This window comes from Bos taurus, chromosome 27 (genome assembly GCF_002263795.3).
Source record: "Bos taurus isolate L1 Dominette 01449 registration number 42190680 breed Hereford chromosome 27, ARS-UCD2.0, whole genome shotgun sequence".
Taxonomy (NCBI): Eukaryota; Metazoa; Chordata; class Mammalia; order Artiodactyla; family Bovidae; genus Bos; species Bos taurus.
Window position 1 is genome coordinate 14,868,872 of NC_037354.1, and position 127,162 is coordinate 14,996,033.

A 127,162-nucleotide genomic window follows, 5' to 3' on the forward strand; every position below is an offset into this window, starting at 1 on the left:
CGTTCCAGGACCCCTCTGGGCTACCTGCTTGCAAGCCTCCTAGTGCGCTTTCTCTTTCCTCAGTAGAAATTTGGCAGAATTGCCAGGGGTTCTTATGTTCACCTTTTATCTGGGTCTGTTTGTCCACAGCTAGAATAACAGGGAGCTTTTAAAACCTAATGAATTCAACGTTCAAAGAATAGCCTCGAGCAAAAGGAATGTCTAATGTTCCATTAGGGCAGGAGGCCATTTGGGGCTTAACCGTCGTTTTCATTCACATGCAAAATACTTCCAAAAGCACAAGTTGGAAAACTCAGAATCCTGAAACCCAATCACTCATCTTCCTCAATCCTAAAATTTTGATCTCACTAGTTACCTGATAGCCAAATATACTTTAGATTTAGGATGGGGGGGGGGAAAAAACCAGATACTATTTTGGGGTTTGGATGGCCAGTAGATTTGTATTTCTTTTCTGTGTGTATTTCTTCTTCTCTATAAATACATTTAAATAGACTAAACACCTCCTTTGGCAGTTACTTCCATCAAAACATGGAAAAATGCTATGGCTGAGCATGGATTTATTTAGAAACTTGCAAAACGGTGTTCTGGAAGCCCTTTGCGGTTCAGGATGTGCTGGGTTCTTTCAACCTTCGGACTGGGCGGAAGTTCCTGCCACTGGATGCACAGGTCACAGCTGAACAGGCTCCTCATTATTAAGGGGATGACCCAGGTGCTGGAGCAGAGACTAAGACACTGAACCTGCCAGTTACACACACACACACACACAGATACACACAGACACACACACCCCAAGCCCATCACAAAAGCCTATCAACACACACACACACCAAGCCCATCACAAAAGCATATCCACACACACACACCAAGCCCATCATAAAACTGTATCAGTGCACACACACACACACACCAAGCCCATCAAAAAGGCATATCAACACACACACACACCAAGCCCACCATAAAACTGTATCAGTGCACACACACACACACACACACACCAAGCCCATCAAAAAGGCATATCAACACACACACACACCAAGCCCATCATAAAACTGTATCAGTGCACACACACACACACACACACACCAAGCCCATCAAAAAGGCATATCAACACACACACACACCAAGCCCACCATAAAACGTATCCACACACACACCCAAGCCCATCACAAAAGCTTATCAGCTCACACAGACACCAGCCAAAAGCAGCACTGTCCCCAGCACTTCCTGTAACAGACAATGAGGTCTGAGGCTGCGTCCCTGAGATGCCCCGTCTCGCTGATTTTTCTTCCTCAGGCCAACCCCAGGCACGGGGCTCCTTCCCCACACTCCTGGCAAGTGACACTGACGAACATGACAGAACACGCCCTTTCTCAGAAATAATTTAAACACCATTCTGGTTCTCCTGCCTTCTTGGCTATGCTCTGGGTGCGTGCTCAGCTGTCTCTGACTCTTTGTGACCTATGGATCACAGCCTGCCAGGTGCCTCTGCCCGTGGGGTTCTCCAGGCAAGAATACTGGAGTGGGTTTCCATGCCCTCCTCCAGGGGAATCCTCCCGACCCAGGCATCGAACCTGCATCTTCTTGGCCATGGATGGTTATCTTTAGGCCCCTCAGGTGCATTTCCAGTTCTCTGTCTTCTCTCACCTGGAGAGATGCTGCCTGTCCGGTCACAACCGAGTCGGCAGAAGCACACGGAGTGGCCTCTGGGCCCTGCAGAGCTGCTGAGAGGCCTGGAAGTGAGTTGGGGGGTTGGGGGGCTCCCTCTGTGTTTGGAAGAAAGAGGTCAAGAGGATCTCCCCTTTGATCTCCAGGTCACATGACCGAGAGCCGCCTTCCGCTATTGGTTAATTGATTCTAAAGCAGGGTGGCTGAGTAGAAGGATTTAGATCCAAGTTGCAAAGAACTGGACCTGTTTGTCCAGAACCTGGAAGAAGGTGAGGTCTTCAGTGAAGGGCACGGGGCCGAGGAAGACTGGCACCCCTCCTCCCTGCAGCTTCTCCTCTCGCCGAGATTGCAGAGGCTTTTCGTGAAGGGGAGGTAAACCCACTGCCACCGGGGTGCTCCTCATGGGAGCAGCCAACCGTCCAGCCTGGCATTTCAGCCACAGCACAGCAACCAGTAACATGCTTCAGTTCATTTTTTGTTCAGGGCTGGATAATTTTATGGCCACTAATTCTATCTGCAGCCACACACAGAGGGAGGTATAAAATTAGCCCTTTGTCCTTTCACTGAAGGAACCTTTTCAAACATTAACCCAGCAATCTCCTACACAAGCCTCAGAGGTAACAGGGAGGTGGGCTGAGGCTCCATAAGTTGATTTTACGGACACGGTGGAAGCTTGAGGGGTGAACTGGGTGGCTTCCCCGAGGTCACGGACTCGGTGGTGGAGTCTGGGATTCTGCAATTCACATTTCTCACTCGAAAAGATATGCCTTAAGTTCTGAGGGCAGGGCCTTGGGCTGAGGCCCCAGGTCTTAGAAAGAAGACCGAGCCAGGAGGAATGCAACAAATACCTCCTGTTACCAAAAATGTCTTATCCGTGAGCTCAGGATGTGACATAAATACAGAATTTTAATCATATATTTAAGAACAAGAAAAACACAGATGTGCATGGAATTTGCTAACAGTAGAGAGCAGTGGAAAGGGGGAAAAAGACTCCATCCATAATCACACCAGCCTCGGACGCTTACTACCTGTGAGGCTTTGCATAAAGGCATTTTCCTTTCCAGTCTCCATTTCTTCCCTGTGAAATGGAGATAAATCTCTATCCTGTGCACAACCTTGATGAGTGAAGAGGTGAAATTGTCATGTAAGACAGCACTCAGCACAGGATCCAGCTGCAGGCAAACACCCCGCAAAGGAAGGCATCCTCAGGGCTTCCTAGGTGGCTCAGACCGTAAAGAATCTGCCTGCAGTGCAGGATACCTATGTTCGATCCCTGGGTTGGGAAGAGCCCCTGGAGAAGCACACGGCAACCCACTCCAGTATTCTTGCCTGGAGAATCTCATGGACAGAGAAGCCTGGTGGGTTACAGTCCATGGGGTCACAAAGAGCCGGACATGACTGAATGATTAACACAAAAGAAAAGAAAGGGGGAAAGTTCCAGTCCGCCAGAAGAAATGATACACTGCCAGTCCTGTCCCATGACTGTCCTCTAAGGTACACACAGACAAAGCCAGGCGTGATGCCCATTAAAAATTTAACTATATATCATATTCATTTATTATCAATCCACAGGATAATTTGATTGCTACATGAGCTCATAAAAGCTTTTTCACCTTTACAAAATTAAAAAAAAAAATGTGCCACAAGGATGTAATAACTGCCGATAAACAAGAAAAGGAATCTTAAAATTATAAATTTGCTGTAGAAAAGATAAAAAACAATTATATTTTCTTTAGAATTTTACCTTGAATAAAATATTCCCCTGTATAAAAAATAAAAAAGCTTGCTCTGGTTAGAATTAGAGTATTTTTGTCTTCAAATCTGAGAATTTGCATAATCTTTCCATGATAGTTTTCCTTTGTACCGCGTGGCATTCAAGCATAGCAGATTAGAAAGATTTTCTCTTTTTTTTTTTGTTGTTGTTTTTTTTAAAGCAGTCTTTTAAAATGGGACATTGGTGGAGAAGTTCATTTCCTTCTTCTCCTCCTCAGGGATGTGGAACACGGCCTTTGAGGGGAGGAAGAGGAGGAAAGAAAATGAATGGGAGAGGAGGGGAGGGGATGAAGGGAAAGAGATGGGAGGGGAAGGAAGGGAGGAAGGGTCAGGGCTGGGAGGGGAGGAGGGAAGAAGGCTAGGGAAGGGGGGTGCTGATGTGCTGTGAAACAGAGCAGGATCACAAGAAGGTCTATCTGTAAGTGCTTTTAAGATAAGGTGCAGAAGCAGACTGCAACGTCGCTAGTACTGCCCTATGTACATATTCACAAGAATAAAAAATTCCAGCTAGTTCACATTTTCTTCCTCCGTGTGGAGGCATCCATTCCACCATGCTGGCCTTGACCACAGGCAACGCAGCACCTCACTGCCCGTATATGGGTTGGTCCTATGACGTCCTTGAACTTGAGGGAGCAGCCCTGGGAGATCCAGCAGGCTCTAGAGATAACGCGTCTACCAAGAAGCTGGAGTCCTGAGTTAAAAAGAAGCTCCAGTACTGGAGTTGGACACAGCAATCAATGTTCTATTTTGTCAAGGCTTTTTCCCTTAAGATTCGTCTACAACAGATGTCAGAGAGAAAAATAAAATACAAACAAACGATAAACACAAAGCCAAGAAATCCCGACAACCACCAGGGGAAGTCGCAGGCTTATTAGTAGCTCTTGACGCGGGCCTGGGTGATGTCTGACGTCTTCTTGATGACGCTGGCCCGGGTCTCCCGGTCTGGGCGGCTGCTGCTGGGCGTGGGGCTCATGGGGGCGGTGATGGGGAGGTCGGGGAACGGGGGCCAGGAGCTGTTGTAAGGCACCGGGCAGCTCTCCTCTTTGATGGTGACCTGGAGGTCGGGCTTGTTGGACGTGACAAAGGTGGCCATGCTGGGCAGTAGGTACGTGTTCCGCGGCCCCATGTTGCTGAGGTACTGTTTGCCTTCAACGCTCCTCTTCCGCCAGTGTGGCCGACCCTTGCAAAGAAAAGAATGATGACAGGTATTTCCTCTGCCCTTTCTCCAGTGGCTTTTTAAAACACGGCCCCTTCTCCCCACGTGTTAAGTATCTGAATTTAAGAGGCATGGAATAAACAAGAAGCTGAGTGACTCCACATCCTTGAACTGAGATCCATCCCCAGCCACACATGCCCCCAAAACACAGTTTCTCTCCCCCGCAACCTTTTATTTTTAATCATCAATGCCCGTCGCCCACCTCCCAGAAATCTAGCCGAGACTATTCTATGAAGGCAGGAAAATGAGGCAGCAGCTTGGTTTCTGGTTCCCCTCTAACGCCAGCTGCCTGGCCTGATTGTTAGGAAGCTCTGGGCCAGGATGGCTGGTGCGAGAGGGCGGCCAGGTCTTCATGATGGCCCCACCGGATCCCTGAGTCCAGCTGAGTTTTTCAGAAGAAGGCAAGTGAGGTGCTCAATAACACAGGGAATGCCCCTGGATCTCTTTCAAATGAGTGCAGTTCAGAGCTCCAGCATGCTGCCAACAGCTGGCTTCAAGCTGTGGGCGCCATTCAGGGAAGGAGCTAGAATTCTGACCTTGAAGAAACAGGGTCCAAATGTGTAAGCACCTGCGCCTGCTGTCTTTTCAGAATTCCCAGGCTATCCTTGGAAGCAGTTCGCACCCTGGGAAATCGCTATATCAAACAACCGCTAGACAGTCTGTCTGTCTGTAACTGACTCAAACACAGACACAAGGCAGGCTTCACAGGAATGCCTTCGCTCACCATCAGAGCCATTGGCTGGCATTGTCAGAGCCCAGCCAGAGGAAGGAGAACAGGAGGGGGACTCAGAATCCGACTGAATACACACCTGGCCAGTGGGCATGGATCGCGGGTGGCAGGGACTCTAGGGACCTGGAGAGCTGCTCCGGCTTAAAGCGCTTCCTGACATTGACCTCTCATCACTGCCCGGAGCCACCTGGACTTTCTATTTCTGCCCAAGAAGTAGGATGTTTATGGCCCTACGAACATCAGCGTTTCCTGGCTTTTTCCTGCCGCCACAGCCTGCTTTCTTACTGAGACATCTCTCACTCTCTGCCCTCCCGTTCATTTCCCCAAAGCCTCGTTTTGTAAGTTGAAATACAAAAGCACTGTCAATTTTTACGTTATGTATATTTCACCACCACCACCAAGAAAAGAAAAAAAAAGCCGCAACTGAAACTCATGATCAAAAGAAAAGAACCTCCACTAGCCACGCGGAAACCACCGTGCTGGTTGGGAAGGCTCTGTCCCAGCGCCTGCTGGCGCCAGCGGCCCCGCCATGCTTACCTCCGCGCTCTCTTCGTCACTGGGCACGCTATCCGTAGTTTCACTTTCTGTTCACAGAGAGAAAAACACAGGCCTATCATTCCTGCAGCTCAAACTGTTTGGAGGCTCAGGCAGTGTTTTAAAATACATATATATCAGAAACTTTTTCTTCCAAAGAAGTGGGTCACTAAACTCAAAACCTCCGTCTCCTTTGCTCAGGTCAAACGCGTGTGCCTGGGAGGTGTTGGGGTAGAATTGGAGTTCTCTAGTTCTGTCCCTTCGGAGAAAAGGTTGAAGGTGGAGGGGTGGCTCATTTTCCCAGGGCCAGGCTACGTTTATTCATGGTCTCTGCTTCCCGGGGTGGGATGTTGGGCCCCTGGGTGCCCGTCTGCCCCCCTGGTCCTCTGCCAGCTTCTGCCTCCGTGTCAGGCCCTTTCCTTGCGGCTGCTCCATCCAGGCCCCACACCATCCGCAGCAGCTGGTTCATTTAAATCCCAGCCCAGTCTCCCCAGGTCCCTCCTTTCCAGCCCAGTCTCCTCCCAGCCCCTCAGTGCTGATATCCTGGAAGGATAAAGGGGTTTATCTTCCCCCTGGCTTGCTGTGGATGCACAGATTCTAGGGGGGTTCCTGTGAGCCTCAGCTGCCGTGTTTACCTCCTCGTGGGGTTCCCTCCTCCGGAGGGCAGGCGGGGCTGTGACTTGCTCTGAAACCAACGGAACAGGGCGGAGGCGACAGGCTGTATGCGATCACATTACATAAGCCTGAAACCCCATCTAATGAGGCGACAACCTCCCCGGCTGGCCTTGAGGGGGCAGGCCGCCACGGCAGGGAGGCACCCGGACAGACAACCGAGGGGCTGCTTCCAGCCAACAGCCAGCAAGAAGCTGAGGCCCTCAGGCTGACAACCTGCCAGGAACTACATTCCACCCCGCGCTGTGTGAGCCTGGAAGCAGACCCTCCCAGATCCCATCCTGAGATGCGACAGCCGCCCCGGCCCAGAACTGGACAGCGGGTTTCTGCAGAGAATGCCCGGAGCCGAAGACCCGAGCCAAGTCATGCCTGCTCTCCTGACCCTCAGCAACTGTGGGATGATAAAGTGTGTTGTGTTCAGGGACTAAGTTTGTAGTTGTACGCGGCAACAGACGACAAACTCAGTCACCACCCTGATTCAGCCTTCCGGCTGTGAGAGACAGAGCAAGTGACTTGACTTCACAGAGGCACAGTTGGGAATAGAAGCACCTTCCAAAGAGGATGCTGTGCTCAGTCCGGGGCCCGGCACACAGCCCACATCCAGTAAATGCTGGAGCGCCTTTGTCCTGAGCTCACTAGCCTCCTTCAACACTGGATCTGTACCACATACTAGGGGAACAGGATCAGGCAACAACCAGAGGTGACATCACCTGTGCACAGAATACAAGATGTTTTTTTTCAAGTAATTTACCAGTGTTCTTTAAAAAAAAAAATTATTTATTTATTTTTGGCTGGGCTGGGTCTTCATTGCTGTGCAGACTTTTCTCTAGTTGCAGGGAGCAGGGGCTACTCCACAGTTGCGGTGCGTGGGCTTCTCATTGCAGTGGCTTCTCTCGTTGCAGAGCACGCGCTCCAGATGTACAGACTTCTGTAGTTGCAATTCCTGGGCTCTAGAGCACAGGCTCAGTAGCTGTGGTGCACAGGCTTAGTCGCTCTGAGGCATGTGGGATCTACCTGGACCAGGGATCAAACCTGAGTTTCCTGCATCGGCAGGTATTAATATATTCTTCACCACTGAGTTACCAGGGAATCCCCAAAATTTCAAGTAAAAATAATTTTAAAAAAATTTTTAAGCAAACTACTTTTGATTTTTAAGTAAAAAAAATTTTAAGTGTTTCAAATACTAAATTGATGGCGTGCAGTTTTTCAGGGTTCACAACATCGAGAAATGAACGCACAGAAGGGAGAACTTCCAAAATACAGGGACACTTAGAGGTCACCCTCGGGGTCACTCACTTTACAGACAAGGCCTGAAGGGAAGCCATATTAGTGAATGTTTATGGGGTTAGTCAGAGAAGGCGATGGCAACCCACTCCAGTACTCTTGCCTGGAAAATCCCATGGACGGAGGAGCCTAGTAGGCTGCAGTCCATGGGGTCGCTAAGAGTCGGACATGACTGAGCGACTTCACTTTCACTTTTCACTTTCCTGCATTGGAGAAGGAAATGGCAACCCACTCCAGTGTTCTTGCCTGGAGAATCCCAGGGACAGGGGAGCCTGGTGGGCTGCCATCTAAGGGGTCGCACAGAGTTGGACACGACTGAAGTGACTTAGCAGCAGCAGCAGCAGTACAGGGTTAGTGAGCCGTGGGCCAGCACTTTGCCTGCAGGTCTTATTCAGTCTCTCAAGGACCCTAAGTCAGGAAGCAGGTCCTGTCACCCCACCCCACCTTCATTGGGCAGAAGATGTTGTGTGTTCTCGTGGCTTCTACCCTTTCCACTTCAAACCTACAGAGGCCCTGGCCTCCAGCCTCCAACCTTGCTGGTGGCATGGCTATGACCAGGTAGCCCCCCAGCCCAGACAGAGCCCTTCCGACCACACAGAGCACCAGTCCTAGACCAGCCCCTCCACGAACTAAAGGCTAGGGAACAAATGGACAAACTGAGGCACAGAATCATTCTTCAAACAAGGAAGCTGAAAGTGATGACACAGGGCCCATCCTGGGGCCTCTCAGCACCGTTCTCGGTCACTGTACTTCAGTGACTTCACCCAGGCCTGAGCCACTGCAGACGGCTGACCACCCGCAGCCAGAAAACCGGCCCGTCCAGCAGAGGTAGCAGACGCCCGGGAAGCCCTGACCCTCTTTATTGGGGCAAACCAGCAACGCCAGGCACAAGAGACCCTTCCCCACCAAAACACATTATTGTAAAAACAACAGCAAGGGAAAGCACCCCTCCTGGCTTAATCTTCCAGCTAGCCCAGGACTCCTAAGAGGAGACAGAAATCAGTGGCTGCCACTCCCAAGAAGAAAGCAGAACAGAGATGTTGAGAAACCAACTCAAGTGTGATGGTCTGAGTCAGTGCAGGGAGGGAAGACAGACCAGCCTTCTGATGCCCGGGCTCCGGGCACTGAGGCTCTCCTGCAGCTCCGACCTCCCACGAAACTTCAAGATCCCCATTCCGTTTTGAGCATTAGCTTCGTAGGGCTCCAAAGTCGAGTCGAGGTTTCTCTTCCTTTCCTGTAGGTCCAGCCCCTCCAATTCCTCCTAATCACCCTATAGAAATACTTCGTCTTCTGTTCCTCTCCCCTTCAAATAAACACAGGATGCCACCAGGCTTGTTGGAAATGGGCAAAAACCAGCAGGGAATTGAGTCACCAACGTGGGAGGGGCTTGGGATGCAGTCTCTGGGAAGACTCTGTGCTGGGACCTGGCATGACCATAAATGGGATCAGAATGTTATCCACCTTTAAGTACAACTTCAGGGAAACTGCTGGAGACAAGAGGAGATACACATGCTCCGAACTTCTGTTTTCAGCTGACATAAGTGTCTGCGGAAGAACATCATTTCTAAAGGAAGGTCAATTCCCTCTGAAGCAGTTTTGAAGAATCTCCATATTAGCAAACTGAGATTTCTATTTATTTTCTTAAAGCATTTTCTTGGATGCTCCGCACGGCATGTGGGATCCTAGTTCCCGGACGAAGGATCGAACCCCTGCCCCTTGCATTGGAAGCGTGCAGTCTTAACCACTGGCCCATCAGGAAGTTCCTGATTTTTCTAGTTTTTAGTATTTAAAAGAACGGCCTCGAGTGCCTTCAGCTTAGGAGCAAAGGATGCTTGAAGCCCCAGCCTGAGGATATCAAACCCTTCTCTCTAGAAGAACAGCGGTAATTACAGTGACTCCTGGGTCACTGGCTCAAAGTGCTTTGTTGGGGGCCACGCATACCTATTTTCCTGTTTTCTTGGGTTTTACTTCACCACCAGTATTTTCACAGAACTTACAAGTTCACAGCAGCTGCTGCTTCCAGATCAATGTTGTTACTGACACATCAATATGAGTTGTTTTATTTTTCCTTTTCATTAGTTTCAGTTTGGGTTCTGATTTGCTTTGAGTAAAATGGAATTAAAAAAAAATGGGGAGTTGCCTCTTAAGCACAGTCTGAGTAAGTTGTAGTGTTTACAGAGTAATAGCAGGTACCTAAGCAGTTTGATTGATCTTTCTGGTCTCTGTTTTCCCAGAAGCACCCGGAGTGGGTTTGGGTGCTCCCTCCAGGACCTGCAGTTTTACAATGACGCTAGTCTTAGGCTCACTCTCCACGTAGCCCAGTTTCTTTCTTTCTTTTTTTTTTTAGCTCTATTTTTTTTGGCTGTGTGGCCTGACACGCAGGATCTTTGTTCCCTGACCAGGGATCTAACCCATGCCCCCTGCAGTGGAAGCACGGAGTCTTAACCACTGGACTGCCAGGGGAGTCCCCTTAGCCCAGTTTTTATTGTCAGACCATCTTAGGAACATGATTTGGAAGGAGACAACACGTCTTCCGTCACAGCCCTTTTGCACAATGACATCTTGGTACATTTTCTGGAAGACTTGTTCAACAAGTTTTATTAATAAGATTGACAAGGATTCTTTTCCCTCGATCACTTCCTCCATGACTGTTACTACAAGTCTCAATGAAAAGGTTCAAATCAGAGCCCTCTTTAAAATTATATATATATATTTATTTCTGTATTTGGCTGCATCAGGTCTTAGCTGTGGCGTGTGGGATCCTTTGTTACGGGATGCAGGCTTCTCTCCAGTTGCAGCACACAGGCTTAGCTGCTCCACAGCATGTGGAATCTGAGTTCCCCGACCAGGGATCAAACCTGCATCCCATGCATTAGAAGGCCGATTCTTAACCACTGGACCACCAGGGAAGTCTTTCAAACCAGAGTCCTCTTAAAGCACTCTTATTTTTGCTGCACCCAACAAAACACAAGCCTGCTCCGGTTTCCTGAAGGACCCAAAGTCTTTTCTGCTAGTGGCTGGTCTCCCTTCTCTCAGTTATTACAAATCAGTCTTTTGTCTTCTGCCTTCTTCTCCATCCTCTCATCCAGCCTTCCCCCCAGTACTACTGTGATTTCTCTTATTAAGCCACCAACAACATAATAAATAATCCCTATTCACACACCGGAATCTTTAAAAATAAAAAGGACTCTTCTCTAGAGTTTCCCAGGGTTGGGCTTTGGGACATCCCTTCCCAGAATAAAGTTTCATGAATCCAACTAGAATTTCATGTTGTCTTCTAATAACATAATGCAAGTGTGTGTGCTCAGTAGTTAAGTCATGTTCGACTCTTTAGTGACTCCATGGACTGCAGTCCATCAGGGTTCCTCTGTCCATGGGATTTCCCAGGCAAGAATACTGACATGGGTTGCCATTTCCTCCTCCAGGGGCTCTTCCCAATCCACCGGTTGAACCCATGTCTCCTGAACTACAGGCAGATTACTTACCACTGAGCCACCAGGGAAGCCCACAGGGCAAGTACCTCCACTCAAAGAAACTGTCCCTTTTCTTGCTCAACATCATATTTAGACCACGGAGAAGACCGAGTTGCAACAATGAATGTGGTTTTTGTAATACTACTGGGATTCTATTTCAATGATCAGTAGGGAGGAAAAAAATAGCAAACAACTGCCTCCAAATACCAGTTTCCTAAATGAATGAAAGTGGTTAGAGAAGGCTGAAATTCACTTGAATAGTTCAAACAAAGGGACCCTGTCATGAAAAACAGGCAAACAGCCTATTTTTTTTGTGGAGACCATCAAGTTTAAAAAGGAATACAACCAAGAAGCTGTCTTTCCTAGCAGCAAGCTATGGAATTCCTGACTGAAAGATTTTAGCTACCCATGGTCAGTAACAGATAAGTTTCTGCTGTGTCCTGGGTTCTAGAAAAGTGGTAGTGATGACTTATCTTGGCTCTATCCAATAAGCCTCCCCGCAAAGGGTTCTGGAGAATTCAGACAATGAAAACAATGGAAAAAAATAAAGGCCAGGCTGAAACACCAGGCTCCGAGCAAACCCCTGCTGCCTGCCAGCCTGGCACTAAAATCCTTCTTTTCACATCTTGCAAATGTCCTGAAAAGGGTAATGACATTTTCATTTCTCTCTGCATGAATCAGCTGTTCTTGGGATTCTTCTGCAAAGGCAAAATGCTACTGCTGGCAGAACAGCAAGAAGAGGCCCTTCCAGAATCCCCAAGAACACTTCAGAAAACTCTTACTCAACAGATAAATAGAAAAGTTGATTCTAAAGCACTAACCCCTTTAAAAACAAAACAAACAAAAAAAAAACGATGTAATAATGCCTGCAATGCATGACACAGAGCAGCCACACATTTGCAGCCATGGTCAGGGAAACAAAAGCAAAGTGGCTGAGTGTTTCAGGTTTCAGTTATCTCCACTGTAGAATCAGGGCATAAGCATTTGGCTCTGCCTCCTTTGCTTGGCCCTTGAGATCCTGGCATGTGGACTGCTCTGAATGGCAGAGCCCCACGAGTTCCTGCAGGGCAGCATCGCAGTGCAAGGGCTAAGAACAGCATCAGCCACGCGTGGGTCCCACTGTGCTATAGATTGTCCATCTCTGGACACACCGCTTCACCCCAGCAGCCTTAGATACTTCATTTTTAAAGACATAATAATGACAGTACCCAGGGCTATTCTCCTGACAATTAAATAAGCCAGTCAACATCCAGCACTTAGCATAGTTTCCAGGGCACAACACACACGCAGCAAACAGTATCGTCATAGTTCCTATTACAGGGAATGGTACACACAGGAGTTCAAAAGATGTTTCATGAATAAATAACTGATGACAAGCTTAGCCTGTTTGGCAGATTATAGGCCTCTTGTAGCCAAGGTTGCTTCTCACTTTCCTTTTATGTTTGCAGCACAAAAGAAAGTCAGGACCTTGAGGACATTCTGCAAAGTGAAATAAGCCAGTCACAAATGAACCAATACTGTATAACTGCACTTATATGAGGTACATAGAGTAGCCAAATGCAGAGAGACAGAAAGTACAAGGGGGACTGCCAAGGGGCTGGGGGGAGGCGGATGGGGAGTTACTGTATATCGGGCACGAAGTTTCAGTTTTGCAAAGTGAAAGAGCTCTAGAGATGGACGGGGTGCTCCTTGCACAACATGGTTAAGGCACTGAATGCCGCTGAAATAGCTGAAGCGGGGGGACCTCCCTGGCAGCCCAGCGGTTAAGACTTCTCACTTCCACAGCAGAGGGCATGGGTTCATCCCTGTTCGAGGAACCAAGATCCCACATGGCACACATCATGGCCCCCAAAAAATAGTAACGAAAAGGCTAAAGTGGTAAATGTTATACTACAGATATTTTACCACAATCGAAAAAAAATTAAGTTGACATGGAAGCAAGTTGGGGTTCAGGAAACAGAAGGTTAATTTAGGGGCTGCTAATGTACAAACGATGTATCACATGAATCCACCTAATTCTGAAGCCGACTCTGTGCCAGTCACTGGGGTGGTGCCCAGACTGAAGGACACGCTACTTGGCAGCACATAAAGAGCACTGGGAAGAACTCCTGACCTGAGCGACTGGGGTTACCCATCAGAGGACATCCACTTTTTACCTGTAATAACCCTGACTTAGACCTTACATTTCATAATTATAACTGAGTCCCAAAAAGTCAAGTGGAGATCGTCAGAAGGAGGGTAAGACGTAATGTTGGTGGAGGAAGGGAACCACCACTTTATCCTCTAAGGATGGGAAAGCCCGCTGAATCTGGTCCTAACGCTCTGACATCGGGGCCAATTTCTGCCAGTCTGGGGACATTCCCTGGAGAGTTCAAAATGCTCAATGAGAAGCTGTGCTAAATTGAAAAAGAAGCGGAACCTATGTGGAGATGACAAGGAAACTTGGTGGAACGTGGGGTCTGCAGGTTCAGTTCAAATTCTGACCCAAACACTTATGGGCCTGGAGCAATCCCTTCACTTCCGATGAAGGAACTGGAAGAGGTGATCCCTAAGGTCCTACCCAGGTGGGACAAACTCAGATTCCATGAAAAACACCCTTCCAAATTTCTGATAATGTGTGCAAATAAAACAGACACAGATGAACTGTTACACTGGCCAAAACTTTCGTTCAGGTTTTTCTGCAACATCTTTCTATAACATCTGTAAAATCGAACATACTTCTCCCCCCAAAGAAATCTTCTTATTCATTAGTCATGCGTGAATATGTTACGGGTGATCAAGTGAAATGTGACCAAGACTTGGAACTGAGAACAAAAGTGTCTAAGGAGATGGTGCTTGAGAACATTAAAGACAGAATAATTCCAGCCAGAGTAATCCTTAGGAAGGAGGAGAGGTTGTCTGCTGTGTTGGTGAAATGGGTGACCTTAGACTAAAGGATCTCCTTGCCTTGTTCCTCGTTCAGTGGCAGAGATTCTGACCCACCCAGCCCCTTACCTGCGTAGGAAGACACGGGGGAGATCTGCAGGGGGTAGAGCTCACTCATGCTGACCGGCTGTTCATCGCTCTCGGTGGTCACCTCCACAACTTGGCAGATGTCCGGTGGGTTAGCGACAATCTCTTGATCCTCATAGGTGCCGTCCAGATGTGACTGTCCTACGACTTTAAAGAAAAGACGGCCATCATGTGCCACCATCACCAGTCTGTACCATCCTGGCATGCACTCTCAAGAAAGAAAACCTCCCCCGAGAGAGCCCAGGAGCCGGAGTCCCAGTTATCAAATGTCATCTGCCATGAAATAAGAACAAGCCTTCACTTTGGGTTAATGTCCCTGGAGAAGCAGCTTGCCAATAACCTGGCTCCCCAGGGCTGAAATAGCCCTGCCAATGGTGCTCATGTGTGGCAGCATCCCAAACTCAACCCTCCCAGGGCCAAGGCTGCAGGAGCACGGGCCCCATCCAGACCCAGCCCCAGGGCACAAGAGGGAAGCAGTGCTGCGAACGTGACCCGTTTCTCTTCTCTGCTCCTCCTCTAAAAGAAGCTGCTGTGCTAGTTTCTGGGTCCTGGGGTCCAGAGAGCTCATCAAACTTTAACAAAGAGGAAGGACCACCAAAATCCACCCTATTGTGTCATGTCTAGCTGTGGGACGCTCTGTTCATACTCTCCACCCTCTTCCTCCTCTGCAGGCAAAAGATGTCATATCAGAACGATCGAAAAGACTGCCTTCCCAGTTCTAACACAGCTTCGCAGCATCAGCTCCTCAAAACACTTAACAAGATGAATTCTGACCACCTTGGCTCTGAATCCTGCCTCAATCTTTTTTTAAATCAAGCTTTTCAGTTTGCGATCACTGGAGATTCACATGCAGTTGTAAGAGATAATACAGAGATCCCACACACCCTTTGCCATGTGTCCTCCAATGGTAACACCTTATTAAACCATCGTACAGTATCAGGACATTGACACTGATAATCTATGCGTCTTGTTCAGATTTCCTTGTTTCACTTGTACTCCTGCGTGTGTGTTTGTGTGTATACTTAGTTCTGGCAATTTCATTACACATGTGGTTTCACATAGCCACCACCACAGTCGAAACACCAAACAGTCTAATCATTACAAGCATCTTCTATAACCGTTATCCACTGTCCTTCTGCCTCCTCCCCTTGTCTCTAACCCCTGACATCCGCTCATGTGTTTCCCATTTCTATAATTTTTGTCATTTCAAGCAGGCCTCACGGATGAACTCACACGGTAACCTTTTGAGACGGGTTGTTTTCACTCAGCGTAATTCCCTGGAGATTCATCCAAGTTGTTGTGTTTATCAGGAGTTGGTTACTTCACACTGCTGAGTAATATTCCATGATGTGGATGTACCACGGTCTGCTTTTATTCACCCACTGAAGGACTTGTAGTATGTTCCATTCTTTGGCTATTATAAATAAGGCTGCTATGGCCATTCACGCAGTTTTTATCTGAACATAAGTATCCATCTCTGGGACAAAGGTGCAAGAGTGCAATTGCTGGATCACGTGGTAATTAGATGTTTAGTTTTACAAAAAACTGCCAAAGTAGCGTACAGAACGGCCACACCATTTTACGTTCCCACCAGCAATGAATGGATGAGCTCACTGATGCACATTTTCACCAGATTTTGGTGTCGTTACTTTTTTGACTTTACTCATTCTGATACATGTTGGTGATACCTCACTGTGGTTTTAATCTGAATGCCCCTAATGCCCTGTCCCACTTTCAAACAGAGCAGACCACATACTTCTGTTGGCAACTGATTGGATGGGATATCGCTGAAAACTGGCACCCATAAGCAAACAGGACCGACGTTTTCCCAAGGGCCTCTCTCAAAGCACTCCGTACCCATAATCAACTTACGCTTGTGCGTAAGTTACTTTAACATTTTATCACATGAGAATGTCAGGGAAAGCATCGCTATCCCATTATAAATGAAGACACTTGGGCACAGAGAAGTACAGTGGCTTCTCCGAAGTCACTCGGCTCGGATCATGGGCAGTGCTCTGCATCCCTGGCCACCTGGAAAAGGTTCAGGTTAGGCGGGAAGGCAGCCACATTCCAGTCTCCTGGAGAAGTTATTAGCATCATGGGCCAGTTCCTGCATTCACTGCTCCAAGTATTTTGATTTCTGTTTATACATGGGTTTCTGTTTGAACTGCCTGGGCAATGAGGGGTGATGAAATGACCAGCACAAGGTAGGGAGAACATAACCTGATTTCTATACAGGGGAGGTTTTAGAAGGGAGTGAGAATCCATGGATTTTCTAGCAAAGAAAAGAAAGGTGCAGAAGAAACTGGGAAAGGAGATTTGCGGATGTGATAACAGACTCCTCAAAGTCATGGCAGAAGGAATGGAATGGAAACTGGATGCCACCAAGGTCTTCCTGGAGGGGGTCGCATAAAATTAAAGAAGAGGAGGGCAGGCTACATATGGCAGACAGACTCCCAAACTCTTATTTTATCCTTTGGATGATCCTACTCGGGCCTGAGAGCATCCATTATGCTGCTCACCAGACACACACTGAGCACTGACACTGACCTCTCTCAAGTTTCTTCTGCCTCTTCTCCCAAGGAAAATAAGACGGCAGGAAAGCGAGATGGCGTCTTTCCTTTCCCTAACTGGGGGTGGATATGAAAACCTAACAAGGTGTGTCTGTGTGTGCATGTGTGTGTGTGTGAGATCTTACACGCTAAGATCTTTTATAAATTTCATTTAAATCAAGGCCGCTTTAACTTCCAATCCTCCAAAAGTCCTTTCTCCCTTGCACTATCATTCTAGGGAGTATAAACAATGGTGGCCATTCAAGCATCTTCCTAACTGCATCCCTTTGTTCTGACCAGGAATTCTCTTCCTCAAGGTATTCCCCCAGAAGGCCCAACTCAGTCATTCAACTGACAAGAGATTTCTGGAGCATCGTCTTTGTACAAGGCCTGGCTATCAGGTCCTAGGAGGACACGAGGAAGCACAGTCTAGGCCAGGATCTGGTTTGTGAGAAGTCCAGCGGGGCTGGAGGCCAGCACGCAATGATCCAGAGAATAAGCCGAGGACAGTCGTGAAAAGGAACAGAAAGCAGAGGGCCCGTGATGAAAGTTCAGGAAGTGGAATATTTTTTTCCAGTTCCAGGAAATCAAAGGCTTCAGCGAGCGGGAGGGGAGAAGGGGAGGGTGAATGGCAGGCAGGAGTCAGATGCTTCTGCTTTCGGGGGGCCTTTTCCTGCCCCCGCCCCAACCCAGAACAGAGCTGCCCTCTTCTTCCTGTGGGCCCCTCGCTTGCTGTCCCCAAAGCTCAGCCAAAACGACAACGTGACGTGATCTCGGGACGTGTCCTGACTTTCGGCCTCACGTGGCCCATTAATTCTCTGTCTCTTTATTAAACTCTGTGTTCATGCATGTCATCTCCCAACCACGCTGTGGCTCCCGAGAGAGCCGAGAACCTGCATGAGGACTCTGTGTCTCGAGTCACAGCACACGTTTGCGGCTTGGACCGCAGAGCAGCTCGATGACTCTGCTGAGTAAAGAGATGAATAAACAGAGCAAGGCTCCCTGGCGGGAGCCAGAAGCCTGCAAGAGTTCAGGACCATTTGTGAGTACCGGATGGAACAACGGATGTCTTCTAGAGAATTTCAGAACTCCTGGCAAGTGGGATTTTAAAAATCTAGGTGAAGTGATAAAGACAGAGCAACCATAGCCGCCAGGGGCTTGCAGGAGGGACATAAAAACATTTGGGGGTGAGGAAAGTGACCTATGTCTTAAATATAGCGGTGGTCACACCACAGAGGACATCCATCAAAATTCACAGAGCTGCACACCTTCTAAGAGGGCTGCTTTTACTGTATTTCACTTAATATACATGCTTTCAGACCAAAAGTAGATAAGCACCTCTAATTCAATTTTTAAGTGTATCCTGAATACCAGTGACAAAGAGAGAAAATAAGTTTTTGCTTTCTGGGCTACATCTGGTACCCAGTTAATATGAGTCCACGAGGTTTAAGGCCAAGCATCACCCTGAGAGCGTGTAGCTCTGTGCTTGGGACAGGGACGAGCGCCGCTCTCCATCTGAACACAACCAAGGACACTTTAGAAACTTTCCAGCTCGTAAGTCGCAAGTCCAAGAGAGAAGCGCAGAGGTCCCACACGTCTGAGATGCTCTCTGGATGGGCTTTACACACCAGCCTTGATCAATCTCCTTCTCTTTACCCATCTATAGAGACAGATGCGAACTGATTTCCCTGAATCACCAAACTTTACCCCCAGGGGACCACACAGACAGAGCCACTGATTCCTGAGGAATGAAAAGTCACAAGAAGAGCAGAGTTAGCAATCTGCTCAAGCAGCGGTACCCAACCTTTTTGGCACCAGGGACCAGTTTCGTGGAAGATGATTTTTCCAAGAACCTGGGGTTGGGGACCCTTGTGCTACAGCATGAAAGGACAAGAGTGGGAGCCCTCTAGGTGCTGGATGATCCTGATAACCAATAAGAACAAAACCTAACATCTTCTGGGCCCTGAAGTTTGTCTTCCCCCCCATGGATGATCACCTGTGAGACCTTACAACTCCATGGGGAAGATATGATTATCACCCTGTCTTACACAGGTGGAAAAACATCATGGAGAATCAAATAGCTAACAGAGAGTTCAATGGTCAGACAGCTGGTTAAGTGGCAGTCTCAGGGTGGAAATTCAGCTTTCCCTCTCCAGTACTCAGCAGCACCGTCTCCTGAAAGAGTTAAGGAAGTTCAAACTGAGCTACCCAGGGCTTTCTGAGCCCCTCTTAGGAGAAAAACTTTCAAATCTCACCTTAATAAAACTCTGGGCTCATAACCAATAGTGAAATTGCTTTTCAACAGTTCTATATTGGGTGCCAAGGAAATTCTCGAATGGCCAGAGGAGCAAGGAATCCACTAAGCTCCTCTAGCTTATGAAGGTCAGCACATCAGGAAAAGAGACACCCACAGGAATGTAATTTTATCGGGACTTCGTTGCTGAGACTTACAACAATATTATTCATGGCTCGTTACTGATGAGCCAGTTTGATTCCTTAAAAGGTCATTCTCACTTTATTAATAACTGTTGACTTAATGCAGGGCTCCACCCAAGAAAGTAGTTGCCCCCATGCCTCAGAGAAAGATCTTAAAAGTAGCCTGCTAGGAATGGAAAAGTTCTTTGAAGGTGGGTTGGTCCTACCACTTGGCAGCTGAAAAAAAGCTGAAAACCAGGGAAGCCGGGTAAATTGTCAAGATCACTCAGGCGGCTGCAGGGTCCAGCTGAAGGCATAGAAAAGCAGGCCATTTGCAAGCTACCACGGAGAGAAATTTCTCTCTGACCTCATCTGAAGTTTGAGAACTTAAACTGTGAAGACCAGCCCTGATGATGTAACATAAGAGAAAACTTCTCTTAATCAAATCTATTTTAATATGATTTTGATAATATCACAAGCATAGTATCATTTTACCATCTTCTAACCACACTTTGGGCTTCCCTGGTGGCTCAGCTGGTAAAGAAATCCGCCTGCAATGTGGGAGACCTGGGTTCGATCACTGTGTTGGGAAGATCCCCTGGAGGAGGGAAAGGCTACCCATTCCAGTATTCTGGCCTGGAGAATTCCATGGACTGGATAGTCCACGGGGTCGCAAAGAGTCGGACACGACTGAGCGACCTTCACTTTCACTTTTCAATCACACAGTGATTTCTCGTGATACCCACCAGATGCTTGCAACAACCCTGCGAGGTGGGCGGAATCAGTTTTATCATTTCTGCTTTAGACACGAGGAAATGTGCGTCTCAGAGAAGTTAGGGAGTTTGCCTAGGGTCATGTGACAAACAGAAACCTGCAGAACTAGGTCTGGAGCCCCATCCTGTTAACTTTTATCTGGTACTCTTCTGTTTTCCTTTTAGATAAAAGAGTCTGGCCACGATTTGGTTTAGGCATTCAAGGGTGGTAGAGACAGTGTCTACAAGGTTAGTACTTTCAGAGAAGGGAGCTCTGTCCCCACATGGGGCACACTGCCCCCCAACAGTGACAGGTCTACAGGGGTGCAGGGTAGAGCCAGAGTGTGATGAGAGTATACACTCTTCACTCTCATCAGAAAACAGCATCCTATGCTGCTCTGCTACAAAGGGGAGCAAACAGTGTCTTCTAGTAAAAACTCAGTTGAGTTAATCAACTTGTCTCAAGGGTCAACTCTCTGGGAGCAGAAACCCGGGTAAGACCTCATGGATTGGTGGCATACCCTCCCTGATGAAGCCATCAAATGCCCCATCCTCACTCTGCGATGCAGACAGAGACTTAGCATCCACCCACAGAAACAGAACCCATGCCCTAAACCTTTTTCTCCCTGGATGCACACATAGAATCAAACCGTTCAGAGTCATTCAAGTTCAAACACAGGTATAAAAGAGGTGGACAGGGACTAGGTCACCAGGAGCCTGTGGACGTGAGGGCCTTGGTCCTGGGCCAGGGCAGTGGGGACAGGGTGAGACTGGCACTTTGGGACAAACGACTCCGTGGAGAAGGGGCAGTGTGGACACAGAGCTCGGGCCAGTGCGAAGGTGACTGGGAGTCGCATCAGAAATAGAAGAGGACGGATTTGAGAAATACGACCAGGGAAGACGGGATTAGACAGTTAATTATAAATGAGGCAGAGGTGGCAAGAGAGAGGGAGGAGGAGAAAAACATCTATAGCCTCATGAAAAGTTGACAACTTGCTTGGGTAAATAAAAACTCCTTAAAGGTTGAAAAATAAATAAAACCTCCACCTCCATTTCCCCGGGCTGCAGGGGCACGCGGGACGGAGATCACGTCCTGTGCTGGCTAACCTCTGTCACCCTGGGTTTTCCAAGGTCCAGTTCACCGAACAAAAACAAGATGTATTATCGGTTGTGTCTTGGTACGCTGTGAGATCTCGATTTACACCTCATACACGGACCACCCGATGGCTAAGAGCTTTCTCAGGGTCCTGATAAAACTGGATATCGGGTCTCTGACCCTGTCCCCAAGAGCCTCCAGGACAAGGCCCAGCCCACTGAGAACCAGCATGGAGAGCCTTTATTCGCCCCTTCTCAAGAGGGGTGCCTTCCATCTAAAGAGTCACCCCAAAGCTACTTTTTTATCTCGTAGATGGAATTTCTCATATCTGAAGCATCAGGGAAAATGGGGAACTGAACGAGCCACAAAGGAGCTGAAAAAATGAAGACAACCTTACAGTCTGAGCATCATCTTTGTGTGCGTTCTAAGTCACTGCAGTCTTGTCTGACTCTTTGCAACCTTATGGACCATAGCCCGCCAGGCTCCTCTGTCCATGGGATTCTCCAGGCAAGAGTACTAGAGTGGGTTGCCGTGCCCTCTTCCAAGAGATTTTCTCAATCCAGGCATCGAACCCGCATCTCTTGCATCTCCTCCACTGGCAGGCCATCCTCAAACAATTATGAAATCTGGTGCCAGAGGCTGCCGATCTTAAGTTGTAACTGTGAGGCCCTAAGTTTGGTCTCTTAGTTCTGAATCTCCTCTGCGCCTTTTTTGTTGTTTTCTGCTCCTGTAGATACTCAAAGTTTCTAAGTGTGGCTGAAAAAAAAAAAGCTACTCTAGGTTTACTTTAGATGAAGTCAGTAAAATTTGGAACCAAAAAAAAAAAGGTATGTCCTAAGACTGTGTGATTTGGGCCACCAAAATCAAGGCAAAACCCAAATCACATTATTTCCTAACTGTCTATGTCTAGTTACCCAAGGCCTGCTTGATTTACTTCAGGGTCATGAACAGCCTTCCTTATTTCACAGCAGTCTTTGCTTTCTTGCAGGGTGGGGTTACTTTTATCAAGGAACACAATGGGGGTGATGAAGCCCCACCTAAGCCAGGGAGACAGAATTTCCGCACCTGCAGACTTTACACACTGGCCTGGAGGTGATTTCAATACAGCTCAGCAGAGGCCCTGCTGACCCGGGCAGTAGGCCAGCAGGGTATTATCAGAACAATCCAGCATGTTTCTGGCTTCTTCCACTTCCTAAAAACAGAAGTTGCCACATACACGAAATAATTCAATGTGAAAGAAAAGTAAAAATAACAATAAGGAGTGTTTTTTTTTTTCCTCCCTCCTCTTAAAGGGGTAGCAGGTAAGGGTGCTGGAGGGTGCTGACCTGTGCATTTAAATGCTCAGGAGAGAGGAAATGGGAAAACACCTGGTTTAAGTACTGAGACACCACACCCCCTCTTGGAGTGCACAGCCAGCTAAATCTGGAAGTACATTCAGCTGATATGGACAAGAAGGTGAGCCCAGGACACTGCCCGCTAACTGTGAGTGTGTGTGCACTAGTGCACGTGTGTATGTGTGTGTGTTTTCCTGCTGCCCTAAGAATAAAAGTGAAACACAGCTGAGATCCAGCAAGAGTTCATTTGTCAGGGTAACAGTACATTTCGCTGTTTACGCCCTTACTGGATTTGCTTACCACACAGAGCACCCATCTCCAGAATAAAAATATACTGGCTGGCTGGCCTCCACGGGATTAAGATACTGATTTTCAATCTATTTCCCCAGGGACAGAGCCGACCAACAACGAGGAAAAGGCTCTTGTATTAAGGACTCATTTCAGCTCCCATTTTTAATCTCATAAACATGGGCTTATAAGAGGGGAATGAAAACATCTTGAAGTTTTCATCTTTGTGCCTGGATACAAAACTGGAAGGAACTCTGGGTTTAGAGACCAATAAATAGAAAGCAAGAAATGGTGTCATTTTTAAATAAAACATTTTTTTAGAAAGTAAAGACAGCCCAGAAAAGAAATCTCTCCAATGCCACAGGAGCCTCAGAATCAGAAACAGCTATGTTTTTCATCTTGGTCCACACATCACAGAGGCTGGAATGGCTAATTAACCATCACTTGGGAGAGTGGAGACAAGGCTCTGAGAAGGGTTTAAAATCTGAACTAGTGGTTCTGTTAGCAATAATCACAAAGTACCCACTTCTTTCAAATACTTGCATGGATCCACTGCATCTATCATTACACACCTTTGCAAGGGCCACTGACTAGTTAGAAAGAGATATTCAAACTCATTTTACTGCCATCCATTATGATTTTATTCTTCGGAAGAGAATCATTTAATCCAGTTGGTGATTCTCTAACCAGACCTGACCTTCATCTTTGCCCCAGAAGGAACGACCATGCAGTACCAACGCCATGCAACGCCCACTACACCAAAGGGCGAAGAACAACCAACCTGACAGAGAATTTATGTACTGAAGACTCAACCAGAATGTTAAAAAAAAAAAAAAAAAAAGGTTGGGAGTAAAGAATACTGGTCCAATTCTGGCTTCTGTCTGGCATTTTATTTGAGGCTGAATTTCCCTCCTTAAGGAAGGGAGCTCAAAAGTCAAACAGCTCCCTCAAAATAAGCTGAATCTTAAGAAAGCGTGCCTGGAGGGTTGGCAAATATCTTGCTTTTTAAAAAGAGCTCAGAGGACCGAAGCTTTCCGAGGACAGTCTGCTGACACAGGGACGATCAAAACCCAGGTGCTGGAGAAGCAGCTCCCAGCAGCCCTAGGGGAGGAAGCCGGACTTCCGGTCAGACAAGCAGCCTCGCTCCAGAGGGGAAGTGAGAAGGCTGCTCGCTCGACAGTTCGACAGTTCACTCAGCTCAAAATGACTGTGGGGCCATCTGTCTCTGTGCAGAAGTGCCGCATCCCAACGAGGAAGGCAAGGCCGTCCAGTCGCGAGACACAGCATATGTGTCATTCTTCCTTCACCCTGCACGCTGCTGGAGACTCCAAGTGCAAGGAAGACCCTGCACCTGTGATTCTACCTCCAAACTCCAAAACCCCACGTGCAGCGGTTGCAACTTCCGGTCCAAACCCCACACTGTGTGCTTAGTAGCTCGGTCATGTCCGACTCTCTGCAACCCCATGGACTGTAGCCCACCAGGCTCCTCTGTCCATGGGATTTCCCAGGCAAGAATACTGGAGTGGGTTGCCATTTCCTTCTCCAGGGGAATCTTCCCAACCCAGGGATTGAACCCGTGTCTCCTGTGTCTCCCGCATTACAAGCAGATTCTTTATCTGCTGAGCCATCGGAGAAGCCACTGAGAACCCACAAATGAAGGTCCTCAGATGTGAGACTGACTCTTGGAGCTCTGCTTCATCTTTCCCATTCTTACCAGTGTTAGAAGCCCTAATTGTTTACAAAATGGAGCAAAATGAAATGAAACCAAAGGTATTGAGGGCAAAGAAACAGAGGTTCTGGATTCCTGGGCTGGAGTCAGAATACAAGTTCAAGGCTTGGTCTCCACTCTTACAAAGGGTCCCCACCATCCACTCACGGCAGCACCCCGGTGGGACTTTACTGAGATATAATCCACGCTTGTCACCCTCCTGCCTAAAAGCCTCCTGGGGTGGGGCTTACATGATGCATGTATATGCAACATCTGTGAGCCTTAGTATCTGCTATATTTCAATTTTTAAAAACTTAAACACATACACACACACACCCTCCAGCACTCTGAGGAAAAAAACCCAACCTCCTTCCCAGGGTCTGCAAAGGCCCCCATAAGCCCACCCCACTTCCTTTCTGAAGGGCCTCATGAGCCCTCCCCAGGTGCACTGGCCTTCCCTCTAGTCCTCCAAGTGTGTTCCTGCATCGGGGTCCATGGGGCCAGGTCTGCTGCCAGCCCCCTGCTGCAGTTCCTCCCCCAGCAGCATCATCTCATCTCTCCAGTCTGTCCCTCTGGCGCATTTAACATAGACGGCAAAGCTGTTGTTATCTGCAGTTCCATGAAACTAGGAATTGGTCCTGCCTTGCTCCCGATCTATTTCCCCGTGCACAGCGCTGCTTCTGCGGCACAGAAGGTACTCAGAACTCTCCGCGGGATCACAGCATGCCCTCCGGCCACACACTTCTGTTTCCGCCTCTGAGAGATGAGCACCACCTCTGTGGCAGGTCCGTCATCCAGGAGATGCTGTGAGGACTGGTGGGGACAGTCTCCCCCACTCCTTGTTCCCAAGTTAAATAAATAATACATTTGTCCACATAACCAAAAATGCAAAGACTGAGAACTGCCGGTGATTAGCCGGGGGGCGGGGCGGGCGGTGGAATCTCTTTTCATCTACCTATTTTCTTGAGGTCCATCCACCTCAGTTCCTTTATCTGATCCTCAAAGGATTGTATTTTTCAGCCCTGACATCCGAGGGCCTGAACTTGCATTCTGAGACAGTTCCAAGCCCTCCTCCCACAGCCTATGTTATTTTAAGTCACGTTTTACAAATTCTCGACCCCGGAGGGGCTACTTGTGTGTATAAAGAAATGAGATGTCAAAACAGTTTACCTATGATGTTCACCGTACTATCCACTTCAGTTTTTATAGTTGAAGTCAGGACCGCATACTCAGGAGAAAGATCACTTACTCCGTTACTAAGCCCCAAAGGTGACTCAATTGGTTCTTGCTAGGAAGAAGAAAAGAAAAAAGAATTGAGAACACTTCCTTTTCCCTTCCTTTGCTTAGCTTAAATTCTACCCTGTCTGCTTTCTTTTAATGCCAAGGTCAGGTTCGTCTCCCAAGTGCACGTTTCAAGTGTATGTTTTCAATCAGCTAGAGCTTAAAAAGCACATTTCTGCCTAGAATGTCTCCTCTAGTGTTCCCTTTTTTCCCACTTCTTCCTTGGAGGAGGTAACACCATTGCACCTGGCTTACCTTCCTGAAATGCTTACCTCTGCAACCCGATGACCCCTGGATAAGGAAGCTGCATTACTATCTAAGTAAAGCTCCGTGCTAGGGAGACCCCAACTCTTCCTTCTCTGAAGGAGGGCGTGCATGCGTCAGCTCCTGACCTTCTCTCTAAGGGAGGAATCCTTTTATACTTTTGGAGGAAAAGCTCTGCCTCAACTATGAGCCCAAGGACAGGAACTCAGAGCACATGGTGGATGAATTTTTCTCATATAGGGTTTGCCCTGGACCCTGGCCACTTGAGCATCCTGCCCCAGGGGTGGGGCGGGGCGGCCGGTGACACGGGCCAGACTCCCAGCTGAAGACCCCTTGACTCCGTGGAGGCAAGTGGAGCAGCCCATATCCATGGTGCCTGTTAAAGCCTTCCGAGAGTCTACATATTGATACTAATGAATCTAGGAGAATCAATTCCTCTGCCTAAGCTCGGCTCTCGATTCTGGTTTACTCAAGTGCACCAGAGCCCTCCAACCTCTGAAAGCACCAACAGCTCTGGGACAGCCAGTGCTGGGGTACAGACTGACTTTCAGTGGTTTGATGAGAGCGCTTCTCTTCAAGAGAAGAGAAGCTATTGCTATCTACGACAGCAACAGAATCAGACCAAAAAAGCCACACACAACTCCTGGGGAAACCACACTGGAGACGGGGGTATAAGGATGGAAAGAACAGAAGACGGGAGCAGAAGATCATGTGAGATGGATATGACTCTGCTTTGAAAAATTTCAAGTGGCTGCTCCAAGGCATGCTGAGTATTCTTATCAATGCATGTGCTGCTTGGACTCAATCACGAATGCCCTGTAAACCTTAGGGAAGCCACAGTCCCACCCAGCAAATTCCCACCATGATATCCGTGACTTTAAAGACATTACCTCACTGTATAGCTCAGTTCGTGGGGGAAAAAAAAAAATCACAAACAGCAGGGTTGACCAGATGTATGAAACGCTGACACCCGCCCCCCGCCCCCCCGCCCCCCGTCCCCCGTCCTCAGGAAGGACCAGGACCGCCCTGTTGGGTAGAATGTTTATCCTCTTTCCTTGTAGCATCTCTTTTACAAATTCCAAAGAGTTTATCCTTTCTGGGAAGAAACTCGCTTGCTTGTGACTTGAGGTGTCACATTCCCTTGAGAGCTAAACTCTTGACTGTGCACCTGCCTTCCCACCACAGCCCCCTCACTGTGGCTCGGAAAAGCCTGCAGTCTGGCTGCCACTCCACTCGTGGAAGCGAACTCTCAGCTCCCGGAGAGGGTGACGATGAGACAGTCTGGCTTTGGAGTCACATGAGCCTGGAGTTCAAATCTTTCACTAGTTACAGGGCTTTAGCCTCTTCAGCGGTCTCTTAGGATGTTGTGGACAGCTGTAAACTGAGGACAATAATAGAACCCACACCATTCCCACAGGGATGATGGAAAGATTAAATACAATGAATATGCACCTGTCATCTATAATTAAATAAACACTCGCTATTATCCAAGGTCACAGATAAAACTCCACTCTCCCAAAGCACCTTTCTGCAAGTCTCTTTCCCTCAGCCCCACACTCTGACATCCAACAGGAAGACCTGTAACTCTCCCTTCTTGACAACAAAAGCTACCGGATTTGCCACCTTGCTGAGGGCCCCTTCCTCTCTGGCTTTCTCAATGGCCCCCTTTCTACCCCCCTCAACATCTCCACCAAGCTCTATGTGTCATCTTATTCCTCTTCCATCTCTTTGATTTCCCAAAAGGAACTAAGAACATTTTAGGGAATTATGGAAAGAACTGCTCATTTTCATGAGTCTCTTTTGTTGTCATTTTCCACTTTAGGTTTCTTATAAAAGTAACGAGGCAGTCAGACTTGCATATATTTAAAAACCTAAATTATTCTGATTTCTCAATGTGGAGACGTCAAAGTGTTTCACATGATCTACAGTTTAATTAGCGGCAAGTGCGACTTTTATCACATTACACTTGAGAAAACTATGACTCAGAGACGAAATTAGTTTTCTAAGATCACACTCCTTTTAATCTGAGGAGATACGGGAGCTGAACCCAGTCTTTGGTCAGGGAACATGGTCCAATTCCAGTAGCTTCTTAATAAACCCTTGGATCCTGTACTAATTCCAATGGAGACTGAGAACTACTGCCAACATTGTTCTATTCCCCAGATCCCTGCCTTGAATCCTGCACAACTTCTGTAACAGAACAGAATAGGAAATGGCAACTCACTCCAGTATTCTTGCCTGGGAAATCCTATGGACAGAAGAGCCTGGTGAGCTACAATCGTTGGGGTCCCGAAGAGTCAGACACGACTGGGCGACTACACCACCACCACCACCAATGGAGGCTGAGACTATGAACACTGCTTTGCCTCCTCCCGTCCCCACATCCAAAATAACCAGCCGATCGATTCCCAAGTCCTCCATGCAAACCTTCTCTTTGGTTCTGGGAGGACAAGACAGTAGATTGTCTAGTGAAAAGCATCTAGCACCTCTCTGAAAGGTTTCCATCCAGGTAGCAGAAAAACAGGGATCCTCACTACGTTCAGCTGAAATTTTTGAAATTATTAGAATAGGAAGATCTAAAACTAAACTATGTTATTATTTTTTTTTAAGTCAAGAGCCCAAATTAAGAAAATAGGTGAACGTTTCTCTATAGAACAAATATACAGAGATCCCTCAGGTCACGAACAGCCTTTGCCCACAGCATCTCCTGGTCCTCTGTTATGCTCATTCTTGTCCTGTACCACACCTGGCTGTACCATAACCTGGCCTGCTGAGTCCTAAGCCAACCTGGCTCCTCTTTCTGTCCTAACATCTCTCCATGAGGCCTGAAAACTCAGGGCTGCCTCTTGGATCCATACCTGTCTTCATCCTCAGCATCCTCTTGCAGAGAAATGTCTCTTCTCCATTCCAACCACTATTTTCAGCTAAACTGTCTACTTCAGTCTCTCCTCCCTGACCGTGAGAAAGACCTCCCTTAAATATCAAGTCCACCATGCTCCAAGTCCTTCCCAAGGAGTTCAGCGGTGCCTTATGCCACAAAAACATCCATGGAGGTTAGTCGGCCAACCAGTTTTGCAGACTGTGCTCTGAGCAGTCTCTTCAAGAGCCTCCAGGAGGAGAGGGAGGCACCAGGGCTGGCTGGGTGAGTACTTTCACTTGTTTCCTGCTTCCAGAGCAGTTCTGATTCCATCTGTTGAAAGTTCAGGTGGGTTGCTGGCATGGGTTTTCAGTTCATTAAGGTTTAAAAATTGAAGGTCCCTTGCCACCCATGAAAAGCTTACTCCAGGATGAGCCCTGACAGGTAGTCATTCAGTCTATCTGTGGACAGCAACAGGGAGCATATTGTTTGGTAAGCCAGCTCAAGTCAATGTTGGATCCGAGCGCTCTATCGGAAAAATCTGCTGACTTCCCTGGCAGTCCAGTGGTTAAGACTTCAAACTTCCAATGCAGGGAGGGCGGGTTCAATCCCTGGTAGGAGAACTAAGATCCAGCATGCTGTGCAAGGTGGCCAAAAATAAAATAAAATAAAATTCTGCTGAGCCAATACCTGCTTTTCTGTAACTCCCATCTAGAGGTCTGCACTCAAAACTAACAAAGAGCAAAGACTTGCTCTTTACCAAGTGACTGTGCAAGGCTGTCCTTGATTATATTTTCTCTAAGAGCATCAATTCTTTGATTTGGAAGCAGTCTACAGTTTGCAAGTATTCATTTCGAATCCATCCTACCTACATGCCTTCTTTCCCCATGAGGCCTCACTCAGGCTCCTGCTCTAATGAAGCTGGTTTCCTGACTTCTCATTTCCAACTCTTTTCAACCCTGTGGACTGTAGCCCGCCAGGCTCCTCTGTCCTGGAATTCTCCAGGCAAGAACACTGGAGTGGGTTGCCATGCCCTTCTCCAGGGGATCTTCCCCACCCAGATCTTCTGCATTGCAGGCAGATTCTTTACCATCTGAGCCACCAGGGAAGCCCTATCCAATGAAGACCAAACATCAACTCTGACCTCCAGACCTTCACGTGCGATGCTGCTGGTGGGAGTGGATATCCACCAATTTACTGGCATGTCCCCCAAGGCCTGGCTCGGAGCCCACAGCACTGAGGCACTGAGGAAGGTGATGTGGCACAGGTTCTGGAGTTGGACTCGCCTGGAATCAAATCCCAACTCCATAAAGCGTGGAACTCTGGGAAAATCACTCAACATCCCTGTGCCTCCACTGCTGCTAACACAAAAGGGAGACAACCTGCCCATCATGAGAAAGACGAAACAGGTAATAATTGAAGCTGAGAGCATGGTAAGAGCGCCAGAATGTCAGCTACACCCCTCTGTTTTATCCACTTCTATCCTTACTCATCATGGCTTTGGGACATTTTCTGAAACACAGATATACTCTGATGACGTGCCATCTAGTACTGCTCTCTACTGTGCTTCTTATGAGAATATTCCCTTAGACAGCCAGTTACCTCCATGCAGGCAGGGCTTAGTTCAAGTAAAATGGCTCCCTGAGTGCACAGCATATACTCCAACATCTGAGGATATGGAGGCAGCATTTCTGCACATATTACGTGGTCAGTGGGCCTTGGTCTCCCAGTTTCCGGGAAGCTATTTCCCGAGGAAACAAAGAGCATGGAGATAACAGACTACCTGAATGGCCCAAGAAATATTCTAAGAGTGGGCCAGCATGCTCTGAATATTTCTTCCTAGTTAAAACTTCAACTCAATCAACTATACTGCAATGAAAAAAATAATTTAAAGAAGAATAGTATTTATTCAGGTTATCTTAAAAAAAAAAAAAAAACTTCAACTTTAATTAAAGGAAGACTGGGAAGAGCTTGTTTTAACAGTAAATTTTCATACCCAGTTACTACACGCTTGTGCTTAGTTACCCAGTCATGTCCGACTCTTTGCGACCCCGTGGACCATGCCAGGCTCCTTTGTCCATGAGACTTCCCAGGCAAGAATACTAGAGTGGGTTGCTATTTCCTTCTCCAAGGAATCCTACCGACCCAGGGATCCAACCCACGTCTCCTGCATTAGCCGGTAGGTACTAAGCCACAAGGGAAGCATTTGTATAAGACAAATTTTCTCTGTAGAAGAAACCTACCTAGTCTATTCCGTTGCATATATGCACAGGACATATGAACTCAGATCTTAGCTGTTTTGACAAACAATAAAAAGTAATGTATGAACATCTCAGTAAAATCCTTTACACAATTCCAGACCATCTGGGGAATGGACTTTGAACCGCTCTCCAGAAACATTCAATGAACACTATGCAGCCATGAGCCACAGCACTTGGGAAAGCCTACAAGCCTCCTCCATGTTCCCAGCCTTTGTTGTTAAGTCAGATGCAAGGGGATTTATATTCAAAAGTTAAGTTGTGTTTACTTCCGATGAATCGCCTATCTTCTGCTGAAGGAACAATGTCTCTCTGAGGGACACAATTCAGGTACTAAGCAAGCCTACATCACAGCAGGATTTCTCACTGCACCCTCTCCTGGGATGGAATTAACCCACATGGCTGAGCCTACAAGGAAAGCTCTCACTTGCCCCCCTGCGTCAATGTGGGGCCTGGCCACATGCAAGACACTGTCATTGTGACGGGGCTGCAGATGACCTTTACTGCCGAGAACACCACGTGTCATCAATTCGCACACTGATGGACTTGTGAGGGGCACATTCCTCCATTTCCCTACGTCTGAAGTAAGACGTGCCTTCTGATCAATTATGTATGTCAAGATTTCACTGCAAGCAGTTTTCCCTGCTTACAGATTAAAAAAATAATAGTACATCTTACCATCATTGGCACCTAATAGTCATTGCTTCTGGAGGGTATGTCTGAGCAAAGTCAACTGAAAAGTGAACATCTGTTACTCCATTTTTATTTCTCCATTAACTGAGATTATGAAATTTAATCTGCATTCTAACCCTCCACTCCCTCCCCATATATTTATTTATGCATCTACTTGGTCAACAAATACTCATCTATCTAGGCAGTGATCAAATATGTATTAATTATCTGTTTTGTACCAATGACTAAGCTAGATGCTGTGAAAATATTAATAGCAGTAAATATGACAGAGCTGTACTTAAGACTGTAGAAGATTCTTCAAAATCACACATTTGTGGAAGTTACAACTTTTCTGACTAAACAAGAATAATCAGAATGTAGGCCCTAAAAAAAATCCAAATGGTGGGAAATCTGATATAACAAACAACAAGATTTTTTCAATTGCAAGAAAAAAATAATTTTTTGAAAGTAATCTAGTGGAAACCCATAGGTTAAAAAGACTTGAGACATATACAAAAATCACAACATGTGAACTTTATATGATTTTGATTCAAGTGATCAGACTGTATAAAAACTATGAAACTTATGAGACAAATCAGAAATTTTTAAGCACTGACTGGATGGATATTTGGTGATAGTGAAGAACTACTATTAATTTTTTCATATGTAATAATGATTCTGGATTATTTTTAAAGAGCATTTATCTTTTAAAGATATTTACTGAAGTAGTTGTGAAAGAAATGATGTTTAGAATCTGCTTTAAAATATTGGGCTGAACCATATGAAATTATTTTTGCAAGTCAAAAATGGTTGAGTATCTGCAGTTTCATGCATATAGGGAAGTGGACAGAGGTACTAATGTAATAAAATGGCCATGAGCTGATTGATGTTGAAAGTGGGGTGACGGTCTATGAAGTACATCTGACTCACTTGCTTCCTTCCTGTGTGTATAAAATTTTTCCATAATAAAAAGTTAAAATATAAGGCCTATACTGTGCTATATTTAAAGTAAGTCACCAACTAAAAATACTGAAAGTGGAAACTAGAGGTCTCACTGCTGAAACACTCTAGCTAAAATATTTCTTTTCCATTGTAGAAGTAAATGTGTCTGAAATTTTAACAATTTACCTAAGTTTTCCCCTCTAATTACCTTCACAAGTCAAACTGAAGTATATTTTGTGTGTGTGTTTTTCCAACTATTTTGACTCAGTGGTTTGCTTTTAAACATTGCGCTGTCTGGATAATTTGGATTTTCCTTCAACAGTTATTCTGGAGTATAAATCAGAGTACTTGGCATCACTTTTAAGTTCAGTTCAAAGTTACCATGTGAACTTGGCCACATGTCCCGCTGCCCTTGGGCCCCTGTCACTCAACCTTCTCACGGCACCGTCTCCTCATCTGCAAACAGGGTGTGCTGAAGCAGACCACTGTCTCTCTGATGGTCTACGGGCCCGGACTGTAGAGTCTGCTCTTTGCTTAGCAACCGAAGCTCATCTTCAGTTTCTCATGGGATATTTGGCAATTCTATGGCTTTTGAACAAGGGCCCCCCAATCAACACACAAAGACCCTCACAGGGTAGGGGGTTTCAGACTACATAGCCGATGGAAAAGCTCACACACACAAATACATCCCTATGGAAGACCTTTGGGAGTTACGAAAGCTAGTTCTTTTTTTTTTTTTTTTTGAAAGCTAGTTCTATATTGAGATCCACACAAATAGAGGGCCTGAACAGAGCACAAACTAATAGCCTATCAAGGGTAAAAAAAAAAAAAAATATATATATATACACACACACACAAGTATATATATATACACACACATAAATATATACATATACACACATATATATACGTGTGCGTGTGCATGTGTGTTCAGTCACTCAGTCACGTCCAATTCTTTTATAACCCCATGGACTGTAGCCTGCCAGGCTTGAGGGGCCTGGTGGGCTACTGTTCATGGGGTCACAAAGAGTTGGACACAACCGAGTGACTAAGCACATACATATATAAATGTAGGTATTTAATATAAGTTTATAATACCTAATATACTTTAAAATATATTTAATGGCCTGAAAACATACTTGATATTGTCAGATAGTAGCGGGTTGCTGGAGCTTAGCTGGAGCTAAGTGACCAGCTGGCAAGAGTTGCAGGGGCCAGATGGAGGCCTAAGACTGCCAGGCTCAGCGTGGATTTGTGAGTTCATTCATAAATCGTTCAGGGAAATTGGATGAAGCAGGGGAGGTGTGTGTACCTGAGCCCACAAGCGGGCACATGCTAAAGAGAAGACATGAGAGCACAGAAATCACAACAGCAAAGGAAGCAAGATTAAATACTTCACAGAGACCACATCGCTTGTCTTCATGAGACAGACTATGAATCACTAGTATGATCACAACTTTGGTCTCCTCTCTGCACAAAGATTACCTTGATGTGCTTCACTCTGTCTTCTTTTTCTGTCTTTGGTTTCTTTCCTGTGGCAACAAAAATAGTTCGGGATTAATCCATGAAGAATGCAGAGACATTTCCCCTACATTAAGTTCTTTCTGAAACTCTCACTGCATTTATTGCTGTAATGTGTAGATGGTCAAGATCCCAAACGTTTCTTTTCCTTTCCTTGGGGGCTCTGAGAGTCATTTTACCCAGCCAAGTAAAGGCAGAATTAACATCCACAGTGGGAACAGGGTTGTATTCTTGCTGTGGCTACGATTGTGGAAATCAAGAAATCACAAAGGCGCTATTTAAGCAACAGTTGTTTTAGCCGGTAAATATCTTTATCTACCTTTCTTAGAAGGCCGCTCAGACATGGGCAGCATCCGGTAGACTCTGAAGGCATTGTTTCCTTTTTTTATGCTTTTGTCCTTGACTTCCTCAATGTCAGGCAAAGAGTTCATGGCACATCGGAAATTCGCCTTCCACGTTTTTGGGTCAGGTTTATCTATTCCTGGTTGATGCTTTCCTAAAAAAATAGTCGAAAGAATGAAAGTTAAGAGGAAAAAAAAGAGAGGGAACATTATTTCCAGAGTAAAAATTTCTGGAAACAGGATTGCTGGCGGGTTGCAGAGAGAATGCTTTTCATTCCAGGCCACACCTACAGTGAACAAACGTCCTGGTTTGTTCCAAGCTGAGAAGGTTCTTGGGATGCGGGAATTTTTGTTTTAAAACCCAACAGTTTCAGGGCGCTGCTGCTGCTGCTAAGTCGCTTCAGTCGTGTCCGACTCTGTGCAACCCCATAGACGGCAGCCCACCAGGCTCCCCCGTCCCTGGGATTCTCCAGGCAAGAACACTGGAGTGGGTTGCCATTTCCTTCTCCAATGCATGAAAGTGAAAAGTGAAAGTGAAGTTGCTCAGTCATGTCCAACTCTTAGCAACCCCATGGACTGCAGCCCACCAGGCTCTTCCATCCGTGGGATTTTCCAGGCAAGAGTACTGGAGTGGGGTGCCATTGCCTTCTCCCAGTTTCAGGGCAAACTGGGACAAACTGGTCACCCTGGGTCTACAAAACAGCTTCAGAGAAAATAAGGGTAGAAATCAATGTGGATAATCAAGGTAAGGAAAAGAAAAAGCTAGGAGGTCAGGAGGGTTTCCTTGGTGGCTCAGCTGGTAAAGAATCCTCCTGCAACGTGGGAGACCTGGGTTCAATCCCTGGTTGGGAAGATCCCCTGGAGAAGAGAACGGCTACCCATTCCAGTACTCTTGCCTGGAAAATTCCATAGACTCTATAGTCCATGGGGTCGAAAAGAGTCGGACATGACTGAGTTACTTTCACTTCACTTCGCTTCAGGAGGCCAGGAGACCAATAAGCATAAGTCACTGGAAGGTCTCCTTTTCAACTGACTCTCAAACAAACAGCTCCCTAGTTAAATGAAATTATAAATAAATAGCTACATAAATAAACAGCAAATAAATAATAAGAAATAAATAGCTAAATAAATAGTAAGTATTAATCAAAAATAAACAGCTAAATAAATAAATAGTAAGAAATACATAGCTAAATAAATAGTAAGAGAAACAGCTCTCTAGTTATAAATAAATATAATCTCGACTACCTTTGGGGGAAATAATTCGACCAAGGTTTACAGCTCCAGAACAAATCAGTTCTACATCCCCCTGGTACATACCTGGGGAACTTCATCAGAAAACCACATTTATATGGCTGAGTTCCTTCACTGTTCATCTGAAACTGCTACAACATTGTTAATCGGATATATCCCAATATACAGTATTTTTGGTGTTAAAAAAAAATAGAAAACCACATGTCCAGGAAATTTAAAGACTCAGTTTCTATGGAATGGGTGGAGCATCACTTCTGAGTGATGAAGTCTATACCTCATATGCCCTGGATGTGTCTGAAGACAAGTCACAGGTTTATCAGCACTATCTTCATGAAACCATAAGCCAAGGCATTTCATACATGCAGTAAAAATAAAAAGAAACAATAGCTAACAGTCTATCATATAAGTGAAATTTACCAAGAGAGTAGAACTTAAATATTCTCAACCAAAAAACAAAGTACACTTTAAATATCCTGCAATTTAATTTGTCAGTTATACCTTGATTTTTAAAAAGCATGAAACCAACAAAAAAAAAGCAACAGTACCAGCCTCTGGAGATGATGTGGGTTCATACCTGTATGGATGGCCCAGTTTCTAAAGAGGGGTGCATCTTTTTCCACATCCCACCCATGTCTAGCAGCATGCATCCAGGGGATCTGAAAAATCTTCTTTTCCTAAAAAAAAAAAAAAGTAAGAACTGCAGCGAAGGGTTTCAGGCCATCATTGCAGAGGGTTCTAGCTAGTTTCAGCTAGTAAGACTCCCCATTAAGTAAAATCACTGGGTTTGCTGAATGTCTATGGTAAACCAAACCCATTTCCTCACTATGACCCAAACCTTGACAGTCTACCAGGTGAGATTGAGAGGCAGGTGGAGTCTGGTAGGCTAGAAATAAATTTCAAGGTCAAAAGTGATGATTTGGGAAATGCCAATGTGTTTCATTATCTGTCCCTCCTTTTTTACAGGATCACAGGTAAATGGCCACTGACTGAAACGTCTATAGCTTATGATTTATTTCTGTCACTTGGTAAAGAGGAACTCCAGCTGTCTTAGGTAAATTAAACATTAGGCAACTCTAGCATGAAAACATATACACTAACATGTGTAAAATGGACAGCCAGTGGGAATTTGAGAAATGATGCAAGGAGCTCAACCCGGGGCTCTGGGACAATCTAGAGGGGTGGGTGGTGTGAGGGAGGCTCAAGAGGGAGGAGACATATGTATATACCTATGGCTGATCCATGCTGATGTATGGTAGAAACCAACACAATACTGTGATTATCCTTCAATTAAAAATAAAGAAATTTTTTAAAATTAGGCAACTCTTCAAAGCAATACACATTTCACTGCTAAAGGGAAGTCGGGGTGTCTGAGGCCATTGTCAGAGACTGAATCTCTCAATCTGCTCATGCAGCCAACAGAAATGAGAGATTTTGTTTTAGGGACTTCCCCTTCCAGGGGTTCAGTTCAGTCACTCAGTCGTGTCTGACTCTTTGCGACCCCGTGGACTGCAGCACGCCAGGCCTCCCTGTCTGTCACCAACTTCCGTAGTTTAGGCAAACTCAGGTTCAGGGATTAGGGTGGCGGGTGGGGGTGGGGGGGGCGCGGAACGGGTTTGATCCCTGGCTGGGGAAATAAAGATTCCGCATGACAGATGGCGTGGCCAAAAATATATAAAATAAAATAAAACAAAATAGAGAAGTTAAAAAAAATTTTTTTTAAGATTTTGTTCTAATCCCTGTGTCTACTACCCTGCCTGAGGAGAAAGCAACAAATATAAACAAAGATGTACCAATTATGTGAGGATGACACACTTTTTCTGAAGAAAAGTCCCTTAAGTACAGTTCTTGTCATAGAAGATCTTCTCCATCTCTCTTACATCCCAACTCAAAACTGCTTAAATCAACCCTGGCAAATGTATGACTAGAAACTAGTGCTTTGGAAACAAAATAGTAAAACTACTTATGTGAAACCCAGTTTACTTTGCATGTTCACAAGGTCTCAGTTTTGGTTCTTGCAACACCCGAAGGAGCTGGGTATATGTTACTGTTTCCGCTTTACAGTTAAGGAAACTGAGGAACAGATTTAAATTATCCATTCAAGGAACTCACGGTAATATTAGTAAATATCTAAACTCAGAACCTAGGTCATGTGATCCCATATTCAATCACTGACTCACACTGCCAGTTGTCTCCCAGGGTTTACATTTAGATTTCCTGACCTACAACAGATCTGCTGACTTGGATTCCATGCAGATTAAAGACCAAGAAAACTGTATTTTTTTAAAGCTCTCAAGGTAGATCTGATCGTTTCTAGGGGGGGCGGGGAAATCTCTGCACAATACACTGGAGCAGGAAAGTAAATGTCAGGAGGGATTTCCCACCTCTTTGGTTTCACACAATGAAAGATACAAACGGGCCCCACCGACCCAAAAGGGACTTGATGCCTCCCACAGAACCAGCCACAAAGCCTGAGTTAAAAATATGTCAGAACATTTGAGGGTTCCCCAGAACTGTTAAAGGGGAAAATTCCATGTATATAAAACGTAGTCAATAAAGAAGAACTGAAAGTGAGAGGTTTTTCATAAAACCCTCCGTGTTCACACTGTATCGTCCACTGAGAGAGGGCGGGGTTTCAGGTTGGCCAGTTTCAAAAGGGCGGTGATCTGAAGAGGGTTGAGTGAAACTTTATTTTTTATGGTAGACAAATATCAGAGCACAAAATCACTCAATGCAGTTTTTAACATTCCCAGGGGGAAAAAAAAAAAAACCCATAAATTTATATCTGAAAGAATTTTTCCTGAAGTACACAAGCAGAATCTAAAGGTTTATGCTTAAAGATACAGACCTTTAAAGAATCAGACTCTTGCACTTTTTTATAGATCAAAGGAGATCTGGGGTGACACAATCTGAAATCAATCTCGAGACACAAAATTGATTCTGATAGGCAGATCTTTTCAACTGTGTGTGTATGTGCAAGCATACATAACTTAGTGACTCAACAACAGCAACACCACACAAACACACACACACACACCTCCAAACCTAGTCTCCCAGAAATCATGCCCAAATCACGAAACCATGAAAGTAATGACTGAACCTAGCAATCATCCACCATGAATCCCCTTGAAAGGGGCCAGGGACCTAAACAGACATTTTTCCAGGGTGGCTATACACACTGGGTATGGAAGGACTGAACACAACAGCAGATGTAGAGACCTCTGCCCACCTGCAGGCAGAAGAGATGAGCCCGGCTCAAGTTGAGAACATCTGAGATAATTTTGAGCAACGCAGAACAAACATAGCTTGACCTCCAAGTGGAATCCAGCCTTCTTATCTCCCACGGCTGCTCCACTCCCCCAATATCTATAAGATGTTCCAATGTTGCTTGCTATTTTTGTTTGGACTTCTCACTGTGTTCTGAGATGGCCTGATATTTACACAAGTACAAGCCTGCTTTCAAAGTGCAGAGCAGGAAAAGGTCGGAATTACCCGATGACCTCCAGGGCTCAGGGAGGGGGCCTTGGCGCCTGGGTCCAGGCAGACCTCTGCGGAGAAACAGGAACCTCATAAATCAGGGTGGGAATCAATCGAAGTGATGAGAACAGTGAACCTGGATGCCGCCTCCTTCCTTCCTCAAGAAACAGCCCAGGGAAACCACAAAATCAAGCATGAGGACAAATCCAGATCAGACCTGGTCTCTTCAACAAGCCAATGGAGAGATGGCAAAAAGGGAGCGGGCGTTGCTCATAGTCAGGAACCAAACACAACCTAGGGGTCTGCTGTGGCTTCTGATGGAACAAATAAATCCTAGAACGATATCTGAGGAATAGTCAGGTATTCTGAATAGGAACAGGGCAGTAATGGCACTTTAAATGATGACTAATTATGATTAATTTATGATTATCCAATTGTTAATGGTATTGTGAATCCATAAGAAAATGTTCTTGGGTCTTACAGATATACCCAGTCAGGGAGTTGCTTTAGTCACCTCCCAATTAATAGTTGTCCAATCTAGATGTGAGTTTTAAATCTAGAAGGGAATTTGCTACATTATTCTTTCTAGTCGTTAGATCATTCAAGCATACTATGTGTATTTGCAAATACTTATAATAAAAAGCAACTGGCCCAAGCCACAGCCACGTTCAGGAGCTAGGTACAATGCTGCTGTGCAAACCTCCTTATCGCTCCTCCAGAGGAATCCAGAGCACCTGTTCCATCAGCCCCCACCTCCTGGAAACAGGAGATGGAAACAAATTCAAGGCGTTAATTAGCCACCTATCTATCTTCCCTGGTGGCTCAGTGGCAAAGAATCTGCTTGTTAAGCAGGAGATGCAGGTTCGATCCCTGGGTCAGGAAGATCCCTGGAAGAAGGAAATAGCAACCCAATCCAGTATTCTTGCCTGGGAAATCCCATGGACAGAGAAGACTGGTGAGCTCCAGTCCACAGGGTTGCAAAGAGTCGGATACAACTGAGCAACAGACTTTCATTCACTTCCCCACCCCTTCATGTATTGGAAGCAGGAGATGGAAACAAATTTAAGGCATTAATTGGCCACCTATTTATCTCTCACTAGGAATGCACTGGGTATGATGGAGTCTCCGTTTGAGAGCAATGTGACCATTGCCAACCCAGTGTTCTTGAGTCTGATTATCTTAACAGAACATATACAGAGTCATCGATGTTCCTCCCCTTCAAGTAGCCATCCTTCATGCATTCATTCTCAGCACAATGTTACCTGGAGCCTCCAGGGTGTCAGGCCTGGCGCTGAGCTCTCAGCAATGGTCAAGACAGCCCTGGTACATGGCCAGCCTGGAGTGCCTCCCCGTGAGCACCCGGAAAGACAAAGCCCCGAGGGTGGCAGAGGTTTTCTAAGACTCACAACAGCCTTCAGCAGAAGAGAATTGGGGATGACCTCAAACCACTCAAAATACAAGTAGGGATTCTTGGGCTTATGAATGGGCAGGGAATAACAGTGGGGTCTGAGTGAAATATTTATGCAGACAGCCGAACGCCAGCAAGCCTAAGTTAGCAGAAAACCTATAAACCGATGCTCTAGGGAGGTGTGGGTACAGACAGGAAATGCCCCGAGGCCACCCAACATCTACAGTGACTACAGCCACAGGGCGTTTCCGTCTGCATTGGGCCCTCAGGCAGCCCAGGAGCTGCAGGCACAGCATCGTCCTGGGAGGTGCCATCTGCTGCAGCCACTGCCCCCTCTCTGTCTTTCAGCCTGGCCCACGCTCAGCCCAGCAGAGAACAAGGGGGTGGAGGTCTCCTGTCCTTCTGCACCAGAGAAGGCACTCAGGAGCCAAGAGCCAGGTGAGTAAGGCTCCACACGAAGGACTGCCTGAGGGGCGCTAAGTGTTCAGCTGCACCAAGAAGAATCCATTCACTTTCTGGTCCTCTTTAGAGCCCAGTGGATTGCAAGGAGATCAAACCGGTCAATCCTGAAGGAAATCAAGCCTACAAATTCATTGGAAGGACTGATGCTGAAGCTGAAGCTCCAATCCTTTGGCCACCTGATGTGAGGAGCTGACGCCTCGTTAAAGACCCTGATGCTGGGAAAGACCGAAGGCAGGAGAAGAAGGGGACAACCGAGGATGAGATGGTTGGATGGCTTCACCGACTCAATGGACCTGAATTTGAACAAACTCCAGAGATAGTGGAGGACAGAGGAGCCTGGTGTGCTGCAGTCCATGGGTTTGAAAAAGAGTCGGACACAACTTAGCGACTGAACAACAAAATCCAAAATACAGGGACACAGGGGTTTGAGCAAAAGGTATCTTGGTGGACAGCCCAGGTGAAGAAGTAGCTTTGAGAGGGAGTGTACGCTTCCTTGGGCTGTCATAACAAACTGCCACCCACTGAATGGTTAGCACCACAGAAACGGATCCTATTATTTTTCGGTGGAGGCCAGAAGTCCAAAATCAAGACATCAGCAAGGCTCTAAGGAGAATCCTGCCTTGCCTCTTCCAGCTTCCAGTAGGTCCGGGTGCTCTTGACTTACGGCTGCAGCACTCTAGTCCCTGCCTCCTTCTCCACTTGGCCTTCCCCCCTGTGGGTGTCTCCTCGTCTGTGTCCTTTATTTTTTTAAGATTTTTTTTAAAATTTTTATGCAGACCATTATTTTAAAGTCTTCACTGAATATGTTACAATATTGCTTCTGTTCTATGTTTTGGTTTCTTGGCTGCTAGGCATGTGAGCTCTTGGCTCCCTGACCACCCTTGCACTGGAAGGTGAATTATCTTAACCACTTGACTGCCGGGGAAGTCCCTCTTCTGTGTCTTATAAGAACCCTTGTCACTGGGTCAGCCCACCAGGTAATCCAGGATGATCTCCTCTCGACATCTTTAAGTTAATTACATCTGCCAAGATCCTTTCTCTAAATAAGGTCACAACCACGGGTCCTGGGGGTCAGGATGTGGACATATCTTTGAGGGGGGCTACCACTCAACCTACTACAGACAACAACAAACCGCAGTGTATTAAGAGCCCACTTGCAGGAGACGTGGTGACGTTGGAAGCACACCACTGTGTCAAGCTAGCCAAAACGGGTGGGTGGGTTTTGAAAAGGAAAAAGCAAAGGCAAACAACTGACTTTCTTCAGAAATCAGGAACATCTGCTTTAATTTCACATCCCAAATCAATATAGGCAATATTACCAGTTCTTCAGGATATAATCCTCCTAAACCCATGAGCCTTGATTTCCTTGTCTGCAATATGACAGAAAAATCTACCTGATGACTTGTCGAAACTCAACATTCAGAAAACTAAGATCATGGCATCTGGTCCCATCCCTTCATGGCAAATGGACAGGGAAACATTGGAAACAGTGACTTTATTTTTGGGGGTTCCAAAATCACTGAAGATGGTGACTGCAGCCATGAAATTAAAAGATGCTTGCTCTTGGGAAGAAAAGTTATGACCAACCTAGACAGCTTACTAAAAAGCAGAGACACTACTTTGCCAACAAAGGTCTGTCTAGTCAAAGCTATGGTTTTTCCAGTAGTCATGTATGGATGTGAGAGTTGGACTATAAAGAAAGCTGAGCGCTGAAGAACTAATGTTTTTGAACTGTGGTGTTGGAGAAGACTCTTGAGAGTCCTTTGGACTGCAAGGAGATCCACCCAGTCCATCCTAAAGGAAATCAGTCCTAAATATTCATTGGAAAGACTGATGCTGAAGCTGAAACTCCAATGCTTTGGCCACCTGATGGGAAGAATTGACTCACCTGAAAAGACCCTGATGCTGGGAAAGATTGAGGGCGGGAGGAGAAGGGGATGACAGAGGATAAGATGATTGGATGGCATTACTGACTCGATGGACCAGACCTACTCTGGGAGTGGACAGGGAGGCCTGGCGTGCTGCAGTCCATGGGGTCGCAGAGAGTCAGACATGACTGAGCGACTGAACTGAACTGATGACTTGTTTCTTTGGAAGAGGCTAATTACAAAGCCCCTCCAGGATACAAACCTAAAATACTACAGACACAGCAAGGCTGGAAAAATATATCATTTGCCCCAAGACCTTAGAATATAGGACAGGTCATTTGAAATGAGCATATGCTTTACTTAAAATATTTCTGTTTACTTCTATGCCATCTTGTTTCAGAAGGGACTTATTTAAATAGATACATTCAAATATAATACACCACTACATTTAAAATAAATGAAAAAATAGGTAAACGAGGAGGAAGAAAAAAAGAAATAAGATTGAGAGATATCTGTGAAGATAAAAATGAAGTAAGGAGCAATATTCATACAAAAATTAGGCTGAACAATATTTTGTACACTTGTTAGGAGCGGCCACAATCTGGCTGTCAGCTCTTGGCACGTGATGCAAAGGTAAAGCCTGACCTGCTAAATTATTCATCGTGTCCTTAAGATTAAAAACACGGGGAGGTAAAGGAGGAAAAAGACACCTGCTCAGAAGCAAGTTCTTCTTCTCAGAAGAACCGTAATACTCCTAGTAGTGGGAGAGAAATTTCTCTTGGGCTGTCTTAAAGAAAGTATGCTGTAGTCATTGCTTTTCTAGATTATAACTGAATGTTTCCAGGCGTTCTTTATGTTTACATCCAATGGCTTCCTGATTCATCCCGTAAGAGTAAGGATCGACTAAACTGAGGGTTTTGAGGTTGATAAAAGTAAAAAAGTATTTATGTACATATGTAGGAGGGGGTTGTAAATGACAGAATACTGCTTTTTTCGGACAGGTAGGCACACAAACAGGGTTTCATAATAAAAGTAAAATAAGTTTTTTAAGACAAAAACAAAAGTTGTCTTTACGTAGAGAATACTGAAAAGAAAATCAATATGCTCCTTTCCCAATAGAAAGCCCTAGAGTTTCCATGTCCTCCAACCCTAGAAAACAAGGAGAAGCAAGAAAGAATATTCAGAGATGGAGAAGGGTAAGAAGCACTGAATAGAAATACAGCCAGATGCTTCCCACAACAGTCATCCATGAGACCAGAGCCTTAACTCAGGGTCGAGGCTACAGTCTGAAGTGATGATAAATCTTTTTTATGATTCTTTGATATTTTCATAATCACTTTTGCTTGGTTGGTTTTTGTAATAAATAAGCATACTATTTTGAACACAAAGAACAATTTTACTTGGGGCAGTCCACACGCAGCTGCTTTTAGTAGGGATCTCTCTGTCACAGACACATACACACACTCACATACATACATACACACACACACATGCACACACTTACCTTGCTAAGCCACTTCAGCCCTGGTATCATATTTGAGTTGATCTGTTCTTCCAGCCACGGGCGCATACGCATCCTTTCCACCGGCATGGTGTCTTTCTAGAAGAGCAAACACAACATCAGGCATTTCTGCTGCTCACTGTCATGTCCGCAGGTGAAGTCTGACACCATGCCTGACCAACTGTATACTCCTCTTTCTCAAAATCGCATAGCTTATGTGTACCCGGGGGCTGGGGGGCTATGAGAGCATATTAGGGGCTTTGCCCTGGAGCATCCTGCCCCACTCATTCCCGAGGGGCTGTCTCCGTGGGGCGATGGTGTGTGAGGGCCACGCCGGCTCTCAGCTAAGAGGGTCCCATGATGAAGAAACGCAGCCAGTCAGAGGGCTCGGATACCTAACGCTGGGTTTTGCGCATGCGTGCTCAGTTGCAGCCAACTTTTTGTGACCCTATGGAAGTAGCCTGCCAGGATCATCTGTCCATGGGATTATCCAGGTAAGAATACTGCAGTGGGTTGCCATTCCCTTCTCCAGGGGATCTTCCTAACCAGGGATCAAACCTGCATTTCCTGTGTTTCTGGCATCGGCAGGCAGATTCTCTACCACTGTACCACCTGGGAAACCCTAAGGCTGGGTTTTACCCCCTCCCAACCCGGCTGTGTTTACGGCAGATACCTTCAGTGTATCAGGTACCCAGAGGACCAGTGTTTTACAAGTACCCTTTGGCATCATCTTTTATTTAAGAGCCAAGGGTGGACACAGCCATTCCTTTGGGATATCTGAGTTATTGACAAGCTTTGAAATCCCAACACAGGCATGTTTGGGCAAGCTCTTAAGGTATCAGGTTCATTTGGTTTCAAGGTCTTTCACCAATTAGCCATCCCCTCCTAATGTAGTCTGTCTCCTGGCTTCAGCATCACTTTTATGTGAAAGCATCTCTTATTCAGAGTGCTCCCTCAAGGATCCTTCTTCACTGCCACCGGCCCCCTCTGACCTAGGGTCACCTTTCCTCCACCAGCCCACAAAACACCCCTCCCCCCTCCTTCCAGATGCATTTCTACACAGTCTATCCCTTGCCCACCTAAATATACCCAGAGTGGGATCACTCATTCATCTTCAGCCTATTTACACACAAGTCTGCATTCGATCCAAGAGCAGAGACAACGGCGACCAAGTCTCCAATTCCACAGGACATCATGGACGGTAGGACACGACGCTCTTTTCAACCCTTGGCTGCCTCATCTATCCTTGGCTCATTTTCTCCTCCAGAAATGAGCTCTGGATATTCTGCTCCGATGACTTTGGGCTAGGATGATCACAGTCTCAGTAACGCTCTCTTCCAGCTCGCAAAGGACTTCCTGTCTCCTCTGTGCCCAGCCCACAGCTTACACCAGAGGGCAAGCATCACTATGAGCCACCTGGAGCTGCACTCTCTGCCCGTAAAGCCTATTTTGACTCTAGAATTAAGGCTAGCCCTTGCCTTTCCCTCGGACCTTTTCCCTACTTCTGACCCACTCCCTGTCACAGACACCGCCTCCTCCTTGCTCCTCTTTCCCAGCCTTGCCAATCCTGAGCCATTCTCCAAGATCCAATCTCCGCCCTCCTCCCCACAAGGCCTCCCAGACATGCCAGCTGCAAGAATCCCTCCTCCTCCATGTCCCACAATGCCCACGATCTTGTACTGCTCATTGGAAAATCAAACATTGCTATAGGGCAGCTATTCTAAGGTTGTGTTTATTCTTACTAATTCTTACCTTTTTAAACGGAAACTTCTCAGCTGTGCCCACCCTCTCCTCTTTCCAAAGAGTAACTTCACTGAGAGCAGGAACTCCAGCTCTCATAGGTCTTTGGATAATCCTACAAAACCTAAATGCAGCCGTGCCCTCCAAGAGAGGTGCAATACAAGGACCAGTTCTGAAGGTCAGCCAAGATGGGGTCACCACGGCAGGCTGGCCCTGTCCACTCATCTGGTGGCTTCAGGAATAAGAGGAACCACAGGGACACCCCAAAAGGACGTGGAAGAGCCACAGGGAGCCTCACATGGCTGCTCTGAATGGGTCTCAAGCTGTTCCGATCACTCACTCCTCCATTCACAGGCCATGTATCAAGAGTGATGCTCCAGGAACAGGAAGGAAGGAGATGGTCCCTGCCACCTAGGGATTCCTGGTCTAGCAGGAGACAGGGGACAAGACAATTCCCACAGCCCAGGGTGCCTCCTGTGTACAGAATGATAAGGAGAGAGTTCTGGAAGCATGGGGTAAAGCTGTCCACATTAGATCCACCGGGTGACCAAGCATAGCGAAGGCTCTGCCCAGCTGACCCTGCAGATCCTCCTTCTTAAAAAGATCTCAAGACACAGAGGTCTGGGCAGTAGAGAGGGGCGAGGAGGCATGGATATAACGTGACAGCTCTTCTGAAGGGATAAGATGAAAGCAGAACCGCTGTGGCCCAGGAACCTCTGCAGCCCTACCTTAGCTCAGCAACACGGAAATATGCCCCTGCTTTCCATCTGTAATTTATAACATGTTCCTCCCCTATTTTTTTTTTTTTTTACAAACAACCCATTTAGGAAAAAATGGTCACCTGAAATAAGGCAAAAAACTTTGTATCTTTAAAGCCTGTGTGGGGAAATACAATCAATCTTCATTATTCGAGGATTTCATATTTGCAAACGTACCTACTCACTAAGTATTTCTATCACCCAAATTGATCCTTGGGGTGTTCCCTGGCCCTTCACAGACATGCCCAGAGATGTGGAAATCCTGAGTCAGCCGGTCCACACGCTCCCAACTAAGGTCAAACCGGTGACATCCTGCCTTCTTATTTCAGCTCTCACACTATAAATACATGTCCTTTTCACAGTCTATCCAGTGCAACATTTTTCACATTTTCCTGCCTTTTTGTCAGTGATTTTGCCATTTAAAATGGCCCCCAGAGTGGGCTGTCTGAAACGCTGTCAACCATCTCTAAGTGCAAGAAGGCTGTGACGTGACTTTTAGAGAAAATATGTGTGTGAGATAAACTTCCTTCAGGCACGAGTTACTGCTTGTTGTCTACAAGATGTAATAAATATGGAGTCTTTAAAACAGAAGCATGTAAAACAAGATTACATATCAATGAGTTGATGAAAATGTGATCAGAGGCTCACAGGAACCTAATGCCTTTGGAGAAGAGGGAAATGCAGACACAGACAGATAGAGGCAGCTTCCCAGGTGGCTCTGTGGAACAATCTGCCGCAATGCAGGAGGCACAGAAGATGTGGGTTTGATCCCTGGGTCAGGAAGATCCCCTGGAGGAGGAAATGGCAGCCCACTCTAGTATTCTTGCCTGGAGAATACCATGGACAGAGGAGCCTGGTGGGCTACACAGCCTATGAAGTGAAGTGAAGTAGCTCAGTCGTGTCCGACTCTTTGTGATCCCATGGACTGTAGTCTACCGGGCTTCTCTGTCCATGGGATTTTCCAGGCAAGAGTACTGGAGTGGGTTGCCATTTCCTTCTCCAGGAGATCTTCCTGACTCAGGGATTGAACTCAGGTCTCCTGCATTGCAGGCAGACGCTTTACCCTCTGAGCCACCAGGGAAGCCACACAGCCTATAGGGACTGGCATAGAGTCAGACACAACTGAGTCACTGAGCATACATACACACACACACAGAGAAGCCCACGTGCAGACACAGTCACAGGGGGAAGATAGCCATGTGAGGACAGAGGCAGAGACTGGAATGATGCAGCCACAAGCCAAGTACTGCGTGCAACCACCAGAAACTGGACGAGGCCAGGAACGACCCTACCCTGGAGGTTTAAGAGGGAGAACAGCCCTACAAACACTTTAACCTGGGGCTTCCAGCTTTCAGAACTGTAAGAGAATAGATTCCTGTTGAAGTCACACAGTTTGTGGTATTTTGTTATGGCCACCCTAGGAAACTTAATGCAGAAGATGCTCTGAGTCAGGTGACAGGTCTCCTGCTCTGTCTACAGTTAAAGAAGATGGGACAGCAGACAGTGCAAAGACCCCGAGGGCAGGAGGACCAGCTGCAGAAGGCAGTCAGCAACAGGGTGATGTCAGAGGCAGGCTGACCCCACAGGCCTGCAAAACCATGCTTAGGATTTTGATCATCATCCCAAGAGTGAAGAGAAAACTAGAGATTTATACCAACCAATGATATTATCAGTGTTGTGAACAGTAAAGATAAGAGCTGATTATAAAACCTAGACCAGGGCTCCACCAACGTTAACATACACACAAATCTCGATTCAGGAGGTCTAGGTGAGCCCTGGGATTCTCAATTTCTAACAAGCTCACAGGTCACTGGATCACACTCTGAAGAGCAAGGCTCCAGACTCACTTGGTTCTTCTGCGAAGAGTCTGGTTCTTCTTGCTACAAAGTCTGGTCGTCCCGGCAGACAGCCCCCCTCCACTAGTCTCTGTGCGTCGTGTTCTGCGGCGTCATCTATCTTTTGACCCAGTCCATTTACATACGTCTTTCTAACAAGGATGCTGCTCAGCCAAACCTCAACGTTTACCGCTCACCTAGCCAAACTCTATGGAAATCCCACATATAGAAACTGTTCTAAATCTTTAGTCAGGACTGTCATAAATTATAAGCAGATTTTTAGGAAAAGCAAATACAGCAAGGATCTGATCAGAGTAGGGAAAACTCTATTATCAAGTGCTTCACTTACTTCAGGTTCCATGGTGTTGTGTGTGTGTGTGTGTGTTTTAACAGCTAGGACATCCCCGATGATACACAATGAAAGCTAACCCTTTTACACGGAAGCACTTCCTCTTTCTTATTCGATTTTAGAGCCTGGCTCCCCCTCCCACACACTAAACAGGTAATGAATTACCAGTGGTCTTGCCACATGATCGAGAATAAAAAGGTCGCCATTTGACATAGATTTCTCATGACTATCAGAGGCTGGGTTTGCATCTGTGAAAGGAAGGGAAGGTGGAACTCAACGTTGATCTAGCACAGGCCTACGAGGCACGTGCTTTCCAGCTTCCATTGGTGAAATTCAAGGAGCTAGCTGGGTCTTCCTTCTCTGATGCACGTTTCCCTTGGGCAGAAACACTCAAGCCACAGGAAACCTGAACAGAGTTGAAAAAGTCAGGGAACTCGACAGGGAAGACAAAGAGGTGCTATTTTTGCCAAGAGGACCGAAATACATCAGGAACCTGGACTTTGTGTTCCAGCTCTGACTTTGTTAACTACTGTGCGTCCCTGGGTCAGTCACTCAATCTCTCCGGTGGACACTTTAATCATCTAGAAAAAGGAGAAGTTTCACAAAGATAATTTCCAAGGTTATCTGTGACTCTAGGAATCCTTTTGTAACATAAAGGCTCATAATCTGATTTAACTTTTTTTGTAAGCTTCATTTCCTGTACACGGTGCGTTAAATGTGAAAAACTTAAATTTTATGCTTCTATAAACCTAAACATGGGCTTCCCTGACGGCTTAGATGGTAAAGAATCTGCCTGCAATACAGGAAACCTAGGTTTGATCCCTGGGTCGGGAAGATCCCCTGGTGAAGGGAATGGCTACCCACTCCAGTATTCTCACCTGGAGAATTCCATGGACAGAGGAGCCTGACGGGCTACAGTCCACGGGGTGGCAAAAGAGACGGACACGACTGAGTGACCACACTTTCAAACCTAAAATATGACGCATCTACCCTCAAGCTTGACTTTGAAAAATCAGCTATCCTAACATCTTTGAGATTTGGGGTTGGGATCATCTTTGAAACCATGGCATTGATTATAAATCAATTCAGTGCACGGCAAGTATTTAGAATATTACGGACACCAGGGCTGCTACATGAAGGCACAAGAGCTGTCCACTGTGTTTCAAGGAACAAACTCACGCCCCCCATGAGGCTGACAATGCTGACTCTGGTCCTGATTAGTGCCATTAACCGAGATCTTGAATTTTAACCTAAATAACTGCGGTTTGGCTCTTAGAATAGTAGGCCACTTACTAAGCACTTACTAGATGCTAGCCATGGAAACCAGGGTTTTCTGGGAGCTTCTCACTTCTCTTCAACCCCAGAAGGTAGGGACTTTATCACCCATATTTCAGATGAGGGGATAGGTTGGGGAACTGCCCGGGAACCCAGACTCTCGTTCAAGTCTGTCTGCAATGCCCGGGCTCAGAAACCCTAACATCTGCCTTCCTCTTGCTGCAGAAAACACTCAGATGGTCTTTTAACTGTTCTACTTACAGAGACTTTCCCAACCCCTCTCTGATTTGCATACCACTGACATGTTAATCATCCTAAAACACCACTTATATCATGTTAATGTTCAGTACCAGAGACTTCTAATGTCCTTGCTGGATTTAGAGAATAAAACTCTGGGCTGAGAGAGGGGGGTTGCTTCTGGTAATGGCATGGTAGGTAATTCAGACCTAACTCCCCTAGTGAAATACTAGGAAACCTGAACAAAGCGTGTTTTTCAAAATACAGTTAGAAACATCAGAGAACTAACGAGGTGGTAAAGAATTAGGAGGCAAGATCTGGGGGAAGGAAGGAATGCAGGAAGGTAAGCCTGATATTTGGGGCTGCTCTTCTCCAAGCCTAGAAGCAACTGCTGAACCCAGAGAGGAAGCTGCAGGCCTTCGAAGATGAGCAGGGCTATGGACACTTCCAGTGACCAGGGGCATAAGAACTGAAGTCAGGAGCCAGCTAGGAAAAGGCATAAGAACTGAAGTCAGGAGCCAGCTAGGCAAAGGGAGCCCTGGGAACTCCCCACTCCCAAACACGAAAGTCGTGTAAGGTGTAAAACGAAATGGAAATAGACTAGCCTCAAACACTAAAGCCTGGCTTTTTGATTAATCTCAAGCCTTGATCAAATTGAAATGATCTGGAACTACCTGAAGTCACCTCAAAACATATCTTGAGGAAAGATAACATTATCCTAAGATTTATATTCTATCTGGGACTTTCCAGATACAACGGCCAGCATTCAATCAATACAGCTAGGAATCCGAGGATGGAAGACAACAAAATAGAAAACCAAGGAAAGTAGTAAACAATAGAAACGGACTAATAGGGACACATACGCAGACTTTAGACAGAACTAACGGATACACAGACACCAATGTTTCCAGACAGCCTTTAAACAAGTATGCTTAACACAGGAAATAAAAGACAAGACGGAAAATTTTTTCAGAGAACTGAACACTGTAAAACTGGAAATTCTACACTAAAGGATAACTACTGATCATTTCAAAGTAAGAATTCAGTGGATGAGTTTACCAACACATTAGACATCACTGGGGGAAAAATGTGAACCAGAAGATAAAACAGACACGAATAAAGCACTGAGACAAAAGAATGGGATATGCGTAATAAAGGATCAAAAATCCATAGCACTGATAGATTGTACTTTAGACCTAAAAAGTTCTGGTGGTTTAGTAGCTAAGTTGTGTCTGACTCTTTTGTGACGCCATGGACTATATGTAGCCTACCAGGCTCCTCTGTCCGTGGGATTCTGTCCATGGGATTCTCCAGGCAAGAATAGTGGAGTGGGTTGCCATTTCCTTCTCCAGAGGATCTTCCCAACCCAGGAATCAAACCTGGGTCCCCTGCATTGCAGGTAGATGATTTCAGAGCTACGAGGGAAGCCCAAAAGATCTAAATATTGGTAGTTGGAAGTTCTACAAAGATAAGAGAGAAGAATGAGGCAGAAGCAATATTTCAAGAGACAGTGATCAATTACCATCTAACCACAAATTTATACTCACTGCTGCTGCTGCTAAGTCACTTCAGTGTGTGACCCCGACGATAGCAGCCCACCAGGCTCTGCCATCCCTGGGATTCTCTTATACTCACTACAGATCCCAAACTGACTACTATAAATAAAGCCACACCTAGGCATAATGTAGTACCTTTGATGAAAACCAAAAACATAGAGAAAAATCTTAAAATCAGCGGAAGAAAAACAGGTTCTTAAAGAAGAAAAAAAAAGCTCATGATCTTCAAAAAACACAAAACCCAGAAGCCTTATAGTGACTACTCAGCAGAAACCATGGAACACAGAAGATGATGGAAAAGATGCCTTTAAAGCTCCTGAAGTAGGACTTCCCTGGCGGTCCAATGGTTGGGACTCTGCATTTCCACTGCGTGGGGTGCGGGTTCAGTCCCTGGCTGGGGAATTAGGATCCCCGCATGCTGTGTGTCGGGACCAAAACAATTAAGTTAAAATAAATTTTAAAAAGCACCCAAAGAAAATAATTGCTCTTTTTAAATGTTAAATACAGTGAAAATTTCCTTCAGGATGAAGAGGAAATAAAGGCATGTTCACTTAGAGGCAAACCTAAAGATCTTCCACCAGCAGCCCCGCCAAACATCAGTTCCCAGTTACAGCATCACAGACGGTGGGTCACAGCGTGGTAAGAGGGCAGGCAAAAGCCTGGGAGCGAAGTTGCTGATAAGCACAGGGCTTAACTTGGAGGCTGTGTCACAGAAGCCAATCACAGTGGTGCCCTGCCCCATTGCTTCTGCAGCTGCATCATTTGTTTTAAATATGCCTGTGCAGGCTGCGGCTTCTCCTCACAAAGCCACGTGCCAGCCGGACATAAATGTCACCCTCCCGACAAAAGCCAACTCGAGTCCGTTTTCACCCATTAACCCTCTCTCACAGTTCTAACCACTGGACCCTCTCCCCCTATGGATGTACTGTCTGCGATATCCATTCATCCAGGGTACCACCAAATATTTATTCAACACACATTATTACGAGGAACTGTGTGCTAAGTGCTGAGGAGAATTCAAAGATGTGTAAGACATGATCACTACCCTCGAGGAATTAGTAAATTAACTGGGGGCATGAGACATAAATTACATAAAGCTACCTAATAATACTATAATTATCATAACAAAAGACTGCAATAGAGATCAGAAGGCAGTGGGTGATTAAATGCCAACTAGGTGAACTCGTTCATAAATCATTATTAGATGGGTTCCTAAGCGAAAGCTTTATGGTAGAGAAAGAGTTTACAGGGTAGGGCGGGATCACTTACGTAGACAGAAGACTGCAAGCCAAGTCAGGCAAGGTAAGCGCTGGTGTTTATGGCCAAAGCAGAACTAAGAAAGGCCTCTTTGCTGATGTGGACAGAGCAACTGATTCACGTATCAACATGGGGCAGCTTCATAAGAGTCAGCCAGTGTTAAGAAGCACAGACTGGATAGTTCGCATATTAATATATTCATCGCAAACCCTCACAATCGCCCTTGTCAGTTAAGTATTACTATCCCCATTTTAGAGATGAGGGAAAGCCTAGCTTACAAAGGTACATTAAAAAAGTGTCCAGGTCACCCAAGCCCCCAGATTTGAATCTGGGAACCAAGATTTGAATCCAGGTCTTGCTGGAGGCTCTCAAATGCCCCACTAGACACTGGGCTTGTTTGCAGGGTTACTGAAAAGTCCTGAATGGCTATGTTTCGTCATGAACCAAGCACCACTCCACACACGAAGGCAAGGAAGCCAGTGGCCAGAGCTACTGCTCTGTTGAGGATGGTGGCTGTGAGGAAAGGGAAAACACACGAGTGGGGATACACTCGTAGGAATATAATATAGCAATTTTTAGTGGTGATTTCTCCTGGATATACAGTAGTCCTTCCCAAAATGTAAGTTCCTCTTACATGACATCCTATGCTCCTCATATTGACTTTTATGTACCTTTTGGAAAAAAATAAGAATTTCAGTTCAAAATTATGTGAACTTAGAGGAAGTTGGAATTGAAAATTAAAAATCACCATCACCATGACTGTTATCATCATCATCTTTATCCTCATCACACTGGTTCAAGGCCTTACGTAGAATGAGATACCAATGCTAATAACACACAGTTATACTTTGCCATACTTTCTCTTCACCTATAGCAGCACCCCAACCTGTATGTGCAATTATCCAGAGAATCAAAAAAAAAAAAAGATTCTCTGGCCGCATCCTAGAACTACTGAATAAGAATCTCCAGAACTTAAGAATCAGTTATTTATTTCTTAAATTTTTAAAAAATTTTTTATTTTGTATTGAGGTATAGCCGATTAACAGTACTAAGACAGTTTCAGGGACTGTCAGGGACTCAGTCATATGCACATATATATGTATGGTGGGCTGCCGTCTATGGGGTCACACAGAGTCGGACACGACTGAAGTGACTTAGCATAGCATAGCATAGCATGCTCCCCTAAATTCCCCTCCCATCCAGGCTGCCACATAACACTGAGCAGAGTTTCATGCATTATACAGTAGGTCCTTGCTGGTTATCTATTTTAAATAGAGCAGTGTATACCTGTCCATCCCAAACTCCCTAACTATCCCTTCCCCCCACCCCCCTACCCACCCACCACGGCAACAATAAGTTCATTTTCTAAGTCTGTGAGTCAAGAATCAGTTATTTTTTATTATCCTAGGATACTTTTTATGCAGGTAAGTGTATGTAGTAATACATATACTTAGAATCATTAGCCAACGGCCTTTCAGATTTCATATGGTTACTAAACAACTGAGTCATGGGAAAACTGGGAGGCCAAAGGTGAATAGATTTCCTCATCAATGGAATACAACTGCATATGAAATTAAAAGTCTAAATACCTCTAAGTACCGCAGAGCCAGTTTCCCATACTGAGAATTATCCAAACTACCGTTTTGCATATTCACCACTGCACACCTACAAATTTCTTATTAGGGATGTTTTCTATACCCTTTTAGAAGACATTACCAGACCTCCTTTACAAAAAATCTCCCTGTTTCTGACCACAAACTACGTTGGCACCTGAAACAGGGCGATTTAACCTCTGAATCACAACCATAAGCTGACAGAGAAATTGACTTACAGCCTCCACACATGTGCTCGAAACACACCAAAATATCTCTGGTTTTCAGTACTGCAGGTGAGCCAACGGTCATTCTACAAAACAGTTCTCAATGTAGCCAAAAGAGAACAGAAGGTCTCCACCCAGGGAGGAAGCCTTCAACATCCACGCCACACACAGGTCACGTCTGTGCAGATGTGTGCTCCCCAACGAGAGGGTCCACCTCCGCCCGCCACGCTCCACATCCCTGCTCTGTCTCCCAAGAATGTCCACTCTCGGGGCCCACTCCTTCCCAGACGCAGCTCCCAACCACTTCACTGCAGACAGGTCTCACTGCCTCCCTCTTCTTGTTTGCTCACCTGGCAAAAATTCAGGACTGGGCTGAATAGTTGCTGTTTAGTCGCTAAGTCGTGTCAGACTCTTCTGAGACTCCATGGACTACAGCCTGCCAGGCTCCTCTGTCCCTGAGATTCTCCAGGCAAGAATACTGGAGTGGGTTGCCATTTCTTCCTCCAGGGGAACTTCCTGACCCAGGGATCGAACTCACGTCTCCTGCTTGGCAGGCAGATTCTTTACCACTGAGCCTTCTAAGAAGCCCCCGGCCGAATGGTACCCAGTCATCATAATAATAATACCATTATAGATTTATGGTTTATCACTTCACCAGAGCTTTCAAACAGTCTCTGTCTTTTTTGTTGTTCCTTCTCCATCAGCGTTTCTCATTCTCCATGGGAGCACTTTCAGATTTTTCTACCCTCACTTCCACACTCATTGATCCCAGCAAATGATTTTGCCCCCAACCCCAGAGAGAAAAACAGAGGGCACCACTCTTCTTTCTGAATGTCTGACTCCCTTCCCTCTTCAGACTGCTCTGTGACCTCCTTTTGTCCTTCTTCAGACCAAGTGGGTGGTAATGTCACTCTGCAACAGAGAATGTGGAAGGTTTAAGAGGAGAAATACTTAGTGTGATCATCTCTGGGTTCATCCGTGATGCTGCCCAGGGCCTAGAGATGACCATTCTAGGCGAAGTAAGTCAGAGAGAGACAAATATCATATGATAGCACTAATGTGTGGGATCTAAAATGAAATGATACAAATGAACTTATTTACAAAACAGAAATAGACATACGGATGAGGAAAACAAACTTACCAAAGGGGAAAAGTCAGTTGCGGGGGTGGGGATAAATAGATTAGGAGTTTGGGCTTAACAGATACACATTCCTGTATATAAAATAGATAAACAACGAGGATTTCCTATATAGCACAGGGAACTATACTCAGTATCTTGTAATAAGCTATAATAGAAAAGACTTAATATGTACATATCTATGTATATATAACTATGTGTATATGTATAGCTGAATCGCTATACAGTACACCTGAAAGTAACACAATATTGTAAATCAGCTATACTTCTACTTGAGAGAGAGAGAGGAAAAATACTGAGATTGGTTTCATGTCTATTGAATTTAAGGTATCTTTGGGATATCCCAAGAGATGCCAGATAGGCAATTAGATATGTGACACCAGAGCCCAGGAGAAGTCTTGCCTGGTAATAGTCAGGCAGCCCTTTACAGATTGTTCAAATGCCATCTCCACAAAGCCCACACTGGCGAATTCAAAACTGCCCTTAAATCCATAATATGCGCTGCCTCTATCATGTACCTATGCTGTCTTACAGTCATCGCTGCATTTTGCCTTACTCCACCGAGACAAACTTCTGCTAACATTGCTACACATGTTAACATGTAGAACTATCTGAAACATCTAGCATTGCACCTTGTACCCCGAAGGTAGCCAATAAACGTACACCAGCCCCCTCCAGCGGTAATGCACATGTTCTAAGTGGACAGGTCAGGGTCAGATCTCAGTCCTGTGACTTCCGTGTGATGGTGACCCACATTTTTCATCTGTAAAACAAGTGGTACCAATGTCCTGGGGCTTCCCTGGTAGCTCAGAAGTAAAGAATTCTCCTGCAATGCAGGAGACATCCCTGGGTCAGAAAGATCCCCTGGAGTAGGAAACGGTAACCCACTCTAGTATTCTTGCCTGGGAAATCCTATGGACAGGAGAGCCTGACTGGCTATACTCCACCGGGTCACAAAGAGTCACTAAGGGACAAAAGCAAACAGTATCCAAACAGTCTAACAAGGTAACCACTGGCTGTAAGTGGTTACTGAACACCTGGGATGTGCCTGGTGTGAAGGGAGAACCATTTGTTCCCAAAGACGACACACAGTTTCAAGGCCAGCTCTAGTCTTTCCAAGTCCCTGTGAGTGGTCCGGTGCCAGGAAAAAAACAAAGTGTCTGCAAGAGACAGCCCTGTGGGTTTCCTGCTAAGGCAGGTTATCCACCTGACACTGAGACACTGTTACTCTCAATTTTCAGTCGGGTTGGTTTGAAAAGGCCTGACTCACCCTCTGCAAGCGGAACCATCTTTGGGGAGGCAGCCCTGCTGCTAAGCGGTGAGCTTCTGTGAGTCATCCTTACCTCGGCCTAGACCTGTGAGCCCTTGAACACAGGGCTTGTCCCGAGTATCCCACGCCACACGGCAGCAATCCCAACAGTAGCTAATGAGGATTAAGTGTTTGGCAGGTTCTAAGCTGGTCAGGGGCATTATTTCACTTGATTCACAGCAACCTTAGAAAGCAGTTGCTACTAAAATGCCCATTTGACAGATGAAGCAACTGAGGCACGTAAGGTCAAGCAACTTGTCCCCACTCACAGAAGGTGGGAGAGCTCCGATTTAAACAGAAGAATAGCACTGACATGTATGAACCACCGTGTGTAAAGCCAGCGAGCTAGTAGGAAGCTGCTTACATAGCACAGGGAGCTCAGCTCGATGCTCTGTGATGACCTAGAGGCCTGAGATGGGGGGTCGGGGGGTGAGTGGGAGGCTGGTTCAAGAAGAAAGGATATATGTACATATATAACTGATTCATGTTGTTTTTACAGCAGAAACTAACACAACATTGTAAAGCAATTACACTCCAATGAAAAAGTAAATTGAAAAATTAAAAATAAATAAAGAAACAGAAGGCGTCTTAGGCCCTCACTTAGCCTGTGGACTATGAGGCCAAACTGGGAACCACATAAAGAGGCATTGAGATCCCAGTGCCTCCCAGTTTGACCCAGCGCCCGCCCAGGGAGCCCTTGCTGGCCTGGAGCTCTGGTCAGGCTGCACTTGCCTGACCTGATGAGTAGAAAGCATCGGAGCCTCATTACCCAGCTCCACCCCCTTCAAGTCACACTTCCTGCCCCTTTTAGTACCTTCCTGGCTGGTGGAAATCAGCAACAGGGACTGCTGCATATCCTGTCCAGCCCGGCTTTATTTTTGTAATTTGTAAGGAAAACAGCATTTCCCCACTCCCATACTCCAAAATAAAAATTTTTTTCCACTCTCCACCCCTTTACACCTCCATCCCTTCTTTAAGAAGCAACAGGAAAGAATCTTTTTTTTTTTTTTTTTCCAAACTTGAATCACTGGGTGTATTTTCCAGTGGTTTCATTTTAGTTTCTGCCTCTGCCGTAAAGCAGGGTCCCTGGCCTGAGCACGGGCCACCTGGGACCTGGAGGGGTCTGATGAAAGCAGGAAGCGAGGAAAGCGCGCCCTGCCCTGCCCTGCCGGTTACTGATTAACCCAGGGAACTATTTCCGGAACGCAGACAAACCCCATAGAAGCCACTGCTCCACCATCGCAGAGTTGATTTCACAGGAACACTTTTGTAAGGTACCGAAAACCACGGAAGTGCTAGGCATTGTGGGTATTTGTCAATTTCCACAGCCGTCAGCGTGCGTGAAGAGCAATCACTTGCCCATGAGGCCTTCTGCTTCCCCTTCACTTCTAGGTTCAGGACCTCTAAAGCGTGCCAACACCCCAGCCCACAAACTCCAAACAGCTTCAGTCTCTCAGCGCCCTGTGGGTCCTCCACACTCTACATACCAGCTCACTTCTCTCTGGGAATTCAGGGGCGGGTTTTAAATCTACCCTTCCAAAAAAGCTTCCCCTGACCAATGCAGATTCGACTATTACCACAAGGCTCATTTTGTTTTTGTTGATATGACAGCTTCTGATAAATATCTGGACACTAAAGATAAAGCAATCTTGTCTGACTCAGCTAATACATTTGACTGGGAATGTCTGAACAAGTGACTATGATCTCTGCCGGGCCTAGCGCTGTCCTTACTTACCAAGGATGGTGGCCAAGATGCAGGGCATTACCAGAGGAGGTCTGACTGCCACTTGGACCCTGGGACAGCATGGCAATCCCTGGGCAAGGTGGAGACCAGAGATGGCCCCACCACAACTGGGCAGGGCATTGAGGCTTCTTGGGAAAATGGCTGATTCCAGGGCTAAATCAGGGAAAGCTGAAAATGAGCTTGAACCATCTTGGAAGGAAACAGAAAATTCCTTTCTTTCTTGGAAAGAAAGGAAATGATCAAAGAACACTGGGAGCACATCGAAAAAATATAGTAGCCAACTTGAAAGGGCTCCCACTGGCCAAATCTGAGACAACTGGAGCACTGAAATAATAAAATTGTGTTATACCCCATTGAATGAAATAGGGACCTACAAAAAACTTAATAGGAAGAAGAGAAAGCTTTTCTGCAAAGTACAGTGCCAACTAACGATTGTGGAAAGATGATGGAACTAGATTGCCGTTGGCAGCAATCCAAGTAGTAATTACTCAGTCATGACACAAGTTCAAACCAGTGGGTGAAAGGTTGATGAGAAAAGGACACTTATACAGTCTCAAAGTACCTCCCACAAAATATTCTGTATTACAAAGGGGAAAAAGTAACTTTACAGTGCAGAAGGCTGACAGATAATCTCCTTACTCAAATGATCGAATGCATATCACTAATAAAGGAACAAGTCAAAGACATATACCACCGGAGAAGAGGCAAAAAGAACAGAGCATCACGTCCGAGATATTCTTGCAGAAAATGCATCTTCTGAATTTAATCGTGAGGAAACCGCCAACAAACTCACACTGACAGATGCTGGGTAAGATAACTGGCTTGTAGTCATCAAAAATCTCAAGTTCACGGACACTTAGGAAAGGCGGCAAAAGCATGACCCCTGAACCTGGACAGGATTTTTCTTTTTTTGCTATGAGGGACATTATTGAGACAACTAGCAAATCTGAACGGGATCTGTGGGTTAGAAAGTTCTCGTGCCCATTTCCTGAATCTGATGGTCACGTGGAGAGGTCATCCTTGTTTGCAGGATAGATACATTCAAGGATTCAGGAGTGCTGGAACTTCAGGTTGGCAAGTTTCTCTCCAGAGGTTGGGAAAATAGGAAAATTCTTTGTAAGTATTTTTGCAACTTTTAAGACTGAAATTAGCTGCAAAGAAAAAGACTTGGCAAAAAAGAAGACAGCCAAACATGCCAGTGATTTACTGTCCAGAGTGGGAAGCAACAGCATTTCTGCAAATATAACAAACTCTAGCCAATTCCTCCTGAGGTGCTTAAACTAAACGGCTGGTAGTTTTTTCTTAATCCATGGGTACCATGACTGTATAAAGTATGAGCATCGATCACCTTATCTGTCCACCCATGAGGGGCTGCACAATCAAGCAACAACGATCTGAACAGGGAACCCTGAAGCTTCATTTTCCAGGGAAGACGGTACACACATTTTAAGTAAAGGGTATGTGGGAAATGAACAGATGACCCTAAAAGCCAGCCTGCATATTTGAGAAGCCTCTCAGACTTCAGCATCCAAGAGTTATCTCCAGTCAAACATCTGAATTCATATTTAATTGAACTCATACTTGATTGAAGTTATTTAGATCTGGGGCTTCCCTGGTGACTCAGGCAGTAAAGAATCTGCTTGCAGTGAAAGAGACTAGGGTTTGATCCCTGGGTCTGGAAGATTCCCTGCAGAAGGAAATGGCAACCCACTCCAGCATTCTTGCCTGGAGAATCCCACGGGCAGAAGAGTATGGGGGGCTACAGTCCATGGGGTTGTAAAGAGTCAGACACGACTGAGCGACTAAATAGATGCTAGATTTAGATTTTAAAACATGAGCCTGGTTCCCAGGTGACACTGCTTCACCTTGTAGGTGAAGTCAGCAGCAGAATAAAGAAGTCAGAAGGCCAGGTCCCTGAGCCCCCTAGAGATGGCGGGTTTTGATGTCTTCAGGGGACCCCATACCGCAAGATTCTCTGGGGGGCATTTCGGGTGAGTCCCAGTTGTCAGCAGAGCACCCACAGTGGGCATTCCTGGCCGGCATAGTTTCGTCTTCTTTCATGACCAGAGTTCCTGATCCCAACAGCCAATTTCCTGCACTTGGCTCAAGAAAAGCCCACCATGAGTAAGGGTTGTTTTTTTTTTTTTTTTTTGCTTTTTGTGTCTTATATTTACAACTGTTCCTCAACGTGGAGAAAACAGAAGCCTGAAAAGCCTTCAGCTCTATTTGCTCTCACTTAGCTGATCGTTTCAGTAACTGCTCTGGCCTGCAAGTAACAAGCACAGCACATAGTTACGGTTTCCCCAGGAGAATAACTACAACACTGTGAGAACAGAAAGTGAAACCAGGGAGTCAAGAATAATTCCTGCCTTCAGCGGAGCCCACGCCAATCAAGTCCATTCTGATGGCTGCCCCGCACCTCTCAACCCCAGTCTGTTATCTGCCCAGCAACCAGAAGACTCTTGTAAAAGCATAAACATGATCTCCTTTAAAGCTCACTGTTGTCACCGGCTCTGGCTCCGGCTTCCCCTCCCGATGCTGGCCTACTCCCTGACCCTCGGGTCAGCAGGGCAACCCACGACCTCTGTACTTGCCATCCTCAAAGGCAACCCGCTGACTCACATGGCTCACGTCTTAGCTTCACAAGCACGTCCTGGGCAAGACTTCCTAGTCTCCCCAGGCCAGGCCAGACTCCAAACCTATCCGCCTCCCTAGTCAAGAATCTCCATGAGGTTCAAGAGCAAATGGCAAAGATTGATGCTGAGTTAATAAACTAGGACCTGACTGTGGATGTCAGGCAGGAAAGACAGTGAGAGGGGGAACAGAGAGGGGAGACAGCCTAGTAAAAGAAGGCTGGTACACAAACAATTACAGTGAAGAAAATAGTGATCTGCCCTTTAAAAAAAAAAAAAAAAAGGAAGGTATATATAAATGCAACGATTAATTTGTCTGAGAAAGCCCTGGGATATATATTTTTACATTTTAAAAATTATTTCTTACAAGCACTGCTTTCCATTATTTTAGGGTTTCAAGATATAATCTGGAATCATATTTATTTCAAAGTGGTATATATGGAAATTCACAAGAAACTTACTGAGGCCCATCACCACTGCCTTTTCCATTACCCAGTATGCACAGATGGTCAGTATGATGACCATATTATTTGTGGTCCAAAACGGAACACTTCTGAGTATGAATGGGGCCTTACTAATAATTATACCTTGCCTCTAAACAGATGTAAAGAGAGACTATCCCTGGGCGGGGCGGGGGGCGGGGGGGAGGAAGCAGGATGAGGGGGTCTTCAGGTCATAGGAGATAACTGCTCTTTTATTCAAAATCCTTGGACCGTATATGTTTTAGAATTCAGCAGCTTAGGGATTGTAGAGAGATGATATGGTGCATATAACATATAGAACATAACACCCCCAGCAATCTCTAGAGCAGAACCACTTAATCTAATACAGCAATATTTCTGCAGTAAAACAGGAACGTTCACACTGATTGGGATTAGTAAAAGCTATAAATAGCTTCATGCCAATTTGGGGCAGACTATACAGACAAATGAGTCATGATAAAAAAACTTTCAGTTTTCAGAGCAAAGAAGGGATTTGGGGTCTGTAATTAATTTCAAGTTATTTCAATCCTTGCAATATATTATTGTTCCCATGTTATACAAGACAATCAGCATCTTCTTCCTTAAACTGTATTTACATTATAAACTAATCAGGCATGCACCATGCTTGAGTGAGTAACAGCACAATTTCAGTCCTGAAATGGAAAACTTCAATACAGATTGTTTTTGCATATTAAAAAGTGAGGGAATGCTTTTGCTGAATATTTTAAGATTTGACATCTGAGGTAGCCATTTAAAAATTATTATTGCCTTTACATTAGTTCCACCAAGCAATAGGTATACATTTTACTTTACCAATGTCATACATAAAATATTTATTTACAGTATAAGGTGAAAGTGTCAGTCGCTCAGTCATGTTGACTCTTTGCGACTCCGTGGACGATAACCCACCAGGCCCCTCTGTCCACGGGATTTCCCAGGCAAGAGTACTGGAGTGGTTAACTATTCCCTGCTCCAGGGGAATCTTCCTAATCCAGGGATCAAACCCTCCTGCATCGCAGGCAGATTCTTTACCATCTGAGCCACCAGGGAAGCCCATGAAAAGCTTTAAATAAGACTCAAAATTTCTTAAAAATTTCTTCCCTAAGGTTGCCTTACAGTGACATTTGTAATGCCATCATTCCTTCTCCTACAACATTTTAAGTATCCGATTTCAAAAATTTAAGTTATGACAGAATACTTCCAGGAGTATCAAGTTAAATAACGTTTATTTGTTGCTGTTTATCATAGTACATGCAGCATAAGAACTGCATTATCCATTGAGGAAGCGCGTGAGTCATTCTCTACTTAATGTAAGCCCTACTGCTCTGCAGAAACCACTGCGTGAAAGAGAAAGACTCAACGTGGCACAAATGCAAATTCACTCAAGGAACTGTCCGGAAACTCTACCCCCTTACACTTAAAATAATTTTGAATGAAAGGGCAGGTGTATCCTTGTCATGTGAGACGTCTAATGTACCTTTGAACTGTTTCGGTTCTATGGGACTTGGGTAGAGATTCAGTTCGGACATCCTTGCACACACACTTCCTCCAGGCAGTGTGAAGAAAGAAAACACAGCAAGTCTGATGATGGCCGAGGTCAAGGAGCCCCAGAGACCTTCCTACCAAAAAGGCCACTGCACGCATGCCACCAATTACATTTATATACACTGCATTGAACTGTTTAGAAATCAGTCAGCTCAGCTGTGTCCGACTCTTTGCAGCCCCATGGACTGCAAATACACGCATTGAAAAATCTAACTTGCGACTCCTCTGGTGGTCCAATGCTTGGGACATCCCCTTCCAAAGCAGGGGCATGAGTTCAATCCCTGATGGAGAGGGTGGGGCTAAGATCCCACATGCCTCATGGCCAAAAAAACCAAAACAAAAAACAGAAGCAACGTTGTAACAAATTCAATAAAGACTTTAAAAATGCTCCACATCCCCCCCGCCAAAATATACACATATCTTTTAAAACAAAAAAAACGCAAACTTGCCTCCCAAAAAAATGCTCTCCTGATTCCTCAGCAGGTAAAGATGGTGGTAGAATGATGGGGGCAGTAGCTATGATGCGCACCTAGTATTAAACTCTATGCTCTTCATACATTACCTCCCTCAACCCTCACAATAACCCTGTGAGGTAGGTAACACTATTATCACTGTTCCCATTTTCAGAGAAGGAAGCTGTGGCTTCAGTTCAATTCAGTTCAGTCGCTCAGTTGTGTCTGAAGAGAGAGTCTGCTGCAGCTATGAGAAGAGAGGCTGTAAATGGTCTCAACAAAATATGAATATATGCATATAGTTCTAATTTCCTTTAGTGCCAGTTCCTAACATATAGCTGATTGAGAAAAAGTATATATTTAATAATTATTTATGCTGCTTTGAGGAAAATCATGTCAGAGTCTCACATAAAATAATATGATAATATTAATCTATTCAGTTCAGTCACTCAGTCGTGTCCGACTCTTTGAGACCCCATGAATCGCAGCATGCCAGGCCTTCCTGTCCATCACCAACTCCCAGAGTTCACTCAAACTCAACGTCCATCGAGTCGGTGATGCCATCCAAGCATCTCATCCTCTGTCATCCCCTTCTCCTCCTGCCCCCAATCCCTCCCAGCATCAGAGTCTTTTCCAATGAGACAACTCTTTGCATGAGGTGGCCAAAGTACTGGAGTTTCAGCTTTAACATCATTCCTTCCAAAGAACACCCAGGGCTAATCTCCTTTAGAATGGACTGGCTGGATTTCCTTGCAGTCCAAGGGACTCTCAAGTGTCTTCTCCAACACCACAGTTCAAAAGCATCAATTCTTCAGCACTCAGCTTTCTTCACAGTCCAACTCTCACATCCATACATGACCACAGGAAAAACCATAGCTTTGACTAGACGGACCTTTGTTGGCAAAGTAATATCTCTGCTTCTGAATATGCTTTCTAGGTTGGTCATAACTTTCCTTCAAAGGAGTAAGCGTCTTTTAATTTCATGGCTGCAATCACCATTTGCAGTGATTTTGGAGCCCCAAAAAATGAAGTCTGGCTTAGTCCCTGGCAAAGCCGATCCTCCATCCCTGAGCTCCACTACCATGAGATTCCAGCATCCGAGACAGGCTTCAGACTTGCATGAACAGGATTGGTCTACACGTGCCCTCAAACATATATGCTAGAAAACAGGTGTTTCCCGAGCTTTTCATGGCCACCATGTTAGTTCTGACAGTTGCCTCTTTGTGTCAGGAACATTTCAGGAACACAGGCATTTAAGTCCCGCAGGCCTACAGGCCCAGAAAGAAAACAGAGCCGAATAGTGGTAGCATTTCCTTACTTTGTTTTGTTGGGTCTCCTGTTCTGAGGGAGGAGCAACTAAGAATACAAATCGCCCACAAACAAGGATGGAACAGGAAGACAGTGAGCTGTCTGGGGCTTTTCCTAAAAGAGGAACAAATCTTTTGACCTTATATGACCCCAGGGCTGCACTGGTGTGTGTATGACTGGTCTCACCAGGTCTGGTAAGCCAAGGGTTTAAAAGCTGAAGTCCCCCAACAAAACTGCAAAACCTTCATACCTCTGTTTGACAATGTCCCCTAGGAGATGCTAGCAACCCCCAGAGGCCACCGCAAACAGGCAACCCTGATGGGCAGGGCGTGGGTCCTCCCAACACCTCCATGAGGAACGAGACAGCAGGAAGAAGGGTGTATAGGGGGGTAAGATTCTAACACTGTCTCTTGCCTGTCTTTGCCTACAGCCAGCCGAACACGGAGCAAGGAACAGCTGAGGAAAGGGGATGGATCCCCAAAGACCTTTCTCGGAGAACACTTTCTGAAGGGTACCCTTTGGGAAAGAATGTAAAGACCAAAGGTTTCCCCTCAGGAAAACCGTTTTGCAACTCTCTTATCTAATGCAGCAAGAATGATGTTTAAAAAAGAGCTCCCTGGAGGTTCAAGAGGAAGGGGACATCCATGTACCTATGGCTGATTCATGTTGCTATATGGCAGAAACCAACACAATATTGTAAAGCAATTATCCTCCAATTAAAAATAAATTTAAATTTTTAAAAAACTTAGGGCAAAAAAGAAGAGCTCACATCACATCCAGGGACTCGTAGAAGGAAGGAGTGTATCATCAGAGCATCCCTTGGCTAATTTTCTCACAAGAGCTGCCACACGAGTAACAGCAGAAAAGCCCACGAGGTGAACTCAAGCCTCGTCTGAAAGCCCATCTCTATTGCTTATTAGCTGTGTGACCTTGGGCAGGTTAGCAACCCTATCTGTTCCCACAGGCCTTTGCAAGAATTAGTGAAGGAACCCTGTAAAATACCGAGAATTGTGCTTTACATCTCTCATGTGCTATAGGTTGGAGTACAAACAGATACAAATTTTCCAGACAGTTAGCTTGACCATGGTATCAGACATTTTAAAAGATATCCTTTGACCCAGCCATGACCCAGCCAAGTGTTTTCAAGGCAATTTAACCATGTGTGAAACGTGTTTTCTAAAACGTCAAAAACAAAACACACAAGGAATGATCTAAATCTGTTACATAAACAAATGCAATATTCTTTCTTCTTAAAAAAATTGAGAAAAAGCTGTGTGAAGTTGCACAGATAAATTACTTTCCAGGTATATCTAAATTATAGAAACCTAAGAGCATTAAAAAAAAAAAAATCCATCACCTTTTAAAAAAGTATCTTCTAGAAGAATTCCCAGAAGGCAGTAAGGACCTAGAAGGGCAGACTGACTTTTAAAAAAGACTTCATAGATCTAAAGTCGTGCTGTGACCACTCTGTGTGTTTGGCCCCAGACCCATGTACCTAGGCGGCATCAGATTCTGCAATTCAGCAAAGCAAGAACCACGGACAGATTTCAAAGCATATGGACTCAGGCTCGTACTGCATGTTCAAACCTTCTTTCCATATGGAAAATGGGAAAAGAAGCGACCCTATTTTTCCCTTAATCAGCATGTCCTCTGAGCACTGCTTCTGCAGTAAGGCAAAGCCTGAAAGCCGTGACTTCTCCTTTTGGGAGTTAAGCAGGGAGTCCATTTCAGACTGTCCCTCTTCGCATGAATAGGTGGGTGTCTCTGGAGCCATCCAGTTAAGCCAGCAGTCCAAAAGCCCGGAAAAGATGTCTCTGTCCTCAAATACCCCAGGAAAGCACAGGAGAAGTTAAACAAGATGGTGCATGTGAGAAAACTCTGGACCACAGAGCGGATGGTTGAGATACACACAGTAGCTTGGGAAGGAAGAACACGGCAGGAAATGAGCAGGACCTAAATTCTCCAAGCTCTTTACATCACCCAAGTCACTGCCTACCTGCCACCGCCATAGGATTCTCTGTGACCTATGGATGCTGGGTGTTTTGTCCCACTAGGAACACAAACAAAGGGACGTGGAAAAAGGGGGATGGAGATGCTTTCATTACTTCAGTTAGAAAAGTCGAGGAAGAGCAATTCAGAATACTGGAACCTTCCAAGAAAACCTATTTGCTTAAAATGACAAAATTGTTTGCTGCCATCTGATTTCAAATCCATTTACTGGCGGATGATGTTGACACGAGTTTGAGTAAGCTTCCGGAGTTGGTGATGGACAGAGAAGCCTGGTATGCTGCAGTCCAGGGGGTTGCAAAGAGTCAGGCACGACTGAGCGACTGAACTGAACTGATGGTGAAAACTGATGCTTCTCCAAAGACACTTGCCTGAAAATAATTTGCTCCGAAAAAAGGCTGGGATTGAAGGGCACTATCTTTTCCCCTCATTCCACATCCACAGGGTCTCTGACAGCTTCCTTCTTGCTGTGGCTTTTCCTTCGGGGATTTCCTTTGAGCTTGTCCCTTCAGCCAGTAAACTCTCAATAAAGGTTATTACTGATGCTTCTTATTTTACTCCTCCTCCTCTTCCCCTTCTTCCTTCTCCTTCCCCTTCTTCTTCTCTCTTTTATTATAATTATTATACTTATTATTGGGGCTTCCCTGGTGCTCAGTCAGTAAAGAATCTGCCTGCAGTGCAAGAGACCCAGGTTCAATCCCTGGGTTGGAAAGATCCCCTGGAGGAGGGGATGGCAACCCTCTACAGTATTCTTGCCTGGAGAATCCCATGGACAGAGGAGCCTGTTGGGCAACAATCCATGGGGTTACAGAGTCCGACACGATTTAGCAACTAAACCACCACACTTTTATTGTATAACATTACAGAGCCATTCAATTCAGCTCTTTTTGCTCAAATCTGGTTGAGATCCAACAGACAAACTATAACCTTCCACAGTAATGATTCTATTCATGGATGTTTCAATGTTTCTAAAACATTAAAAAGAAACCACCACACTACAATGATCTAAATCTGTTACATATACTAATGTAATATTCTTTCTTGTAAAAAAAAATGAGAAACTGTGTGAAGTTGCACAGATTACTTTCCAGATATATCTAAATTATGAAAATCTAAGTGCATTTTTTAAAAAAATCACTGATGAATTCCAACTGGAAATGAGAGCCAGCACTGCTAACCGCCCCCAAATACATTAAGACCTGACTCAAGAACACATCTTTCCTTTACAAGCTGCAGAAATGTCTTCAAATATTTTTCAAAGCTACTTACTGCCACTAACCAAGTCCCAAACAGTACCTGGAAATTGGATTTGGCATCCACTGTATTGTCACCATGTCCCCCTCTCCACCAGCCCTTCTCAGGACCACACTGGCTTCCCTCCCCTCCCTGGCTTCAGCAGAAGGTGCTGGAAGACAGCACAGGTCTGGTGTCAAGCACGCCTGATGGGAATCTCACCACTTACACCCTGTCACCTGTCCAAATCTTAGTTTCTTCATCTGTAAACAGAGATCTTAATAGCAACTCGGCAGAGCTGCTATGAGGAAGAAACAAATAAAGAGCAGCTTCTATTAGGAGGAAAAGTATGAGATGAGTGCCTTGGTCTCCCCTAAAACATCCCCCAAGAAATCCCAAAGAGCAGAGCCAGCACCCCACCTGATAGCAGAGTGGACACCCCAGAATTCCTCCCAAGGAGCAGGAGGGTCCCCAGGGTCCGTGTTTTGGAATGTGAGCACCCTCTGCACGTTGCACAGTGCTGGCCAGATGCCTCTTCCCAAACGTCTGATCACCTGGCTCGAAACTGCAGTGGCTCCACAATGACCAGTGAATAAAATCTGGACTCACAGGAACTCAGCCCCATCCCACCTTTCTGACTTCTTACCTGACTCATCCCTCCTACCATCTAAACTCCACTGAAATTCACAGCTTCATGTACTTGAAAACAGGCACAGCTCTGGGTGAAGTCTTTGCGAGCAGGAATTGTCTGTTACTCATCTTCCCTAAAGATCAGGTATGGTCCTTGGCACATGAATCATCATGTAGTAATTACAGACTGATAAGACAGTGGATGAACCCCTCCTGGAAAACCCACTGGGGCTGGGGATGGGGAGGAGAAAGCAGATGACATGAAATACACGTTGTGATGATGGAACTACAATATGAACAAGTAACAGATAAGTGGGAGGGGATGGGGGAAGATTGCTAAAGCATGCAACCCCAATAAAGAAAAATTGTACTATTTTCATGACATTTTTTGCAGGTGAACCAAGTTAAGTATGTTAGCAAACTTCTGAATTACAGTTATTTAACATTTCATTCACAACATAGAATCTTGTGAACAGCTCTGTGGGGAATACAAAGCCAATCAGGACACGATCTTTGTCCTCAAAAAGGTTACATTATAAGGACAGAGGCAGGAACAGAAAAACAACCAGCTCCAAAACTAGGCATCCTAGAGAAACAAATCAAAGATGCCAAAGCTTCCCAGGATGAGCCTGAAGTTATAATACACCCCTCCCGGCTTGAACTCATCAACACGACTGGTTCTTGGTTTCTTCTCTGCACTGCACTTACCCTGGTCATTTCATCAACCTGACAATCATAGGACCCTGAGCTTTTCAGAAGGCATTTTGTGGGAGTTTTACTAGATTACGTCAAAGCCCAGAAGAGAGGGCTTCAAAGTAGAGGGGGCATCTGAAGTGGGCTTGGAAAGGTAGGGGATCTCAGGCCTCAGGCGGAAAGGAAGGAAAAAACTTCCTGCACAGCAACAAAGGAAAGGGCGGAAGCGGCATGATGGCATGTTTGAACCATTAGTAATTCGGAGAAGCTATGCCCCAGGAAAAATGGGCGGATATGGGAGAGAAACAGCCGGAAGGCTCCCTGAGGCTGGCTGGCTAACAGAGAGACCTTTGTCCTTGCACCTTAACAAGGGTCCCTGCTGTCTGATGAGGGGAGACACCCTCACACACCCCAGGGCACATGCACAAATGGCTGAGGTGTCTCCCACCTGCTGTCGGGGCCTTGCTCCTCATTAGAAAACACCCGTTGGCTCTGAGGTCCCACAGAGGAGTCTGTCTGGACAGGAAATGACAAATGGGAGAACTAGGTCAATCATTCCGAGTTAATTCATCCAACGTTTCTTGAGTGCCGGGCATATGCAAGTCGTTCTGCTGAGCCCTCCCACGATGGTCCTCCCAAATTTATAATCAGCTCAACACGGCAGTTGTTGATAATAAACCTGGAGCGTGATCTATTGAAATACAACACCGAAGTATCTTGGGCCTTTGAATAAGACCTTTAAACGTAAGCAAAGAGCCCAGCACATATCCAATAAATGCTATCACTGCGGCCGTTAACCAGTTACGGCCTCTGTCCTGTCACCTGGTTATGCTGGTGGGGAGGGACGGGGGTCGCGTGCAGATGGGAAGAAGTCCCACCGGGTGCACCCATACCCACGGCTTCCTCCAGGCTTCCTCCAAACTGAGGCTTGCCCCTAAGGTTCCATGAGCCAGCCCTTCCAAGCTCTTCCATCGCGTCACTCGGATAACACGGCCAAGCGCACGGCGGATACGATGCCAACGGCAAGTCCCGCTGCTGAGATGAAGCCAGATCCAGTCACTCTTGGAGCCGCTGGGACGCCTCACCCTAAACACTTCTGCTGTGCCAAGTTCTGGCTTGGGGGCACCTGGGCCGTCATCTTGGTTCTCCAACTTGAGTTTCTCGTCTGTTTTAACAGCAGCAGTCTCTATCGCCCCCTCACTTAAGTACTGTGAACCTAGTCATCATAACTTCTCTCTCACTAAAAGCCAAATCAAAACAAACAGAAGAAGATACAAAAAATATTTTTGTACCTTTGCATCACTTCCTCTTAGAAACGTACAAAAACATCTCCTAGACAGGCCTGGTTATTATCAAAACCAGAGTCTGGTCCTTCCTGCAGTGCCCGTGTCTCTATGAATGAAATGCATGCATCATCCTTAAACCTTCTTCTATCTTAAGCAAGGAAGGCTCACAGCACTGACTTCCAGCTGCTGAAGAGTCACCATCTATATCATCTAAAATGTAAGAGGTGGGGAGATGTTCCAAATCCCCAATAACCCTTCTCCCCAAAAACTTGCTCTACACTCAGAATAAAGCCTTTCCTTGCTAGTAAACACAGGAACACATGCACTGAAGAAAGTATTCGTGCCTACCAGGAATGATCCCTGATACTCCCTTAACCCGTCTGCTCCCATCAGACAAGAGAACTCTCCATCCACCAAGAGTGGAAGGAATTTCCAACCCTTCATGGTTTTGTTCTTACTGCTCTTTCAACCAAAGATGCCCTGAGCCCCCACAGGAAACTGGCTGAACCTGCCCTGTTCCTACAATTGGTGGAAAGCATAGTGAAGCTCATTGCCCTGGTGAAAGATAGAGCCCCTGCCAATTCCTTCTCATAGCCTTTGCTGTGGTGCTTCCATTAAGCACATTGTTCTTTTTGCTCCTACAGATGGTTATTTCCCTGCCTGTCTCTCTAACTAAATGATAAGCTCCGTGAGAAGCTGGAATTGTCAATTTTGCATCTCTACACCAGCAGTCCAGAAACGTCTGTTGAAGGAATTAACTCTTTTGGAAGTTGTATTTAAAATATTTGTCTGCAGGAAGGAGTCTTCAACTTAACTTCAACATCATATTTGTTTTCCTAGCTACTTGAGGCTAGTTTTACAGATTTTTTTAGAAGTCTGGGCCCCAAGCCTGAAGGGAATACAGACTTTTGCAGCTATCTATCTGCTTCCCAATTATTTACAATTCACTCTGAGTTATAATCCATATATGATCTTGTCAGGCTACATTATTCAATAAAGACCAACTTCTCAAAAGGATTGAGTGAAGCAGAAAATTCGAGCAGAACACAAAAGTAAACCAACAATAAATTTGCTACTGTAAAGTTGACATTTCACCGAGTTTGTCATCTACTATAGCTCTTATTAAGGACAAATACATGGTTTCTCATTCTGTCGATTATTCACAATAAATACACAAATGCTTTCATTCATTTTTCCCAGCAGACCTGTTATAACAGCACTATTTTGCTTCATCTGCTCAAATGGTAGTTATCAAACCACTGTTGAGAGTATTATGTATAAATTCTCATGCCCCCGAATGTTATTCTGAGGCTGCTTTTACTCAGTTTTATCCAAAATACCTTAAAAGTACTGAACCCTAGGGTCTTTTTATGAGCCCCAAGTATCGAAGGTACTTATATGAGTCAGAGATGACCATATGAGTAGCTGATATAATTAATCCACTAGCATATTCAAGCATTATGTTGTTTCTCTTACCAGAACTTTAGGATTCAAAACGTAACAGAAAAAAATTAACTCTTTACTACTGAGTTCAACAAAATATACTAAGGACTTAATCTGGCCACGTGACCCTGGGCAGGCTGCTTGATTTCTCCAGCTGTAAACGTGAAGTACTCTTAGTTGATTCCCCATTTCAGAGTCCCCTCTGATATACTTCATTCAGTATAATTTAATTCTTCAATAGGTGCTTTATCAGCTCTACAACATCTCAACATTTTTCAAATTCTGAAAATTTTTCACTGGTTTTATACTACATGTTATATACATACTGTAACAAGGGAGAATCTTTTGTGTTTTCAGACCATAATAGTATTTCAGACCATATCTTTTTGAGTTTTCAGACCAGACTTTGGAACCCATAAAATAACGACTTAATCCTACAACTCAACAACAACAAAAAGCAACCAGTTCAAAAACGGGCAAAGGACTGGAAGAAACATTTCTCTAAAGAGGATATACAAATGGCCAAGAAGCACGTGGGAAAATCCTCAACATCACCAGCCATTAGGGAAATGCAAATCAAAACCACAGAGACCATCAAACACCAGTTAGGATGGCTATTACCAAAAAAATTCCAGGGAAGAAATTCTGGCTAGGATATGGAGAAACTGGAACCCTTGGGCATTACTGATGGGAATGTAAAGTGGTACAGGTGATATGGCAAACTTCTCAAACTTCTCAAAAAGTTAAACCTAGAATGACTGGACTCAAAAAGTTAAACCTAGAATGACCCACTGGACTGTAAGAATTGAAAGCAGGGACTCAAACAGATACTTCTTATAGCAGAGTTCACACCAGCATGACTCAACAATAGCCAGTGGTAATGACAACCCCGAGGGCCCATCGAGAGATGTATGGATCAACAAAGTGTGCGAATATTATTCAGTCTTTAAAAGGAAGGACATTCTAACACATGCTCCAATGTTGGATGAACATGAAAAACATCCTGCTGAGTGACGTAAGCCGGGCACAAAAGGGCAAATATTGTCTGATGCCACCTATATGAAGTACCTAGAGGAGGCAAGGAGAAGGGTGGCTGTCCATGCAGAGGGGGGTGGGTTTTTATTTAATGGGTAGAGAGTTTCTGTTTGAGATGATGGTTCTGGGGAAGGACAGTGCTGATAGTTGCAAACACTGTAAATGAATTTTATGCCCTTGGACTGTATACTTAAAGATGATTATAATAGGAAATTTTGTGTTATGTAACTTTTACCATAGTAATAAAAAAAAAAAAAACAATGACCAGACACGCATTCATGAACTCACTGCTTGCTGTCACTGTTTCCATGAGCCCTGTCGTGGACAATAGTCATACTTTACTTCCAGGTAACCTAAAGGTAATCTACTGACCACATATACACATGCACAAAAAAGGATGGATTTTCAAAATTAAATTGGATGTCATCTCAAGCCATGTGAGGTATGTGAGGAGCGAGGTTCTCCTGGCACAAACCTCCAGGGAGGGATTCCAAGCCGTGTGTCAGCAGCAGCACGGCCAGTTCCAGTCTGCCCTCAGAGGGGAGGGGAAGTAGAAAGCGGAGATAACCATCATCAAGGCTCAGACACTTATGGCAAAGGACACCAGACGACAGAGGGAGAAGCAAGATGCCAAACCCAGGGAGGGAAAACGGTAGAGCAGCAGCCAGAACGATGAAACAAGACCTTGTTCTACGCCTGTGATAAGCTTTACTGAGAATCTGTCCCTTAGAAAATAAAACATACATAGCTGGCCCCAAAACGTGCTGCGTCCACACTGTGGTGTCCCGGACAACCTGAGATGGTGCCGGGTGGTCCATGGAGGGGCAGACACCACAAGTCAGTTCTTTAACCTGAGGTCTCGGCCGCCCAGACCGAGGCTCCTCACTGCAGGGAACACACACCATCTGCCTGGCTCACTCAGTTCCAAGCTGAAGACCTCTCTACCTTTCTACACCTTCTCCCCACCCATGGAGTCAGCACTGAGTACACATCTGTAGAGTAAACGGCAACTGGATGAATGATCAAAATTGTCCATTCCTTCGTTTCAGGGTCCAGACTGACCCCATTGCCCAGACTGCAACCCGAATTGCACCTTGACTTTGAGAGAAAAAAAAAGACGATGCATTCAAAGCACATGTAAGAGAGGCAAATACATAAACCCTCTCCTATAATATTTTAAACTCACCCTGACTTCCTGAATCACCAGGAGAGCCACACCCCAAAGGGGAAATAGCAGTTCACCCACATTCCCTCCTGGGACCTTTGGACTTCGCTTCTATAACAGAGAGAAGAAAGGGGTGCCATCCGTGTCGGTCCTCAGGGCCACCGAGAGCACCCCAAGAACCCAGAGCATCCCCTGGGGCCACCAGCTTCTCATCTCATTTCTCTGTCCCCTCATCCCTGAGGACCTTGACATTCCAAGTCAGCTCAACAGTGCACACGAGTGAAGTTTTCCCATATGAACAAAATCCCAACATCCCCCCAAAGAGTCAATCAAGATTTACCTTCAGGATTATGATTTTAAAGTGAGATTATACTTTCCTGTTCTTCTGTCAGTTGCAAATCCCCAAACCTACTAGAATTCACTTAAAACTAATCTACAGTGTTTTCATTGGAAGAAAGCAATCAAGAAAGTTCTGACCCGCTGAGCAGCTGGGAATTTCTTTGCTGAAGGTTTGGTTTAGTCTTTATTTTTCTAGCTGCTGGCCCTGCTAACATGATTCAGTGAAGGTCGTATTTAATCTCACAGAGAAAAGCTACCTAAGCAGTTCTTAGGTAAGGCTTCAGGAAAATAAATTGCCTGAGCTCTGTGGCTATGTCTGTTGCTTCTCCCCAACAATTACAGTCAGAGCGTACAAATGAAAGCAACTGTTAAGATACCAGGGCTTGACTTCAAAAGAACTTCCCTGCCTGTAAGTTACGGGCTGAAAGTTTGTTAATAAAAAAGTTATTATTAATAACTAACCCACCAAGAAAGTAGCAGCTCCCAAATGTATACCTCTGGTTTCTCAGCAACGAAAGCTTATTTACATGTACCGGAAGGTATTACTATCAGCATTGGAACATAAATGTCAAAGGAATCGAGTGATAAGATTTCTGTAAAGGCCTTGGTCCAAAGGAGAAAACCAGGCCATTTTTTCCACCTTCTGGATATTGAACTCCTTAATACAAAGTGGTAACTGCTAACGCAAAGTGACAAATCCCAGGGTTTCCGTGCTCCGTACATACACCACTGGGTTTGTAACACAAGAGAGATCTGGCCCATCCATCTTGAGCTGGAATCCAGGCTTCGGAGCTAACCTTCGCTCTCGGGCTGAAAATCAAATCAACAAATATTTACCCAGTGCTTACTGCATATCAAGCACGGGTGGGGAATGCAAGGAAATACGACACGATCCCAGGTCTCAGAAAACCTGGTCGGGGAGGTGTTGCAAACGGGAAAATCCAGGGAATCGACACTTTTCACAGCACTTCAAAAGGGTGGGAAATATTCAAGGTGTTTGGGACTATGGCCAAAGGAATGGCACCCACAGTGTGTTGCTTCTGAAGAGTTTCAGAGCATCTTATTATTTTAAGCTGATGAGAGGGGGTAGGGTTGGCGGGGGACCCACAGGGAGACGCAGTTATAACCAAATGAATACTCTAACTCTGCTTTTTTTTTTTCCTGGTTCTTTTAGATTGAGTCGCTGTATTACATCGTTTCCCTATATTTCTCTTCACAACTTGCTTCATTTCCTAGTCCTACACCGTCCAATATGGTAGCCACCAGCCATATGGCCGCGCCCGCTGCACGCTTGAAATGTGACCAGACTGAATTAAGATGTGCTGAAGGTACAAAAGATACAGTGGATTTTGCAGTCAGCATGAAAAAAAAGTAAGCAAATGATCTCATTAATAGTTTTATGTTAATTACATGTTGAAAGGATAATATTCTGGACACACTGGACTAAATAAGAGAGCATTAAAATTAACTTCACCTGCTTCTTTTGGGGCTTCCCATGTGGATCAGTGATAAAGAACCTGCCTGAAAATGCAGAAGATGCAGGAGACACAGGTTCAATCCTTGGATTGAGACGATCCCCTGGAGGAGGAAATGACAACCCACTCCAGTATTCTTGCTGGGAAAATTCCACGGCCAGAGAAGCCTGGTGGGCTGTAGTTCATGGGGTCCCAAAGAGTCGGATATGACTGAGTGTCTGAGCATGCGCTTCTTTTTACTTTTCTAATGTGGCTACTAGAACATTAAAAATTACACATGTGGCTCACATTCTATTTGTATTGGATAGTGTTGTCCTAATCAATATTCTTTTTTCTCAGCTGTGCTTTGGCATTCTGCCTCTAAACTCCTAATGGTTACACCCAACCCCAGTTTCATAACACATCCAGAAAAACCTCTCCCATGTCTATAAAGGAATCAAAACTATTCTAAAAATTTTTTCCAGACACAAATTCCAGATTTGGAGGCTTCTTCAGTTATGGAAAGTCAGAAAGTCTCAATCACACTCCGATTGAGACACACAGAGACTCAATCCCATTTAGAGTCTCCCCATGGAGAATCCCATGGGGATGTGTAAAGTTTGCTATGTGGGGAAAATAAAACCTCCAGGATTTCAGGGCTCCTGTGAAATAGCCAAGCCACCTGTGATACAGGAACCAACAAGGTATAAAGACAGTGTATATAAGACAGGGCAGGTTGCATTCACTTCCCCTCAAAACGTTTTACTCTTCACCTACCACAGGAACTGGCTCTGGAGCCATTTGTCTAAACTAACTGCTCTGCTCCAGAAGGATAATCAAACTTCTCTAATCTTCTTAAGAGGGCCAAATGGTTACAGCCTTGACTAGGTTCCTGGGTGAAGTTTGCAGGGTCTCAGGAGGCCCTACCTCTCTAAGCATGTACATTTCAAAAGGGGCAAAGCCATGACCTCACGGACACCTGTAGTTGGTAAGAGCCTTACGTTCCAAAAGGTGAGGACGTTGACTCAGAAGAGGAAAGGAGCAGAGGAAGTTTCCGTGGAATAGGAAACGGTAACCCCCTCCAGTTATCCTTGCCTGGGAAATCCCATGGACAGGGAAGCCTGGTGGGCTACAATCCATGGGGTCGCAAAGAGTCAGACATGACTGAGTGACTGAGCACGCACACAATCTCTCTCTCTACCCACACGCCTCCCCCCCACCCCGGACCATTGGCAGCGGAGAGGGATGGTCATTCTGATGTCGTCTATGGAAGGTAATCCACACCCAGGTTCCATCTGTTTTCAATGGTATCACTTCAAGGTCTAGGTATGGGAGGCCAACACCGTAGCATCTCTCTGGCTGCTGACCTGGTTGTAAAGATCAAGAAAGAACTCTTGCCTCCTACCCCCATCAGGTGCTTCTGTCATATACACAGAGGACGTATCTGTGAAGCGGGTAACATCTCAGACCCTCCACAGTTGCTGATAAAACAATGTGTCCCAACCTCCCAAAGGAACCATCAATCTCGGTATCTTGAAGCCGTAAGAGCTGAATCAGGACAAGGGCATATCTAGGCACTCACTGGCTGGGAAAGCTCTGATTCTACAGCCTGGCTCTGTACATCAAGGCAGAGAGGGGCTGGGAATGGCCAAGCTCATGAACAACACCCTCCTTAGCAACATCCGATTTACTTGTCCTCATCCACATTTACCAGAGGTGAGGTTTGAGGGGACACTTCAGAGTCGTCTTGAGTATATTTTTCTGGTTGTAAGAGTAATTGTGTTGTTGTATTAAATTTGGGGGAGAAAGCCAAACATCCATAAGCACACCATCCAAATGTTTCCTTCCATTTTTTTTTTAATGATGTATATACACACATGTTTTAAAAATAAAATTAAGGTCACAGTTGAAAATCCTCTTTTTCTCCATTCAACATACACCCCAAATACCTTCCCATCATTAAATGCAAAAGCATGAATTTTATCAGCTATCTGTACTCAGGGCCTGGTGCACTGTAACTCATTTAAATGTACTCCTATTGTTGGGGATTTAGGGTGTTTCCGAGTTCTCACTACAACAGAAGCGAACAGTAAACATCCCTGTACATAAATCTTTGTTCTGCTTCTGGTTACTTCACATCTGTAGGTTCCTAGAAGTGGGATTACTGGAACAGAGAGTTCAACATTTTTAAGACATTAAGTGTACACCACCTAACTGTATTCCATAAAGTTTATTTCAAAGTACAATACCCCAGCTACAGTACCAAGTGCTTAGTTTCCAAACTACAGTGCCCGCAGTACCAGCGATGGTATCATAGCTCAGTCTTAACCCTGTGCCGATTCTCTTTCCTGGACTCCCTACTTACCTCCTACAACCTGGAAAAAATAAAAGAGCAGCAAGGAAGACGAGCATGGGGGAGGGGACAGCTTAAGGGCTATGACAGTATTGCTGATCCATTTCATCAACATGTATCTTCTTCGAGGTGGCTGTGGTTGCCTCTAAAGGTAACTGAGTTTGAGTCTTAAGGCCTCAGGTCAGGCCACCAATTCCTCCATCCTCTCTGGCTCCAATACCACCTCTGACGTGGTTTCAACCATGCCCAAAGGGTGACCACTCACAGCCTCCTGTTTACTTGTCTAAAGTTGGCCATACCTAGTAATTTGATCCCCCAGGGGAAAAAAAAAAAAAAAGGCCAATCTCCAAAGTTAGAAGTGGAGGGTCCTCTAGCATTTCAACTTGTTCTGCATTTACTATCAATTAACTACCAGCTTGACTCTTTACTTGCAAAACGTCTCAATGACATTTGTGGCAGACACAAAGTCTACCTGTCTGACTCCCTTTTCAGTCTCTCTCACTCAGCAATTCAAGAGGCAATATTCTACCCCACACCTTCGTCTCTTTTCTCATCACCTCATTCCCTCGACTGTCACGTTCCCCACTCACACTCTACCACCCCCCACACCCACTGACACCCTAATCAGGTGCCAGGACGCTCTCGTCCATCACTGTCCTTGTTCTCATCACCTTCAATCATTTTAGGGTAAGGAGCACAGGAAAAGCTCTTCAAAAGTAACACCTTAGATATGACTTGAAACATGTATGTAGCTTCTCCTCATTCAAAACATCAACCTCATGTCAGGGGAAAGTCCGCTGGATTCTAAGCTCATGGGGCCAGGAGCGCGTCTTCTATTTAGAAGGTATTTCTTTGGCTCCTACAAAATCCTGACATCTGCAAGCTCAAAAAGAATAGATGAAATGGGAAGCTGTCTTTCCTTTGATCACATTAGGTGTATATCAAATGCTCTTACAGACGGCAACAGATTGCTAAGGATGCTGGAAAAGAAATTATTCATGAAACTGACAGAGAAACTGCTTAACTCTCAAAAATGCTTAATCAAAACTGGACCAGCTTTTATCACGCAGAATTCTAAAGCAAGGTATTTTGTTGAACTAAATTGGCCTTGCCCCCGAGATAAAAATGCTTAGCACCAGAAAGAACACAGCCTTCTCGTCTCTTAAGTGTGGGGCTACAAGGTGTGCGCACAGGGCATGGGACACACAGAGCTGTTTTTTGCTTGACTCGTGTTCTTTCCTACTTATTAAAGCTGAATACTAAACCGATAAAGGGGAATATAAGCCAAAACAGAAACAAACAACAAACAAACCCATGACTCTGTGACCTTCCTAGAGAGAGACAGACTCATGAAACACAATCCTCCTGGGCTTGTTCAGAGCAGAAAATTCAAAATATCACAACCGTACTACAGATCCCATTTCTGTATGACAAGCAAGGTCAATGTGGCCAGAGTCAATGGGGAAGGGACCATAGAGTACCTATTCAAAGAGCTGCCTAAAAGGTGGCTAACAAGTTCCATCTGCTTGCTGTCCTGCATAGCCTGACCTGGGAGCCAACGAAAAAAAAAAAGAGATTCAGCCCTGAGAAGAGACCCTTGATTCAGTGGTTCTCTGCCTTTGCTCTGGCCCACATACCTGAGGGATAGGGATCCAGGACACCCTGGTCAATGTCAGAGGGCTACTCAGGGGTGGGGGGAGGGATTCTCAAAAAGGGAGAGACAAGGAGAGGAAAGGGCTTCAGTCTCAAATCTGAAGGTCTGGGTGGTTTCTAAAAGCCTCTTCCTCTCCATGATTCTGATACACATAAGTCCCATCCCTCAAAGATGATACTACCAAAGATGATAGAACCCCATTTTACAGATGAGAAAACTAAGGTCCAGAAAGAAGAAGTGAGTGAAGAGTTAACAAATGAGCTGAAAGTCAACACCAGGCCTCTGGGCTCTTTGAGTCCATGCACCTTCCACTATCCAGGGCCTTGGACATGTTGGCTGTCAACAGATATTTAATAAGCAAATGAAATAAGGACCCAACGTTTGCATTCATTTAACAAAATAATCCCCTCAGTTACTGCAATGGTTCATATCCTGGGGTCCCTGGACCCCCAGCAGAACTCAAAAGTTACTGATGGGGGGCAGAGGAAGATAGCAGCTGGTTTCAGAACCTCAGAAGGTCCAACAGGACTAACAGTGTACCTAAGGAATGGCTGCCCAAGCTGCCTCCAACATCGAGTTTCTCTGCTTCGGGCTGGAACTGGATCATCTAGATTTGCTGATGCTGGTTCTCAGGTCAACCATGATTTCTAACTGCAGTGTGCCTCTGAGGAATAAAAACAGGCCCATAAAGTCTTCCTAACTAAACACAATCTGTTTCAGAGGCTGTTTGTCCAAAGATGGAGCTGTTAAGATGGGAAATCATTTTAAAAGCATCTTTGGAGGAAAAACTGCTGGTGACTATGGGTCTTCTGGAGGGGTCACCACCCAGCCTCAGGTACCTGCAGACTTGATTTCCTGCCTGTGTATTGCCTTTGGTATTTTATATAAAATATTGGCTTTGGGTTTAAATCTGGATCCTATAGATAAGTTACCATTCTTTGCTGGAAAAAAAAAAAAAAATCAAGATTTAATCAAATCTCATCACTCCCTTTCTCACCAGCCACCCCCACTATGAGGGCCACTGCTTGACCCTGACTTGGGCATAAATTATAGCCAAATATTGATCACACTCAGGCCAAAAGTAGGGCACGAATGGGGTGAATAGGGACAGAGGCCCTAACTTCCAACCCCTGTGCTCAAAGGAACATGTGTCCCACACAGACCAAAAGAAGAACTGGCTTTATTGCTAAGAATAATGGACATTTCCCAGCAATGTATGTTATTTATATATACTCCTTTAAGTATTTTATATCTATTATAAACATATACTATCTATTACATTTATTTTCACATACGCTGTCACATATCATTTGCACATAGATAGTGTTAGGTACATAGTAAGCATCCAATAAATGCAAGTTAACTGACTCGCTTTAAGGATGTCATAGTGGGACTCCCCTAGTGGAGCAGTGGTTAGGACTCTGAGCTTCCACTGCAGGGGGTTCGGTTTCCATCCCTGCTTGGGAAACTATGATCCCACATGCCCCATGGTATGGCCAAAAATAATAAAGATGTTATAGCAAAAAGTAAAATCAGTTAAGAGCATATCCATTGTAACAGATAATGAAGAGTCTTCAGCAACGAGGAAGAAAATTCACACTAAAACACAATGAGCTTGGAAAGGATTTTTCTTGATATAAGGAGGGAAAATACACTGGTCCAATCATTTTTATTTCTATATCATTTGGTCTCCATGGACACCATCTAACTTTTGACAGAAAAACACTTACTAACAATATCAGATGTCTTGTTAAAGATCTTAATGCTCTATATAAAATAGTTATTCTGTATTTAATTCCTTACCATTCTCTATATTCTCTCAGAACAAGTAAAATCACTTCTTGCTGAAAATTCTCTAAAGGAAAGTCAGTGTTTAATCCACAGTCATGATTCCCTGATTTTAAAGTTAAGAATGCACGCGTGGTTAGTCGGTCAGTCCCATACGACTCTTTGCAACTCTATGGACTGTAGCCCCCCAGGTTCCTCTGTCCAGGGGATTGTCCAGGCAAGAATACTGGAGTGGGAAGTTAAGGAGAACCTGATAGAATTCTGAAGGTGAATGCCTTACGCATTTGTAGACTGCTGTAACTTACGCAACCTTCTTTCAAAACAGTATCTCATTTGTTCCCAAAAGCAACCCTATCAGATATTGATATCACCTTTCATAGAACTCACCCCTAAAGGTAATTACTGTATTTATTTTTTGGCTAGGCATTGTCAGCTCACCCACTAGAATGCAATTTCCCCAAAAGGTAAAGAAACTCCCTTCCTGATCTCAGTCAAAGCCCCAGAACCCAGCACAGTGTCGGGGGCATAGTGAATGTTCTATGAATACTTATTAAATGAATAAAGTCCCTTATCTGCATTAAGCCTTTTTCTGGTATGAAGCACGTAACAGAACCACGTCCCAGATATCCCATTTAGAGTTCACTGGTCTGTTCAGTATCAAAAGGAAAGTTTCATCAAAGTGCTCTAAAAACAACGAAGCTTATATGCCATGACACCAAGAATAAAAGAACAGTGTCCTTGGAGACATGAGAAAATTGATGCAGACCAAACTCCCCAATGTTAAATGCCCAAAGTTTTAAAGTTTCCACTACTAAGTTCAAACATCTTGAACTAGCTTTGGTATACTGAATATTTGCCTAATAAAGGATACGGGAAAGCAGAGGAAGAGAGAGACTGGGTCATGGTTCATGGAGCTGTCAGGACTTCGGTTCACCATAATCGGTCTCCAATTTAGCCACAAACCCTTACTTTGGATTATCATGACACTTTAACAGGTAAGTAAGTCTGAAGTGTGCAGAATTATCTCTAACTTTTGAAGGACAAAAGAAAAAAAACCCAACTCATTGAGAATGAAAAATGTAGATGTTTAATATTAAGAAGCAGTTACAAATCAGAATAGACAAGAACTTGGATCCAGGAGGCCAAAATCTAACTTCTTAACACAACAGGCTGTTATAAATTATAACCATTCACTAATTATAGTGAAATTCTGGACTTTGCCCCATCAATCAATACATTTTCCAAGGTATTAAAAAATACCAAATGAAATCCTCAATATTCCAGCTACTGAAGTTTTCTTAGAAAACACAAGTTTTTTCAGGATTTTGTCCTTTCCCTCTCCGAAAAAGGAGTGATGGGGTGGGGAGAGAAAATCCTGAGTGCGGGTGCATGAATGGACCTTCCAGGTCGTGGCAAGGAGCTTGCATCTGCCTAACGTCAAGACCATCTACCTTCCCTTCCAGATTGTCGCCAGGCCCTTCTCTGTACCTGCCCTTAAGCACCAAAAAGCAAAGCGCACGCTGCTGAGTCCTCAATGTTATCTGCAGTCGGTCTGAAAACTCATAAACGAATGCAGGCTTGACAGCAACTTTGGTGATTCCTGAAAATCCACAACAGGAAATATAACTCTCCTCCACCCTCCCTCGCCATTCATCAAAAGCAGACCGAGTCACAGCGACGGGGAGGCCGGTGGCAGAGGGAAGATGCCAGCACTCCTCTGAACAGAGGACCGGGCGCATTACCGTTGCCCACACTGGAGGGAGGAGGCAGGAGAGGGAGGAAGCGGGGAAAATGTCCCCAAGTTCCAAACACTATCCTTTAGTGGCAAAGACGACCGAAAACCACGCCGCCAGTACGTGGCCACCTCCACTGCCAGTGCCAAGGGTCACATTTACAGCGATGACCAGGGGTCCCGCCGACACCGGCTGACCTCGGCGCCTCGCCAGGTGCCCGGAAGGCTGTTTATGCGCCCGGCTCAGGCTGCCTGCCTCCTTTCCGCTTCTTCCCCTCTAAAGGGGTAAGGGGGTGAGGGCGCAGCCCCACGCAGCCACACCTGGGGCCCAAACTGAGATGCCGGTGCGTCCTGGGGGGGAGGTGGGGGGAGGTGAGCTGCGTCCTGAAACCCTTCCAACTTGCAAAAGACTGCCCGACCCCTCTCAGAGCCGGCTCCCTGGCACAGCGAGCGGCCGGGCGCCACGATGGGCCGCGGCGGGCATCGCTTGGTGGGCGAGCCCGGCCCGCGAGGCGGAAAGGAAGTGGCGGCCACGGCTTTGCACCAACCACGTTCGGCCGGCTGGCGAATGCCACTCTGCGCCCCGAGCGGGGTCGGAGGGCGCGGGGCGGGCACTCGCGTCCCCACCCCGCCGCCGCCCGCGCCCCGGAACCCCCAGGGGACGCCGGCACCCCCAGCCCCGGGCCTGCCAGCGGGGCGCCGCTCGGTCCCCAGAGGCTCCCCGCCCCCACCTTGCCCGCTCCGTAGCCGAGGCGGGTCAGGCCGAGCGCGCGAGGCCGGCCCGGGGGGCGCCCGCGGGGACCCGGAGGCGCCCGGCGCTAGGCCGCGGCCCGGACCGCTGACCCCTCCCGGGACTCGCCGCCCGAGCCCCACCACCTCCAGCCCCGCGCGGGGACAAGTGCAGCGACAAAGCCCCAGGGCCAGGCCAGACACTGGCCGGCGGGAAGGAGGACGCCGCGTCCCTCCCGGGCGGTGGCGGCAGCGGCCCAGCCCCCAGGAAGCCGGGCGCGCCGGCCAGGCCCCGCGCGCAGCCCCGATCGGAGCCCGCCCGCCCGGCCCCCGGCCGCTGGCACCCGATGCCCGCGACCCTTCCCCGAGCCCCGAGGGTGGGCGAGCCCCGGGGACCGCCCCCGGCGCCCCATCAAGTTTCCTTCGGCCGCGGCGGGAGGCGCCTCTCCCGGCCCGGGCGCGGGGCGCAGGCTGCGGGCGAACGGCGGGTTCCTGCCTATTTACGCCACAGGCTGCCTGGAGAGAGGCGCTGCCGCCGGGCGAAGAGAACGACCCGCTCCCGTCCTTCGGATCCGGTGGCGCCGGCATCTGTAAACACACACACACACACACACACACGCACACACATGCACGCGATCATGTTGTTTTTAAAAGGAGGCCCGACTCCAGCGGACCTGCTCCCCCACAAACACCACCTGGGGCGCAGGATCGCACAGAGCAGGTCTGTGTCCATGGAGCCAGCTCTCCGCATCTGCAAATCCAAAAGTGAAATTAAACCTCCACCAACCTCCTCCTCCTCCTCCTCCTCCTCCTCCTCCTCCTTGCAGCCTCAGCAGCAGCAGCAGCAGCAGCAGCAGCAGCAACCGAACCTGCTTCCCCTAAAACCAGATGATCCATAACAGCGCCGACTGTTCCTCCAAAAATCAGTATTAATATTTATGAACCTCAGCATTTTCCGTCTGCAAAACATCGTGTCAAACCATCAGGACGCGCGCGCACGCACACACACACATACATACACACATCCCCTCCAGTCCTAAACATGCCCTCGAGAAAAACACACACGCACAGTCCCGACTATTATTTGAAAAAAATGTTACCTCTCAGTGTGCTTTTTTCACGCTACCAATACAATTCCGCAAGGCTTAAGTGTTGCTAAGGTGTGTGAAATGGAAATGAAAGCCCGTCAGTTGAATAATCGCAGGAGCAAAACTAAAAGTTACTCCCCGGCTTGCCTGAGAACAGTCCAGATCGAAAGCAAAACAAGGAGAGGAAACTGCGAAGCGCCGAGGCTGGAAATCCCCCCGCCCCCCGCCCTCCCAGAGCCTGGCTCGCTCCCGCCCGCCCTCCGCGCTCCCCCCGCCCCCCCCCCACCCCGCTCCGCCCTCCTCCCTCCGCCCTTCCTCCCCAGTGTTTGTTTCAAGCTTGTGCAACCGGGAGGTGCAGGCGGGGGGAGGCCGCGAGCCTCCCGGCCAGGAGGTGCGGAAGTTCGCCGCCGCCGCCGTTCATTGGCGGGCAGCGCCGCTTTCATCATTTCTCAGAAAAGTCAATTTCATTTTCACTTCCCCACGTCGCGGCCGCGGGAGCAACAAGCGGCTGCTCGTGAGTGTGCTGCCCGCGCACCCGGGCGTTCAAACCACTCGAGCCGGGGGGTCCGGGGGCGGGGGGCTCCGGGGGCGCCAGCTTGGGCTCCAGGCGTCAGCTGGTTGGCGGCAGGCGGGGAAAGCAGGTACCCTACCGACTCCCCATACTAAAGGGCGACCCGAAGGTCGGAAAGGAGGGAGGAGGCTGGCGGCTCGTGGAAGCAACGCTCTTGCCATCCCGTCGGTGGGGCAGGTGTTTACAGCCTGTTTTCCGAGTGAGTAAAACTTCACTTTGTAACACTGCCCACTTCCAAGGAACACAAAGAGCAATGAACTGACAAGACAGCATTACTTAGATACTAGTGCACTACCTGGGCCAAGCGACGCGTCCTTAACCTTATTTAAACCCTTATCAGTAGCTGAGGGTGTAACCATTTGAGGGGCTGCTGTCGTCTGGGACCCTGTCTGGGGGCGATAAGGAAGGCCCTCCCCTAGAAGTTCCCTGCCTGCAGCTAAGATGGGCAAGGGTAAGAGCGGATTTTCCTGAAAGATGTCTCACTGTGGCTGGACCAGGAGACAAGTTTATACTGGAGTACTTCCAGCCAGGTTCCGATTTGGCCTCTTTAACTTACTACCTGGCATTCCCCAGTCAAGTTGCTTAACCTAAGGCCTCAGTCCTCAATGCCCTGAAATGGGGATGATTTAGAGAATGCAAGAGTGCTGCACCAGTTCCCTTCAAAGGGTGTTAGCTCAGACTAACACAGTTCACTTGGGACCTGTCACTTTGGGGTCCCTTGCTGTAAAATAGAGATTCTGACCTCGTTATACCTGTTCCTTCCCCCACATGCCTTTTCATTGGCCTTCTCCCAAATCTCTCTCCCCTCACACAGGAAGTCCATTCCTAGGAGGCCATAGCTACGTATGTGTAAACACTTAACCTAAAAACATAGCTCCAGCAGTCCTCTTTCACAGAAGTATTGAGCTTTACAGACGGGTAAAAGTATCTACGTACGCACATGTGGTGAGGAGAGGGGCGGGTTTAGGATTCTGCTTTGTGGCTGTGGTCCCAGAAATAGATCTGCCATATTCTGTTACTTTTTATCCCCTCTGATAGAATACTATTTGCTACAGTCACTCACTTTCTTATTTCATAAAGCAATGACTGTGATAGATGATTAGAGTAACTATATACAAACTCTGCAGAATTTTTGTCAGTCTTTACCCACCCTGTGGACCCCAAGTAAGAAACCCCGTGGTCCTTAATGTTTTCCTTCCTCCCAACACACCACCCATCATATGGACCTGTTGATACTGATTCCAGATATCTCTGACCCCACCCCCTCTCCCACCCCTCTGCATAGCTTCACTGAGTTATGGCAGTGGCCTGGGGACTAGGCTTCTGGCTCGAACTCGAACTCATCTGGGTTAACATCCAGGTTAAGCAGAAAATCAACTTCAGGTGAAGCACAATTCCAGTCCTAACCCCGCCCCTCAAAAATTTCTCCACGGCCCTCAGAATAAAGTCCATATTATTTTCAAGACATAAAAAGCCCGTTATAATCTGACATTAGACCTCTTTTCCAGCCTCATCTCCTGCTACTGTGCCCCACACCACTCCCTTGTCAAACCAGCTTCCATTCCTTTTTGTAAAACAACAGAGCCATCCTCTTGTTCGGCATTTTATCCTCTGTGTAGTGCCCAGCACAGAGGCTCTCAGCTACTTAGGAACTAATAGTCGTTTGCCCTTGGTTCTCAGAAAATATTGTAGACTTTATCAGAGTATTTTTAATAGAAATGTAATTGATATTTGTTGTGTAGAATACAGAAAAGTTGAAGGAAGACTATGACACCTGCAATTTTACCAATAAGGAATAGACCTGAAGATATTTTCATGTATGTCCTTTCAGTAATTTTTGTAAAGAACATTTTTGTTCAGCATCTCTGCATCATTTAATTATCGCCATAATACGGCCTGATGCCTATGTGACATCCTTCTGTCCTGTCATATTGCTTTGCTGGTTCCTCCTCTGCTGCCAGCCCCCTAAATTATGGTGTGCTGAGACAGTCTAGCCTCACCCCTCCTGTTCTCTCATTCTACATGCTTTTTCTTGGAGTGCTCTCACCTACACCCAAAGCTTTAGATATCACTATTTGGTGATAACTCCAAAATCCATACCTTCTGAGCTCTGGGTACATTTACCTTCTAGATTTTCCTTGGGTACAATAAATTATTTATGTCCCAACTAAACTCATAACACTCTCCCCAACCAACTTGTATTTGTTACTTCATTAACCAGCAGGAAATGGGGAAGCATCACCAACTCCCATCTTTCCTGAGTTCATGGAACTTCCTGGGACATGGGTAGCATTTCTAATTTCCAGGCCCATGAAATTAAAAGACGCTTACTCCTTGGAAGAAAAGTTATGACCAACCTACATAGCATATTGAAGAGCAGAGACATTACTTTGCCAACAAAGGTCCGTCTAGTCAAGGCTATGGTTTTTCCCGTGGTCATGTATGGGTGTGAGAGTTGGACTGTGAAGAAAGCTGAGCGCCGAAGAATTGATGCTTTGAACTGTGGTGCTGGAAAGACTCTTGAGAGTCCCTTGGACTGCAAGGAGATCCAACCAGTCCATTCTGAAGATCAGCCCTGGGATTTCTTTGGAAGGAATGATGCTAAAGCTGAAACTCCAGTACTTTGGCCACCTGATGCGAAGAGTTGACTCATTGGAAAAGACTCTGATGCTGGGAGGGATTGGGGGCAGGGGGAGAAGGGGACGCCAGAGGATGAGATGGCTGGATGGCATCACTGACTCGATGGACGTGAGTCTCAGTGAACTCCGGGAGTTGGTGATGGACAGGGAGGCCTGGCGTGCTGCGATTCATGGGGTCGCAAAGAGTTGGACACGACTGAGCGACTGAACTGAACTGAACTGAAGATCATCTGTCTGGATGCATCAGTACTCATTTCAAGGGAGTCGAGAAAGGACAATGATGACTTGTCCATACAGCAATCGATCTTTCCATGAATGAAACTTAAAGATACAGTCAAGGTTAACCTTTCTCAAATAGGTTAATTTATTTGTTCTAATAAATGAGACTAATTTGGTAAAATAATCATTTAAGTAACGAACATTTATTGAGTGCCCAAGAACTCTTCTTGTGAACATAACAAATTAAAATCTCTGCCATCCAATAAGTTTTGTTACAGTCTAGTAAATTGGAATGTTAATTTCCATTGTATCATCCTAGTAATGGCCCGGACATCACCTCCAGCTATTATCACAGTCTTTAGAACTGGACGTTAAAGTTACAACTATAGGCTATGATGGCATGCTAACTAGAGGGCTAAGTACTTAGAGCTGTGATTAAATCAGCACCCCCCCATAACTCTGTCAGTTGATCCCCTAATTTTTCCCACAGTATCCCTAGTACCACTTTTGTCCTGGCCCCCAAGACTCTTTTGCATGCTGATAGAATTCAGCAGAGGTTATAAACTCATGGAAAATGAGTGTTCTGCACTTGCCAGAGCAGTTGCCCAATACAAAGCCATAGATTATAGTTCTGCACTGCAAAGAATATCATTGTGAATTCCATGTTGAATAAACAATACAGCCATGGTAGATTTTAGTTGAAACAGTAGAACTGCAAAGATGTTGAAAAAGCCATCTAAGTTCAAGGATCATAGGCATTAAATTGGAAAAGTTCTTGACTACTGTATTACCTCATGTAGTGGGTTTTTTTCCATTTTACTAGAAACTCTGAAATTTGTTGCAATTATTCTCTGAAAATCATGAATTTCAATTGAGTAATATATTGCCCAATCCTTAGTAATAAATATTAATTTTGTCCTGTTCCTCTGGTGAAATAAGGGAAGAAATACTCTTTAAATGTGCCAGGATGTGTGTGTGTGTGGTGGGGGGGGTGGGCTGGTACAGGGAGAGAGATAGAGATGAGTTTCTGTTGTCCAAAAGCAAAGCTTTCAGCTTCAAAAACTTCATAATTTTTTTTCTATCATTTCTCTGTCTTATCCCAAATGGCTTTGAAATATTCATTATGCAAAGTAGTGCTTTTAAAGTCAGAAGGGATTAGAAACAATTTCTGTAATAGTTTCAAGAATTAAAACTATTTAAAAAAAAAAACTATTTCAGAGACTTCCCTGGTGGTCCAGTGGTTAAAACTTTGCCTCCCAATGCAGGGAGCGTGGGTTCAATCCCTGGTCAAGGGACTAAAATACCACATGCCTCACAGGGCCAAAAAAAACAAAACATAAAAAAGAGGCAATATTGTAACAAATTCAATAAGGACTTTAAAAATGGCCCACATTAAAAAAAAATCTTAAAAAATTTTTTTAATATTAAAAGAGAAAGAGATATCAGATCCCAAGGAACCAGAAAAAAAATAATAAAAAGCAATTATTTCAAACAAGAAATAAATTTCCAGTTTGTAACATAAATTCAGCAAACCACAAAATTCACTGAATCTGAGTTTTTGAAGAATCATCTGTTACAGCTTCCACCACTTTGTACGCTCCTCTCTCGCCAGCATGTGAGCCTTGATGATATTCAGTCTGTTCTCTTTCTCCCCCCAGCTTCTGAACACTTTGAATAATATACCTTATTCTATTTGAAAATGTTTGGAAATTTGCCAATCAGAAAGTTTGCCAATCAGAATCTTTCTGGTTCCTTGGGATCTGATATCTCTGTTTCTCTTTCTTTTTTTAATATTAAAAAAATTTTTTTAAGATTTTTTTTATGTGGATCATTTTTAAAGTCCTTATTGAATTTGTTACAATATTGCCTCTTTTTTATGTTTTTTTTTTTTTTTGGCCCTGTGAGGCATGTGGTATCTTAGTCCCTTGACCAAGAGTGTCATGAAACAAAGGACAAAGAGTATAGTCTTACTTCCTCAAAAAGTTTCATCTCCACTACATCCAAAAGCTGCATGACATTTCATACATACAGCTCTTGATGTTGCCTCCTTCACCTTGCATGCACCTCCAAGACGTTTCCTAGCTGTGTTCTGGGAAAGAATAAAAGGAAGCCCTGCTCTCCCAGAGCTTACGTTCTAATGGGGATGATGTCAACATAACCAGACCAATCAGATAGTTACCGATTTGTATCCGTGTGCTGAGAGAAACAAGTAAGACCTTTGACAGAAAATACTAGGGGGCCCATTCATTTCCTGGGGTACCACAAACCAGGTGGCTGAAATAACAGGAGTGTACTGTCTCACAGTTCTGGAAGCTATATGTCCAGGACCGAGGTGTCCGTGGGATTGGTTCCTTCTGAGGGTTGAGAGGGAAGGATGTGTTCCTTGCTCCCTCTTAGCTTCTGGTGGTTCGCCAGCAATCCTAGGCATTCTTTTGCTTGTGGAAGCATCACTCCATCTCTGCCTGAATCTTCAGGTGTTCTCTCTGGATGTGCACCTGTATCTAAATTTCCTGGTTTTTATAGGAACAGTAGTCTTACCGGATTCAGTTCAGTTCAGTTTACTCGCTCAGTCGTGTCCGACTCTTTGTGACCCCATGGACTGCAGCATGCCAGGCCTCCCTGTCCAACACCAACTTACTGGATTAGGGGCCCCCATACTCCAATATGGGCTTCCCTGGTGGCTCAGTGATAAAAGAATCCACCTGCCAGTGCAGGAGATGTGAGTTTGATCCCCGGGTTGGAAAAGTCCCCTGCAGAAGGAAATGGCAATCCACTCCAGTATTCTTGCCTGGGAAATCCCATGGACAGAGGAGCCTGGCAGGCTACAGTCCATGGGGTCATGAAGAGTCGGACATGACTTAGCGACTAAACAACAATAATACTCCGGTATGATCTCATCTTAATTCATTGCATCTGCAAAGATACTCTGAGGTCCTGGGGGTTAGCACTGCAACGTGAATTTTGAGGGGCACTCACTTCAACATATAACAGATACCAACTATGTGATGAAGCGCTGATGCAGGGGAGAGAGTGGAGGCAAAGGCCTTGAGAAGCAAAAGGGCCCGGCGTATTCTGGAAACCAAAGGAAGCTAAATGTGACTTAAAAGTTCTGAATGAGGGTGAGGACACAGGTAGAGGCCAGAACAAGGAGTATGGATTTTATTGTGAGATCAATGGGAAGATTTTGAAGAGTTCTTTGGTTTTAAAATGTCACACTATAAATTTCCCACATCAGTGAAATGCAAGGATTTGCTTAATTTGTGGATTTCTTAGAATTTGCAACAGTTCTTTTGTTGACCTCTCAGTTTATTACGTGATGAATTTGTTGAGGAAACAACACATTAAGAATATTTGGAAACAGTTTGATCTCATTTTTCTTTTTGTATTTTTAAAGTATTTCTTCCCCTTTAACATTGTCTCTGATTTTCATCTCTACAAGCGAAGCAAATATTTACTTCATGCTCTTTATCACACCCCCATAAAAACTTTCCTTAAAAAAAAGGAGATACATTCAACTGTGGATTCCTGGCACACACTATTCTCCTCAGACTGTTTGGAGTGAACAATGATAATTCTCAGAGATTATGTCACCACAAAATCAACATTCACCCCAAAATTTAATGGTTTTGAATATTTTTTCTTTTTTTGCCTTCGAAAAATTTTCAGGATTTTTTTTTCCATCAGAAACCCCTTGTGTGTAATGAGTAGTTAGGATATGTGTGTGTGTGTGTGTGTGGTGAGGGGTGGGCGGGTACAGGGAGGGAGATAGAGATGAGTTTCTGTTGTCCAAAAGCAAAACTTTCAGCTTCAAAAACTTTTTTTTTTTTGCTATCAAAAAACTGAATTTCTGTTGGCAGAAGTTTTAGGTAAAACTTCTCGATTTGCCTTGGGTGTTGTGTAATTTGAAAGCAAATATTGGTTTAAATAGCCCATCACATATTTTCTCAGTATCCAACTGTGGATACTGGATTTCATCTCCTGACAACCAAAAAAAAAGTCACTTTCTTTCCTGTTTTACATATTGAAGTTTTGAGGAAGTTTTGAAGATTTCATCTGGGGAAAAGCTTCTGTTGCTTTTTTTTTTAAAAAAAAAAGGAAAAAAAGACCAAAGTCTCAAATACTGGCTGTTAGTTCAGCTTCATTTTCCTATACTTGGAGATAAGAAAGAAGACACAGCAAAGTGTGAGTGAGGATCTTTAAGACTGAAGGAGAGACAGAAATATGCAGACCAAGGAACAGAAACTGGAAGGAGGGTAGATGGGTGAGTTCCTGCTGGGTAGCCAGGCAGAGCCAGCCCATAGGAGGGACCAATCTTTAGGTTCATCCTCAACTGACTTGCTCAGATTGTCTCCATATTTTCCTTGTTTTTAGTTCCTATCTTGACAAGAACTTTTCATCTTTTCAGGGGTGTAAAACCAACAGAATCATGACCACTTGTTTCACAAGGTGTATGGTTGATGTCATGTTGGGGTTTTTTTTATGTTTTATTTTTATCTTTTGGACATACTGTACAGCATATGGGATCTTAGTTTCCCAACCAGGGATTGGAAGTGTGGAGTCTTAACCACTGGCTGGGTGGCTGGTGTGCATGCTCTATCATGTCCAACTCTTTGCAACCCCATGGACTGTAGCCCTCCAGGCTCCTCTGTCCATGGAATTGTCCAAGCAAGAATACTGGAGTGGGTTGCTATTTCCTTCTGCAAGGGATCTTCGTGACCCAGGGATCAAACCAGTGTCTCTTGTGTCTCCTGTATTGACAGGTGGATCCTTTACCACTGAGGCCCCTGGGAAAACCCCTTAACCATGCCCCTATGTCATGTTTTATGACACTTTTGACCAAGCCTTTTCCCTCATTGAGAAATTAGAGGAACACTACCCTAACCCTCTCATCTTCCACAATGCTTACAAGTATTTACCACACATACACTCTTAATGGTATTTTTGCTTATGATGAACTTGAACATAATAGTAGGAAATTTATGCTCCAGTGAGGGTAAAAGGAAAACAAAGTTTCATATTTACAGTAAGGTTACCCCAAAGATGTTCATATATATAAGGCAAAAAAGGAACTATATCGAAACATTAATAGTGGTTGTCTTTGAGTAACAGAACTGAGTGATTTTTTTTGTTGAAAAATTAACATTTTTGAGGAGAGATTTTCCTTTTATTAATGTAAAAATGTTAATATATTTTATAGATTTCAGAAAACTATTTCTTGATATGCTTATGATTTTTATGCAAATGACTTGTTTTAGCTAGTTTCTTCTCCTGGACTTCAAAAAGGAAAGCACTGGTTTATACATCTTACATCTTACACTGCATTCTTATAAGAATTTTTAAATCTGTCTAGATAATTTTTTCCTACAAATGCCATATAGTTTCTTCTAGTCTTTAATTTTATCAAAATATTCATTTTTAATGACTCTCCAAAGAAACATATAAAACCAAACATAAATTACCATGTGTCCAGATCAATGGCTATTAATAAGTGATATATTCCATGATCATTATTAATATTTGAATAAGCTTTTGCTTTGATTCATATCATGTTTTAAATATGCTGTTTGAAAAAGATTGACTTAAGAGAAACCTATAACAACTAAAGACTCTTTCCTACTTGTAAAGTTTCATTTCACTTGGATGTAAGAATATTACTAGATGCTTAGATGCTCAGCAATCAAATTCAAATTCTTAGATCTCAAATATGAATGAGGATTCTAAGAAAAATACCATAATTTTATGTTACCTTTTTTTCTTTCTTTGCCTTTCCTCTTTCTGGCACTTTCAGCTTTAGTCATCGTAGTTCCTATTTTGCTTGCTTTATTGCCACATACAATAGGATTATCAGAAGGCAGAGAAAACAGCTCATCTGAAGGCAGTGATGGGAAGGATGTTTATCTTTCTCTCTCTCACACACATACACATGCGCGCAGAGGGGAGGCGGGTTCTCTGCATTGTGGAAACTCACTTCGGAATACTTTTCCCTCAGAAGTAAGAAGAAACTATGATGGTATAAGTATACAGTTTTCATTCATGATGGGCTAAAATAAGAGTTCGTGGGCCGGCCCAGGAATACACCATTTTATAGCATTGTACACATGGGAAACTTTCATTCTGAAATCTAGACAGCTGTTCTCAAAAGATACTGTGAGGGCTCAGTGGGTTGTGTGGGCCTGGGACTGCCGGCCCTCTGCAGGGGCGTCCTTAACAGTCTTGAGGAGACAGGAAAGAAAGAAACCTGGGTCTTGACCTTGAGGCATTTGCAGTTGGGAGATGGGACCCACAATGGAAAGATGATTATTTCAAGACACAGATTATATGTGGCCCCACTCCCAGGTAATATTTTAATACATTTTTTAATCTGCTCATTCAGCATCTGTTTCTTGACTTGATAGTACTTATCTATTTTTTATATTCTAAATGATATTTCTAATATAAATAATATATATTATTTATATATGTAAATACATATATACATATATGTATTATATTATACAGATATGTAGTTATATATGTAAATACATATATGTATTATATCTAATATATTACAATATCTATATTATATATTATATCTAATATATTACATCTAACATAATAATACATATATGACAGTAGGAATGCTGAAACTACCATAAAATTGCACTCATTTCACACGCTAGCAAAGTAATCCTCATAATTCTCCAAGCCAGGCTTCAACAGTATGTGAACTGTGAACTTCCAGATGTGCAAGCTAGATTTAGAAAAGCCAGAGGATCCAGAGATCAAATTGCCAACATCCGTTGGATCACTGAAAAAGCAAGAGAGTTCCAGAAAAACATCTACTTCTGCTTTACTGACTACGCCAAAGCCTTGGACTATGTGGATTACAACAAACTGGAAAATTCTGAAACAGATGGGAATACCAGACCACCTGACCTGCCTCCTGAGAAATCTGTATGCAGGTCAGGAAGCAATAGTTAGAACTGGACATGGAACAACGGACTGGTTCCAAATAGGGAAAGGAGTACATCAAGGCTGTATATTGTCACCCTGCTTATTTAACTTATATGCAGAGTACATCATGAGAAATGCTGAACTGGATGAAGCACAAGCTGGAATCAAGATTGTGGGGAAAAATATCAATAACCTCAGATATGCAGATAACACCATCCTTATGGCAGAAAGCGAAGAACTAAAGAGCCTCTTGATGAAAGTGAAAGAGAAGAGTGAAAAAGTTGGCTTAAAGCTCAGCATTCAGAAAACTAAGACCATGACATCTGGTCCCATCACTTCGTGGCAAACAGGTGGAGAAACAATGGAAACAGTGATAGTCTTTATTTTCTTGGACTCCAAAATCTCTGCAGATGGTGACCGCAGCCATGAAATTAAAAGACGCTTGATCCTTGGCAGGAAAGTTATGACCAATCTAGACAGCATATTAAAAAGCAGAGACATTACTTTGCCAACAAAGGTCTGTCTAGTCAAAGCTATGGTTTTTCCAGTAGTCATGCATGGATGTGAGAATTGGACTATAAAGAAAGCTGAGGGCCAAAGAATTGATGCTTTTGAACTGTGGTGTTGGAGAAGACTCTTGAGAGTCCCTTGGACTGCAAGGAGATCCAACCAGTCCATCCTAAAGGAAATCAGCCCTGAATGTTCATTGGAAGGACTGATGCTGAAGCTGAAACTCCAGTACTTTGGCCACTTAATGGGAAGAGCTGACTCATTTGAAAAGACCCTGATGCTGGGAAAGATTGAAGGCGGAAGGAGAAGGGGACAACAGATGATGAGATGATTGGATGGCATCACTGACTTGATGGACATGAGTTTGAGTACACTCCGGCAGTTGGTGATGGACAGGGAAGTCTGGCATAGTGCAGTCCATGGGGTCACAAAGAGTCGGACACGACTGAGGGACTGAACTAAACTGAATGATGACAGTAGAAAATAGAGCAATGCAGACTTATTTGTCATGACAAAATCAGGAAGAACTTGAATGTCTGTTGGTAACTGAATGATTAAATAAACTAAAGTTGATCTATTCAGTGGGATATTAGGCACCAATAAAAAAGAAAAAATTAAGAATATCTGTTTTTATGGATAGGGGCCAAGATGTAAAGAATGATGATCATGATGCAATGAAATGTTCATAGTTTGATTTCCTTTTGTGCAAAGACGACAGTGCTAGTAGTATTAATTGCTCAGTTGTGTCTGACTCTGCCACCCCATGAACTGTAGCCCACCAGGCTCCTCTGTCCATGCGATTTTCCAGGCAAGAGTATTGGAATGGGTTACCTTTCCCTTCTCCAGGAGATCTTCCCAACCCAGGGATCGAACCCGTGTCTCCTGCATTGTAGGAGGATTCTTTACTGTCTGAGTCACCAGGGAAGCCCAAAAGACATCAGTGGACCCCTCCACAAAACGTTTGAATTTAAAAGGATAATGATGCAGATACAAAGCTGCTAATGTTGGTCACCTTAAGGACAAGTGGGCTACTCGTTTTTTTTCTTTTTGTATTGAGGAAAAAGAAGATAATCTTAAAACAAAATGAAAATTTGGAAATACAGAGCAGATTAAAGAGAAAGATGAAAATCCCTTTGAGGGGCTTCCCTGGTGGTCCAGTGGTTAAGATTACACCTTCTAATCCAGCCGGTGTGGGTTTGATCCCTGATCAGAGAACTACAATCCCACATGCTTCAGGGTGCAGCCAAAATTTTTTAAATTATTACTATAAGGTAAAATAAAATTTAAAAATGTGTTTAAAAAATTATATTGACTTCTGATTTCTGTTTTGTTTGGTATTATGTGTGTGTGAGAGAGAGAGAGAGAGAAAGAGAGAGAAACTGCCCTTAATAATTAATTATACATAGCCTTCTTGAGGGTCCACTAGTCTACATCACTTCAGGGCCCTTCTGGCAAGATCGCTCTAACCCAGAGCCACCCCACAGAACCACAACGGAGAGACCTAAGCAGGCTGACATTTCCCTTCCCGAAGGCGCTGCCCTCCCTGTGCGAAAGGCCTCAGATCCCTTCTGTGTATCTCCACAGCCTAAAAGGAGAGCAGGAGTTTCCTAAAGTGTAAAACTATGGGACTAAAGGCCGTGGCTTCATGCCAGCTTGACCCTGCTCTTGTTAAGGCTCTTCTCTGGTCACCCTGAGGAATTCTCCTACGTCACCGTACAGAACCAAGATGGCGTCCCCCGGGGCAGGCCGGATGCGCCCACCAGAGGGACGCCAGCAGCTGGTGGAGTCTGGTCCACTGAATACCTTTCGACAAAGTGTGTGTTCCTGCTCAAAACAGTGCTTGTGCCTCCATGACATCAGTTCAGTGGCCTCAGGAAAAGCAGGGACCTTAGTCCAGTTTTCTGTGTACCTCTTCTGAAGGATAATTCACCGAGTGATAGGCGTCCATTGCGTCAGTATGGCACGTCATCAGTCAAGCACAAAAGGAAACGGTTCCACGTGGTAAACAAGGAAGCAAGGATACCAAAGGAAGGGATGGGGCTTCCACTGATGGTGGAATTTGAGCTGTTCCTTAACAGGTTCACAACGAGTAATTAAAAATAAATTCATCTGTGAGTGTGTCATACTGAGTCGTTAGCCTTAAAATTTCTTGCCAGGAGCTTTCAGAGTTTAAAATGTCCTCGGATCCCACACGGAACACCTAACAAACTCATCTGGTCCTACAGTCCCAACCAATTCGGTGTTTAAGCCAGAGGGATTTTGTTGAATTATACATCAAATGTATTTCTAGAGTTAAGAAACTAGTTTGTTTTCAATTAAAAATTAGATATGGGAGTAGGGGGGATAGAAACACTCCTACATCCAACATGTGGAAGAAATATGTGCATTTAATAAGATCTCTGAGGCAGCTCTTCAGCCTCTCAAACTATAGGTTGAGAACTATTTCCTTGCGATACTTTGATTCCATGGGAATGAAAGGGAAGACAGACACCAGATCAGTGCCTGCAGACATGAATTCCTTGAACGCTCTGCGGTTCCGGTGTGTGTCACTGGACGGGCAGATGGAATACTGTGGACCTGCCCTTAGCCACATTCAGGATGTATAGAAAAGTCTGTGCTCAGTCGCTTTCGTTGTATCCAACTCTTTTCGACCCCAAGGACTGTAGCCCACCAGGCTCCTCCATCCCTGTGATTCTCCAGGCAAGTATAGCAGAGTGGGTTGCCTTGCCCTCCTTCAGGGGATCTTCCCGACCCAGGAATTGAACCCGCATCTCTTATGTCTCCTACATTGGCAGGTGAGTTCTTTACGACTAGTGTCATCTGGGAAGCCCCATATAGAGGAGTAGCCTCAAGTTATTAACTCAGCATTCTACTCACAAGTTATTTTAATTACATGGCCTTGACCATTCCATGATACCAGACAGCTGGTGAAAACTACAGAAGGAAAAAAATCTAACGTCCAGATGTTTGTGGTCATGTAGGCAAAACACCTGTGCACCAAACTAGTAATTTATCCACATATTTGATGACCTTTAACCCTTTTCTGTATAGTTTATTTCTTCCTATTAGCCACTAGATTAAAATTTAATGTATCTCCAAGTTTAGGCTTTAATGAAACAAAAATAAAGGAATTATAAGAATCCACCCCATGTGGTAAGTCCTGTTTTCTGCTACAAAAATATGGGAGACTCTGGTTTCAGAAGGACAGAGTAAAGACATACCCACCCAACCCCTTTCTCTCAGATTTGACCAAAAAACATCAAGGAGAACAGGTAACAGAAATTCACACCCATCATTCAGAAACTGAAGATGTCTGTGCTCTTGGTATATGGAGACAGGATTTCGAAAGAGGAATATCAAAGAGTCAGAGAGAAGGAAGGTCAAACCTCAGTGTCTGCAAAGGGTGTGGGAGGAATGTCTATGAGAAGTGAGCTAATTTTCCATGCAGAACCCAGAAAAGCACAGGAATGGGAAAATCTGGGCAGGGGCCAGCAGGATTAAATTGAACCCGCCCCATCCCCCACCCCAGTTCTCCACCCTCATCCAGTTCCCAAGCAGTTTATTGACCTCTCTTCTCCTTCCAGACAGTAAGGTGAGCATAAAAAGTGAAAGAAAGTGAAAGTTGCTCAGTCATATCTGACTGCAACCCCATGGACTATACAATCCATGGAATTCTCCAGGCCAGAACACTGGAGTGGGTAGCCTTTTCCTTCTCCAGGGAATCTTCCCAACCCAGGGATCAAACCCAGGTCTCCCGCATTGCAGGTGGATTCTTTACCAGCTGAGTAACATAACTCTCGTCCCTTAAGTGCAGGACACATGTAATGAATTCTTTCCAAAGAGAACAGTATGGAAATAGAGGCAAAGGTAACTTTATAGTGGAGAAACCTGACCAACTACCTCACCCAAGTGACCAAATTTAACGTCATCAGTGATAAATTGTGTTGATGGCACGAACCTTTGATATGATATAATGACAATGACTCAGCGGCCTTTGTCTCAAAAACCCATAACTCCAATGCGGTAGGCAGAATAATGGCCCCCCTCCCCCGCAAATGTCCACATTGTAAACCCCAGAATGCATTGTGGTGGTTTAGTTGCTAAGTTGTGTCTGACTCTTGCAACCCCATTGACTGTAGCCTGCCAGGCTCCTCTGTTCATGGGATTCTCTAGGCAAGAACCCTTATGGGAAAAGAGACTTTGCAGATGAGATTAAGGATAGGGACCTTGAGATGCAGAGATTATCCTGGATTATCTGGGTGAACCCAATCTAATCACTGCTGCTACTGCTGCTAAGTTGCTTCAGTCGTGTCCGACTCTGTGCGACCCCATAGACAGCAGCCCACCAGGCTCCTCTGTCCATGGGATTCTCCAGGCAAGAACACTGGAGTGGGTTGCCATTTCCTCCTCCAATGCATGAAAGTGAAAAGTGAAAGTGAAGTCGCTCAGTCGTATCTGACTCTTAGCGACCCCATGGACTGCAGCCCACCAGGCTCCTCCATCCATGGGATTTTCCAGGCAAGAGTACTGGAGTGGGGTGCCATTGCCTTCTGCAATCTAATCACTAGAGTTCTTAAAAGTGGAGACCTTTTACTGCTCTGTCGCCAGAGATGAGAAGTGACGATGGTAGTAGGGTCAGAGGTGAAAGTGTCGGAGAGAGTCGCTCAGTTTGTTGCTCCAGGAATGGACCACTGGCCAAGGACTGTATTGATAGACGGCTTCTAGAGACTGGAAAAGGCGAGGACTCAGTATCCCCCAGAATTTCCCGAAAGGAATACAGCCCAGGTGACTGATTTTGTCCCAGTGAGACTCATGTCAGACTTCTGACCTACAGAACTGTAAGTAATAAATTTGTGTTATGTGGTTTAAGCCACTAAGTTTGTAATAATTTGTTACAGCAACAATAAAAAAAAGTAATACGCTCCATCTAACCATGATGAAAACGTCACCGAGATGCCTAAGGAGGCAGGATAACTACATATAAGGTGGCGTGCTAGATGAGAAAAAGGACATTGATAAAAACTAAGAAAATCTGAATAAAGTATAGACTTTAGTTAATAGTATCATAATGCTATTATGGTGGTTCACCAGCTCTAATAAATGTATCACGATAACATGTTAGCAATACAGGAAATTGGCTAAGAGTATATAGAAACTCTGTACCATCTTTGTAATTTTTCTGTAAATCCAGACTTTTCTCAAACAAAAGTGTATTTAAATAAATTCACTGGATAGGAATAGCAGTAGATTAGGCACAAAAGGCCAGGGAATATGAAGTGATACCAATACAATCTATCCATAGTAAAGCACAAAGATTAAGAAAAAAAAAGATTGACAGAAAATATAAACAAAGACAAACAAAAGTCTTGAAAACTGACTTAAAGCCACCAGAAACTGGAAGAGACAAGGAAAGATTCTCCCCAGCACTTTTCCAGGCCAGAAGCTATGGTCACATGTACACTTTGTTGCATATATAATAACTATGATCAACCAACCACCCCTACCTTTCTAAGTACATAAAGTCAAATTGGTATAACACCACTAACTCTACAACTATCAGCTTCACAGACAGACTCTGGATCGGTTAGAGTTTTATCATCCTTCATCTTAACCTCACGGTCTTATGTTGTCCCATATGGAGTTCAGGGTGATTCATCTCCTTTTCCAAGTTGGTAATCTTCCAATATCAGGCAAATTCCTGACTTTAGTGTTCTGTACCTTTTTATGCCAATACAATGCCACGTAAGATCCAGAGATTGGGAGAACAGAATGGCACATGAAGGCTAGTTGTTAATTCTAGCAAAATGATCAAGTACTTTTTTTTTTTTTCCTCTGTACCTAAGGATAATTTTTTAAAACCTTTTGGATACATTTTCCCCAGTTTTATTGAGAAACAGTTGACATACATCACTGTGTAACTTTAAGGCCACCAGGATAATGGTTTGATTTACACGTTAATACTTTTAATGAGGACAATTAAATAGATTGAAACTAAATGTGTTTTCAGAGCATCAGTAAGGCCAGTGATCTTGATAAACCTTAATCGGTAGAAAAATTTTAGCTGTTTCATGTGGCTCAACAAAAATATGGACACACCTACACATATATCAGAGAGTCATAAACAAAATTTGAGCGTGAGTCCACTCACTTTTTTTAGGGTGTTTTTTTTTTTTTTTTTTGGATGTGGACCATTTTTCAAGTCTTTATTGAAGGTTTGTTGCAATATTGCTTCTGTTTTATGTTTTGGTTTGTTGGTTATGAGGTATCTGGGTTATTAGCTCTCCAACCAAGGATTGAGCTCACACCCCCTGCATTGGAAGGTGAAATCCTACCTGCTGGACTGCCAGGGAAGTCCATTCATCCACTTTTAATGATGATATCTGACCTGTTTTTAGTAGAATGAATCATTTTTCTGAGAGTGATGAGAGATTTGGACCAAACCAATACTCCCAGGCTTTTTATCACCAAAGAAGGAAGGAAAGTGTAGGGAAGGAGCATTTACTGGGTACACAGTATGGACTAGGTGCTCTGCTTAAACACCCTACCTCCCTAATACATCACTACCTCTGAGGTTGGGGTTCTCATTCCCATTCCAATATTTTATCATCTCTTTTCAGTCTTCTTTGTTTCCTGAACGTTCGCTCTGGACTCAGAGGCACTGAAGTGTTACTAAAATATATCACGTCACACTCCTGCCTAACGTGCCTCAGGCATTCCCCAGAACAATTAGAATAAAATCCACTCACTTCCATGGCCTACAAAATGCCTGCATGGGGTCTGGTCCACACACACCTCTCTCTGTCTCTCTCACCCCATCTGGGATCACTCTCTCCCCCATTTGCTCACCATGCTTTAGCTCAGGGGTCAGCAAACGACGGGTTCCTCCGATGGTTCAGCAGGTAAAGAACTCACCTGCCAATGAAGGAGACACAGGTTCGGTTCCTGGATTGGGAAGATCCCCTGGAGAAGGAAATGGCAATCCACTCCAGTATTCTTGCCTGGGTAATCCCATGGACAGAGGAGCACGGTGGGCTACAGTCCACGGGGTCACAAAGAGTCACACACAACTGAGCAAACGACAGCCCACAGGCAAAAGCCAGGGAACCTATTTTTGTACAGCCCCTGAGCTGAGAATGGCTTTTATTAACACGTTTTTTGTTGTTCAGTCGTTCAGTTGTGTCCGACTCTTTGCAACCCCATGGTCTGCAGCGCGTCAGGCTTCCCTGTCCTTCACCATCTCCCAGAGCTGCTCAAACTCACGTCCTTTGGATCAGTGATGCCATCTAACTGTCTCGTTCTCTGTAGTCCCCTCCTTCAATCTTTCCCAGCATCAGGGTCTTTTCCAGTGAGTCAGCTCTTCTCATCAGATGGCCAAAGTATTGGAGCTTCAGTTTCAGCATCAATCCTTCCAATGAATCTTTAGGATTGATTTCCTTTAGGACTGGTTTGATCTCCTTGCAGTCCAAGGGACTCTCAAGAGTCTCCAAAACCACAGTTCAAAAGCATCCATTTTTTAGCACTCAAACTTCTTGATGGTCCAAGTCTCACATCCATACAGGACTACTGAAAAAACCATAGCTTTGACTAGATGGACCTTTGCTGGCAAAGTAATATCTCAGCTTTTTAATATGCTGTCTAGGTTTTCATAGCTTTTCTTCCATGGGCCAAGCATCTTTTAATTTCGTGGCTGCAGTCGCCATCTGAGGTGATTTTGGAGGCCAAGAAAACAAAGTCTGTCACTGTTTCCATTGTTTCCCCATATATTTGCCATGAAGTGATGGGACCGATGCCATGATCTTAGTTTTCTGAAAGTTGAATTTTAAGCCAGCTTTTTAAAATGGTTGCAAAAAAGTCAAAAGAAGAATACTATATTGCAACATGTGAAAATGATAGGCAATTCAGTTCTCTGTGTCTTTAAATGAGGCTTTATTGGAACACAGCCACCCTCATCCATGTGGGCTTCCCTGGTGGCTCAGATGGTAAAGAATCTGCCCACAATATGGGAGACCTGGGTTGCATCCCTGAGTCAGGAAGGTCCCCTGGAGGAGGAAATGGCTACCTACTCCAGTATTCTTGCCTGAGAAATCCCATGGACAGAGGAGCCTGGCAGACATCTCTAACCTATACGAGCATCCCTGGAGAGAGACTGGGTTGAAGATTCCTTCTTTCCCATCCTGCGGCAGCAATGAAATGAGAAGTTTTCTGGAGACCAGGCTTCGTGCTCAAGGACCTGGCCATTCCTCCTGCAGTCAGTGTGAAGGATGCTCCCCACCTAAGCACCAAGAGCCTAGGGAGCAGGAGGAAGGGACTATGAGCTCCATCTCCCAGACTTCAGGCAACAGAGGAGCTTCAGAGCCCTTCCCTGGGGTCATTCCTGCCATGGCTCCGTCAGATCACAGCCGGCAAAGCAGCAAGCACCGCCCAGAATTTCTGATGTAACTTGTGAACACGGGAAAGGGGGTGAGGCGTTCCTTCATCGCATCGCTCTGGTCTACGGGAGCAGTCTGCCACTCTGGATGAAAGGGACGGGAACTTAGTGTGAAGAGGAGTCAAAGCGCACAACTCTTCAACCAGAAGGCTTGTTCTCTCCACAACAGCTGCAGGACCACGGACAGTCACTCGCCCACTCAGAGCCAGGATCCTCAAACTGCTATTATCAACTTGTCTACCTTATCTACCTGGTAAACTCTGACTTACAGGACTATAAAGTCTTCATTCATTGTCTCTTTAAGGCCATGAAGCTGAGAACGCCAAAGTCTACCTAATACACAGCCCTGTGACAGCCCCACAATGAGGCCTACTTAGTTAAATTGATACATCCTTTTTTTTTTTTAATTGGATCATCCCTAAGTGTATTATTTTTGTTCTTAAAAATATGAAAAGAGAAGATGTGTGTGAGTCTTTAAGGGATGCCAACTTAAAATGCAAATACATCGTGTGAGATGCAGGGGGAAGTCTGTCGGAGGCAGTGATGAGAAAGGGAGATTCTGAAAAAGAAGAAACAGATCACGGCTGGCCGGGGAGAGAAATACCTTGATACTTCCGCTCACGTTTAGTGGCAATTTTCATTTGGAAACAAAATATTTCCCAAAGCAATTCAGTGAGTGGGGCTTGGTTAGGAATGGTTTTCGTGGAACTGAGAGCACTGAACTCCAAGGCGAGCATTCTGATAGAGGCTGTGGGGGGATCTTGAACCCAAATTTAGAGGGAAATGCAGTGAGTCCACCGAGAGTGAGGACAATGCTGGGCTCAGAGCTGTTTTAACATAAACCTATGTCTCTAAGACTCTGATGCTGAGAAAGATTGAAGGTGGGAGGAGAAGGGGACGACAGGATGAGATGGTTGGACGGCATCACCAACTTAACGGACATGAGTTTGAGTAAGCTCCGGGAGTTGGTGATGGACAGCGAGGTCTGGTGTGCTGCAGTCCATGGGGTTTCAAAGAGTCGGACATGACTGAATGACTGAACTGAACTGATGTCTGTTAAGGCTGGTTTTGAGAGCCTTGGCCCTGGATTTGGGAGATGGGGGCCCAAGAGGATATTCTGACACTTTCTAGCTATAAGAAGCTACTCTCGGGCAGGGAAGGGGGGCCCGTTTTCACTGTAAAATTGGGATTCTACCATTCAGGGCTATTGTGAGGAGCAAAAACCCTGCATGTAAAGTGACTTCCATGGTGCCCTGTTCAGAGGGAAGCTGTCAATGCTGTGTTAACCTGCCAGGTCAGTCGCTGTGTAGACGCACACTTCTAAAATCACCTCACCATCTTCACTAGGCTGCGAAGCTACCAGTGTGAAAGCTTAGCTGATATGTTGTTCAGTCGCTCAGTCCTGTCCAACTCTCTGTGACCCCATGGACTGCAGCATGCCAGGCTTCCCTGTCCTTCACTATCTCCTGGAGTTTGCTCAAACTCATGTCCATTGAATTGGTGATGCTATCCAACCATCTCATCCTCTGTCGCCCCCTTCTCCTCCTGCCCTTGATCTTTCCCAGCATCAGGGTCTTTTCCAATGAGTCGGCTCTTCACATCAGGTGGCCAAAGTATTGGAGCTTCAGCTTCAGCATCAGTCCTTCCAATGAATATTCAGAGTTGATTTCCTTTAGGATTGACTGGTTTAATCTTACTGTCCAAGGGACTTTCAAGAGCCTTCTCCAGCACCACAGTTCAAAAGCATCAGTTCTTCAGTACTCAGCCTTCTTTCTGGTCCAACTCTGATATGAAAAGCTGACAGATTCTACCTGGGGTACCTGGAGACGCTTCACCATGAGAGAACCACAAGAACAGAAAGAACCATCTGCTGCCACAGATGCCAAGGGAACAGTGAGGGTCCTTGCTTGGCTGAGTGAGTCTGGGGTCTGACTCAGATAATTCGTGCAAGGCCAGAGCCACAGGAATTGTTCAGAAAGGGATGCGGGGCCCAGAGAAAGCACTCTGGCTGAACGGAGAGATTAGGCTGGAAAGACAAGAGTGGGAAGCAGAAAGTGGGTATGGGCCAGGAAGGTCTGAGCAGGTGGTACACACAGTTAGCTGGCTGACACTCTGGCACTGGGGCGTGGCAGGGGCACTTTCCTCCGCTATCTCGCAGAACACACTGATCTTGCACAGGGGTGACCTTTCTCACCCATCCCCAACCCACTCAGACCAGCTGTCAGCTTCCTTGTATGGATGCTTGCCCAGCTGCCTGTCACGCCCCAGTGGCATCCAGAGCTCTGCTCCTTTCCTCACCTGCAACAAACAAGAAGACAAAGAAGAGAGCAGAGGCAGGGCAGAGTGAAAGGCCACTTGCCCTGGCTTGCAGTTAGAGGTGAACCAGGAGGCTCCAGGCCCCTAGCATCTGGAAGATTCCTTGGGTACAGGTGGAAGAGGCAATTCCATGTAGCAAAGGCCAACCCTCTTGTACACTTACAAAACCATCTCTCACCATCCATTTACAGCAAGCACCTTCAAAGTTTAAGACTTAGAGGTGGGAGAGAGCAGGACAGTGCTGATGAGAAATAGCCCCGAGTTCTAGTCTGTACTGCTCTCCTCCATCTCTCATGCATCTTCCTGGCCTGGCTGTTGGCACCAGTTGGCAGATAGGATCACTGTCCAATTGTTCAATATTACCAGCCAATCTATATGAGACAAAAGACAGTTTAGGATCCTTGATTTTAAAATGTATGAAACAGTGGGGTGGGTGAAAGATGAATACTGAGTATTTTTCAAGACTTTGTATAATATTTTATATACAAATAGGCTTTGTGGATTTCCAAGAAGAAAACAGAGCATGTAGCATTTCTCTTGTACTGCAGAAAACGCTACAGGCTGGGTTGAGTGCCACTCCGAATTCACAGGTTGGAGTCCTGAACCTCGGAATGTGACTGAATTTGGAGATAGGACTTTTAAAGAGGTAACTAATTTACAATAATCAGAGTGGGCCCTAATCTAATGACCGGTGTCTTTATAAGAGGAGATTAGGACCCAAGACACCAACAGGTGCACCCACTAAGAAATGATCATCTGAACACATAGCAAGAAGGCAGCTGCCTGCAAGCCAGAGAAACCTCAAAAGAAACCATCCATGCAAAAGGTTGATCTCAGACTTCCAGCCTCAGAAAATAGTCATGATAAATTAGAAGTAAGCAACGACAGATTAAGCAATACTGTAGAAGCCAAAAGAATAGAATGTGGCCTTCCATTAAAGAAGGACGCCAAACCAAAGAAGCACATTCTCTCCTACCTGCAGCCCTTGTACAATAAACCATCATTATATAAAGAGAGACAGAAGGAGGCTGTGACCTGTATTTCCAGTTTGGGGTGAGATAGATTCCAAGAAGAGAAGATAACTTAGTCTATTTCATTCATTGTTTTATTTAGTTTTATTCCTTGTAGCACCCTGGTTAGAGAGGGCTTGTAACACAGCATTCCAGCCAGTGTATTTGGCCAAATGGGTGACAGGAGGGGCCGGAATGGATGAATGCCTCATCCTTGGGGTGACCAAGTGCAGTATTTTCCCCAGCATGCAATAGACAAACGTGAGTTTCCATCATTATCATTCTCTATATGTTTCCAGTGAGATGAAGAAGGTTGGGAGGTTGGGTTGTAGCTGAAATGGTTCTTGATCTATGAGGCCTTCATGTAGATAACAAAAGTCTGTACGTAATCTCACCTGATTCCAGCTAGTTATGGAGAAGGGAAATCCACTTTGAGCGATCTCACTATTCCCCTGGGACACTCTCTGCCCTCACCAACTCGTGCTCTCCTCCCAAATTTACACAGAAGAGAAGTCAAGTAGAAGTGTAACTAGGTAAATGTTCAATCGTCACTGATCAGTGTAGTGACCTTGGGCAAATTACAAAGATCATATACTGAACTCCCTTGAATGTATAGATGAGGAATTGACTACATAGTTTGAAATATCAAAGAAGTGGTTAGCGGTAACACCAAGGCAAGCATCCTTATTCTCTCTAGTTCAGGTATTTGGCTGCAGTTGCCCTTGAACCAGAAAACTGTCATCATGCTGCAAGGAAATTATTTACTGATACAAAACGAAAAAATCACCATGTGCACTGTCATCACGGCAGATCAGCCGAGCTGTGATCCAACAAGACTGGCTTCCTCCAGACAGGATGGTCAAAATGGACAAAGAGCCTTGGCATGCTCATCGCGTTCAAGGATCAGGGTTCTGGTTTGCTGATGCAGAAGCCCCAGAATTGGTCGTATCCAGGACAGACTCACATCAACTATTCCCGAAGACCTGAGATCTAAAGCAGAATGCTAGTTTATTACATTATAAGGAAGGATAGATCTTTCCGTCTACTTACCCCAATCTCAGCAGCTCCTTCTAATTTTCCAGGTCCCTTAGAGGCTGTGTGATGATCATGAAATCAGAGCGCGGGGATTCCCAGGCCCCAGAACACCTGATGAAGCAGCCTGTTGCTTAATACATAGAGGGTTTCAGTGCCTGCCAGTTACTTCTTCCCTCTACATACCCCCACCCCCAGCCCCCACTGCTGAATTCCTGCCATCCAGCTCCTTCCTTGAGAGGGTGGTGTTCAGCCTTGCCCCTCCTGTTAGCATTCATCCTTCCCTAGATAAAGCAAGCACAATTGATTCCTATTCCTCTTGGTTAATAACACCTATTATGTCCCAGCCTCAGATAAGTTGGTACAGATGTCCTGATATAACGGCATTGATTAGCCTAGGGCATCTCTATCTCCTTAGTCAATAATTTACTGATTTCACTCATTATCTTTTGGTACTTCCTCATTTGGTCCTGAAGTTGAGTGTCTTATTGTTACTCCGTGTACTGACTACAATATCTGCTAAAAGCAAAGCCTACGTGAAGGAGGAAACAGACAGAACAGGCTCCATCTTGAAAGCAGGACTCCATCTTGGGCTGGATTGTGGACTTTGAGCTCCATGCCCAGTATCTATGGAAACGACATACCAACTGGAAAACCAGACCCGCCCCCTCCCCATGGAAGAGCCCCAGGGCTCGTACCTAGGCTCTCTGTCGCCTAAAAGAATACCCTAATTATCTGTGTAACCGAATAGAATCATAATTTCTATTATGCTTATTGGGGTATGACCACAGGCCTATTGTTAATTGTCCACTGTTAACTACCTAGGCTTAAGGCATATGAATCATGGGTTAACTTTGATTGTATCTTTCTTTTCCTTTGTTCAGACTAGTTTCAGAGAATTTGGGGAGGTGGGTTTGAGCACGTACACTTAGGGTATATAAGGTTTTCACAAAAACTGGTCGGGGTCCTTGGCTAAGAGGATTCTCTGCCTTGGGCCCGCCAGTGTAATAAACTGCACTCCACTATCTGCATTGTCCTTCTGAGTGAGTTTGTTTCCCAGAACGCGTGGCTACAACATAACTGACCAGCTAGGGTGCCAACCAAAGAATTCTCACGGACCCTCTTTGGAGAAATCATGAAGCGTAGCACATTCTGTTGTTATTGTTTAGCCGCTCAGTCATATCCAACTCTTTTGCAACCCCATAAACTGTAGCCGAGGGCTCCTTTGTCCATGGGATTCCCCAGGCAAGAATACTGGAGTGGGTCCCCATTTCCTTTTCCAGGAGGTCTTCCCGACCCCGGACGAGCTTCCAGCATTGGCAGGCAGCTTCTTTATTGCTGAGCCACCAGGGAGGCCTGTAGCACATATTACAGCCTCTCGTTTCCTATTTTCACCCTTCGGCACATGGGGCTGATTTTGTTGCCCTGAGCCACAGTTTGGCATAACTTCTCTAGTAATTCTTAGCTCTCTTTTGTCTATATTCCCTTTCGTTTCTAACCTTCCAGCCACCTTTCATCTCCATACTTACACCCAGGCACTCACACACAAGTATTGGTTGTACTGTGCTAACAAACACCCTCAGTGCCTTCTGGAAAGCAGTAGAGATTAAATCCTTATTTCTGGTGCAGAGTGCTACTGCCACTTCTCAGCCCTGAGACCTCTTGGAGCCTCAGTTTCCTCACCTGCAAAATGATGGTCACTGTTGTCTCCTGCTTCCTTCTCAAGATTGCTGAGAAATTCAGAGAAGATGATACAGGTCAGAACACTCCGTAAAAGGCTTGGCAAGCCACCCAAAGTTAGGGAAAACAGTGCAGATAATTTGCAAAAAAAAAAAAAGGGGGCATTCATTTAAATGTGGCTTTGTTCCTTTGTTGCATCTAATTAAATCAAAGGAAATGTCAGATTTAATTCTTAAGGACCAAGATTATGTTTTTGCCCAGGCAGAGAAATGTGCCTTGGGGATACACTTAATTTGGTTTTTCTATGCTTTAAGATTAAAACCCTATCTGGAATTCTCATGCCTTTTTATCCTTCTACGCATTTTGATGCTAATGTAGGAAAGTTAAACAGAGATGAATATTCTAAATATTTATTACTTTATTTAATGAGTATCTTCATTAATACTTAGGGTTCATCACATGACTGGGCTTTTCAAAAGCAAGAGTAGGCAGATGGCAAGCCAAGCCTTGTGCTTGCTTGGAGAAAAAAAAAAATTGGAGACACAAATAAGTAAATTTAATTAGGGATTGCACAGGACACAATTGAGCCATGCAGGCAGATTTACCCTGCCTTCCAGCAGGAGGGTTTTGTCCTGCTGGGTAACATTTCAAAGGCCCTGGTTCGTGGGAACCATGTCTCCTTTCTGCCTAGATGCTCTTGCAAGCTGCTGTCAGGTGTAGAGATTTCATTTCAAATACCAAATCTTCTCCAGCTCCGTAATAACCCGCAGCTGTTTGACCACTCGGCTGCAAGAGGCTGGATGTTGTACATTGCCCTGGAGCTGCCTCAGACCAAAGCACAATATTTTCCGCTTCCAAGAATCAGTGAAGGGCCACCGATTAGTGGAATTTAAAATATTTTTTCCAATTAAGTTCCAGACCTACCGAGTCAGTTTTGAATGTGAGAAGAAAGGGACAGCAAGTGAACGGAGTTGCTCTAAAAACGCTGTTTCTTGAGATGACGGAGTTTGATGTTTGGAGCAGCCCTCCGCCTTCTTTCTGAATAAGGAAACACCTGTGTTAAGCCTCGAGGGACAATGAGAAAGAAAACACTGTGGATTTTTCAGCGCTGTTATCCAACGGTCAAAAAGTGAGTGTCTAATAAGCAGTGGAGATAGTCGGTAGATAAGCCATGTTTGTTGAATGAATGAATGAATTAGTGAACAGCATACTTTTAAAAACATTATAGCTTTGCAAAACTCCATTACTCTGAGTTCAAGTTGTTTTTTTCCCCCCTTAAAATTCTAAAAATACACACTTGGAAGGTTGTCACACCCCACTAGGACGGGCACCCAGAGACGGGTGAAGGGGAGATGGGGCATATCTGTGACAGGCCGGGTCAGCCGACCCAAACCTGGCTTGGCGCTTAATGAAATCAGAGAGGTTCCGGCAGCATTCGCATGTCCTTTTCTATCTGTACGTTTTAGGAGCAGACAGTGGGCCCCGGTTTGCGTGCGTGTGGGTGTGAACTGAGTCGCTTTGGTCATGTCTGACTCTTTGTGACCGTGTGGACCATAGCCTCTGTCCATGGGATACTCCAGGCAAGAACCTGGAGTTGGCTTGCCATGCCCTCTTCCAGGGGATCTTCCCCACCCAGGGATCAAACCCGAGTCTTAGATCTTCTGCATTAGGAGGCAGGTTCTTTACCACTTACTGCTTAACTATTACTTTTTTTTCTTTCTGTTTTCTTTTTTATTTTTCCTTTTTAGATTGTTCAGGATTGACCATACTCGACTTGGTCATATTCCAAATACTTGTGCGAAGTATGTGTATAACACCAAGTGCAAGACTAAATGGTATTTAGTTGTCCAGAAGGCTATGTGGGTGATGATTATAGACTCTAGAATTAGGAAAAGAAATAATGGGTATGATTTTCATTGTTTTCTGTTATCCATTCAACCCCTCTGCCTTGCTTTTCTTTCTGTCATAAAAGTAGAATAGAAGCAAAATGTCAAGGTCTTGTTTTTGCCACTGAATTGTCATGTGTATCCATCTAAATTTTTTCCTCCCCAGAACCAAGATGTCCTTGACTGAGGGGAACTTTGGGGCCTTGGATACAAGGTTACACAAGAGGGTTTGCACAGAGTTGCTGCAGCTGACCGCTTCTCTCTCCTCGTTCCAAACCTGAGGACCTTACTCTGAAGACACTCTGAGATTGGTCGTGTTGTAATGTCCACAGGAAATGAGTTATGGGCCTGATAAAACCAACCTTGCTGAGGCTTCTCATGTAAGAGCTCAGTAGTATTTATCTGTGTTCTCTTTGTGCTGAGCAGCTTAGGGACATAGTGGAATTGGAGTCTGCAGAGTTAAACACCAGGATTCCAAGAGCAAATGTCTTATGTCAGAGCTGTGGCTCAGAGGCGCTGGTAGAATGTCTTTATCTTCTGCGTTTTCCCAAGAGCTGAAGGGCCTTTCACAATATGTGTGTGCTCAGTCAGTTAGTCGTGTCAGACTCTTTGCAACCCCATGACTGTAGCCTGCCAGGCTCCTCTGTCCATGGGACTTCCCAGGCAAGAATACTGGAGTGGATTGCCATTTCCTTCTTCAGGGGATCTTCCCAACCCAGGGATAGAACCTGACTCTCCTGTGTTTCCTGCATTGCAGGTGGGTTGTTTACCCACTGAGCCATCGGGGAAGCCCCTGAGCCATTGGGCAACTATGAAGGGAATGACAATTTGGGATCCTTGTGAGATACACTAAGAGTATACAGGAATGGAAGAGGGCGATGGAGAGGCGAAAGGAACATCCCCTCATTTACTCCCTTGCATTGAACCCAATCTCACAGCCTCACCAGTCATGGGCCATGGCCTCCTGCATCAAAGCCGTGACACCCAGGAGTCCTCCGGGACCGCTCTTGATTAATGGTTATGCTGAATGGTTGACCCAACCTGGAACTTGCCTTTCCTACTCCCCACACCTCTGACGTCCCTGAGCTCCTTTCCAATGAGATCACTAGTTTGAGGAACGTGCCCAGGAAACCAAACCACACTGCTGTGCCTTTTTTTCAGCTTCTTTTTATTACAGACTTTCCCCTTCTAACACATTGAAGGGTGCCGGTATTGAATGTACATGCGAAGTTGTCAGGACCGAGAAATGTGATAAAGCATTACGGATGTCCTCGTTTTCAATCTACAGTGTCAGCAGATCCTTCTACTTAATTATGCCAAAAACAAAAAGAGAGTGAAATTCTGTGTATTCCAGCCTCTGTCACCCTGGCAGTGCCTCGCTTACGTCACTGCTGGGAGCTTGGATTGATGGCCAGTTTTCAAAGACTGTCCCTGAGCAGAACCAAGATGCTAAAGTACAGTTTTCAAATGTGGAGTTTCCTGTTCAGGACCTCAGGCTCATTCGTGCTCCGGCCCACGGGGGGAGTACGGAGAGAGTCACTTGCTAAAAGGCTGAGTGCCCGCAGCTGGCGGGGCTGAGCTGTTTCTGAAACTCAGAGCAGCTATGACTCACCCCTCCCACAGTCCGTTAACTTCTCTCTCCTCTTAGGAGACCAGCTACCCTTCTCACTCTGACTCCTACTTATTTTCAAATTTGCTCAATAACCGTGACATTCAAACCCAACCTGCTCCATGCACAGGGTGCTAAGAAAACACGCACAGGGAGTCGAGAGTCTACAGAAAAATACAGTGACCAGAAAGGCAGGACTGTTCGATTCTGGGTGTTGAGAAGGAGGTGCTAAGAGGAGCCTCCAGCACATTTTAGGACATGTGCCATCCTGCCCAGTCGAGTTAAAGGAATGTAGTCGTCCCAACTGGTGATTTCGGGAAGTCACACCAGATGCTGAATTGAATTCACAAGTTCCTGTGTGATTAGGAACATGATACTTTGGTGCCCAAACCGGACTGAACTGCTGACAATAGAGCTAAATGGTTTCCTACCGTAAAGCAGCGATGCTCAAAGTTATTCTCCCTCTGCTACTTTCAGGCTCTGTTGCCAAAGTCACAAAAGGAACGTTTTTAAAACAGAAAAAACCATTTTCAGAGAAGGTTCAGGTCTTTCTTCTGTGGCTCCAACTGGCAATGCAAAAAAAAAAAAAAGCAATGAATGCATGAGAGAACTGCAGCTGGATTTAAGAGAAACTTTGAAGAAAGGGTAAAACAAAAACAAAAAAACATCAGTTTGGTGCAAAGCCACTGAAACCAGGTAGCAAGTAGCACCAACCCCTCCCATCCTTCCATCAGGCATTATGAATTTAAGAGCCTTCAGTTGTGCAGACATTTCTGAGTTTGCCTCCTAAGCTCACCTGTGTTCACAGTCCATGGAATCCAGAAGCCTCCGAAAGTTGGCAAAGAGGAAATATTCAACAGATTCACTTAGCAAATATTTGTTGTGTGTTTACCATGTTTTAGCACTGAGACATAGAGAATTACCATAACAATAATTGGCTTGGATATCAGCCCAATAAAATTAACCACTGGACTATCAGTGGGGACCCCAGAGAAATGTATTCGATGTATTCAAATATATTCAATGTATTAAAAATATAAGTGATTTTCTACATTGTAATATTTTTTCCGTATTTCTTTGCTTTAGAAGTTAGATTAATATGGGCTGTAACCTTTTACTTGGAGCTCTGACAATCTGTACACAGCACTCAGTGGAAGGCTCATCAAGGTGTCTGTCCAGGCAGCTCAGTGGTAAAGAACCTTCCTGCCAATGCAAGAGACACAAAAGACATGGGTTCGATCCCTGGTTGGGGAAGATCCCCTGGAGGAGGAAATGGCAACCCACTCCAGTATTCTTGTCTGGAGAACCCCATGGACAGAGGAGCCCGGCAGCAAAGAGTTGGACACAACTGAGCATGCACACATGCCCTAGTTTAAACTTCATCCCTTCTGTCTCCTTATTGGTTTCTCCACCTTCAGTGTCTTGTTTTTAGCCATACCATGTGGCATTCAAGCTCTTAGTTCCCTGACCAACGATCCATTCTGTACTGCCTGCACTGGGAGCATGGAATCTTAACCAATGCACCACCAGGGAAGTCCTTTTAATCTTTTTTCCCCTCATTTCTTTTTTTACCTTTCTTATATTTTTAAAGTCAAGTTTATAAAGGCAAAGTATATAAAAATAAAACTCACTCCCTTAAGTACAGTTTGATGAGATTTGCCAAATGTATATGGTTGTGTAACCACCACCATAATAAAAATACCATAGATTTCCATCACCCCAAAAAGTTCTCAACCTTTTATAGCCAATCTCCTTTCCAGGTTTGGCAATCACTAACAATTTTTCTCTCTAGAGTGTTGCCTTTTAAAGAATTCTATGAAAATAAGATAATATATAACCTTTGTATCTGGCCACTTTGATTTAACATAAACCTTTTGATTTCATCCATGTTGTGGTTATCAATAGCTCAGTCCCTATTGGTTTATCCATTCATCAGTTGAAGGACATTTTTACTTTCCATTTTGATGATGCTATGAATAAACCTCTAGAAACATTCACAGGTGGGTCTCTGTGGGAATACTTCCTTTCTCCTATGTTAAGTAAATACATAGGAATGAAGTTATGGACCATATACAAAATGTATGTGGATGTTTGGCTTTATAAAAGCCTCTCAAACTGCTTTTCAAAGTGGCTGTCTAATTTTATATACCAACCCGCAGTGGATAAGAGTTCCAATTGCTCTGTATCTTTATCAGGACTTAGTGTTGCCAGTCTTTTAAATTATCTAAGATATCTTTGCCTAAGCTAAGGTCATAAAAACTGTGTGTAAAATTGATACTATTCATTTCTTAAATGGTTGGTAAAATTCAAGTCATCTGGTCTGGAATTTCTTTGTGGAGAGGTTTTTAACTACAAATCCAATTTCTTTCATTCAGTTTCTTTAGTAGAAGGCTGTTCAGGTTATCTGTTTCTTCTTGAGTGGGCTTTAGTGGTTTGCGTTTTTCAAGAGCTGTCTATATCTGAACTATCAAACTTACTGGCATAAAGTCGACCATCATATATCCTCAGTGTCATTTTAGTATTTGTAGTGGTGGCCCTCTTTCATTTGAAAAATTGCTCATTTGTGACTTTGTTGTTCTTTTTTTGTCAATCTGGCTAGAGATTTATCAATTTTATTGATCTTCAAGAAACAGCTTCTGGTTTTTACTTTATTTTCACTTGTTTTCTAGTATAATTTCTGTTTTTATTTTTGTTATTTCTTTCCTTCTGCTTGCTTTGGGCTTAATTTGTTCTTGTTTTTTAACTTTTTTAAGGTGAAAGTCTAGGTTAACAGTTTGAAAACTTTCTTCCTTCCTAATATAAGCATTTAATGCTATAAATTTCTGTATAAGCCCTGCTTTAGCTGTAAGCTAGAAATTTAATATGTGTGTCAATAAATTTTACTCAAATGATATTTTTAAATTTTCTTTGTAATTTCTTCTTTAACCATGGGTTATTTAGAAGGGTAATGATTAATATGCAATATTTGAAGGTTTTTTCCTAGAAATATTTCTGTTATGACTTATAGTTTAATTTCATGTGATCAGAAAACTTACTTTGTATGAACTACTTTTCTCCTCAAAGCCACAGTCTAAATGAAAAACATCTCTATGTATTGCTATGGAGTGGTCTCCAGAATACAGTGTGAATAAAGCAAGGTGGAGATATATCTCACACATGTTTTCAAATGGAAGGAAAGGCTACCCACTCCAGTATTCTGGCCTGGAGAATTCCATGGACTATATAGTCCATGGAGTTGCAGAGAGTCGGACACAACTGAGCAGCTTTCACTTTCAAACCACAAATAAATAAGCAAAATGATTCCCCATGGAATGGATTGAAGGAACCAGGTAGAGATGAAGGGCAGAAACTAGAGTTCTCTGAAAACACTTTGTCTTGTAGATTTTACTTGGGAAGCATGATTATAAAGCAAAATTGAATGAAAGTAAGAGAAAAAGACAAAAACTCTTAAAATCAGAAACAAAAGGCTCCCAAAACTGTACAGATGGGCAAAATTTCTAAGCAAATACAGTGCTTTGTATTTGCTTAGAAAAATAAACAAATGTTTCATGTGGACCTTCTTAAAAGAAGTATTGTGGCTAAAGTTGGCAAACTAGTTTTTCTCTGGGAGCCAAAGAAAAAAGATGCAAACATAAACCCTAAATCTTAAAAAGGACATTTTTATAATGAGAAATGCCTATTTGCTCATTCTTCTCCTATATAAAAATTTTTTAATTTCTATTTTTCAGAAAGAAAGTAAATCTAATAAATCATTCCTCTGCTAAAAACCCTCCAAGGACCCTACTGCTTACCCAAACAAGCACAATACACATTCATTCTCTCAGTGCTATCTGAGATGATTTTTTTTCTTCTTCTTCTTCTTCTTCTTTTTTTTTTTTTGAGATGATTTTTAAGTGATCCATAGATAGATATTTTCTAAAATTTTAATTGTAACCCATTTGTTGTAAAGTGTATTATTAGAAATGTAAAACTAGTATAACAAAACTGGTTTGGGGGATATTATTGCTTAGGGCAAGATTAAGTAAAAAAAGAGCTGATTTTAATATTAAGCAAATAATAAGACAGAGGGCATGGATATGGCAAAATGTTAAAAAAAAAAAAAAAAAAGAGTAGGGCAAAGATGTTTGGCAACAGTGACTGACAAGATGGAGTTCAAGTGTTCTGCAGGGCACCCAGGGTACTTTCCTCCCCAACCTCATTTCTTGCCACTTTTTGCCCTGCATCTTATGCCTCAGCCACAAACACCAAATATCACTGGTTTTCCACTCTCCAAAAGGTGTCTTGCCTTCCTAAGCCCACCTTTCCCTACTCACCTACTCTCTGAACTCCAGATTATCCTTTAAGGCAGCTCTCAGGCAGACCATGCATCTTAACTTCCACTCACTGCACTTATCTACAGTATCTGGGAACGCTCTCTGTGTGTTTTTAACCCACAGGACTTTGAGCTCTCAGGGCGAGGACTGTCTTATTTATCTTCGTATCCCCAGTGGTAACACAATGATTATTAACTCACAAATGTCTTGCGTAAAACCTAGAGTGGGCATGGAATATGCTTAGTCATGAAACAGTAGCGCTGTTATTGAAGTCTCTTCTCTGTGCAAGGCACAGTAATGGAAATTGGAATCAAAGAACATGAATAAACTGTGCAGGGAGCTTACAGTGATCTCCTTTAACCCTCAGAATGATTTTATGGGTTAGGAATTATTCTCTATCTTAACAGATGAGAAATCTGAAGCTGAGTGGCAGCAATATAGCATAATGGCTAGATGACTGATTTCTGCCATTCAAAAGCCTGCATTCAAATCTGTTTAATAGCTCTGAGTGGATTACTCAACTTCTCTAAATCTTGATTTCCTCTTCTATGAAATAGAATACTGATAACAGTACCTATCTCTTAGGGTTATTTTCAGGATTAAATGAGATAAGGTTGATAAGGCCACGTCAACAGTGCCTGGCCCACAGTATCTATTAAGCCTGTGTGTGTGTGTATACATATATATATCTCACATTTATGAAACCGTATATCACAATGAATATAACATAATAAACACAAAGTCTGCCTCAAGAATAGAAGACATAAGTAAATTTTATCCAAAAATAATAGAAAAGCAACTTAAAACTTCACACATGTTTTGAAAGTACCATAGAAGATTTCCTTTATAATACACAATGAAATGTCTATGAATATCCTCCTTATCCAGCATATAACTGCCCAAAACACTATGGATCACAGCATTCAACCTCCCCCAATCTTTCTCTTTCCATGTCTCAACCCCATCCCCACAAAGGAAAACAAAATCTTCTCTCAAACACACCCTGTGCTGGTTCTTTCACGTTTTGCCCATTTCATTTCATTTGCCAAACCCGTTATCTCCTTTCCCCAAGTAACTTGTAACCTTTCCATTGTGAATCAGTTTTGTTGTGAACTTATAACTGGTCTAAAAAAAATTAAAACTCTATATTTTTAAGAAATCTTCAGAGCCTTCTCGGTGTATATGCTGCATCACAACTCTTCAGCATGGTCTGGGCAAAACTGACTGTATTATTCATTAGACTAGTAACTTCCTAAAGGAGGAAATGGCAACCCACTCCGGTTTCCTTGGGCTTCCCAGGTGGCTCAGATGGTAAAGGGTCTGCCTGCAATGCAGAAGACCCAGGTTCGATCCCTGGATTGGGAAGATCCCCTTGGAGAAGAAAATGGCAACCCACTCCAGTACTCTTGCCTGGAAAATTCCATGGACTGAGGAGCCTGGTAGGCTACAGCCTCCATAGGGTCACAAAGAGTCAGACACAACTGAGCGACTTCACTTTCACTTTCTTTCACTTTCCGGTTTTCTTGCCTAGAGAATCCCATGGACAGAGGAGGCTGGCGGGCTCCAGTCCGTGGGGTTGCAAAGAGTCACACATAACCGAAGAGACTGAACAGGCATGCCTAACCTCTGCCTCACCACACCAACCCTTAACTTTACTCCGATCTTTTGAGTAAGGTTGAGATCCGAGATGGCAAAGGCAGACGTCCTTGTTGGGCCGGACCTTATAAATGTTTCCTTTTCTTTCCATGCCTCATTAAGTTAACCTCCCCCAATCCCATACTTAGTAATGGAGGACACAGCTGCTCTCTCTGACACAAAAACCCCATGGTCTTTGCAAACTCTGTGAGGATAAAAGACAAAATGATTCAAAGTAGAGCTGTCTCAAACTATAGTGATGGGGAACAGATCAGTGGCTGCCGAAAGTGAGCGTGACTACACAGATACATCCCCGGGAACATTACATGGTGGTAGAACCGTTCTGTATTTTCACTGTGCTGCTAGTTACATGAATCTACACGTGTTAAAATTCATACAAAGTCCATTTACCTGTATGATGACTTTTTCTTTTTTAAAGCAAAGCTGTTTCAACACTTGGAAATTTTCTCCTATGCAATGTTGATACAATTAAAATTGACTCTAAAATTAAAAAGTAAAAAGTGTAAGCTGTCTTTCCTCCTCTAGCAGAGCTGTACCCAAGGGTCAGCCCTTGGTAAAGCTGTCACTAAGCAAAGGCTCAGCTTTCTTTATAAAGAAACCTGAGAAAGAATTGATGCTTTTGAACTGAGGTGTTGGAGAAGACTCTTGAGAGTTCCTTGGACTGCAAGGAGATCCAACCAATTCTTCCTAAAGGAAAACAGTCCTGAATATTTATTGGAAGGACTGATGCTGAAGCTGAAACTCCAATACTTTGGCCACCTGATGCAAAGAGCTGACTCATTGGAAAAGACCCTGATGCTGGGAAAGATTGAAGGCAGGAGGAGAAGGGGACGACAGAGGACAAGATGGGTTGGATGGCATCACCGACTCAATGGACATGAGTTTGAGTAAACTCCGGGAGTTGGTGATGAACAGAGAGGCCTGGCATGCAGCAGCCCATGGGATCGCAAAGAGTTGGACATGACTGAGTGACTGAAGTGAACTGAAAGCAAAGTCTCCTCTTTTCCCTCCTCCTCCTCCTCCCTTTCTAAGCACCTACCTTCCTCTCCTGGTGCCCTCCCCTCACCCGAACTGCAAGCGGAGCACCCATGGCCTCATGCTGCCCTCCCCACCAAAGCACAAGCTGTGCTGTGTGCAACATCCAGGCCCACTGCCCTTGAACCCCTGCATTGGAGAGCTCCTCCTATTCAGCAACTATTTATCAGTACTCGTGGCCACCTGATTCAAAGAGCCGACTCCTTGGAAAAGACCCTGAGGCTGGGAAAGAATGGGGCAGGAGGAGAACGGGCAACCAAGGATAAGATGGTTGGATGGCATCACCGACTCGAGGGCCATCAGTTTGAGCAAGCTCCAGGAGATGGTGATGGACAGGGAAGCCTGGAGTTGGGATTTCTCTTTCCAGTGCACGGAGTATGGGTTCGATCCCTGGTCGAGGAGCTGAGATCCCATATGTCTTGTGGCCAAAAATCCAAAACATAAAATAAAACTAATATTGTAACAAATTCAATAAAGACTTTAAAAATGGTCCACATCAAAAAAATTTTTAGCATAAGAAAGAGTAAAAATTTAAAAAGTCTTCTGAAACTTCTCAGTATATACTCTACAATTCTTCAAAACTGACTGTATTATTCATTAATAATGATAGTAACTATTACTATATATACAGTATTTATATATTAAATAATTAGTACTATAAACTTATATTGAATAATTATTATATTTTAAGTAGTATAGTATTAAAGTTTAAGTATTATAAATAATGATAGAATGATACACAAGAGTAGCTGCTAGTCTTTTTTGAAATTTTCTCATATGACAAGCACTATTCTTAGCGTTCCCTGTGGGCTGTTGTTGTCTAGTCACTAACTCGTGTCCAGCTCTTTGCGACTCCATGAACTGTAGCCCACCAGGCTCCTCTGCCCACGCAAGAATACAGGAGTGGGTTGCCATTTCCTCCTCCAGGGGATCTTCCTGAGCCAGGGATCGAACCCACATCTACTGCATTGGCAGGCAGGTTCTTTATCACTGAACCACCCAGCAAGCAATGTGTTACCATGCTTAATTCTCTAACAATCCTAGCAGATGGATATTATCTCAGTTTTACAGGTGAGGAAACAGAGGCAAAGAAGGTTAAAGCAACTTCCTGTGATAGACACAGAGATGTTGCACCCGGAGGCCTGGTCATGTTGCCCACCTTCGAGGAACAGAGAGGTCAGCCTTCTGCCATCAGCTCCTTCAGGGTCAGCCACAAGTGCAGCGCACACCTGGCCTGCGAGCCTGCCCTTCCAGGGCAACACATACCAAACTTTAGCACAGTCTCTGTAAAATGGCCTGGCCATTTCAGCCCAGCGCAAGACATTGATAGTCGGGGTTGGTTGAGGCTATGTCAGACCTGCAGCTCACTTCCATCTTTTTCTCCAGCCAGCCCTGCTTCGGCCCTGCCTTTATAAGTCCCGATCCTTCATAAACATCCTACACCCCAATCTCCATCTCCATGTGGGCTTCCAGAGGACGCAACCTCCAGCACTCAGCAAGGGTCATGAAGCTGCTAAGTGGTGATGCTTCTAAGCACTATGAGATGCTGTTCCCAGATATAAAAACAAATACAGGACACTCTGAGAGTGATTGAACAAGGGCTGAAACTATTACTTGGAAAATCTGAAACTCTGCCTTTAATTTTTTGCTAGGTCGCTTCAGTCATGTCTAACTAAAGTCTTTGCGACCCTATATTGAGATAACATTTACATACCATAAAAATTCACCCTTCTCAAGTATACATGTGAATTGCTTTTAGCATATTTTCAAAGTCATGCAACCATCAACACTATCTAATTCGAGAACATTTCATCACCCCAAAAAGAAACCCTGTACCCTTGAGCAGTCACTCCCCATTTGTCTTCAGTTCTGGTCTTCCTGAACAATAATTAAACTATTCATCTCTTCATGCCAGTGATGAGAATTTTCTACCATCATCCAAGGTACAAACTTTCCTAATTTCACTCTCTTTCAAAGTACCAAAGTCATAAACATGTTCAAATTCTTGTTTGGTAATCTCACTCTTGGGAATTCTTTATTTTTCTTGGGGGGGGGGTGGGGAATTTATTCTTTAAAAAAAAAATTACAAAAAGATGGGGGGAAATCAGTTTGCATAGTTTATAAAACTGAAAAACTGAGAATAAGATTTGCTCATCAGGGGATTTTGTTAATTAAGTCATGGCTCATTAACGAAATGGAATATTATGCATCTGCTACAGACTAAATAGGAACAAGAAAAATGCCTGGTATAACATTCACCATAAAAGCAAAATATAAAATTGCATCTACAGCTATGTGAAATATGTACACGTGGATAAGGATCAAAAGGAAATGGACAAAAATGAAAACAGTTACTGAGACAGGATGTTAAATTATTTTCATTCTCCTGAGTTCCTTTATTATTGTCCAAAGGTGATGGTTGCAGTGAATCAGACTTGGAGGAAAATATGCATGTAATCTACTCTCACCAGTGAGACTTCGAATTCAGAAGGGGAGGTAAGTACTGCATACAATTCTTGTTAAGAGCAAAGGTTTTGGAGTCACACGGACTTGGATTTTAATTCTGGCTCTGATACTTCTGAGATGTGACCTTGGACAATAATCTAACCTCTGTAAGACTCATTTCTCACGACTATTAACAGGCGCTCATAGCACATCAACCCAACAGGGCTGCTGTGAAGATGCAGTGAGACAGTCACTTCATATCTGTTCAGTCGCTACACTCATGTCCAACTCTCTGTAGACCGCCAGGCTCCTCTGTCCATGGGATTCTCCAGCCAAGAATACAGGAGTGAGTTGCCATGCCCTCCTCCAGGGGATCTTCCTGACCCAGGGATTGAACCCACATCTCCGTGTCTCCTGCATTGTGGCAAATTCTTTACTGCTGAGCTGCTGGGTGCCACTTAACAAATGGTAGCTGCTGCTGCTTTTGCTGCATAGGTAATGGTGGCAAGAGTGATGGCCATGGTACTGACAAGGGACAGGAGTCAGAGAACAGAGATTTTTGCTTATGAAAATATTCCTAACACTGGGAGACTTGAATGGCAGTGTTATTTTATACTGAACACACAGGCAGAGGACTTCTCATTATTTCTATCAAACTGATTTCTCCAATTCAGACCAAGGGAGTGTTGCTTCAAAGGAGAACTAGGGTTGCTGGCATCACCCTTTCTCAGCAGGAGACCCAGAAATCTGTACCAACAAGATGCTCATGGGTGTCCTGGTTGAAAATTTTACCAAAGAAAATCAAGTTCTACTGAATTGGTGTGACTCATTTTATTAATGAATACGGCACCTACTGACTATTCCCATTGCTGTGATTGTGGATATCGTCTTCATTACTAACAAAGAGCCAGTGTGGCGTATGAAGCAAGCCCCACCCTTGTCTGTCTTGTCTCCCGTTGTGGATGAGCTGTCCTCTTCTCCCAGGCCCAGGCCTCCCTCGCACACAGGATACCAGCCCAGACTTTCCTGCCCACTCAAGGGCTCTGGCAGGTCCTCTTACTCTTGCATCTGTTTGTTGTCTCTGCTCATCAGCGTCTAAACATGCTGTGGCATATCCCAGCTTCATAAAAGACCAAAATCCTCGCTTGATCTCATAACCTCTTCTAAGTTCGCTATTTCTTTCACCTGCCCATTACCCCCAAACTCCCTGAAAGAGAACAGCAGAAGGTTGCAAATTATTGAAGCTATAACCAGCACAGGCTTCCCAGGTGGCTCAGGAGTAAAGAATCTTCCTACCAACGCAGAAGACGCAGGAGATGCAGGTTCAGTCCCTGGGTGGGGAAGATCCACTGGAGTAGGAATGCAACCCACTTTAGGATTCTTGCTTGGAAATTCCATGGACAGAGGAGCTTGGTGGGCGACAGTCCATGGGGCTGCAGAGAGTCGGACACAACTGAGTGACCGAGCACACAATATACCTAGCAGACAGTAAAGTCTATGTATTTCCTATGTACAATTTAATGATGTACAGTGGGCGTATGATGTACCCACGAAACTCTCACCACACTGAAGATAATAAACATACCACCCTATCCCTTCCCTCCCATCCCTGACTCCCCAGGCAACCACTGATTTGCTTTCTGTCACTTTGTGTTCATTTGCCAGAATTTTCATAAATGAAATCATTCAATAGGTACTCTTTTCTGTCTGTCTTCTTGTATGTACCACAATATTTGTGAGATTCATCCATGTTGCAGCATGTACAAACGTTTCTATCCTTTTTATTGCTGAATATCATTTATTTGTACACCAGTTTGATTACTCATTTACCTGTTGATAGACACTAGCATTATTTCCAATCTGGGGCTATTATAAGTAAAGCTGCCATAAACAATGATGTACAAGTCTTTGTATAGAAATACGCTTTCATTTATCCTGGGTAAATATCTAGAATGGAATGTCTGGTCCAAACCAAATGCAAAATCGTTTCCAGGGTGTTTGTACAATTTCACATTCCCACCAGCAACAGAGCAGAGTTCCACATCCTAATCATCACTTGGGATGTAGTCAGATTTTATTGTTTTTTTTTTTTTTTTTTTTTTTTACCATTCCAACAGTTGTGGTTTCTTATTATGGTTTTAATTTGCATTTTTCTACTGACTAATGAAATTGAGCATCTTTTCATGTGCTTATTTGCCATCCAGAAACAT

The 127,162-nt window shown here is 44.8% G+C and overlaps 2 protein-coding genes and 1 long non-coding RNA gene across 7 annotated transcripts; 1 reads left to right on the plus strand and 2 right to left on the minus strand.

Moving 5' to 3' along the window:
• Positions 1 to 3,191: 3,191 nt before the first annotated feature.
• Positions 3,192 to 86,854, minus strand: IRF2 (interferon regulatory factor 2). Of its 5 annotated transcripts, XM_059882174.1 has the most exons (10): positions 86,683 to 86,854; positions 86,370 to 86,541; positions 44,608 to 44,703; positions 36,466 to 36,565; positions 34,619 to 34,795; positions 34,264 to 34,310; positions 25,675 to 25,792; positions 14,342 to 14,506; positions 5,922 to 5,968; positions 3,192 to 4,618 (listed from the first exon to the last, which is right to left on the minus strand). In XM_059882174.1, exons 3-10 carry the CDS (start codon positions 44,692 to 44,694, stop codon positions 4,310 to 4,312), a joined length of 1,050 nt encoding a protein of 349 aa, XP_059738157.1. In that variant the 5' UTR covers positions 44,695 to 44,703; positions 86,370 to 86,541; positions 86,683 to 86,854; the 3' UTR covers positions 3,192 to 4,309. The 5 variants fall into 5 exon arrangements, with proteins under 5 accessions (XP_059738157.1, NP_001192722.1, XP_024841964.1 ...); NM_001205793.2 differs by lacking the exon at positions 86,370 to 86,541; XM_024986196.2 differs by lacking the exons at positions 86,370 to 86,541; positions 86,683 to 86,854 and adding an exon at positions 86,278 to 86,337.
• LOC112444593 (uncharacterized) lies at positions 86,221 to 91,022 on the plus strand. The gene is made up of 3 exons (XM_024986340.2): positions 86,221 to 86,347; positions 86,994 to 87,440; positions 89,463 to 91,022. The coding sequence occupies exons 1-3, from the start codon at positions 86,221 to 86,223 to the stop codon at positions 89,591 to 89,593; spliced, it is 705 nt and encodes a 234-aa protein (XP_024842108.1). The 3' UTR covers positions 89,594 to 91,022.
• An 18,075-nt stretch (positions 91,023 to 109,097) lies between these two features.
• Positions 109,098 to 110,951, minus strand: LOC132344048 (uncharacterized). Its single transcript, XR_009493128.1, has 3 exons — positions 110,865 to 110,951; positions 110,084 to 110,286; positions 109,098 to 109,701 (listed from the first exon to the last, which is right to left on the minus strand). It is a non-coding gene; the product is annotated as an uncharacterized lncRNA (long non-coding RNA).
• Positions 110,952 to 127,162: the final 16,211 nt, after the last annotated feature.

Bases quoted from the DNA above. Each gene is read 5' to 3' on its own strand.
- IRF2 (XM_059882173.1), bottom strand. The intron at 34,796-36,465 runs GTATGAACCCAC...CTATTTTTTTAG, and splicing joins AAACTGGGCCATCCATACAG to GAAAGCATCAACCAGGAATA. The intron at 14,507-25,674 runs GTAAACTGTTTT...TTTTCTTTAAAG, and splicing joins TAGTACGGTGAACATCATAG to TCGTAGGACAGTCACATCTG.
- LOC112444593 (XM_024986340.2), top strand. From the start codon at position 86,221: ATGTTGTTTTTAAAAGGAGGCCCGACTCCAGCGGACCTGCTCCCCCAC. The intron at 86,348-86,993 runs GTGAAATTAAAC...CTTCCTCCCCAG, and splicing joins CCGCATCTGCAAATCCAAAA to TGTTTGTTTCAAGCTTGTGC. The intron at 87,441-89,462 runs GTGAGTAAAACT...TTCATTAACCAG, and splicing joins GTTTACAGCCTGTTTTCCGA to CAGGAAATGGGGAAGCATCA.